Source organism: Hibiscus syriacus, unplaced genomic scaffold, assembly GCF_006381635.1.
Source record: "Hibiscus syriacus cultivar Baekdansim isolate YM2019G1 unplaced genomic scaffold, ASM638163v2 tig00110331_pilon, whole genome shotgun sequence".
NCBI classification, from domain to species: domain Eukaryota; kingdom Viridiplantae; phylum Streptophyta; class Magnoliopsida; order Malvales; family Malvaceae; genus Hibiscus; species Hibiscus syriacus.
In genome coordinates, this window is record NW_024062687.1 from 1,167,241 (window position 1) to 1,311,419 (window position 144,179).

General features: G+C 34.6%; 2 protein-coding genes and 3 pseudogenes across 2 annotated transcripts; 2 read left to right on the plus strand and 3 right to left on the minus strand.

Annotated features, from left to right (window-relative positions):
- The first annotated feature begins 25,676 nt into the window (after positions 1–25,676).
- Positions 25,677–67,483, plus strand: LOC120119145 (AP2-like ethylene-responsive transcription factor AIL6). The gene is given in 11 exon segments (XM_039139026.1): positions 25,677–25,979; positions 26,253–26,772; positions 26,884–26,966; positions 27,804–27,812; positions 27,888–27,976; positions 28,060–28,133; positions 28,227–28,248; positions 28,250–28,278; positions 28,402–28,478; positions 28,591–29,088; positions 67,366–67,483. Coding segments are annotated over 10 exon segments (1,503 nt in total). The 5' UTR covers positions 25,677–25,822; the 3' UTR covers positions 29,034–29,088; positions 67,366–67,483.
- LOC120119142 lies at positions 49,302–67,374 on the plus strand (annotated as a pseudogene).
- A 1,097-nt stretch (positions 67,484–68,580) lies between the features above and the next one.
- On the minus strand, positions 68,581–70,794 carry LOC120119098 (receptor-like cytosolic serine/threonine-protein kinase RBK1). The gene is made up of 8 exons (XM_039138983.1): positions 70,534–70,794; positions 70,062–70,448; positions 69,719–69,976; positions 69,487–69,641; positions 69,321–69,400; positions 69,105–69,243; positions 68,883–69,032; positions 68,581–68,812 (listed from the first exon to the last, which is right to left on the minus strand). Exons 1-8 carry the CDS (start codon positions 70,544–70,546, stop codon positions 68,642–68,644), a joined length of 1,353 nt encoding a protein of 450 aa, XP_038994914.1. The 5' UTR covers positions 70,547–70,794; the 3' UTR covers positions 68,581–68,641.
- Positions 70,795–73,715: 2,921 nt separating this feature from the next.
- On the minus strand, positions 73,716–81,687 carry LOC120119143 (annotated as a pseudogene).
- Positions 81,688–102,546: 20,859 nt separating this feature from the next.
- On the minus strand, positions 102,547–105,397 carry LOC120119110 (annotated as a pseudogene).
- Positions 105,398–144,179: the final 38,782 nt, after the last annotated feature.

Sequence of the window (144,179 nt, forward strand, 5' to 3'; positions counted from 1 at the left end):
CTCCACCTTTGAAACAAAGTGCTTTGTTTGTGGTACCCCGCAGATATCTGAGGATCCATTTGACTGCTTCCCAGTGTACCTTGCCCGAATTATTCATGTACCTGCTAACAGCTCCCATTGTATGAATAATATCTGGTCTAGTACAAACCATGGCATACATCAGACTTCCAATTGCTGAGGCATATGTCACCTTCACCAAGTGTGCACGTTCTTCCTCCGTCTTTGGTGACTGTTCTTTGGAGAGTCTAAAATGAGCACCTAAAGGTGTACTTACTGGTTTAGCATCTTGCATGTTGAACCTGGAGAGTACTTTGTTGATGTACTCAGCCTGTGATAACATCAAAGTCCCCGACTTTGTGTCTCTCTTAATCCTCATCCCAAGAATCTGCTTTGCAGCGCCCAGATCCTTCATAGTAAACTGCTTCGACAATTTTTGCTTCAAGTTTATAATCTCTTGCATGTCTGAGCCTGCAACGAGCATGTCATCAACATACAACAATAAAATAATGAAGCTATTGTCGAACTTCTTGATGTAGCAACAATGATCTGCTTGGCATCTGGTAAAACCACTTGTACCCATAAAGTATCGAACTTCTTGTACCACTGTCTAGGAGCTTGTTTTAAACCATACAAGCTCTTCTTCAACCTGCATACCAAGTTTTTCTTGTCTACCTTTATGAAGCCTTCTGGTTGCCTCATATAGATTTCTTCCTCCAAATCACTATGAAAGAAAGTTGTCTTCACATCTAACTGCTCAAGATGTAGTTTCTCTGCAACTACAATTTTCAACACCAGTCTGATTGTAGACAGTTTCACGACTGGAGAGAAAATTTCATTGTAGTCAATACATTCTTTTTGCTAAAAACTTTTGACAACCAATCTTGCTTTTGTAGCGTTTGCTCCCATCGTTCTCTTCTTTGATCCTGTAAATCCACTTGTTATGGAGTGCTTTCTTGCCTAGTGGTAATTCAGCTAATTCCCACGTCTGATTTGACATAAGCGAGTCCATCTCATCTTTCATGGAATACTCCCACTTGACTGAATCCTCTACTTCCATTGCTTCATCATAGCACTCTGGTTCACCATTTTCGGTGAGAAACAAGTAGTGCAAAGAAGGAGAATAACGTTGGGTTGGTTTAGGGATTCTAGAGGAACGTCTAAGTTCTAGTGTTCCTGGTTCTTCTTGAAAATCTTCAGGACTGATCTGAACATTATTTCCAGAAATCTCCTCGAACTCAGTAAATTCCTTTGTTTCAGCTTCGGTATTGGAGCTACTTGATTCTATGGTTGACCTATCTTTGTACATCATATTCTCATTGAAAATGATATCTCTGCTTCTGATGATCTTTCGATTTTTGTAGTCCCAAAACCGGTAACCGAACTCATCACCACCATAACCAACAAAGACACATTTGTTGGACTTGGCATCAAGTTGACTTCTTTCAGCAGAATTTATGTGTACATAAGAAATACAACCAAACACTCTTAAGTGTAAAAGGTTTATTTCTTTCTTGCTCCAAAATTCCTCTGGTATTCCGGCATCCAAGCGAACTGAGGGCTCATGGTTGATCAAGTAAGTTGCAGTGTTGATAGCTTCAACCCATAGCAATTTGGACAATCCGACATATATCCTCATGCTTCTGGCACGTTCATTCAGATTTCTGTTCATGCATTCTACTACGACATTCTGTTGCGGTGTCATGGGAACTATTGTCTCCATCTTGATCCCATTGTTTGTGCAGAAATCTCTGAATCTACTATTTCTATACTCTCCTCCATTGTCAGACCTCAATCGCTTGACTTTCAAACCAGTCTCATTTTCCACCATGGCCTTCCATTTTCTGAAGGTATCAAAGACTTCTAATTTCTTCTTCAGAAAATAAACCCACACCTTCCTTGTAGAATCATCGATGAAGGTGGTATAATATAGTGACCCTCCAAGATATGGAACTGGAGATGGTCCCCATACATCAATATAAACCAACTCTAATTTTCAGCCTTGGGTGTCTTGCCAATCTTTGCAAAACTGACTTTCTTTTGTATGCCAAAGATGCAATCCTCATATAGTCTGACATCTACATTCTTTAGATCTGGCAGCTTCCCTTTTGAAAAAAATGTCTTCATCTTTTTCTCGCTCATATGGCCAAGCCTTTGGTGCCATAGGTTTGATTTTTCATCAGCATCTGCTACTGTAATGATATTCTCTAAATTTGAGGTTATATAGAGAGTATCATTCTTCTTACTACGGGCAATGATGAGTGCTCCTTTGGTAATCTTCCATTCACAGCCTGAAAATGTTATACTATATCCTTCTCCATCAAGTTGTCCTATAGAAATCAAATTTCTTTTGAGGCCTGGAATATGTCTCACTCCTTTCAGCTTCTAGGTGGCATGCTTTGGCAACTTTAGTCGGATGTCTCCTTTTCCGACGATCTTCAAGGTTTCATCATCAGCTATATGAACCTTCCCAAAGTCATCACTGACATAGTTCTCCATGATTTCTTGGCATGGGGTGGAGTGAAAAGATGCTCCTGAATCCAAAATCCATGATTCAATCGGAATGTTACGCTTAGAATCATGGCATCACCTGTCTCCTTTGTCATATTGGCAGATTCCTGTGCGCCGGTATCTTTCTTCAGTACTCGACAATCTCTTTTAAAGTGACCCTTCTTGCCACAATTATAACAGGTAAAATATTTCTTTCCCGTTCTTGATTTTCCCCTTCTAGATTTCGATCTGCCATGATTTCGATCTGCCATGATTTGAATTTCTTTCTAAAGTTCTCCCTCTAGACTTCGTGTGCAAGACTGAGGAGCTTGATGCTTCACCTGATTCTCTCCGTCGAATTTCTTCACTCAATACCAGATCCTGAACATCATCAAATTTTTATTTGTTGTTTCCCGACGAGCTACTGACTGCTGTAACAGTAGCATTCCAACTGTCTGGTAGAGATGATAAGAGAATTAAAGCTCGAACTTCATAATCGAATTCAATTTCCACGGAACTCAACTGGGTTGTGATTGTGTTGAGTTCATTTAGGTGTTGAGCCACTGATGCCCCTTCCGCCATCCGCAAATTGAATAATTGTCTCATCAAGTGAACTTTGTTTGAGGCTTATGGCTTCTCATACATACTGGAGAGAGCTGCCATAAGACCCGCCATGGTCTTTTCCTTTTCTATGTTGAAAGCAACATTGCGGGATAACGTCAGTCGGATAACTCCGAGGGCTTGTTTGTCGAGAAGAGCCCAGTCATCATTCTTCATGCCCTCTGGTTGCTTTCCTGACAGAAGTTGATATAGATTTTTCTGGAACAAAAAATCTTCAATCTGCATCTTCCAAAAGCCAAAGTTCGCACCATCAAACTTCTCAATTTTCACATTCCATTCGTCTACAACCATTGCTCCCATTCGAATTTGGCTTCGTTTAGATCGTTTCTGACAATTTCTGCGAACCATAGTGTATTAGAACACCTCCGTCGACAAATTCGTATCGCCGACAAAAGTTTTACTATTCACAAAATTTACTATTCACATGAATAGTAATAAATAGTAACCTCGCAGAAAAACTGACAAAATTAACCACCAAAAGCTCTGATATCAGTTGTTGGGAAATAAACGAGTAATTTCACTATAACCAGATTAATGAGAATGCGAAATAAAAGCAGAAAAATAATACCCGAAATTGATAACAGAGTTCAACCAATTTTGCCTACGTCTCCGGACTACTACATATATTTTACTAAAGAGAAAATTTACAGGTGTTTACAAAACACTCACAACTCACAAGAAAGCTCTCTAAACTCTTTAGTAGTGGAAGAAAGAAATGATTTTGGATAATTTTGAAGCTAAGTATTTATAGTTTAAGCTTAAGGACTAATCTTATAAATACCCTAAAGTGTACAGAGACTAAAATGCAATTGCCTCATTTTCATTTTCAATAAAAAAAAAAATAGGGGTACTGAATTCGGTGTCCCTTTTGTTGAATTATATGTAGGCTGTGCCCCCTACTTTTTTGACTTTTCCTCCAACACACCAAACACTAAAAAATAAGGAAAACGTTTTTCAGAAAACCAATTATAGAGAAACAAATCTACCCCAAATTTTTGTGTTAGATCATACTAACATGGTATATATACTATAAAAATATTTACATGTTATTCATAATCATAAAGAGTTAATTACTATTAAATGATAAAATTAATTAAATTTTAATAATTAAATAAAAACATAACGCATATTATCGTAATAATTACTTTTTAATTAATTATTGGTCGATTAAAATTAAAATCAATAAGTTAGATTATTTATTAGAGTTATAAAATTACATGTGAGTTAAATATTTATGATATTATACGTTCAGAATTGTAAGATTGTTTTTCTAAAATATTGTAGAGGTTGTTCTACTTTTACAAATGCACGTTTGAAGATCCGAAACAAATCAGAGAATTTTTCATTACCCTTCTTTAAATTCCTGTGATATGCATATAATCTTAGATGAGTTTATGAGAAAATGTTTAATTTTATGTTACAAATTAGTTCGATGAGATCAAAATCCTTTCTACGAAACTCTCAAATGAATCACTATTTGATAACGTCATACATTCTTTTAAGAAAAAAACATTGAACATATATCAAGCTCCTTCCATTTAAAGGTTTTTATTAGAGCCATTAGGAAGACTATGTGGTAGACCACCATTCAATATCATTGTTATGACGATTCTAAAAATACCTCAAATATGATAATGTTGTTTGTATAATATGAGAAAAATCATCAATAAGAGTATCTATTGATAAAGCATGAGGAATTATAATTATAATCCTTCTACTAACTATAGTGTTGGAATGACTTTATAATTTCTTTGTTAATCAAAATGTTGATATGAATTTATGATTCTCCAACTAATTATAATAATTAGATGACTTTATGATTCATCTATTAATCACAATATTGAGATGTTGTAAGTTGTCTTTATCCTTAAAATGTAAGATACTCTGCATAGTCTCTTAATATATTGGCAAGGTTGTAATTTCGTCGAGATGTTTCTTTTTAGGACGCCTTCATCGATTTAATGTTAAGATATCTCTATCAAAATACTTTTGTGTATTTAACATTGAGATACCCTTATTAAAGGAGCTTTCATTATTATAACCTCTGACTTGTGTAATAAGAATGCATCTCTACAAAATTACAAACTTGTCAATATTTAATGGTGAGGATTATCATCATCATCTCCTGATGGTGAGGGCACTTTTTTTTTGTCATTCTCTTTATATCTTACGAGATAATAAGTTATTTGAGTTTTGATTTCATCAACACATCTTCATTATGAATTTGATTTCAATTATGTTTTTTGATATGGCGACGAGGTTGTTCATAAAGTCAATCATCGTGATTGATTTTTTTATTAGGAATGATGTTCATGCTCATCGTATCAATTTATTGGTGTACTACGTACTATAGGAAATGAGGTTGGCGGTGTTTGACTGTGGTTCATTAATGTGGGGGCTTCTATATTGTGCATATCTTGGATGAAAGATGAAAATGATAACCCCTTGATTGTTGGATTTTGAAAGGAAGTAAGAAACCTACAAGTAAGATATGCTCAAAAATAGAAGTTTTGGGTAGGTTGATGTAAGATGAATAAGCGGGCTAGAATATGAAAGAAAGTAAAAAAGCAATGGAAGAATGAATGTGCTTTGTTTATGATGGGCGTTGTGATGGTTCAAGAAAGAAAGAAAATGGTGAAAATAATATTGACTACAACAAGGAAGAAACTAGGCTATAGAAAGTCAAACCCCAGACCTTATACATGCTAGTTAGGGTGATAGCAAAGGACTTGGACCCACTAACTATAAAGAGTTAGGAACCATAAGTATCTATAAAATTGAAGGGGTGACGCCACAAGCAAAGCTTGATAAGTCGATAAAGTACAAGTAAAATCTTGAAAAGAGAAAACTCACAAAGGTATTTGATTAATATGAAATGAGATGTGAGATGCATTACAAAGCCAAGGCATTGGCTTTTATAGAAATCAAAGGTTTTGGCCGAATAATCATGTGATTGTTCAACTATGACAGAAAACCCTTCGAAAATATATGATTTTAATGAATGTTCTTGACTTTTAATAAAAGTTCATGTCCTTGGCCGAATAGTTAAGTGTTGGTTCGGCCCAGAGCAATGACGGACCTAGAAAATTTATTTTGGGGTGTCAAATTTTTTTTAATATTGTCACAATTTTAGTATTTTTTTTTTAAATTTTTAATGTTTTTTTTATTTTTAAAAAGTTATTCAACTATAATTATAATTTTTTGAGTTTTTTTAAAATTAAAAAGTTATTGTGATAAATTAGATATAAAATCATTGTTCAATGACTTATTTGATGTTAGCAATAGTTTTGGGGTAAAACTAAATATTCACCTTTTTTTAATGTTACCACATCGTCAATTTAATGGAGATAATGGTAGAGTGACCATTTTGTTATAAATCGATAACATTAGTAACTATTTTGTTAGAAATAATATTAGTGATGAATTTGTTACTTTTGAAACTTTAGTGGGAAAAAATTTACTCAAATATTAGTGATTGTTTATCTTAAATATTTTTAAAAAGTTGGATCAATTTCCTTATAAAGGGTGTCAAAATCATTCTAAAAGATGAGTCAATTCTTACTTTTATATTATATATATATATATTATTTATATGAAAATTGTTTCTTTTTACAAACTTTTGGGGTGTCAATTGATTCCCTTGGATATATATTGGCTCCGTTAATGGCCTAGAGGATGAATTCACATGTCTTTGGACGAATAAGGAGGTGTTGGTTCAGTTTTAGGCTCCCTTGGAATGCACATGTCTCCTTTATTCTTTCGGCACCAAAATGAAAGCATGTGATGCTTGGTAGCAAGGCAAGTGTCTTAGATAGTTGGCTAGGTGAGTTGCAGCTTTGCAGCTAGGTAGATCTAAGGTAGGTGCTTAGTGTCACTCCAGCTACTCAGTTCACACTCCAGTTTCCTGTTAGCTAGCTTTAGTACACTAGTCAGCTCCTTACTCCTCAGCTCCCTCTCAACTAGGTTCAACTCTCATTCAGCTATTCGGCTACCCTCTCAGCTAGTTCAGCTGCCTCAACTTGGTGTTGAGTTCCTTTAAACTTGGTAAGCTATCGTTCTTTGTCAATAAGCTGCTATAGGTTGCATATCACTACCTTTCACCTATGGAATACATGAAAAACAATATATTAGCAAGAATGGAGCTTATAACATAAAGAATATATGATACATGCCTAATTAAATTGTGCAAATGCAATGTAAACATATGCAAGTGATTGCATCATAGGTTATGCATGAATATCATGTACTATGCAAATGAATGATATCATATGATAATTCAAGCATACCCTAACACGCAAAGGAATGCTTACAATGCATAAATTAGATCGTAAAATATGAAATAAGGAAAAACTCCCATAGAATTAGCCTTAATGATCATCCATGGGTAATCAAGTAATGGAGAAAGTTGGGGTTGATTAGGATCTGGTGGGTGTCGAATCCAACAAATAATAATACTTGCTTTTGGAAATAGAAAATTATAGTAGCGATAAGCAAGGTCGAATCCACAGGGATTGGGTAGATTTATTTTAATGAAAATTAAAGCAAAGAAAAAGGGTTTTAAAATTGAGAAAAGTAAAAATAAAAAGCATATCTAATTAACTAAAAATTGAGAGAAATTAATATTAAGCAAATATCCAACTAAAGGTATAATTTCAGAATTGGTTCAGAGAATTGATCATAGATGCAATGATAAAATCTTCTACTTTTCACTAAATTGGTTATGGTTATTGAGAAGTTCTAACAACCTGTCTCTCCTTAGTTTCTCGATAATCAAGAGAAGCTCTTTGATTATTTTCCTAGTTAATGAACAACCCTAGACAAGCTCTTAAGATTTAATCCACCAACAACATTAATCACTAGAGCGACCACCAATTCTAGACAACGAATACACAAGCTCGATTCATTTAGACTAGGTTATATACCTTCATAACATAATCATAATCAACCATGTTACTTTACCACTAATATTAGAACGTTTAAACAATTACGAATTTAAAGTTCTAAATGGCAATTTATCAACTTGATAATTGAACAACGGATCCTTTGCACAATCAATCAAGACAATAATTCTTAATAAAAACAGAAGATATATAAATAGAAAAGAAGTAAAAGAACAATGAAAATTATTTAGATCTCACAATCCTTAAAGAACCAAAGCTTCAATTATCCTCTAGTTGGAACAAAAGTATTTAACTACTCATAATTGAAAGAAAACCAAAAGAAAATAAAGAAAACTTGATGTAAAACTAATGGCCCTGGCTCCCCTTTTATAAGGATTTTACTATTCTAGATAAAGAAGTTTCCCTTAAAAAATACCACAAAAATAGGAGTTTTAAATGTCCTCATCTTTTTCTAAAGATAAGAATAATTCAAAAGAGTCTTCCAGCCGTCATTAAACTCTTTTTCACTTATAGATTCGTAACCCTAATTTAGGGTTATACGGACTGGTAAGGCGCGCCCATGCCTTAACTGAAGACTTCTTCTGTGGTAGTTCAGGATGAATAAGACGTGCCCACGCCTTACGCGAAAACCTCTTCTGGTCTTGCTAGCTTCTTGAATTCCGATTTTTTCTCCTTAATTCGGGGATTTTGTGAAGATCGTGTTAATCATAAGATTTTGAACTTGTTTTATCCAAATCTTCAATCTAATCCAAAAAATACAAAATATAATCAAAATCCATAATTTAATCAATTTTAGTTATTCAAATATGAGGAAAATATCATAAAATATATGTTTAATATGCATCTTATCAAATTCCCCCACACTTAAACCAATGCTTGTCCTCAAGCATACAATAGTTCAAATTCATAATTCTTCTCAACATCAATCCTTCTTATTCCTTTGTTCATCCTTCCACAATCAAAATTGGCATGCCTTAAAGACTCAAATCTAGACATAAGTAAGGAACAAGCAATTCGTAGAAGAAATTCTCATAAACCAATACACATGAATAATCACTCCATCAATCTTTTCGAAATCAAAATGCAGTGGGATCTAATACCCTCACATTGGATTCACTCAATACGCTCGAAGTGTTTAAGGGTGTCAACAAACTCTCAAGCCAAAACAAAAAAAGTTTTACCATAGGCTTACTAACCTATCACATCCCCACCACTAGTCAATAAATTGAATGCATAAAAACCTAAGGGTCTTAAACAGGGTGTAAGGGGGCTTAAGTGAGGTTTGGTAAGAGAGGAATTTGAGCTGTTTTATTGAAGGAGTCGTACAAACTTATCCACATGGAACTCAATCTTCAAATGTTCTGTTCAAGCCATATAACTTTTTTTTTCATTGCACAATCTCTATTTCTTTATTTCCTTTGCACAATTTTGCTTCTCTTTTTTTCCTTTTTCTTTTTTTTTTCTTTTTTTTTCTTCGATGAAAGAGATTGTAACTCAAATCACTATATTCCAACATCTTTCGATCTTCTTAAGATAATTTGAATTCTTATGTGAAGAAGCTCATACAATCCTCCAATTCAAGGTTCAAAATAGGAGAAATTAACAAAAATGAATTGATGTTTTCTTGTACCATGGTTAATTTCAAACAAAAAGGCTCAGGCTCAAAATTGGCTTTCTAAGGATAATAATTAGGGTAGGCTCTTTACGAAAGCTAAAAGTGGTTTCACCTAAATGCCCTTATCGTTCTTGATGCATCTAATTCTAAAATGTGGTCTTCGACATGTATAGCAAAGCAAGTTCTAGAAAAATTAACTATGTATGGCAATCACTCAATCAAGAAATGGAGCATGCTGAAAATGAGTGCTCATTGGCCCAAAAACTCACAAAAAAGGGTAAACATGTATCAAATCCCACATATTTTTCATTCAATCAGTCATCAAGAGTAATCAACCAGTGTGTAGCAAATAAGAATTCAACTACTCAAGCTAATCCCCTATTATGCTTCAACTTAATTCGATAATTCACAACAATCCAAATCATGTAAAGATAAACATCGAAAGAATCTGGAATTTTGAAGAGAAAAATCACAAAAAAAAACTAAAGCATACTTTTTTTAAAAAAAAATTCTTTGAAGCAACATTATGTTCAAAGCAAAACCATGTATGAAATACTCTCCCCCACACTTAATCCATACATTGTCCTCAATGTATCAAAAGTATATGTTCAATAACCATAAAAGAATAAGAGTAAAAAACTCCCCTGAAAATGTTGAGCATCAACCACGATATCTGTCACGAGCTGGGGGTGAAGGTGTTGTTCGTCGGCTGGGTTGGTTATCGGTCTGAGCGGAGATGTGGGTCGGGTAGATCACGAAGGATGGTTTGTGACGCTCATTCTTCTGAAGGAGCACAGTAAATCAAGAAAAGATAAGGCACATTTATATTTTAAAAAGTTTCTTTGAATCTTGCTTCCTAAACCAGAAGCGGTGTTGAGTTTAGACGTGGGCACGTCTTATACAAAAACATCTTCTGGATAGTGAGAGACTTTAGGAATAATTATGCTTTTGTAAGGCGTGCCCACGGGTCGCAAAAATTCATCTTCTAACCTAAAGAGGAAAACAAGATTAATTGTACTCCAATAAGTCAAGGAAAAAAATTAAAATAAAATTGAAAATAAAAACAACGAAAATATAAATTGAAAAAGGAAAAATTGGGTTTCCTCCAAAGAGCGCCTTTCTTTAATGTCTTTGGCTAGACGTTGTAGCTTCTTAATCATCCTAAGTTGGGTACTCCAAAATGGTTTGACCAGTAGTATGCGCCAGAGAACCTTTAATAAAAAGGTTTCAAACGATGATCGTTGACCTTACACATTTGACCTGTATCCAAACTTTGTGTTTCAACAATAGAGAAATTTGTTCTCCACCCAATAGCTTCCTTGTACTCTCTAAGCGAGAGTTTGTTGAAAATTAAAGCAAATAAAAGGGGTTTTAAAATTGAGAAAAGTAAAAATAAAAAACAGATCTAATTAACTAAAAATTGAGAGAAATTAATATTAAGCAAATATCCAACTAAAGGTATAATTTCAGAATTGGTTAAGAGAATTGATCATAGATGCAATGATAAAATCTTCTACTTTTCACTAAATTGGTTATGGTTATTGAGAAGCTCTAACAACCTGTCTCTCTTTAGTTTCTCGATAATAAAGAGAAGCTCTTTGATTATTTCCCTAGTTAATGAACAACCCTGGACAAGCTCTTATGATTTAATCCACCAACAACATTAATCGCTAGAGGGACCACTAATTCTAGCCAACGAATACACAAGCTCGATTCATTTAGACTAGGTTATATACCTTCATAACATAATCATAATCAACCATGTTACTTTACCACTAATATTAGAACGTTTAAACAATTACAGATTTAAAGTTCTAAATGGCAATTTATCAACTTGATAATTGAACGACGGATCCTTTTCACAATCAATCAAGACAATAATTCTTAATAAAAACAGAATATATATATATAGCAAAGAAGTAAAATAAAAATGAAAATTATTTAGATCTCACAATCCTTGAAGAACCAAAGCTTCAATTATCCTCCAGTTGGAACAAAAATATTTTGCTACTTATAATTGAAAGAAAACCAAAAGAAAATAAAGAAACCTTAATGTAAAACTTGATGTAAAACTAATGGCCCTAGCTCCCCTTTTATAAGGATTTTCCTATTCTAGATAAAAAAAAGTTTCCCTTAAAGAAAATCCCACAAAAATAGGAGTTTTAAATGCCCTCATCTTTTTCTAAAGATAAGAATAATTTAAAAGAGTCTTCCAGCCATCATTAAACTCTTTTTCCCTTGTAAATTCATAACCCTAATTTAGGGTTATACGAACTTATAAGGCGCGCCCACGCCTTAACTGAAGACTTCTTCTGCTGTAGTTCATGATGAATAAGTCGTGCCCACGCCTTATGCGAAAACCTCTTCTGGTCTTGCTAGCTTCTTGAATTCTTATTTTTCCTCCTTAATTCGGGGATTTTGTGAAGATCATGCTAATCATAAGATTTTGAACTTGTTTTATCCAAATCTTCAACCTAATCCACAAAATACGAAATATAATCAAAATCCATAATTTAATCAATTTTAGTTATTCAAATATGAGGAAAATATCATAGAATATATATCTAATATGCATCTTATCAGGATCAAATCATCCCTTATTTGTTTTTGGTGATTTTTCCTCAAATCGAAGTTATTTTTCAATGAAAACCTCCTTGATGTAGTGGTGGTTGAATATTCAATCTTTTCTCCAAATAGAACATGAACAACAATATCGATACTCTATGGATGAGTATCGATACTTCCTTCCCAAAACACCCTTATTTTAAACTAGCTGATGAACAATATTGGTATTGTTCTTCCAGTACCAATACCCAAACCTAGAAATGCCCTATTTTAGGCATGAAAATGCCTCTCTAACTCTCCTAAGAGTCCTACTGAGGTTCCTAAACATTATTAGAGTTTTATTTATAGAAGTAGGGGTCATAATAGGTAACAAGTTAAAGAAAGGTCAACTATTGAATATACCATGAACATGCATCATAACTCTTACAATTTATCAAAACACATCTAGTGTCCTACATGTGGTAGAGTTGAGTTAGAAGCGAGTTAGCTTATATTTCTAAGCTGCTAGAAGTTTCTAATGTTCGACCAAGGGTCAACTTCTCATTTTATTTGGCCTTGGAGCTTTCCCCCACTTCTCTCACTAACAAAGATCAAAGAAGGTGTTACTAACTTGCTTACAAGGTTAGGAAGGGATTAAGAATGATTTATAAAGCTTGAACTCCCCGATAATGGATTAAAATACTTGAGTTCCTTAAACCCCATAAAACATATTTTTGGTTACCGAGGTGAAATGAAGAGGTTGAGGGCTCGATTTAAAGATCTAAAGATGGAGGTTATGAATCTTACCTTTGGGATTCCAAACTAAGGTTGCAAGGCTACCAAGTTATCACCTTTGACTCACATAACGAGAAGGAGAAGGAGAAGAAAAATATGAAGGGAGATAGAAGACAAATGAAGATAAGGAAAAAGATAAGTGTGCCAAGATGTGATATCATCCCACATAATTGGGATTCAACCTTTTAAAAAGAAAATGAGTAAATATCTCTTTTGGTCCTTCAAATTTTAGTCACAAATTAAAAAAACACCCTTTTTATCATCCAATGGGCCTAAACTAAGCCCAAACCAATGCTCTATTGGACTAAGCTTCCTTATAAGGCTGTTGGTTTATCTAAAACACTATTGGGTTAACCTTAAACTACTAACCTGAGATTTGGGGTATTATAACACTAATACTTTGATATCCTCCCTTGATAATGTCATGCCCTTTAGTATGAGCACTTTTCATTTGAATAGTCCCTTGGTGTTGGTTGGTAACATCATTTCCATTGGTGTAAGGACTTGTCTTTTGGAATTCTCCTTGGTGATAATTCAAATCATCATGTTCTTTTACCGTTGTACCTCTCCGAATAATTACTTTTGAATGAATGAAATGTCCTCGTTTCATATCCTTAATTTGAATAATCATTGGTGACTTATGCACGGTAGGGAAAAGCTTTGAATCATCATCTTTCCATAAAGTCTTCCAACAATGCTTTAGAAATAAAGCAATTTTATTTGATTTGGCCAACTTTGAGATTTCATTTTCTTTGTTTCATCGCATCTTCCGGTGTAGTTCCTTTTCAAACTTAAGTCTCATTTTATTTCCTATAATCACAACCAAATTAGTAGAAAAAGAAAATCAAATTCAAAAGAGTAGAGAACACAAACAAAACAATGCTTTTGAATGGAAGTTGATGTTTGATGTTCTTAATGGCTAATTGAATTGGTTCATTCTTTGAAACTTCTCTATCATAAGGATCATCAAAATATGAAGGATGCTTGTTAATGTTCATGATTTGAAATATGTTTGAAATGTCTCTTGAAACCTTCTTTTCATCCTGTAATAATGACAAATCAAGAATATGAGGAAAAGAATGGTTAGATAAAATCTATTTTTCTTTCTTTTTTTGTTTCTAAACTCATTACTTTAATATCTTTTTCATTCTCATGCTTTTTTTTCTTTAATATTATCATTTTCAACTCTTATTTAGGTTTCATTCATAATCTCGTTCTCAATATTTTTGTTACTTTCAACTCTAACTTTATTCTTCTTCTCATTGTCACTTGATTTCTCATCTTCTAAATTTTCTTTTTTCCTTGCACCTTCTCTCATGTTTTCAATGCTTCTTTTCAAGTGAATTTGGTCTTCATGCACTATACTTGGATGTGAATCCATCATGGGTGGCTCGTTTATCAAATTCCAAGGCCTTCCAAGTTAGATGTGACTTGAAACCTTAGAGACAACATCACATAACACTTCATCCTTGTATTTTCTGATTGAGAACAGAATTATCACTTGCTTGATAACTTTTAATTCGCCTACATCATTCAACCATTGAAACTTGTAAGAATTAGGATGATTGGTTTTCTTAAGGCCTAGTTTCTCCACCATTAGAGTGCTCACCACATTGGTACAACTCTATCCATCGATGATCATATAACACATTTTTCCATTTACATGCCATCTTCTATGAAATATGTTCTCCCTTTGTTGCATCTTTAAACGATTGAATGTTCAATATCCTCTTGACAACAAGAATGTTGTAGGAAGTAGATGGAAAAGAATCTCATAATATGGTTAGTGAAATAAGAATTGAAATGTGAAGAGTGACCTTAACAAATTCACTCAACAAAGACCTCACTAATTTCACTCCAAAAGAGTAAGATGTCACTCTTATCTCTCATATTTGCACTCTAAGACTTATATGACTTTTACTTGTCCTCTTCTGATCTCACTTATCTCAAATGTCTTTTACCACTCAAATCTCTTTTGTAGGGTTCTTAAAAGAACTTACTCAAGACTTGGCAAGTTTGTACTTAGACGTATGTTGTAAAGATGTTAGGTAGGAAGAAAACAAAATATAATTGAAAGGTAGGCTAGAAATAGAAAGAATATAAGAAAATGGTTTTTTTACTAAACAAACAACTCACAACATTCCCTTCCACAAAAATCAAGTATTTAAATATGATATACGATGCATGCCAAATTAAAGTATGCAAATGCAATGTAAACATATGCAAATGTGTAACATGAAGAATGCATATCATAACTTAATATAAGCATAATATTAAAGATGTGGATCATAGGTTATGCATGAATATCATATAATATGGAAATGAATGATAACATACGAATAATTTAAGCATATCCTAATATGCAAAAACATGCTTATAATAATGCATAAATAAGATAGTAAAATATGAAATAAGGAAGAAATCCCTTAGAATTAGTCTTAATTATCATCCTTGGTGTGATCAAGTCATGGAGAAAGTTGGTGTTAATTAGGATCACATTATTCATCGTATCTCTTTTGGATAGAAAATCATTAAAGAAGTTAATGAAGGTGTCGATCAGTTGTTGTTCATCTTTGTTGGTTTGAATGAAGACTTATTAAGAAATGATGTTGATCGAAAATAAGATTTTAGACTCGATCTCCTTCTCTCAGAAGAGAGAGATTATTTGTCTCCTTTTATAGGAGAGAAGAAATTTTGATATATACCATGTGTCTTTATTGTCATGTGATAACTCTTCATAGGTGAAACACAATATTTATTGATAAATGATGTTAAGATCATCATAGACTAATATAATTAGTTAACATGATAGCGAAATGATTAGAGTTAGTTAATTTTTTTATCGTAGAAATATCAAATGTATCCCTATTTCAAAACAATTGATTATTTGATAATAAAACTTTAAAAGAGACGTGGTATTGAGCAGGGATGGATGTAAGCGGGTACGGATGGGGCGGTTGCCCCTATCTAAAATTTATAATTATAATATATTTTAGATTTTTTTCTATATATTTTCTACTGAAAATTTATTTTTTCACTATCCTAGAATTTTATAAGTTCAAATTCATGCCCCTAACATAAGATCTTGCGTGGTACTGAGGATAACACCATTTAAATTGTTACAGGTTATAATTTGGGTAAATTACATCGTTCCTCACTGAACTATACTTTCTCTTCTATTTTCCTTACCCAACTTTCAATTTGCTCACTGAACTTTACAATCGAATTATTTTGCTCACTTGATTGTTTTCTCTCTAACAGTTGATGATGTGGTATTTTTTATTTTTTATTTAATATAAAATAATTAAAATTAAAAAAAAAGTGGCCCTGCCACCACTAGCCACCATCAACGGGCCACCGTCAACCGCCGTAGATAGTGGTCGTTTGGTCCTAAAACGGGATGGGTCGCTTCGCCTTGACACCTTGAGTCAGAATCCAACCTCCATTTTGTCGAAACTTGCTCCGAAGTTCACGAATTTGATATTGAAAATGAGAAAACCGAAACGTTTCAATCCAAATTCACGGGTTCTATGAGAATTTTTGGTGAAACAACCACCAGATTCGGACTCAGGAGGTAAAGACAAAATACCCATAAAATTTGAGACTGAACGACCACCATCTACGACGGTTGACGGTGGCCAAAATGAAAATGACGTGGTGCTCAACAGAGTGAAAATGAAGAAGAGAATGAAAAAGGGTAAAGTACACCATGAGTCACTAAACTTTACTCTCTCTCCTATTTTATTCACCGAAACAACACTATTTTGGAGCATATTTGAGTTTTTCAAAACGACGTTTTGATGTATGTGTCACGTCATAACGCCGTTAAATAGTTAACGACAGAGTGAGCAAATTGATCAAATTAAAAGTTGAGTGAAGAAAATAGGAGAGAGAGTAAAGTTTAGCAAAGAACGATCTAATTTACCCTTATAATTTTTTATAAAAAATGTTATTCAATGAACATATGATATTAATTTAAAACGTATTATATTAATTAAAAGAAGCAAACAAGAGTTAAAAGTAGTTGGCCGCGGCTGGTGCTCTTACGGTCTGTTGACCACCGAAGCTTTTAACATGTGGTTTGCAGCAACGTCTCCAACAACTATAAAATATACAGTTTATTCAACTAATTAATGCCTTCGTAGCTGCCTGCTTTCCAATTTAAATGCTCTGCGCAAACACATTCGTTTCACTGTGTTGAATCGGTACAAATAGGATAGTCATAAATTTTAAATTACGAGATTAATTTTTTTAATGACTAAAAATGAATGATAAATGTACAATCTTTTTAATACATAATAATCAATTTTAAATTAGTATCATTGTTTTTTTAAAATAATTTTAATTTTATATTTAATATAAATTTTATAGAAGATTTTTTTAAAAAAAATAGAGGGTCACTTCAACGAGTTTGGCTCCGGCATGGTAAAATAGAAAGGTTACTACTGATATTTAAAATATTTTTATTTTATTAAAAGAACGTGTATTTTAAAATATTGTAATGGGAAAGAAGATGAAAACATGCATGGGTGGTAGTACATAATAGGGGTAGCTAGGGCACGCTTTTACGTAAATTATGGCAAAAATCAGTTGCCTAAAATGCATAAATATTGGTTGTTTCGATTTCACTGAGGAAACAAAGGTTTGAGTTGATGAGCAGCAAGACCTGGTGATCGGGGCTTCGTGTTTTCCGGTTTTCTCGCTTTTTGGTCTCGCACTTCATCGGTTTCCTCCAGTAAGATAAATCATTTGTTTTTTACCTAGCTACACTATTCCTTTGACCGAATCTCACGTAAATCTACTCTCTAACTAATGTTTTCATTTTCCATTCCCTCTTTTACTTTTACTTCTACCTTTTCCTCCCCCTTCCTTTTTTTTGTCATTTTTAGCTTTTGTTATTTCTACGTACGCTAATGTTTTTTGGAGTTTTTTTTTATACCATGTTTTCTATTCATACATAAATTCAAATTAATTCTACCTTTTAATAATTTAGGATGATTATACAATAATAATATATATTCAAAATTTTAATGACTCTATACAGATATAGCCATTCGAATTTAAAACCTTTACAAAAATTAATATTTTCTTTTACCATTGAATTCGTTTATAAATTCAATTCAAATAAATTTTGATAGTATGAAATTAACTTATTAAATTAAACCTAAATCTAATGGCATGGTGCCGTATACTTTAAACATGATATTACGAAATTAAGAAAATGAAACACAATCATCCTATATATATTGCTCAACTTTTCTTGGATTTATCCCTCACGGTCAAGGTTTACTCTTTGCTTTTCCTTTTCGCTGTTTGTTGGGTATTTTAGAAATTGGTTAATTTTTTTTTTCAAAGTCCCTTTTTATCACAACCAAGAAATGCCACATAATTACAAAATCGATAAGAGTTTATATACAACCTTTATCATACAAGAATAACAAGAACAACCAAAAAAAACTAACTAAGCTAATAATATAATCAACCCTTAACGACTTAACTAAATACTATTTGTAACAGCCCCTTCTCAAGATGGAGACTGGTGGATGTTGAGAAGTCCCATCTTGCTAATGAGAGAGGAAAAAGCAGGCGAATGAAGAGCCTTTGTAAAAATGGCAGCTAGCTGATTTGCAGACCGAACATGAAACACTTTTAAAAATCCTTGTCGAACTTTTTCTCGAATAAAATGGTAGTCGACCTCAATGTGTTTTGTTCGCTCGTGATAAACTTCATTTGAAGCTAAATGGATAGCAACCTAATTGTCACAGTACAAAGAAGCCTGAGGAATCGAGATCTGAAATGAAGACAAGAGTGTAGCGAACCAAACCAACTCACAAGTAGCTGATACCATAGCCTGATATTAAGCTTCACAGGATGAGCGACTCACAGTGTGTTGCTTCTTGGATTTCCACGAAATCAAGTTACCACCAAGGTAAGTGCAGAAACCAGTGGTAGAACTACAAGTATCAGGACATGAGTTATAATCCGAGTCAACTAAACCAGTGAACCGCATCTAAATGAGGAAGAAAAAAAACAAACCAAGTCCAAGGGGTCTACTTAATACATGAAAGAAGATGATAAGCTGCCAAAAGATGAGGCTGTCGAGGTAAAGACACAAACTGACTTAATAGGTGAACAATATATGTGATATCAGGCCTGGTGTGAGTAAGATATAACAACCGTGCAATCAATCGTCGATAAAGCTAAGGATCTGATAATGGCTCACCTTCATGCATGCTCAGTCTGAGGAGACACAAGGGGCAAATTTTTAGGCTTTTTGCCAATAGAACCTGTATATTCTAATAAATGCAAGGCATATCCTCTTTGTGACAAAGAAATCCTAGTTGTGTTTCGAGCAATCTCAAAGCCAAAAATGTACTTAAAGGGTCCCAAGTCCTTAAGTTCAAAATATTGTTGAAGAAATTCTCGAACTTCTGCGAGTAATTATAAACTGCGCGTGGGGAAGAAAAAATGACCGGTTTTGCTCTTGTTTTGACCGGTCATAACCCGACCCGACCCGTTGACCGTTGACCGGCGTTGACCACAGTTGGCCAAAACTTTGACTGGCTTTGGCCGGGATTTAAACAACCTTTGACTTCGACCGAGTATACTTATCCTGACATTTTTCGACGTTCCAAATCCGATTCCGCAGTCCGTTTTTCAAAATTCAGACCCAAAGGCCTCGAAATTGCCAGTAAAACCCCGTTGACTTTGATTTTGACCGAAAATTCCAAATTTTCGAAAAGTCATATTTTATACTTTCGACGTCCTGAATCTGAATCCGAAGTCCGTTTCGCCAAATTCGAACCCAGTAAGCTATTTTTCACTGATTTATCACCCGATTCGATCCGTTTATCGCAATTAAGCTCCGTTTTTTATATAATTTATGTTGATATGTATCTGAGAAATTATTGGAAGTTGAATTAAATATCAAAGGCGTTCGAATGGAATTTTTATGGTCGATCAGTATGGCACGAAAAATCGAGGTAATACTTTACTACCTCTTTAAGCTTTATGGAACATGTTTAATATTGGTAAATGCTTTTATATAATTTATGTTGATATGTATCTGAGAATTATTGGAAGTTGAATTAAATATCAAAGGCGTTCGAATGGAATTTTTATGGTCGATCAGTATGGCACGAAAAATCGAGGTAATACTTTACTACCTCTTTAAGCTTTATGGAACATGTTAATATTGGTAAATGCATGAATAAGATAATGTTGGTCACTTTTATGGAGTTGATAAATTTATACACTCGATATGAATGTGGTAGAAATTCGGTAACTGAATATGGATCGAATGACTAATATAAGAGATTGAAAGATTGTTAGAATTAAATTACAAGTTTGTGATTAGTGATAAAGAAATCAGACGTGGATTTGTAAATTATATTTTATATCATCAAAGGTTAAATGTTAAAGGTACTTGGATGGGAAATTATGAGAATACTTCGGTAGGATAAAATTATGAAATTACCCTTATATTGGAAAATGATAAGAATTGTCCCTGGAAGTGGATTAATAAATCTGAAAAGATATATTGATCTGATAAATATATTGATGTGCATAAGAAATGTTAGTTTTACTTGGAAATTATGGATAACTAGTTTTTAACCCCAAGAGGGTTTATGCAAAATACTATAAGTCTGTTAAGGGAATTATTTCAAGATCAGAGAGTTTTCAAGAAAGAAATTAATCATATGATCTCTAAATTATATTATTTTCGTTAAGAGTTAATATCGAATTATCTGGTTAAGAAATTACGGAAATGCCCTGAAGAGGTAGAATAGTCTGAGTTAACCCTGAATGAGAAAAATACTTAGAGGATTCGTACTTAACTCGATTAAGTACGAATTTGATTGTTAAGATCCTGACTTAGTGCAGGAAAATTCCTGATATTCCGTTTGTAAAATCTGAGAATGCACTTGACCTGGAAATATCCGAGTTATGAGTAAATACCTGAAGAACAATTTGTCGGGGGTGTTTTGTTGTCATAATTGTTCGAAAGGACTGAAATAAATGATAAGATTGAATTTAATAGTAAGATCGGACGGAAAGAAAGGATTGAAATACACTGTTGTAAAATGACCAAAATACCCCTATAATGGAAATGATCTAAAATTACCAAAATGGCCTATACTAATGGCCTATACTAAGTAAATATCTTGGATTAATTAAGGAATCCAAATAAGCATAGGTATTGGACTACCTTTAAAAGTTATGGAACACAGTTTAAGTGAGCCAATCAACCCTAAAGCTATGTCAATACCAGAACGACATAGATATTACTTGAATGTGTGTTCATCTACTCAAGTTTAGCTCAATGATAATTTTGGAAGTATTCATCTCAGCTCAACTCTAGCTCGTATTCAGTAGTAAGAATTTGATATTTGTTAGACAAATCAACCACGAAGACCAAATTGAATTGAACGGAAGTACAATATGTATCTGAAATTCATAAACGTCTGGATTACCCTGAAAAACCCTAAAATAACTGGAATGGACTTGACTGCTAAATGAATCAAGTAACCTCAAGGACTAAGGATTAAGTGAGTGATTTGGATGAGTCTGGAAACATTAATGAATATACGTGATGTAATGTTCTTATGGATCATGAACTACAAATCAAGCACGTCAGCATTTCATGATATAGTGAAAGCGTGAACATGAAATAAAGACATTGGAAGATTTATTTAGCGATGATTCCGAAGATGATATATGGACTAGAAATTATGGTATTAAAGAGTAAATATCCTAGAAGAAAAATGACTTGACCAATCGATAAGCATTAGTTCTAGGAACTATTCATCTAAGAGTTGTTCGATAATCAGATCAAACGACATATTTTGTATAAATATTTCTGAACACTTTCCTGATGCACATGAATCGTATCGGAATTCTAAAGTATCAACCTTAAATGTCGGATTAGATTGGTTAGCAATCGATTCCCTTCAATAGGACCTCATTTTTAGAATCTGATCAAATTAAATCAGTTTCATGTTATTCATTCTGATAACTACTAAGTGTCTCTGAGAAATACTTGGATATCCTAGTGTGTTCCACATGTACCATATGACGATTTTATATGTTTTTAAATGAGTTTCACCGAAACTATTGATTTACTGGTTTATGAACCATGACAACATGTTATATGTTTTCCGATTACGGGTTTTACCGAAAAATATTAATTATTCTTGATTTATGACATCATGGAATCTACTGGTTTTATGAACTATGTTTACTTAAAATATATTATCGGGTTTCCTATTTTCATTGGAAAATATGATCTTGATAAATCACGTATTGAATATTTTTATGAGATAATACTCAATGTTCTGAATACAATTTATTTTGATATCTGATTTACCACATATTTTAATATGGTTTCTGGTTACGGTATTTTTGTACATGATTTCTAAATATGGATTAATTACCGTTACAGTTCCCCCAGGTCCCTTTGTTGTGTGCAAGGGTAAGCCTTACAGTTTCCCCAGGTCCCTTTGCTGTGTGCAAGGGTAAGCCTTACAGTTTCCCCAGGTCCCTTTGCTGTGTGCAAGGGTAAGCCTTACAGTTCCCCCAGGTCCCTTTGTTGTGTGCAAGGGTAAGCCTTACAGTTCCCCAGGTCTCTTTGCTGTGTGCAAGGGTAAGCCTTACAGTTCCCCCAGGTTCATTTGCTGTGTGCAAGGGTAAGCCTTACAGTTTCCCAGGTTCTTTTGCTGTGTGCAAGGGTAAGCCTTACAGTTTCCCCAGGCTCTTTGCTATGTGCAAGTATAAGACCTTATCGTTTTTGCATGCTCATCTGCTTTGTGCACAGGGTAAATATGTTTTAAACTGCTACTGTTTTAAAAGATATGTATCTTTTCACTGGTTTTACGGGAACACACTAGATAACCTATTCTGATCTCTTGAACTCAGTCATCCGAAATATTTGTCTGAACTGAAAGCTCATTGTTCGTTACCATCTGAAATATCAGTAGGATCTCTGCTCAGCATAAAAATCTGTAAATGTTCAGAAATAATAAGGATATAAATATTTATCTGTATCTGCACGTTCATCAGTATCATCTGGTAGTTCTGTATTACTGAGCTTTCCGAAGCTCACTCTATTACTCAACATTGCAGGTTAAAAGAATTGTACCAGTGCAACTATCGTCATCAGTATGGGAGTTCTTACGGCGTTGATTTCAGAGAATGGTACATGTGATTAGGGGGAATGTAATTGTATTTTGTTTTATATGCGAGTCTAGAAATCTGTTTTATTTTTAAATAGTAATAAATGATTTTATAAGTTTACATGTTCTGATAAAAAGGTTTAAATTTTTCGTTATTTTTACAGTGGGTCGCTCCGGTGGCCCTAATGTGACAACCCAGATCGGATCAGGTTATCCTCATCGGTCTGGGGGTTACACTTTTAATAATAGTTAAAGATGTGGCATTCATTTTGTAAATTCTATTTTTAATTTCTATTGTGTAACTTTTAAAAGTTTAATGTTTAAAAAGATTATTTTAACATGTTTAGTAACCATTTAAAAATTTTACCTTATAAATTTAGTGATGCATTTCAATAATGCATAGTATGCATTCTAAAAATTTCTCGTACGACACTAACGTCTAAGAAATATATAAATCATCATACAAAATAGAAAGGAAGTGAATTCTATTTCTCACTCTAAATTTATATTTTATATATATTTTTGATAAAATCACTTGAATTACCGATTTAAATATTATTTAAATAAGTATATAAATAAGATACAATAATATATATCTAATAAATAAGATATATAATATTACTCTTAATAATAATAATAATATTAATTAATTAATACTAATACAAATATTATAAATTAATAATAATTAAGAATAACTTGTAATTTGATTAATTGATAAATATTTGAATTGTTATACGACTATCTATCTATACTAAAATGGATGAATAATCTACCACAATAACAATTAATATATTTTCATCAATAATTCTTTTATTATTAAATAAATTAATTTAATTTTTTGTAAGTACCATGTGTTTTCCCTCATGGTTCCAGGTTTTGCCCTGATTGACTTGTATCGACCCACGTCGCACACCTAAGTTTGGTGTGCGAGTCTCCTAACATGAATTTTCTACATATATAAATATTCGAACTCAAAACCTACTTAAGTGATATCAAGTTGTTTACCACTTGAACCAACCCATTAGTTAAATAGCATGATTTCTAATTACCAATTAAAGTTTATAAAACGTATTAGTAGTAAAAAGGTTGTTAAGCTCAAAGTTTGAGTTAAACTCGATGGTACTAAAGAAACTCAACTTGTTTTCTTAACCAAATTCCAACGTGATAACAAAGCTATTTTCTAATTATTGATATGTACATACGTTCTGTAGGTATTATTATTCAAACCTAAACTTTAAGAAGAAAAAAAAGTAATACTTCTTTTCATTAACGAGTTAGTTAAAGAATTCATTTTTTTATTAAATGAATTCAAAATTGAATATGTTTGTTTTATGTAGACACTAGTTGATGTTTAAGTACTTTGTAAAATTTGAATATAATAGATTTGGATAAATTTTGTATTTGAAATATATAATTATAATTTACAATAGATTTCAAATATTAGGTTAATAATATTATTTGAATTAAATTTAAATTTAAATTCAGATAATATAATTTAATATTGATAGCAAAATTCAAAATTTTAAATTATTATTCCCATTTAAATTTAAATTATATAAAATCGTCTATATTTGACTCGTTGTGATATATGAATCCGGGCCGATTCAATACATAAACCTAACCAACCCTTTCCAAAACAGCCAATGGTAGTAAAAGGCTGCGAAGCAAAGCTGCATGTCGGACAAGTGTGTGAAAATCAAGAACATCACAATTAAAATAATAAATATTTAGGCAAACTATGTAATTAATATCTAAACTATTAATTTTCATCAAGTGTAGTATCTAAATTTTTAACATTTCTAAAACCATTATAAAAATTTAGTTTTTATTTCATTTTATTACTCACCATTAAAAACTTAACCCGTTTAGTACCTAAACAATTAATTTTGGTTTGCTTTTAGTACATAAATTTTCAATTTTTTTAAAACTTAACATTAAATTTTTAATTAGGTACTAAATTGAAATAAAAACTAAATTTCATGTATGATTTTGAAAATATTGAAAGTTTAGGTACTAAAACGGATTAAAACTAATAATTTAGACATTAAATGCATAGTTTACCCTCACTGTTAAAATAATATCCTTACCGTAGGAAATTCCATCTCCGTTTCCACTAGCCCGGATCTTTCGCAACGTTGTTTCAGACAAAATTTCTTCACCGCGCAGAGCTAAAAGTCACCCTCCCCGTTTTTTTTTATTTATTTATCGAAGTTTATTTTATTTTCTTCTTTTGTAGGCTTTATCAACTCTGTTTTTCTTTGAATAATATGGCTTCTCCTCAGTAGTTAGCCCTTTATTCTCTTTCTCCTCTCCCTTTAAAAACCCAACACCGCTTTACCCTCTTGTCCTTTCTTCCTTTTGTTTCTTCAATGAAATCCCAGACCAGTTTTGCATGCACTTAGCCTCTTTTAAGCTTTAAAAGAGATACTTCTTTTTCCATTTTCTTCCATCTTTCTTCGTTTTAAGCTTCGTGATTATCGTGGGACGGTTATAAGTAACGATTATGGAATATAATCAGTTCTAGTTTTGGAGGATATGATTCGAGGTTAAAAAGGTGTCTGATCTTGTTTTTGTTTGTTTACTGAGGATTTTGTTTCGCTCTTTAGTGTTGTTTCATATAGAAGGAAAAAGCTTTTCAAGGTTATAGAGTTGCATATATAGATAGATATTTATACAAGAAACATTAAATGGCACCAGCGACAGCGAGTAACTGCCTTTCATTTTCACTTTCTCCGATGGACATGTTGAGGTCATCATCTGAGCCTCTGTTTGTGTCATATGAAGGATCTTCAGCTGCTGCTTCTGCTTCTCCTCATTACCTTATCGATAATTTCTATGCCAATGGTAATACCTTCTTACCTCTTCTTTTTCTTCTCACAACTTATGCTTGGCTGCTAGAAAATACGAGAGAGCCCATGGATTTTTGTTTACTTCATTTGAGCTCAGTTTTTTCGAGTTGGCTACTTAAGAAACCGACTTTAAAAGATTACTATTTTATAAAAAAAAAACCCTGGAGTTCTCTCTAGTGTTCATGTTTGGAACTAAAGAAAATGTTATGGGGTAAAACTATATAAAGCTTGCGATTTGACTCGTTTATGTGTATGTTTGATTTTGAAGACTGGACGAACCCAAAACAACAAGTGCTTTTTACGCAAGGAGTGAACCAAAGAAAAGAAACTCAAGCACCGGCCATGGCCGATGAATCTCCCATCGTCACAAGCTTCCACCATCAAGTACCGAAGCTTGAAGACTTCCTTGGCGACTCCTCGTCGATTGTTCGGTACTCAGATAGCCAAAACGAAACCCAAGACTCTTCTTTAACCCAAATCTATGACCACAGCGGCACTGCTTACTTCAATGAGCAGCAAGATCTCAAGGCCATTACTGGGTTCCAAGTGTTTTTGGCAAACTCTGGATCAGAAGTCGATGATTCGACTTCAATGGGTCGAACTCAGTTGCCCGCCGTTGAGTTTCCTGGTCATTCCAATGGTGCAATTGGTGGCGCTTTGTCACTTGGGGTTAATCAAAGTTGCGAAAATAGCACTAATAAATCTATTGTTTCAGTTGACTCAGATAACGCGAAGAAAATGGTTGATACTTTTGGTCAGCGAACTTCAATCTACAGAGGTGTCACAAGGTCCAACATCCCTTCAATCCCTTCCTGTTTCTAGTTCTATATGATTTGTTTTTGGTGTCATTAATCAAAGGTAGTTTGTTTATGATATCTACTTGGCTTGGGCAAATGCAGACACCGATGGACGGGCAGATACGAAGCTCATCTATGGGACAACAGCTGTAGGAGAGAGGGTCAGGCCAGAAAAGGGCGTCAAGGTCATTTCCCTTTATCACATTATTCTAAACTAAGTACATCTACAGTCTACTTGCTTGCTTTGCTTTGCATGCATTCAGGGCGGGGGGGAATCAGTGGGCATTTGTTTTCGGCCTTTCTTGTTTCTTGAAAGATTGATGATATGTTTTCGATCTCAAAAAAGAAAAAGAAAGACTGTTGATATATAGCACACAATGGTACTTTTACTTACTGGCAAAACCCATTTTGTCAAAAATTGTTTTTCTCAGATCCTTGATTGATTTGATCAGATATGCCGCCATTTTATTCACTTTCTTTCACTTGGCACTCTGTTTGACACGACCCACACCCGCCACCGGTTCAGTCCCAGGCCTTCTTTACCACTTGGATGAAAGTCCCAACACTGAAACAAAGAACAATCTGATTTTCACCTACTATGCTTTTGCTTTTGCTATTAATTTACCTAGACAGACAGCCCTCATCAGAGTCTGAGAGAGAGAAGGTCTGGGTTTGACAAGAACATAGCCCACATTACCAGCCTTAGCCTACAAACACTGCCCAGAAAAGAGTCAATTGGCTTGATGCTCATCGTGGTTTATTTAGATTTGAAGTTAAATCATGGATAAAGAGTGTAGAAGTGATTGCAAGGGTGTGGTTAAAAGACATTAATTTGTTTTAACCAACTCATATGCCTCATGGATTACTCCTGCAATTTTGGACTTGCATTGCGTTATAAAAATGATTCCAAGCAGAATTTTTTGACCGATTTATCACCTGATATTGACAGTCTCCTTTACTTTTTTGCATGGGAATGTGCGTTCCATGTTATGGTGGTGGACATTGACAATTGTTTTCTACAGTGTACTTAGGTGAGAAAACTCCTACTTTAGTTTTTTTTATTTTAAGTTTAGATTTGTTGGCTGAAATCTTGTAACCCTTATCAGGGGGCTACGATAAAGAAGAAAAGGCAGCTAGAGCTTACGATCTGGCAGCTCTAAAGTACTGGGGTCCGACCGCCACCACCAACTTCCCGGTATTATATATGAACAGTTTCTTAGCTACATTTTACGTTCCCTGGAGCATGAACTTGTTAACTCGTTATCTTGCATGTATTAGATTTCAAATTATTCAAAAGAGTTGGAGGAGATGAAACATGTGACCAAGCAAGAGTTTATTGCATCTTTAAGGAGGTACGTGTTGTATTCTTAATCAGTTGGCCGTTCCTTTTACTTGGTTGATTGCAGTAATTTGACCTATCGCTCTTCTCAATTGAAATTCAATAGGAAGAGCAGTGGATTTTCAAGGGGGTGCTTCGATTTACAGAGGTGTCACAAGGTTAGAACATTCTTGAATGGAATTCAGATTGTCTTAATGATGTTAGATCAAGTATGTGTCTTGCAGTATTTCTGTTGCGAACGATGATTACTGATGCACTAGATTATCGTCTTAATTTGACAGGCATCATCAGCAGGGTCGATGGCAAGCAAGGATCGGTCGTGTTGCTGGAAACAAGGACCTTTACCTAGGGACTTTCGGTAAGGGTGCAACTATGAGTGATGAACCTATTTGTTATTGTTTTGAAGAGATGATTTATGGAGAATATTATTGCCGTGAGCTGATAGTTATCTATCTTATGCATGGTGATAGCTACTGAAGAGGAGGCGGCAGAGGCCTACGATATTGCAGCCATCAAGTTCAGAGGTGTGAATGCCGTGACCAACTTCGAGATGAACCGTTATGATGTAGAGGCCATTTCCAAGAGTTCTCTCCCCATCGGCGGGGCAGCTAAGCGGTTAAAACTATCCCTCGAGTCTGAGCAAAACCCGATCGTGAACCATGAGCAACAACTGCAGTGCAGCTCCAACAGCAACAATATAAGTTTTTCCCGCATCCAGCAGCCAATATCTACTATTCCTTGTGGAATCCCTTTCGATGCGGCTGCAGTTTATCAGCAGAATCTATTCCACCACGTTCATGCTGCCAACATCGGCATCTCTGATCCCCCTGGTTCCTCAACAATGGCCACCCCAATGACCTTAATGTTGCAGTCGGCAGCCGATCAGTTCTTTTGGCCTAACCAGTCTTACTGAAATGACCGAGCCGGTCTTTTTAACAAGGAACAGTTTGCAATTCAGCTAACCTAGTTTGCAACAGGCGGCATGTTACCTAACCATCACAATCTTATCTATAAGACTATAACCTCGGGTGGAGGCTTTGTTTTTCCCCCTTCTGTTTTGAAGGCTGCGTTTTGTAAAGTGTCTTATCTTCAAATGTTAAAGATGAGAGAGAATGCTGAAATGAGCAAATCCATTCCATTTTCTTGCGAAATGTTCCGTAAAGTTGAACCACCGGCCATTCAAAGGCCACAAAACGAAAAACATGTATAATTAAATTAACAAGCTTTTTGCTTATTGGCTTACAGCAAAATGAGGACCGCTAAAAGACGAGACAAGTCTGAATAGAGTGGGAAGTTGCATATTTCCAACTTTTCTGCCCCTTTCCGTTTGGACAATTTGGACCGTTGTCTCTCTGTCTGCCATGGACATTTCATTCTTTGAGCACCATGTAATATCCTCCGGGAAAACAAAATCAAAGTCACTCGTAAAGCAGCCACTAATATTAGCAGGCAATATGACTCCACTGAAAATCAGCCCTCGCAAGCACTACCTTCAACTTCACCACTCAAACAACAAACCAAAGACAAGAATCAACATTAAAATCTCCAATACCAAAAGTGATGGAAATCTGAACTGTGAGTTAATTAGAGAGTTGAAGGTTGAAAGTAGTTAACTTCTTGTTAATCTGTGTAAATAAATTTCTATTTGCTCATTCTTAATGTACAGCAATAGTAAAATAGTCCGTAGTTCTTTGACTCTTCATACTACTGCTTTTTATTCTTCATGTTCATTGAAAGATCTCGAACCACTGTTGGTTAATCTCCAACTGTTGACATGATATCGGAGCCACCGTCGCCAGTCTGGTCTCGACAAACGCCAGTAAAATAAAGAGATAAGTCTTGCTCGCTCATCATCATTTTTATTCTTCTCTCTCGCTCATCATTGTTATTGTTTTTGATTTCTTGGTCTTCTTCTGTTTGGATAAATCTTTGGCAATGGTAAATCCTCCAGAAAATCTTGAAGAGTTTAGCATCCTCTTTACTTACACTCATCCGATACTCCAGGAATACTGCTCGTCTCACATCAGTTAACAGGAGTTGAAACGCATAATTTGTGGACCAGGTCAATGCGAATTGCATTGTTTGCTAAGAATAAAAATTGGATTTATAGACGGAACTTGTCGTCGTGAAGGTCTTTCGGTTGAGTTATCGCTTAATGGGAGCGATGCAATGCTATTGTTCTTTCTTGGTTGTTGAACACTGTAGGCCATGAATTGTTTGCGGGGTTATCACTACAACAAATTTTCTTATTAATGGCATGTAGGTTATTGTCACTAAAACATCAATTTATGTCACTAGATGTATTTTGTGACGTAAAAGTCAATGTCACGACGATCGTCACCCTAGGTGTGTCACTAAATGTCAAAAGTGACGATGTATGTATAATCGTCATGTATTGTTAAATATATAGTGATGTTAATGAATAACGTCACAGTTTAATTTGCATTCAGTGACAATTACTTTTGTCACCAAATGATGTACATTTTCGTCATTAATAAATCATATCGTCACCAATAACACAATAATTTCATTGTATATGTGGCGAAAAGAAAATTGTCACATTGTTAGTAACGTAGTATATCGTCACCTAATAGTATCATGACATTTATATATAACGTCACTATATAATTAATATTCAATGACAACTAATTATGTCACTAAATTATGTAAAATTTCGTTATTGATGATTTATACGTCATGGATAATACATTAAAATCAACTTATATGTGACGAAAGAGATATTGTCACATTTTTAGTGACATAATATAAATGTTACCTAATAATATTATGAATGACATTTATGCATAACGTCACTTTATAATTTATATTCTATGACAGTTGGTTATGTCACTAAATTAAATAAGATTTCGTTATTGATAATTTATATATTCACAAATAATGCATTAAAATCAACTTATATGTGACGAAAAAGATATTGTAGCAAAACACAAATAATTTATATTCTATGACATTTTAATGACAATATGTATTAAAATAAAATTATTTATACAAATCTAAATAAAATAAAATAAAATAGTTCACTTATTGCAAAATAATAAGATTTAAACAAATATTTCACTAAATACATAATAATTTCATTTCTATAAATATAAAAATGTTTACAGAAAATAAAAAAATATGATAATAATATGACTTGTGAAATATTTCGTTGTAGCAATCTCAATCCAAACCTTCAGTCGGTTGTGATTCTGTTGATGTTGAGTTCGTGGTATCATTTGAAGCTACAAATTAAAAAATAATCAACATTAATTACTACAATATAATAATTTTTATTTGATTAACTATATTGTTTACCTGAAAATTGAAGTGATGGCACTTGAATTCCAACAGCTAACAAAGCAGATCTCATAACTTCCATTTGATTTTGAATCAATTCAAAATTCTACTTATAGTTATTAAGTTCATCTTCTTTATTCTTCAAACTCTTTTTTTTAACTCGATTGTATCTGCACTCTGATCTGAGTTGGAGAAAACTGTAATTGTCATCAATTTATTGTCGTCAATTTAGATAAGTTACTGAATTGAAAGCAAAATATAAAGGGAATCAGTGGATTATAACATCCTGAATTGCACAAAACAGGGTTACAGACAATGAGGCATTACAGCACCAGCTGTTTCAAATACACAATTTATTTTCTTTCAAATCAATGAGTTCATTGCAACAAAGTATGCGGTTTGGACAACAGAACCATAAGGGGAACTAGAAAGAACAAAATGAAAAATTCTGCATATTAGAAAAGAAAAATCAATGCTAGGGATACAGAATGAGGAATTCCAAAAGAAAGCAAAACACTACCAGCAGAACCAAAAATCTAAAGTTACAGACTAGAAGTAGCATTAAATCCACTCTAGAAAAAAATGTATATTTCATTGTTCATCATATCAGAGAAGGGTCTTAGTTCTTCCATGATTCTAATTAAGTTTATCATCAAAATTTTGCTTGTACGTCATTCTCAATCATATTGCACAATATCAAAATAAAAATAGAGCTATAAGATAATTCAACCACTGAAAGAATGTCAGTAAGGTAGGGATTTCACTTCAATGCGCAATGCGCTAATAGTTCAACAGACAACATCAATGTTTGAAAATATACTGATACATCCATTCATGGATTTACACTAATACGATTTTAGCAAAGGCTATATTGTATTATTGTTTCACATACAAAGCATAATTATTAGAAAGCAACTAGACATTCTTTATACCTTAACAATAATTGGAGACCTCAACTCCAGAACACGATGAATATCCACCGAACTAGTTTCCCCCATCGTAGAATGGAGGTCAGATGTGTCCCTTAGCTCTGTCTCTGTACTTCGATTGCTCTGGTTCTTCCGCTTTGTCCTCTCTGCACAATTAATTTCCGTCTCAAGTCCATTAAATTATCAAAATTTAAGGACAAATGTCGCATGAAAGATGCAATTTCACGATGTTTAAAGAAAATGAATCATTGGATAAGAAAGCAATTTTCTCCTCGTAGTATTTCTTCGAGGAAGTCATTGATAAAAATTCCTAATTTGTCATAGAACATTAAGGATTTGACGCCAATGAACCGGAAATTGTAGGAGTCCCAACCGTGGAGAGCAGAGGAACACTTGAGAGTTTTCTAATCTTTTTGGGTTAAGGTTTACAAATGGTAAAAAATAAAAGAAAGAGGGGAGGGGAGGAGAGAGATGCGGCGCACAAAGAGGAGAAAACAACACGCGGAAAAGGCTAGGGTTTTTGTGTTCTCCTAAACATGTTGGTCTAATTAAAACAAGACTCCTTGTAGTCCCACATATTTTCATCTGTGGTCCATTTGTTTCTTTTCTTCTAATTTGGTCACTGAATGTTTCTTTACTATTTCTGATAATGACTCAATGTTTTGTTTAAAATAATAAAAGTATAATATTCAAAACATGATGATTCTGAAGAGATTCATATAATATTAAAATATAATATTTTTATAATAACATTAATTATTAACAAAATGATAAAAATCGTATATAAAATCTGTGTATTAAAAATAATTTATGGTTAAACTTTGATGTGTTATAGTTAATAAAAATAATCGTAGTAAATTTAATACATGATTTTTTTATCATCTGTATTAGTTAGGGATGTTCATATCTAGGTACTCGCTTTTTAAGGTATTCAAAATGTTTTGGTGTCAAAAACTCGGTCTACGTCTCAACCAGTAATATGCGGGCACCCAAAAGTTGGGTACGCATAAAACCTAGGTACCCGTATTTTTGGGTGATCGATACCGATTAATATTTATTTAATTTATATTAATTTTCAGAAAAAAAAATATACTTAAGGCTCTTGTACATTTAAAAAAAAAATCAATTTGGCCATCAAATTACCGTTGCATTCAATACGACCCTCAAACTTAGGAAAAAAATAATTAACATGACCCTTTAACCAAAAGCTTCTACCATTAATCATTATGAAACTATATAATAAAAATATTAAAAATAATTATACAACAAAGAATAGTATTGTAGTGAATATAACATGATAAACGGAAGTAAACTTTACCTAAACTTAATGTAAAACTTTTAATAGGAAATTTGCCCAACTATGATTAATATATATTGTTCAAGACTTACACGGACTGTCTTACCTGTAGGCTTAAGTTAACTTGTTCATTCCCAACTCAATATATATATATATATATATATATATATATATAAATTCTTCAATTTTTAGCAATTTAATTTTCATTTTTATTATTTTTATTATTTTTGTGTATTTTAAATTTTAAATTTAGAATAATGATTTTTAATAAATAAATAAGCCCCTGAACTTTTTGATAATATATTTTGTTATTATATTTTATTTGAAAATGTCATTTAATTATATATATATATATATATATATATATATTATTAGAAAAAATTAAAAAAACTTAACATTTTTTTTATAATAATAGTTTTATTTTATCATTATAATTAAATATATAACTGTAAATGTAATTATAAAAAAACTTGAATATTTTATTAATTAAAAAAATAATTTTTTGTGATAATTTTTCTATAACAATAACTATTACATATAGTTACAAAACTTGTCATTATATAATATTGTTGCATAAAAAATATGGAGAAATAATTTGAATAATTGAAAATAGTTATTAAAAATAAGGAATATTTAATTTAAATAATTATTAAAAACAATTTAAATAATTTAGATAAATATATTTTTTTATATGTATTTTTAAAAGAAAATGTCTTTTAACATATATTAAATAATTTTTTAATATATTTAAAAGAATTGTTTTGGATTGAATATTAAAGAATTTTTTTATTATTAAAAGAAGTTACAATTCCTAAACTTAAAAACAAATAATGGGTTCACGTGTAAAACTTCTCCAAACAGTCCAAACAGAATAAGCAAGCAAACTTCAAATATGACAATAATTAAATTGTCACTTTTGTGACAATAATAAAATGTCATTTTTAGCGTCTTATAAAATATGACAAATTAAATTATCACGAATAAAATTTATTAGTGACAAATGTGTAACGCCACTAATTCAAATTGAATCGTCATTATAATAAATCGTCATTAATACCTGTTTTTAATTGGAGACGATTTTACAATATCATTATTTTATCTAAATGTCATTAAAAGGTTTCCCACCAAAAAATTTGGTGAGAAGATTTTGGCACCAAATATATAGTGACAAAAATCAATGACCATTTTTAAAATTATCATAAAAGATATACCATTAATCAATAAATATGACGAAAATAAAAAAAAACGTCACATTATAATATGTTTTGTGACGATATATGTAACGTTATATGAAAATTTTGTCATAAATTAACAAGTATGTTGTAGTGTATCTTTGCCTCAAATGCGTCGACTGTTTAGAAGGACGTTAAGGAGCGATTTAATAAGGTGGATGGAACACAAATATATTCTTGTATCGTGAAATTGTTTCTCACACACAAGGTGTTTCTTCAATTTTTGTTTATCATACTCGTTTTAGATCATTATGGGACGAGTACGATGCAATTTTCCTTTTGCATCCTGTGAATGTGAAGCTTCTAGAAGGAATAATGAGCAAATACAACAGCAGCGTTTATTTCAGTTCCTTAAGGAATTGAATGAATCGTAATCGACAATCCATAGTCAGCTTTTGTTAATGAAACCATTGCCAATCGTAAATCAGGCATATTCAATGCTCGTGCAAGAAGAAGGTCAACGTCAGACTTTTAATAAGCCTTTGGTGGATTCAAAACCAACTGCTCTTTATTCGAGTTCCTCGAAAGTTAGGAGGCGTTTCAATGGTGAATGTGATCACTGTCACATTAAGGGACACAAGAAGGAATCGTGCTATAAATTGATTGTATATCCTGCAGATTACAAGTTTACCAAGAAAAAAGGAGGTTCTGTCAATAGTGTTGTTTCTGTTGACTCAGGATCCGCAACTTCGAATGATGGGTCTAGTATTCTAATTTATGTACCAATATCGACCACTACATTTACTCCTGAGTAGTATCAACAGATCCTTAGTTTGCTGGGAAAAGATTCAGCTGTCCATGCGTATGCACATATGGCAAGTAATCAATCAAATTCTATGGGTAATGTGTGGATTCTTGATTCAGGTGCCACGAACCATATGACATTCAATCTAAAAATATTCAATTCACCAGTTGCATGTGGCTCTCTTCGTTCGCTCAGTTGCTGAATGGTGAAACTACTCAAATTACCCATACTGACACATTGGATCTATCACCTAATCAAACCTTAATCAATGTCTTTTACGTTCCTAATTTCCATTATAATTTGTTACCCATTTCACAATTGACCAAAGAGCTTAACTGCTGTGTTCTTCCCCCCTCCCCCAACACACATTTTTGCCTTTTGCAGGACCTTTTCAGTGGAGAGATGAGGGAGATTGGTAAAGTCAAGGGTGGTCTGTACCTTCTTAATTCTGGGCATACTTTTCCGAAATTGAGGCCTGCTGTAAAACTAGTTTCGATTTCTTCCTCATCCTTTGTAACAAATTCTTTTTTTTCTTCTATCTCTTCATATGATAGTATACTGTGGCATGCTAGGCTTGGGCACACCTCTTTAAATACATTAAATAAAAATGAAACAAATTTTTTTGTGAGTCTGCTAGCAATGAACGTATAAAGCATTGTGGTATGTATCTCCTTGCTAAACAATCTCGCCGACCTTTTCCCTTATTCATATCGGTCTCTGGGGGACATATCGTGTCTCAATTCACAGTGGACATCGATATTTTTTAACCATTGTTGATGACCATACACGAATGACATGGGTATATCTTCTTCAACTTAAGAGTGATTCCTTGCTCATTTTTAAGCAATTTATTATGTTTGTGCAAAATCAATTTTCTACCCCTGTCAAAATTGTTAGAAGTGATAATTGATCAGAATTTTTTAGTATTGATGGTAAAGAATTATTCTAATTCATTGGAGTCGTTCATCAAAGTTCGTGTGTTCATACACCTCAACAAAATGATGTAGCTGAACGCAAACATCTACATTTGCTTACTGTTGTTAGTGCTTTTAAATTTCAGTCTTATGTTCCTATGTTATGTAACGGTATCAAAAAATAGCTGACCCTATTCTCATATTTAATAAGATGAGGGGGAGGTAAGGTAGTAGACTGCCCCAATGCCAAGTTGAGAGCAGCTTCCGTGAAAGACCTCCGGCAATCAAAATTATGAATTACCCATCGTGAGACTCAATCCCACGACCACAAGATTAAGAGCCTTGCGCTCTACGAACTGAGTTGGAAGGGCAATTCGACATAGTACCAAACTATCATGATAAATTTAAATCCAAAGCCATTCCATTAGTGTCTATGGGGTATTCCTCTGTGCAAAAAGGACATGTTTTGTTTGACATTCATGCTCAATTTTTTTTGTGTGAATCGTGATGTAGTTTTTCACAAATCTATATTTTCTTTCAAATTTCCAGCTAAGAAATCACCTTTATTTCTTATTTCTCTTTTGCCAAATGATATTGATCATGAGTTTCTTCACATACCTGTTATTGCTCCTAACCCTGATCAAATTACTCATAATGCCTTACCTACTGTTCAACCAAATATTGACCCTATCAAACAACCTCTAGTTGAACCTATCATTCAACCTTCGCTTCATCTAGTTACTTCATCCAATAATCATACTCTTAGAAAATCGACTCGGGTTAGTAGACCTCCTACATGGCTATCGGATTTTTTATGTCAATCCTCATCTTCTACTTCATTGTCAAGAGATATGCATTCTATTTCCAATTGTATCTCATATGTTCATTTTTTCTTCACATACTCAAGCTTTTGCTATAGCCTTATCTTCGATTGTTGAACCTAAAACCTACCATAAGGCTGTTACTGATGAACGTTGGGTCGAGGCCATGAAACTAGAGATCTAAGCTTTGGAGGCCAATGAAACATGGCAAGTGGTGACATTACCTCTTGATAAGAAACCAATTGGTTGTAAGTGGTTGTATAGAGTGAAATATAACTCGAATGGCTCGATTGACAGTTCATACAGTTATTGCCTTAGCTGCCATGTTTAATTGGTCGTTGTTTCAAATGGACGTCTTCAATGCGTTTCTTCAAGGCGATCTTCATGAAGAAGTGTATATGACTATTACTGAAGGATTTCATAAACAGGGAGAGACTCGGGTGTGTTAGTTGCAAATTATGGTTTGAAGCAGACGTCACAACCATGAAATTTAAAGTTAACAATGGCCCTTGCTAGTACTGGATATGTACAAAGTGTGCATGATTACTTGATGTTTACTAAGAAGGAGGGAGACACAATTGTTGTGATGTTAACCTACGTTGACAACTTGTTGATTACAGACACGCGTCGTTTTCGCGTCAAAATAATTTCTTATTCCCAAAAGAAATATAAAGAAAATATAGCAAGTAAAAAGTAAGGATCGATCCCACAAAGACTATGCAGTTTCTGATTTAGTTATATATTTTTTTTGAACAGTAGAATTTGGATAGAGATTAAAATTTAAGATAAAATAAATAAAAAAAATATAAAAATAAAAATAAAAGGTGAGATAAGAAAAAGATAAATAGGGTTTTGAAGAATTGTTTGAAGATAAAATAAAGGCAAATAATAAAAAAAAATATAATAAAATAGTAATTAGAGTTTGAAAAGAAGACTTGTTGTAAAAAGTAGCCTCAGGCTTTCAGCTTTGACTCAGTTTCCTCATATCATTGAAATAGATCATTACTTCAGGATTTACGCCGGTTACTTGTCTAAAGGACAAATCCTTGTGACTATGTTTTGTATACCGTATACACAAGTGCAATCTGTAATATCGGTTTGTGAATTGATCTAAGCAACAACAATGTTGTAGATCTAAAAACGTTGAGGCTCGAAAAGCTGCCGACTCGAATTATGTTGTTTCAATAATAACTGGTTCCAATTTCAGTTTCCTCTTAGCAAACAATTTTGCTAAGTGTGTTCCCAGGAAGTCGAATGTTCTTCAATAAGCTGATCTTCCTCCCACGTTAACCATAACAACATCTAGACCAATGTCGACTTTTTGGTTTTAATTTTTTTTATTTGAATATAAGCCCAGAAAACAGAGAGAGATATCCAAAGCGATTTAAGTGTCTTACAATTCTCACATTTGGAATTGAGTAATCGCTTTAGCCTTCGGCTTAAAAGAAAATTAGCTAAGCATGACAAAAGTCACACTTAGCATATTTGAAAATAAAACTTAAAATAAAATAAAAAAGTGAAAACTTGAAAAGAAAAGAAAAGAGAAAATTTTATAAAACTAGAAAGAAAATGAATAGTAAATTCTCAGTTGTTGAGAAATATATTTTTAGGCATATCCTAAGAGGGTATTTATAGCCTTCAAAATCCTAAAAACAAAGTAAAGATAATTCCTAAAATAAAGAAATAAATCCTAATGAAAATATTTAAATCTATTTAAATTAAAATACTTAAAACAAAGATAAGATAAAATATAATATAATATTTAAAATAATATCCTAAAACATGAGTTTAATTTAAATCCGAATTGCAGAAATGTACGGATGATCCATTCGTTCTTCTAGAAGCGATGACTGGACATTCTAGAAGGTGTTGACGTCATCACCACGGAAGATGTGTCATGCCCACTAATCCAGCTTTAATTCCGAAAATAAAAGAAACTGTAGAATTCTGTCTTTTTAGTGTAATTTTCTGAATCTAGTGTCCTGCAAAGAAAATGAATCAAACGAACAAATAAGCCACAAAAACCAATGATTAAGGAGAAATTTAAAAGAAAAATATTAACCAAATAAAGCACTTATCAAATTCCTCCTCACTTATTCAATGCTTGTCCTCAAGCATTCATCAATTAATACATCAAAATCATAAGTTACCATCTTCAATCCCATGTTATTCATCAAATTTCCAATCGAACTAAGTCCATGACAATTGCCGAATTCAATGTACAATCAAGCTAAGACACAACTAAGAAAATTTAAAGCAAGCAAGATATCCCATTTAATTGTCAACTTCAATGAAATATTACTCAATACCTTACAAAGATTCACACATATCCGCTCAAAGTGTTTGGGGTAAATGAAATCGCTCAAATGAAACTAACCAAAATATTACCATAGGTTGGAATCCAATCAAGTATCCCCTACTAAAAATGAACATAATGCAATAATCAAGGGGTGTTTAAAAAGGTATAACGGGGCTTAGGTTAGGGTAGGGAAAAGGCTATGATGATTGGTTTAAGTACCAAGACAAGAGATTAAAACAATTAGGAACAATCTACGAACTAACATGAAGCACAATGAAAAATAAAACAATGAAAAAGAATAGATAAAAGGCAATTGAAACGATTGATTTTTCCTTCTTTTTTTATTTGAGCAAAGTCTCTTTTTCTCTTTTGTTTTTTCTGCTGTTTCGAAACAGTGAACAATCTTTTTTGAATTTGTTTTCATTTTCTTTTTTTCGTAGAACAAGAGTAATACAAGATCTCAAGTCTCGGCAAGGGTGTGAAAAGAGAGGAAAAATAAAAATAAAGACTTCAGGTTTAATTATGAGGTGGAAAAAAAAGAAAGTGAAATATGCTCAAATGTGGTCCATTAGTGGATATATAAATGGATAGGCTTTTTGGAAAAGTGGATTTATCCTAGGTGCCCATATGAAATTAAAACATTACGTTCAACATGTAGTCTTGATATGCAATGTGATTACAAGTTCTAGAATATCCTAATTAGTTCGGAACACTCAAATCAAATAATGAGCAAGAAAGAAAATGTATGCTCTTTAGGCTCGAATCTCGAAAGAAAATTTTATACGCACTAAGTCAATTTCAATTCTATCAACAAAAGCATGAAATAACTATACTCAACAAAAAAATCACTAGCCATACCAATCACCATCATGCAAATTAAATTTCAATCAAAACATTGTCACAATCCAAAAGGAAGCAAGAGTATAAAGTGAAGTTCAAGAATATCAACCAACGATCCGAACACATCAATATCAGAATAACTCAATTTCAAACAATCAAACAAGTCAAGGAAAAATTTGACATGCTTATTATTCCCCCTCATTTAATCATTTTTGTCCCAAAACGTATATCTAATTTAAAAACAAAGAGCGGGAAAAGGAATACTCCCCGATCTAATGGCAACCGCGGTCAAGTTCATGTCGAGACGAGCCCGAGAGAAGGTAAGAAAGAACCTCGACAATGTTGGCTTCAATAGTGTCAAGGCGACTAGACACGCCTTGTATCTCGGATCGCATATCTGGTTGGGAGTTAGATGCCAGAGGTGGTTCAGTCATCCTCATATAAATGCACCCATTACGAGGTGTAATAGTGTCAGGAGGTACAATGTGAGGGGCAGCGGGAGTGCCTGTGAGAAGTCTCATTAGTCCAAACACTTAGCATTAAGTGGATCCATAGCAAAAACATAAGTGAAATTCATAGTGTCAAAGGTCAACAGAAACAAACGAGATGCTAAATGTGTAATATAAGGTCCAAGTAAAAGATGTCAGATAACCATGGTCTGTGACATCAGTCACGTTCCCCATAGAGAAGTTAAAATCATATAATGACATCCTAAAGTGCTTCCATAACAACCGAAAAATAATAATATCAGGTGTATTGATAGAAATAGCTCGACGCTATAGAAAAATGAAAGTGATATAGAACTCAAAGACTAACTCGTAATAAGTATCACATCTAATATTTGAATAGAGAATCTAACCAATTGCATCAAAATAGTGCATCACAACGTCACGTAAATGTAAAGTGTCAAGTGTCCGAGATGGAATATACTTACAAACTTGAAACTTACAGTGACGAATGCTATTAAAACTCCTAGGCTCGTCGCCATTAAAATTGAGGTAACCTTGCAGTATCTCCTCGAGTGGTACATAATAGGTTCAGCCTCTTCGATTTATTTCATCGAAATGATCAAATGTTTCGTCTGATGGCCCTTCGGATTCATCCGAACATACGTCAAAGAATGAAGGTTGGGGCTGCCTGGGTGAGCGGCGAGACGAGGAAGGCTCAGGTCCATGTGAGGATACGGGGCTCGGTTGTGGTTAGGGGTGTGCAAATTCGGGTACCCAGATTTTCGGGTACCCGGAACTTCCGGGTCGACGATTTCTCGGCCCGTGTCCCGACCCGGATGTTACGGGTACCCAGTAATCGGGTACCCGGATTTTACGGGTACCCGGTAATCGGGTACCCGATACCCGGTTTTTAATTTTTTATTTTCAAATTATTAATTTAAAAAAATATATACACAAATTTAAATGTTCAAAACTTCGAATTACATACTCTAATATCCGAACATAAAATTTAAAAGTTCAAAATATAAAATATAATAATCCATAATATAAATAATTCATTATATTTTATATAATTATATATAAAAAAAATAAAAAAAATAAAAACTAACCGGGTACCCGGAAAAACTAGATTTTGTGACCCGGGCCCGACCCGGGAAATGTCGGGCCGGGTACCCGACCCAGCCGAGTAATTTTTTTTTAAAGAATTACCCGGTTTTTTTAGATCCGGGTCGAGGGGTCGGGTAATTTTTCACACCCCTAGTTGTGGTGGTACACCTCCCGGGAAATTGAATCCATTCTTAAAATCTTCGAAATAGCCAAAAACAGGGTGCACCATTAGTAACGGTTCAATATAGACATGTTCAGAATTTACCTCAGGTTGTTCATGTGCTACAAACGGAGGGGATGCGACGTCTGACATGGAACGGGAAGTGGAACCAGATAGCATAGAGTAGAACGTCGGGGTGTCTGATGCGTTATAAAGACCAAAGGGCATTTGTCTATATGAAAATGTACCGAATGAACAAGTAAAAGTTGTTTTTCTTGATCTTCTGATGCTACTGGGATTTGGAAAAAACCTGAAAAACCATCAAGGTAACAGTAATGAGTTTTCTCAGCTAATCTTTCAATCATTTATAAAGGGAAGAGGAAAATGATCTTTTCGAGTAAGAGAGTTCAACTTCCTGTAATCGATTCACACTTGTCATCCATTTTGAACTCTTGTTGGCACTAACCCCTTCTTGATTTTCAACCACTTTGACTCCCGTTTTCTTGGGAACCACATGAATCGAACTTACCCAATTACTATCTGATATCAGATAGATTAAGTTAACATCAAGGAGTTTCTGAATTTCCTTCAATACTACTTCCATCATTGGTGGATTTAATCGGCGTTGTCCTTCTCATGATGGTTTTGCTCATTCTTCAATTTTGATCTTGTGCATGCAAGTTGAGGGACTTAATCCTTTAATGTTGGCAATGGTTCATTCTATAGCTTCTTTGTGTGAACACAACACAGTTACCAAAGCTTCATCTTCTCATTCGGATAATTTATTTGAGATGATCATTGGTAAGGTTCCATTTTTTTTCCTAAAAATGCATACTTCAAGTGTTCCGGTAACTGCTTTAATTCTACCTCAGGTGCCTGCAAAACAGAAGGTAAAATTTTAGTTTTAGAGGAAGGTAAAAATAAATTACAATTGATTGAATAAATATTTTCAAACTTTTTCCTCTTTGTGGCAAAGTTCAAGATCCCTAGAAAGATTATAACAAAAATTAGATTCAATATATTCATCAATTAAAGGATCTAAAATATCAACATAATTAATTTTTTCAACTCGATCCGGGTATTTCATTGCTTTGTAAACATCAAATTTCATTGTCAGTATACCACTTCTAACATCGATCTTTGTATGTGCGGTGCTTAGGAAGGGTCGGCCTAATAGCACTTTGGAATAAGTATTCGACTTATCATATTCCATGTCAATGACATAGAAATCTGTAGGAATAAAATAATACATCTTCACAAAGATATTTTCCAACATTCCCACTAGATAGATCACATATCGATCAACCAACTATATGGTTACTCCTATCTCCTTCAAAGGCTCGTTAGTAATCATTTTATAGATAGAAAATGACATAACGTTGATTGAAGCTCCTAAGTCACACATTGCACGTTTAATTTTAAAATTACCTATTTTACAAGGTATGGTGAACATACCTTGATCCTTCATCTCTGGTGGGAGCTTTCGTTAAAAATTGCGGAAACATGTTCTCCCAAATTTACCTTTTCGTGCCCCATTAATTTCCTCTTCGTAGTGTAAAGATCCTTTAAAAATCGAGCATACCTCGGTAATTATTGAATTACTTCAAGAAGAGGCATGTTAACTTTAACTTTTTGGAACACTTCTAAGATCTCCCTTTCTTCAGCTCTTTTATCACACTTTAACAATCTTGATGAGAAGGGTGGTGCGATTTCATGAGAAGAAGAAGGAGGATGTGCATCAGATATACCTTGTATTCCTGGAGGTGGTGTTTCTTCTTGTTCTCCTTTATGTGCGGCTTTTTTTCTGGAGCATTGGGTGAGATGTATGTTCCATTCGGAGTGTGATGGCACTAACATTATCTCTCAGATTTAACTTCGTTTGAGAATGTAGTCTTCCTTGTGATTCCAATTTCCCTACAGTTTGAGCCAATCGACTCATTTGTTTATCCAACTCTTGAAAATGTGTTTCGGTTCGGCTTTGGAATTTTTCCTGGGATGCAACTAGCTTTTTATGGGATGTAACCAGCTTTTCATGTAAAATTGCTAACGTTTCTATGATTTCCTCCAATGATTACTTTTGTGTTTGCTGTTGAGGAGGAGTTCTTGGTTGATAAGTTGGCATTTGATTCGGTGCATAGCTGAAATTTGGGTGGTCTCGCCATCTCGGATTATAAGTATTTCTATATGGGTTGTATGGTCTCTATGGAGGACCTGGAAAGTTTCATACGTCATTGATTTATGTATTGCATCCTTCTTGTATCATGGGGCAACAGTCCGTCGGATGGTGTCCAGCTTCGTGCATATCCCACGTGCTCTTATTACCCCAGATTTTCCTACAATAAGTGAATTATCTACTTCAATTAATTTATCCAATTTATTTCAATGGAAAATGTACTTATCTCATGAACCCGTTGGATGGGTTCACTTGAAAACTGTTGAGAGTTGGAGGCCATGGTTGAAATCAACCCTCTTGTTGTTGTTGGGGTCATGTTAACTAATGCTTCTCCGCTAGTAGTATCTACCATTTTCATTTCTATAGGTAAAAGACCTTCATAAAAGTATTGAAGTAACGTTTGTTCACTTAATTCGTGTTGCGGATAACTTGCGCAAAGCTTTTTAAATCGTTCCCAATAGTCATAAAGACTTTCTTCGCTCTTTTGCTGAATGGAGAGAATGCTCATTCGTAACTCACTTGCTTTACCCATTGGGAAGAACCTATCAAGAAAAATTTGACTCATATAAGCCCATAAATTAATTGAATTTAGAGGTAAATAAAATAAGCAATCTTTAGCCAAGCCGGCTAAAGAGAAAGGGAAAACTCTTAATTTAATTTGATCTTCGGTAACTCCCTGTGGTTTAATGCTAGTGCAAACCATGTGGAATTACGATAAGTGTTTGTGCGAATTTTCATTAGGAAGGCCATGAAAAGTGGGAAGAAGATGAATAAGTCATGTCTTTAATTGAAATTGAGTCTCGCTATTAGGAAAATTCATGCATAATGGCGTCTGAGTGACAGGAGCTGCGGCTACCTCTCAGATCGTTTGTTCTTCTTCTGCCATCGGGATTTGATCTTCGTTATATGCGTCTGCTTCAGAGTTTGTCTCCAGATTTGATTTCATTTATGAACTACGATATTCTTGTCTCTTTCTTTTTTCTCAAAGCATTTGTGCGTGGATCCTTCGTGCTCGTGCTTCGATCTCCGGGTCAAGATCTACCAATTCTCTCGGGTTTCTTCTGGTCATAAATCAAAAACAAAGAAAAATAAATCAGTACTTGTCGTTAGTCTCCGACAACGGTGCCAATTTGACACACGTCGTTTTTGTGTCAAAATAATTCCTTATTCCCAAAAGAAACATAAAGAAAATATAGCAAGTGGAAAGCAAAGGTCGATCCACAGAGACTATGCAATTTCTAATTTAGTTATCTTTTTGTTTTTTGAACAATAGAGTTTGGATATGGATGAAATTTAAGATAAAATAAATAAAAATATAAAAATAAAAATAAAAGGTGAGATAAGAAAAAGATAAATAGGATGTTTTGAAGAAACTGCTTGAAGATAAGATAAAAGAAAATAAAAATAATAATAATAAATATAATAACATAGTAATTAGAGTTTGAAAAAATGACTTATTGTAAAAAGTAGCATCAGGCTTTCAGCTTTGACTCAGTTTCCTCAAATCATCGAAATAGATATAGACTTCAAGATTCACACCGGTTACTTGTCTACAAGAACAAATCCTTGTGGCTATGCTTTGTATATCGAATACCCAAGTGTAATCTGTAAGATCGGTTTGTGAATTGATCTAAGCAACAATAATGTGTAGATATAAAAATGTTGAGGCTCGAAAAGGTACCGGCTCAGATTATGTTGTTTCATCAATAACTGGTTCCGATCTTAGTTTTCTCTTAGTAAACAATTTTACTAAGTGTGTTCCGAGGAAGTCAATGTGCTTCAATAAGCCGATTCTGCCTCCCACGTGAACCATAACAACATTCAAAGCAACGTCGAATTTTTGGCTTTGAAAATTGTTTTTATTTGAAAATAAGTCCAGAAAACAGAGAGAGATATCTAAAGCGATTTAAGAACCTTACAATTCTGACGTTTGGAATTAAGTCATCGCTTTAGCCTTCGGCTTAAAAAAAATTAGCTAAGCATGAAAAAAATCATACTTAGTATATTTGAAAATAAAACTTAAAATAAAATAAAAAAGTGAAAACTTGAAAAGAAAAGAAAAGAGAGAATTTTATAAAACTAGAAAGAAGATGAAGACTAAATTCTAAACTGTTGAGAGATATGTTTTTAGACTTACCTTGAGAGAGTATTTATAGCCTTCAAAATCCTAAAATCAAGGTAAAGATAATTCCAAAAGTAAAGAAATAAATTCTATTGAAAATACTTAAAACTATTTAAACTAAAACACCTAAAACAAAGATAAGATAAAATATAATATTTAAAATAATATAATAAAACATGAGTTTAATTAAAATCTGAATTGCATAAACGTGCTACTGATCCATTCGTTCTTCTAGAAAAGCTGATTAGAACTTCTAGAAGGTGCTGATGTCATCACCACGTCAGATGCGACATGCCCACTAATCCAACTATGATCGAAAATAAAAAAAACTGTAGAATTCTGTCATTTTAGTGCAATTTCCATAATCTACTGTCATACACAGAAAATGAATTAAACGAACAAATAAGCCACAAAAACCAATGATTAAGAAGAAATTTAAAAGCAAAATATTAACCAAATAAAGCACTTATCAAATTTCCCATCACTTATTCAATGCTTGTCCTCAAGCATTCAACAATTTTGGAAGATGTTTGAGCATTTCAAAGACTGATATGAAGGTTGCTTTATCTTACTCATACGCGTCCAAATATCATGTATGCTATGCAGCACTTAAGTCAATTCATGCAAGCACCAAAACAATCGCATTTTTTGGTAGCACTTCGCTTGGTATGATACATAAAGAAGAACCCTGGTATGGGTATTTTTCTCTTAGCAGAAAGTAAACTGAACTTGAGTACTTTCTGTGACTCAGACCGAGCTACCTGTCCCATGTCACGAACGTCAGTATCGGGTATTTGTGTTAAGATAGGGGATTCCTTGGTGTGTTGGAAATCGAAGAAGCAAAGTACAATGTCCCGTTCTTCGGATGAGCCAGAATATAGATGCATGGCCTCTGCAGTTGCTAAGCTAGTCTGGTTAAAAGGGTTGGTTAAAGAACTTGGAATTGATCATCATTATCCAACAATGTTATATTATGATAGTCAAGCAGCCCTACAAATAGTCGCAAACCTAATTTTTCATGAAAGGACCTAGTACATTGGGATAGATTGCCATTTTTTGTGTGAAAAGATTCAAAAATGAATAGTGGAAACACAACATATCTACCAAAGACCAGCAGAAAAATTTAACTAAAGGTTTAGGTGTATATCAGCATGGGTATTTGATGGGCAAGTTGGGAATGGTAGACATCTATCGTTCTCCAACTTAAGAGGGAGTGATGGAAATCTGAACTGTGAGTGAGTTAGAGAGTTCGTTAGGAAGGTTGAAAGTAGTTAGTTGGTTGTTAATTTGTGTAAACAAATATCTTGTATTGGATCATTCTTAACGTACAACAGTAGTAAAATATTCAATAGTTCTTTGACTCTCCATAGTACTGCTTTTATTATTCATGTTCATTGAAAGATCTCGAACCACTATCGGTTAATCTTCGACCGTTGACAAAAAGTTCCCATACTCATGACACCTTACACCAAATCCATATGCTTAACAAAGAAAAGTTTTCATACATATTCAATAAGACGAGGGAGCATTATCTTGATACCCTTATTTAATCGAGGATTTTCTTTGGTGGGTAAGGATGATCATTTGACCCATTTTTTACGACCGTGATGGATTTGCAAATGACATTCATTCATCTCTTCTCCTCATTTTGTTCCATAATCAGTTTGGCCTCTAAATGTAGATATCATTTCTTATTAATTCTCTAATTGTCATGAGACTTTTTCAGTCGCTTGTTTAAATCTCGAGCATTAGGTCAAAGAATGAGGCTATAAGGGCTCCATAAAATATAATAGACAATTTTCCCTAACAAAGGCAGTTGAACTTGAGTTGTCATTCATCGTCATCTCAACACATACTCCTTGAAGCTTTCAATAACTCTCATAGTCATATTATAAAGAATATGACAATCTAGAGCTATGTCTATGATATATTTTCCTTATTCAATTGGTATACCATACTATAACATGTACAGGCAGACTATCATTGAGGTAATGAATTATCAAATTATCATCATTTAAATTATATTTTATCTTTTTATAAAATATTATTAGATGAATTATATGACAACTGATACCATCAATTTTTTAAACTAAAAATTTTTAAATTCAGGTTGAATGACAAGATTAAGAACTAAGTATAGTTCTTTCGCTTTTAGCTTTGTGTAAAAATTCATTAACATATACCTTTTCCTTAAACAATTTACATTTAGCCTCAGTTTTCTCAGAAAGATTCCATCTAAAATTTCAGTAACAGGGTTAGTGAGGCTCTTCTCAATTTCGAGTGAGATATTCTATGTTAGTTCACATGATTTAATGAGGCTACATGATGTCTTTCGGTAAGCACCAGGGTTTTAAATAGAGGAACACAAATGCTATAGTCAGGGATTCAAATCGCGGTTGCGGTCATGTTTTCTGTCATGTCGTGTTTATTATAATTACGGTCATAGCAGGTGTTATTATGGGTATAGCGGGTATATCGGAAGGCAGCGCTACCGCTATTTCGCGGGCGCTATCGTGGTCACGGATCACTATTTAAAACCCTGGCTATAGCGGCCGTTATTTAGCGATAGCATTGACATCTGAAACTGATATTGATAAAATTAATGGTAGGTAGCGGATTCATGTCGATAGCGGTTTATTGAGCCCGCGGTTTAACGAGTAACGATGTAGAATGCTGATAACGGGATGCGTTTAGCGTTATCCCACTGCTACTGCAAAACAAAAACTTTCCCTTTTCATTGTTATGTATTTCATGGCAAAAAAACAATGGAATCGATTGTAAACCCATGAAGTCCATATGGAAAAAACACAAATCTCAAAGAGAACATCTGTTTGTCAACTAGCAAAGGATAATGATGTTGTTTTTGAATTTAATGCTGATAGTTGTTGTGTTAAGGACTCCCTGGCTCGGAATGTTCTTCTCGAAGGGAAGCTTACTCATGAAGGGTGGTATCAACTTCTACCTCCATCTACAAATAAGTGCATGTTTTCTTCTCATGGTTTTGCTAAAGTTTTCAATGTTTTCAAGTCTTCAAATGAGTTTAAGTTGTAGCATAGACGTCTGCCTTGGACACCCTTGTAATATTGTTCTTAAGACTGTTCTTAGTAATTGTAATGTTGTTACATGTGAAAATAAACTACATGTATGCTCAGTTTGTTTACAAGGGAAAGCTCATAAATTTCTGTTTTCTAAGACAATTTCTGAATATAAAAATCCATTTGATCTTGTTGTTTCAGATCTTTGGGGAATGCGCCTATTAATTCAGATAATTATTTATATTACGTGTATGTTGTTGATGTTTGTAGTAGGCACAATTGGTTGTATCTTATTAAAAGAAACAGTATGAGAATTAAGATTTTTAATGACCATTTAATTATGATATAAAATATTTCGTCACAAAAAATATGTTATTTATGATGAAAATTACTTTTGTCACTTTTAAAATGAATAATTGTAACTTGTTTTTATTTGATCATTATTTAGATAATAATTGTGATGACTTTTAAGTTCATCACAAGTAATTCGTCATTAATAGTGTTTTATTGCGACTAAAACAAATTATCATTAGCAATTAGTCACTAATAGAATGTTCGAATTGGCACCAACTTATTTTTCGTGGGAAAAATTGTATAGTAATAATATATTAAGTAGTCATTATTATTATTCATAATTGTGATAAAAATATTGTATCACTAGTCTTAGTTGGTGATTTGTGACTACAATTATTTTTTCAATAGTCTTAGTTGGTGATTTATGATTAAACTTATTTTTGTCACTATTGAAGTGAATAGTTGTGTCATACTTGTGACAACAACATTTTTTCACTCATAAGTTTACTATTTTTAAGGGTATACTCATAAAATGTTTCGTGTCACAAAGTTGTCGCGACCTCTTCAAGGGATTGAAGCTGTGTTGTTAAGAGTAAATCTAAGGGATAGAACGTGTGATTGCGGGTTTTTTCAAGCTCTGAAGTATCCATGCTCTCATGTGATAGCAACTTGCTTGCATACACGTCAAGACTATAACCATTTTGTGGATCTTGTATACCTATTATATGAAGTTTTTAAGGTATAAGAATTTGAGTTTCTCCCCATAGGTAATGACAAAGACCCTGATGAGGTTCAAGATTGGCTTCCGATTGTACCAAATATGAGTTTATTGAGGGAGCGTGGTCATCCAAAATCCAATCGAATTCATTGCGATATGGATATTCGAGAAAGATCTAGACAAGACAGAAGATGTGGGCATTGTAGAAACACATGACACACTAGAAAAACATGTTCACTTCTGTTGTCATCAAGTTGCAATTGATGAGGAAATGATGTATTTGTTTATCAAATAATAATTATTGTATTTTAATTTGCATTTACTTCAAGTTAATGTTATTCGATAATCGCTGATGAAGATTAAAAAAATGGACACAATCATTAAATTTTATCAAACTAATAACAATTTGGTATTTAAATACAAACTTACAATAAGAATTAAATGGTAAATGATAACCAAATTACAATAACTGATATTAAATGGTAATAAACAAAATTAATTGAAATATATTAAAAAAATCCAACAAATTTAACAAAATAAAGTAAGTATTAAATGAGAAATAATAAAAAATTACAATTAAACAAAATAAAGTAAATACAAATATAATAAAAAAATCTATCGATACCTGCGTCGCGAATGTGTTCCGCAGGGCGGTGGCTGTCGGTCTCGAGGAGGATTTCTTCGTATCACTGGTTCTGACTCCTCGCTGTCATCGTCGTCGTCATCGTCGTCGTCCTGAGCAGGTACATTAGGTTAATGAGGAGCTGATGACGATGAAGCACCTCCATAGAATAAGGACCCTGGAGGTGTATGACTGACTATCCCACCGACCTGCGAAAACTGGGAAAACCCAGACATCGCTGAGTGTGAAAACTGTACAGGAGGTGTTTGTGCTGCGACCATGGGTGATGATGCTGAACTCGCCAAATATCTAGCATATGAACCCCAAGTCGGACCTGCAAACATAGACCCATAATAGCCTCCAGGAGGAGTCATCTGTGGCGGTGGCGGCGGCGGCATCAGAAAATCAGGTGAAGGCGGCGGCGGCGGCATCTGGTAATGGAAAGGCGATGGCGGCATCATATATGGTTGTGATATCATAAATAGCTGCGGTGGCTGCTGTGAAGGTCCTGCTGGTGCAGCTGAGGATGAACCGGAAGCATCTACTCTCCGTCCACGAGTCGGGGGACGATGGTGCTGTGTCGGTGAATGTCTCTATCGACGTCGTGGAAAGGTCTGCCCTCGGGCATCATCGGGAAGTAGAAACGGTTTCTCGTTACTATTGAACCACTCATAATAATCCTCAGCATACATCAAGAAGTCAGTAAAAATGGGCTCTCTACGTGGAAGGCGCCGATGTCGATCCTCCCACAACACGACCCACTCATGATGCCTCACCAGCCAATCTGTATCTATCTTGTCGCGTCTATCTAAGCTATGCAACTCGTCCATATTGCGAGGTGCTTCCGGAATTGGTTGAAAACAACCAAACTGCTGGAGCACGTGATCAGTGGAGTGCCACTCGACGGTCGCATAACAGATTAGAGGGACAATCGCCATCCAAACATCTGATGGACCCCTCAATTCAGGTGGGATCACCACCCTCACATCATCAGTAGAATATGACACCCATTCAAACTAAAACAAATAATATATAATTTTTATCAAAATAATAATCTAATTATATAACTATAATCTAAAATCGATTTTTAAACATTAAAATTTATACCTGTGTGCCAGCCTTCTGATCGATTAACACCCTAATTTTTTTCTAAATCATCAGGTAGCTCCTGATGATTTTTCCTATCAGTAGACCACCTATTCAAGGAAAAATTTTATTATATGTTGTATAAAATTATTAATATACAAAATCAGTTTTATAATTACCTCAGAAGTAGTGAAAATACGAATGGGTTCTTCACAACGGGACATAAAAAGGGCAATCGATACCATGCCCAAGACTGCAGTAGTAGGAGATATCTGCCGATAGCATTACGCCTGTAGTCAGTGGCTCTACACATCTCTCTATACAACAAAGCTAAAACTGCCGAGCCCCAACTGAATGATCCGGCGAGACGAAAATCGCTAAGATGTCGCAACCACATGCAGTGAACTAGGTTGCGCGATTTCTCCAGCATCAGCAACCCTCCTATCAACTGCAATATGCATGCCCGTGCATACATCTTAACTTCATCCTTAGGGGCATCTGCGCTCAACTCCCGAAAATTGGCATCTAACCAATTTAATGGTATCATATCTCCGATAAAACTTTCGGGGACACGTCCTAGATTATCCCGACACAAAGTAGTCCAAGAACCGGAAGCTATCCCTGATATCACATCTCCATCCACCGGAAGCCCTAGGTGCATAGTAATATCCTCAAGCGTGATCGTGCACTCTCCGCACGGAAGATGGAATATGTGGGTCTCCGGCCTCCACCGCTCTACTAAGGCAGAAATAAGGTCTGGTTCTATCTTACAATGACCCTGATATCTATCTATGTAACCAAATCCAACCTCTACTAAATACAACAACACACGACTAGGTATCACTAACTTAAGATTCATAATAAAAGGATCTAATACACAGTCCTTCTCCTAAAAATAAATAATTATAAAAATTAATTCTTAATCTAATAATCATGCATTAAATAAATCAACTAATTATTACTAATAATTTAAATTAAATTAAAACGTTAAAATGTTACCGTATCATCAAAGTGTCGAGATATATGATTTCCATCCAAGCGAAGTAGATTACCTTCCATTATATATCTGCAAAAGAATTATATTAGTAAAATATTAAATAAAGTAAAATACTTAAATAAATTAAATATATAATATTAAAAATATTATAAAATATACCTTAAACAGAAAGAGTATTTGAGAGAAATAGAGAGAATTTGGTGTGATGAAAGTGATTGAGAATGGGGGTATTTATAAAGAGGATTGGGGTGTGAACGGGTGGGTAATTAAGGGTATAGCGCCCCCCTGTACCGCGCTATACCCCATGTGTTAGATAACCAGGTATAACGCGACCCCTGATCCGCGCTATACCCCTAAGTGGCGTATAGCGCGGATAAGGGGACACGCTATACACACGTGTAATCCATGTCAGTGTATAGCGCGGTGCAGGGGACGCGCTTTACTGCTACGGGTGTTAGATCGGAAAATATAATCTGACCGGTGTTATATGGGTAAATATACCGATCACCGGTGATTTTTCGAGAAATACACCCTCATATAACTCGAAGAAGATTGTTGATACTTTTGGTCAGCAGACTTCAATCTACAAAGGTGTCACCAGGTCCAACATCCCTTTAATCCCTCTTGTTTTTAGCTCTATATGATTTGTTTTTGGTGTCCTTAATCCAAGCTAATTTGTTTAGTAACTCCACATGTTTGTTTTTTTATAATATATATTTGTCTCCGGAAAGGCGGACTAATATAAGGCGTTATCGGATACATTAAAAGATATTTGACAAATTTGATTTAGCGCTACCGGAAATATCGAGTAATAATAATGTAATAGGTGGAAATCATAAAGAAATATTAAAAAATTTGGCAACCGGCAAACTTAGCTTGTCGGTTTGTGTCGATACTTTATAAAAATATATTAATCCATAACAATATAACAAGTAAAAAAATGACAAAACCGGTCTATAAATGACAAAACAGGTAAAGAGCTACCGGATATATTGAAAGTGTCGATACTTTATAAAAATGTATCTATCCATAACAATATAACAAGTAAAAAAATGACAAAACCAGTCTATAAATGACAAAACAGGTAAAGCGCTACTAGATATATTGAAAGTGACGATACTTTATAAAAATGTATCGATCCATAACAATATAACAGGTAAAAAAATGACAAAACCGGTCTATAAATGAAAAAACAGGTAAAACGCTACCGGATATATTGAAAGTGTCGATACTTTATAAAAATGTATCGATCCATAACAATATAACAGGTAAAAAAATGACAAAACCGGTCTATAAATGACAAAACAGGTAAAGCGCTACCGGATATGTTGATAGTATCGATACTTTATAAAAATGTATCGATCCATAACAATAAAACACGTAAAAATGACAAAATCGGTCTATAAATGACAAAACAGGTAAAGCGCTACCGGATATGTTGATAGTGTCGACACTTTATTATAAGTATCGACACTTTTGAAATTTAAAAGAGAAGAAGTTATAGCACTAATAAAATGTCGATACTTTATAAAAATGTATCGATCCATAACAATATAACAGGTAAAAATATGACAAAACTGGTAAAGAGCTACCAGATATGTTGATAGTGTCGATACTTTATTATAAGTATCGACACTTTTGGAATTTAAAAGAAAAGAAGTTATAGCGCCAATAAAGTGTCGATACTTTATAAAAATGTATCGATCCATAACAATATAACAGGTAAAAATATGACAAAATTGATCTCGAAATGACAAAACCGGTAGTAAAAAAGTGTGTTTGTGTGATCATTTTTATTTCAGAATTTTCATTTTTTAATACAAAAAGTTGGATATTTTAAGCAAAACACAGTAAGAAAATAACAAAAATTTTGCAGTGACAAAAGAATAATATTGGGAAACACACCATGTTATCAGTTTCTCAAAGAACAAAAACCCAGAAACAAACATCTCTTAACGCAAACTTATGATATACTCTTATTATCTCCATAGGATAAAGTTAAGCCAGTTTTAGTTTCTTAAAGAATAAACTTATGATTGAAGAACTCAAACTGGTGCACGCATAAGTGTCGATGCATTTATAAAAAGTATCAATTCAAAAAAAATCGAAATCGATAATTATTATGTAACAGGTAAATTTACAATGTAACCGGTAAAAATATATTGGTTAATTAGCAAATAGATTTACATTATGTATCGCCACTCTTTAAATATGTGTAGATATGTTTTTCCCAAAATGAAAGCACAACGAGGTGTACGCATAAAGTATCGATACATTTAAAATTATATTAATCTCAAAAACATCAAAACGGATAATTATAATATAATAGATAAATTTGCAATGTTATCGGTTTAAATATACCTGTTTAGTTAGAAAATAGCTCAATATAAGCGCTACCTATTACATTATATAAGCGCTACCTAATATATTATTGTACTTGATAATATTTCCGATTAAATGATATAATAGAACTGATCTAAATTTTAACCGATCACTTATTTAACAGGTCACACCGTTTTTTAACTTTTTTAGGCATCGCATCACCCCGATGAACGGGCAGATATGAAGTACATCTATGGGACAACAGCTGTAGGAGAGAGGGTCAGACCAGAAAAGGGCGTCAAGGTAATTTTCCCTTTCTCATATTATTCTGAACAAGGACAAGTGTAGATACAAAAATGAAAAATAAATGAGAAAATAACCTCAGTGACCAAAAATGTCTTATAATATACGATTTTAACCAACTTTTTTTGGATTTTTCAAAATGACCAACTAAATCGCAATGCGATCGATAATGCGCAACGCGATCTCCGGTATCGCAAATCAGTTTCCAAATTCGCAACGCGATTCTGACTATTGCATTGTAATTTTCCAAATTCGCGTTGCGATTTTCCTAATTCGCGTTGCGATTACGTAAATCGCAATGCGAATACGTAAATCGCAATGCGAATACGTAAATCGCAATGCGAATACGTAAATCGCAATGCGAATACATAAATCGCAACGCGAATACGTAAATCGCAACGCGAATTTGACTATCACAATGCGATTTACATAGCGCCATTCGTATCCAACGCGTATTTTTTTCAAATTTCAAACACGAATATATTAATATATCGGAACACTGAACCGTCCACAGTATATCCCGTAATCGCAACTCATAACCTGAAACCCTAAATAACAACTCAGTCTCATCTCCATCTCTCACTCTCTAAGGCGACATCCGTCCCCATCTCCGACGAAATCAGTCTCCATCTCCGACGATATCAGTCTCCATCTCCGGCGAAATCATTCACGGTCAGAAATGGAAAATCAACCAAATCAACCACCGAGGGTTAGTTTTTTTAATTATTTTTATTTTAAAATTTTTGCATTATTATTAGGTTTTTCATATTGAATTTGATGATAATTTTACTGGTGTTTTCAATAATAGATTAACCATTTCACTTAGATTGCTTATTATATTCATTCGATTGCTGCCAATACTGCTAAACTGTTTAGTCTTTAACCCTGTGAAGTTAGTATTTGTCTTTGTTTTGTCTTTTGGTTGAAGTAATGCAATCCATTCAAGTTTCTTTCAATTTTAGTATTTGAAACCGAGAATGACTATCGCAATGCGATTCTGTCGTTGCGATTTTCATTTCGCGTTGCGATAGTCAAATTCGCGTTGCGATAGTCATTTTCGTGTTGTGATTTTCATTTTCGTGTTGCAATTTTAAGTTTCAGAAACTATTATTCTTCTGCAAATTGAAACTTGAATGAATTGCATTACTTCAACCAAAAAACAAAGACAAATACTAAATTCACAGTGTTGCAAATTTAAGTTTGAAGAATAAACTACTACTCTTTATGTTTATTGTTCTTGTTATATCTTCACAGTGTAGTTTTTGGTATATCTAACTTGGTATGTTTATTGTTTTTGCAGAACTTTTATTCGGCTCTATTGACCTTAAGAAATAAAGTAAGCCTGGCCAAAACAATTGCGTCGAAGCTTTCACCTGCACAAAGAAAAATATTTAAGGATACTTGCTTCGGGCCATGGTTGAAAGTACAACATCCAGGTGGAGATGCTATGTTGACCCATATGTTTCTTTAAACCATGACTAGCGATCTACCAGAGACTATATAACGTCGTGATGAAGAGATATGGTTTGATTTTCCACCGGCGTATACGTGTTTTGGGCGGGAGGAGTTTTGCTTAATCACCGGTCTACGCTTCGGACACGATGATGTAGATCGGTACACTAGACATATTACCCGCCTATCATGGTTTTCCCGGGTTTTTCCTGAGCTGTCGAATTTACACTTGGAAGACTTGACAAGATTATTGAATAAGAAAGATGGTTTTACTCGGATGGATGACGTCGATGTTGTCCGAGTATGCCTTCTAATACTTTTGCAAGCCGACTTTTTAGGCAGAGAGACCCGACAACCTATTCCTAATGATCTAATTAAATTGGTAGAGGACCTAAATGCATGGAACCTGTTTCCATGGGATTCGTATCTATGGAGAGCTAAATGGAATAAGTTGTCATCTGCCTTTGATGATCGGAAAAGTTTGTGTGGCGATGGTTCCAAATACACTTTGTCAGGCTTTATTTGGGCCTTTAAGGTAATAATTTTTATATAATGTTTCCAAAATTATAATTAATTCTTTAACAATTACTAATGTTTGTTATTATATTGTTTGTAGATTTGGATATTTAAGGCATTTCCCGCCATGCAGACATATGCATTAAAAACTTCTAATAATATTCCTAGGGCTATTTCCTGGAAGAGTAAACGGTCCTTGCAGCAATGGGAAGATTTACTACCATATACTACAATAAATAATGTAAGTTAACACAAATACTACCATATGTTTATAAACAAGTTATTACTAGTACACGTTTAACTTTATTTGAGCTTTTATATTGTTAGGAGGCCAACACTCCATTACAGAGGCTGACACCCACGGAAGCTGAGCTTGCCACTGATTGGTGGCAAGCTAGTAAGCTTTTTTTTATGGCACGGCTGATGAGCAGCCACCACTTCGAGAGCCATCACCTCACCCAGAGCCATCACCTGATCGACCCGAATATACACCTCCACAACGAGAGTCATCACCTATTCTGTCACATCATCGAGCCTCTTCTCCACCATCACCTCATGATAGGCGACCGGCAAAGATGCCACGACGTTTATCTCCCTATTCTCCACCTCCACGGGATGAGTTAGGGGTGTTACGTAATGAGGTCAATGCCTTGCGTGAGGAGGTCGGTACTTTACGCGATGACAATGGTGCATGGCGTGTTGAGGTGTCTACTTTACGTGGTGAGGTAGCAGCTGTACGTGAGATTGTAGTATCGTTGCAAAACGAGGTTCATACTCTACGCAACGAGGTAAGTTTAATATTTTTCATATTTAACTTGATGATAAATTTACTCGTAATTTCACTTAGATTGCTTAGTAAATTCATTCGGTTGCTGCCAATACTGTTTAACTGTTTATTCTTTAACCCTGTGAAGTTAGTATTTGTTTTTGGTTGTCTTTTGGTTGAAGTAATGCAATCCATTCAAGTTTCAATTTGCAGAAGAAGAATAGTTTACTATCGCAACGCGAAAATGACTATCGCAACGCGAAAATGACTATCGCAACGAGAGAATCGCAATGCGAAATGAAAATCGAACAACAAAATCGCAACGCGAAAATGACTATCGCAATGCGAAAATGACTATCGCAATGCGAAAATGACTATCGCAATACGAATTTGACTATTGCAACGAAAGAATCGCAATGCAAAATGAAAATCGCATTGCGATTCTCTCGTTGCGATAATTGAATTTGCATTGCGATAGTCAAATTCGCATTACGATAGTCATTTTCGCATTGCGATAGTCATTTTCGCGTTGCGATAGTCATTTTCGCGTTGCGATTTTAAGTTTCAGATTCTATTCTTCTTCTGCAAATTGAAACTTGAATGAATTGCATTACTTCAACCAAAAGACAAATACTAACTTCACAGTGTTGAAATTTTAAGTTTCAAGAATAAACTACTACTCTTTATGTTGTCATTGAACCTGCACTAAACCTATATGTCGTCCTTTTAAATGTTTATATAAGTGCTTACTTCTGGAATGTTATCTGATGCATTTTTTGAACAATGATATAAAAATGACTTGGGTGAATACCGTGCAAGTTTGAAATATATTTGTCTTTGTTTTCACTGTTTAATATCATGTCTGTTTATTTACTGATTTATGTATTAATTTAATTTTAGCGGCCTGCTAAGGTGGATGCTCTACGTCGGGTTTTTCTTGCAAGACGGAGTTCACGCATCAGACGGCGTGCACGTGCCATTCCGTCTCCGTTCACCCCAATAGTACGAAGAATCCTTAAGAAAAAGCCCGACTCACCTGTCATCGTTCAAGAGGCCTCCCCTATCGTTCAAGAGGCCCCTATCATCCCTCAAGAGTCCCCTCCCACCGTTCAAGAGGCCACTGTCATCGTTGAAGAGGTCCCTCCCAACATTCTAGAGCCCGATTCACACGGCGTAATATATCGAATTATTGAGAAGCCCCCTCACGTGCCGGACATGTTGGATGACTGTTGGCTTTCGTATAAGTTACCGGCCAGTACTATTCCGGCAGATGAAGTGGAGAGGAAACAACTACCGGAAACAATTATGGATAATACCCTTTGGGCTAAGACCGCAGTTGATTTTTATCTACATGAGCGGAGCCAAGGGTGTTACGCTGATATATACAAACCCAATGATGATATGCATTTGTTGATTGAACGGTCTTGGTGGGGTGTATTATTAGAGGTTGAATACAATGGCTATTTTGATGGGGGGTAAGTCTTATATTTCTTCTTATATTTCAGTTTGATTAATTTTTTTTTAAATTTATGTAATTCACTAATATATGTCTTTTTTTGTAAAACATCATATTGATGCATGGGTGACACGTCTTCTAATTGTAAGGAAATTGAAGAAAAATATAAAAAAACGCGATATACAATTATGCCGACATTTTTTCACGTAGTTCACTTGAAGAATCAACGACATGAATCATATGTGTTGGCTAATGGACAAGCTAAACTTTATCCTGTATGGTGGGAGGTCGATAAGGTTAATATATTTGTTTAAATATTTTAAAGGTGTTCATAAATAAGTGCGCAATTTGAATTATTACATTTCGATGCAGGTGTTTATCCCTGTTTTAGAACATACTCATTGGCTTCTCGTCGAGCTTCAGCTCCCATCCCTAAAGACAATAGTATATGACAACATGATAAATTACATATCATTATCTGATTTGAGAGATATTATTAAGGGATGGAGCTCTCATTTGGCTAAATTCTTGGATGCAATTAATTATTGGACTAATTCTGGAAACAAGAAGCCAAAGAAGTTCAATGTTACAGTTATCAGAGACGAGACCGCGCCACAACAAACGAAGGAAGCCAGAGGGGATTGTGGTCCTCTCGTATGCATGTGCTTGGAGTGTTTGAAGACAGGAAGTACACAGTTTCTACCTCCCACCAATAGAGATAGAGGTGCAGTAGGCTTGTGGTTTCGGCATTTTATGGCTAGAGCGATATATGCGAGATGCTGCCTACCTGCATCCGCGTTATGAAAGTGTCCATAAACAATTTGTAAGTCAAATGCAAGTGTTGTTAAACATATATACTCTTTTTGGTTTGAAAATGTTTGGTTAAGTAGCTAGAATTCAATAATTTGCTGTTTGTAGGTTTTAGATGTGTAAAAAGTGTTGTTGATTCAATGTTTGGTTTCTGCAGGTTAATCCTGAAGTGAGCTGCATGAAATGGATGTATGGGTGCAAAAGTTGATTCAATAATTGATGAGGAAATAATTCTTATTATTATTTTTTGATTGTTTAATTGATTTGTAAAAGATGATTTGTAAATGTTGATTTGTTTAATTGATGTGTACATAATTATTATTTGTGCTTGTTTAATTGATTGAAATGTAATAGTTGATTTGTTGATTTCAATCTGTATTATGTTGAATGCAAAACAAACTATCGCAACGCGGAAATGACTATCGCAACGAGAGAATCGCAATGCGAAATGAAAATCGCAACGAGAGAATCGCAATGTGAAAATGAAAATCGCAATGCGAAACTAAATTCGCGTTGCGATTTTCATTTTCACATTGTGATTCACTCGTTGCGATTTTCATTTCGCATTGCGATTCTCTCGTTGCGATAGTCATTTCCGTATTGCGATAGTCAATTTCGCGTTGCGATGGTTATTTCCGTGTTGCGATAGTCATATTCGCGTTGCGATAGTCAAATGAATGTCTAATAAGTGATAACAACTGAACATATCATAGAAATGTTCAAACTCAAGTTACTAATACATGCCTAACTGAAAATGTTAAAAGTTCACACATAATACAACGTTTGCATTTAAAAATCACCTAAGTTAACAGTCCCAAAAGGTGAAGCCAGTTGTGATTGAGATTTTGATGAGGATCCATATTTTGATAGAGGAAAATATGATTGTGATGGCACTGGTGATCCACATGTCAACCTTGTATGACCACTTTCCTTGCACCGACTACATGTCAATCTCTTCTTCTCTTCACCCTTAGACGGTATACGATCGTGACTTTTTGGTCGGCCAAGTAGCCTTCTGTCCATGGCTGGTGGCAAAACTGTTTGTAAGTCATCTGGTATGTCCCACTCAGAAGGATGTGGAATAGGGTAGACAATCTCGACATAAGTCTGTCGATATACTTCTGTAGTGTAGCAATCCATAGCGTATGCGCTTGAATCATCTTGGTTTAGATGAAGAGCAACTTTTATAACATGGCCACACGGATAACCAGATGTTTGCCATTTCATACAACTACACGTCTTTGCATTTAGATCGATAAGCCCATTTAAGTTATTATCCAGTACTTTAAACAAAGTGTTTGAACATGGTTCAACTCTCCATGACGTTGACTTCACAACACGTTTCATTATCTTTTTTTCAGTCCATGGTGTAACACGATGTTCCAATGTTCCTGTAAATTTAAATAAATAATACTTAGTAAAATATATGATAAGTTACGAATTTAAAGAAATAATACATGCATGGTTTCTTTTCTTGTAGTACCACTGTTGAATAGAGGCTCGAAAAAACTCCATTAACATAGTAATGGGTAATTTACGGGAATGACGACTTAGAGCGTTGATTGATTCTGCACTATTAGACGTCATGAAACCATATCTTGCTCCAAGTTGATGTACTCTTGACCATCTTTCAAACACGACATCTTCTAGTGTTTAAGCACACTGAGGCAAAACACGTCTTAAACAATTTATATGCTTATTAAAATCCACTTCCCGATAAGCTTTTACAGCCTTCCAGTATGTTCATTTGTGATTTTTTATACTAGCATACCTTGATTTTAGATTTCTATACAAATAAACACCACAAAGTCCATGAAAAGCATCTGGGAAACACCTTCTAACAACGTTGTCAATTGAGTTTGCCCTATCGGATATGATTGTCAGATTGCTAATAGGACCTATGTAATCCCTAAGATGCCCCATAAACCATGTCCATGAATCAGAGGTTTCAGATTTACCAACCCCGTAAGCTATTGACAGTATCCCATTATTAGCATCCATGGCTACTGCTAATAAGTTTACTCTAAGGTATCGACCTTTTAAATGTGCTCCGTCAACTATAATAACTGGGCGCATGCAATTAATAAACGAAAGAATCTACAAAATCATATACACAAGAAATATAATCATTTAAATGTGAAATGCATGTAACTAACAAAAATAAGTCAACAAAATTATATTGATTTACTAACCGGAGCACCAATGGCGATAAACAACAACTCAAAGCGTCCATCTCTATCTGTTTTGATATGAGTTACCGACCTAGGATTTTTCAGCTTTAAATTGTGACAATAAGCCGGCAGTTGGGCAAACGATGCTTCTGGCGACCCCCTCAACAATTCCAAGGCATAACATTTGACTCTCCAAGCTTGAGAATATGAGATACTAATCTTGAACCGAGCATTCATGTCAGTCATAATTTCATGTCCCCGATATACCCTGCCATTAAAAAACATTAACTCAGCCAGAAAACTACCTAACACCTTTTTGTTTGCCTGTCTATGGTGAAGAAAAACTTGGGTTCTTGAACATGTATGTTTATCAATAAAAGTCCTAACTTGAAACATTTCACAATCTTTTATCCTCTTTACAATCATACGTCACGTACAGTTTTTGTCAATCATACACCTTGTTTCGAAACGATCTTTGCTTGATTTGTTAACTTTTAGTTGATAGCCATCTTCCATACATTTCGTATACAAAGCTATCTTCAAGTCTTCCTTTGTATCAAAGCAATCATCTTTCTTGATACGAATAATTTTTGTGTAACAATCAACTGCTATCTTTACCAACTCTTCTTCCGGTATCTGAAGTAATTCTGGCATATTCCAGTTATACTCTCGTGGCATTTTCTTCGGGGACTTTTCTTTGGGGATTTCTTTTTCTTCTTCTTTTTCTTCTTCAGTGTTATATAAATTACAGAATGGATGTTCAACATGTTCATTTACAGTCGTAACTTCCTCCTCATTATCATCAACAACATCTTCCTCTGCAACGGCTATTTCATCATCAAAATTCGGGTATTGACCAATATCAAAATCATTACACGCATGGTCTGTTTCTTCTTCTGAAAAATCATCAAAATCCGAGTATTAACCAAGATCAAAGTCCGGGTATTGACCAAGATCAAATTTTGAATACCGACTAGTACTCATAATTTTTTCTGTTGGTTTATCATCGTCTAACTGGTCAATACGAAAACCAGAATTTGGTGCTGAAAGTTGATTGGGATTTGGATTAGGGAAAAGTTGTGGGTTTTGAGATTGTATTTGGTATTGGAAATATGGTGAAACAATATTTGCTTGATGATGAAATTGTGGTGGAACCATTAAATTTTGAGCACCATAAACTGGGGTTGAAAAACTTAGTTAATTACTACCCGCTACTGACCCAACTTCACTACTTCTAGGTTTAACAACATACAATGTAACATCATCACTTGAAACACTAATGTAAGCAATGAATCGTTCAACATCTTCATTGTCGGTTAACAAATAAACTTTACCATTTCTCTGATAAGATAGCCTAAATTCACTTAGGGGCTCTAAATTCAATTTATTTGCAACACGTAATATTAGAGTTTCATAAGTTAACTTTTTTAATGACAGTTTTAGTTGAAGATTCATGGGTAAAGGCATATATTGTAAAACACCATGAACATTCTCCCATGACCCTCCAAAACACAAATCTATCCAAATATGATCAACATTAGATGATTTCATTATTGTAAATTAATTTACTAAACAAACGAGTTGCGAAACTAAAACCTGTTGTCGGATGGGGAAGGATGCCGTTGGATATAGGAACGGATGTCGCCGGAGAGAGTGATAGATGGAGATGTAATGAGTTGCGATTTAGGGATTTAGGTTATGAGTTGCTGCTGCTGCGTAGTTATATACCCAAAACATTTGTGTTGCGAAACTAAAACCTGTTGCGAATTCAGAAATCGAGTTGCGAATTTGAAAGTCAGTATTGCGATAGTCAGAATCTCGTTGCGATAGTCAGAATCTCGTTGCGATAGTCAGATTCGCGTTGCGATTTACGTATTCGCATTGCGATTTACGTATTCGCATTGCGATTTACGTTCGCAATGCGAATACGTAATCGCATTGCGATTTTCCAAATTCGCGTTGTGATTTACGTATTCGCATTGCGAATTAGGAAAATCGCAACGCGAATTTAGAAAATCGTAATGCGATAGTCAGAATCGCGTTGCGAATCTGGAAACTGATTTGCGATACCGGAGATCGCGTTGTGAATTATCGATCGTATTACAATTTAGTTGGTCATTTTGACAAATCCAAAAAAATTGATTAAAATATATTATAAGATATTTTTGATCACTGAGATTATTTTATCAAAATAAATTATATGCCTTTGGAGCGGGAAAAGAGATATACATGGATAGATATACAGTACGACACTGAAAGAAGCCTGCTTGCTTGCTTTGCATTTGGTGTCAGTCTTTTTTGAAGATTGAAAGACTGATGTTTATATATAGTGTACAAATTGTACTGGCAAACCCAATTTTTTCAAATCTTTTTTCTTTAAACCTTTGATTGATTTGATCGGATATGCCGCCATTTTACTCATTTGTCTTCTTTCTTTCTTTCTGTACTCACCTGGCACCTTGTTTGACCCGACTCAGACCCAGCACCTGTTCACTCTTAAACAAAATACTGTCTTATTTTCACCAAGTTGCCTTTGGCTCTTTGCTTTTGGCTTTTGGTTTTGTTATTAACTTAGACAGACAGACAGACAGCCCACCGAATTCTTCTGAGATATAGGTGATCTGTGTTTGACCAAAGTATATACACAAAGGATTTAAATATAAAAAAGTACGTGTAAAACTGAAGTCTAAAGCCCCCCTACTATTATAGCCTAAACTTGTTGACAGTGTTTATAGGCTAATGCTGGTCATGCGGGCTATGTTTTAGTTCACACTCAAGCTCACAATCTAGCCACAGTTGCACTTTTAATATGTTATCCTATAATTATATTTAGATCACGTTTTATAGCTAATGTTATTTTACTGTTTTTGTTTTAACCAATTAATTTGCCAACTAAAACCACATGGATGAATCCTTCTACATTTTGGATTTGCCCTTGCCTTGTATATATGTATGATTGGAAGCAGACAATTTTGACCAATTTTATGCCCAGAGATTAACAGTTTCTGCTTTACTTTTTTTGCATGAAAATGTGCTTGGCCGACATTGACAATTGTTTTCTACAGTTTACTTAGGTCAGGAAACTCCTACAGTTTCTTGTTTTGTTATTATTTTGTTATTCTAAGTTTAGATTTGTACGCTGAAATCTTGTAACTCTTACCAGGTGGCTACGATAAAGAAGTCAAGGCAGCTCGGGCTTACGATTTAGCAGCTCTAAAATACTGGGGTCTTACCGCCACCACCAACTTCCCGGTATTATTTATATGAACATTTGTAACTTAAACTAGTCAATTTGTTGGCCGTCTTCGATTCTGCATGAATTCATTTACTCATAATTGTTTTGCTTGGTTTAGATTTCAAATTATTCGAAAGAGTTGCAGGAGATGAAGAATATGACCAAGCAAGAGTTTATTGCATCTTTAAGGAGGTAAACCGCATGGTTGCCATTCATTTATCTCTGTTAATTGCAGTAATTTAACCTATCATTTGCCTTGACTGTAGGAAGAGCAATGGATTTTCAAGGGGAGCATCAATTTACAGAGGTGTCACAAGGTTAGGACATTTTTGTATGGAATTTGAATTTGGTTGCGATTGACGATTACTTACATTAGTTTATCGTCTTAATTTTGCAGGCATCACCAACCGGGTCGATGGCAAGCAAGGATAGGTCGTGCTGCTGGAAACAAGGACCTTTATCTGGGGACTTTTGGTAAGGCTGCATAAATGAGTGATGAATCAATATGTTATTGTATTGTAGAAATTATATTTAGACAAGTTCATTGTTGGGAGCCAATAATAATCATCTTTATATATGGTGATAGCTACAGAAGGGGAGGCCGCAGACGCCTATGACATTGCGGCCATCAAGTTTAGGGGTGTGAATGCAGTGACCAACTTTGAGATGAATCGATATGATGTCGAAGCCATTGCCAAAAGTTCTTTACCAATCACTGGGGCAGCTAAGCGGCTAAAGCTCTGTCTTGAATCGGAGCAAAAAACAGTACTAAACCATGATCAACAACCCCAGTGCAGCTCCAACAACATATGTTTTGACCCCATGCAGCAGTCTATATCTACCATTCCTTGCGGAATCTCTTTCGACGCAGCGGCACTTTATCAGCAGAATCTCTACCACCACCTTCAGTCTGCTGCCAACATCGGCATCTCGGTTCCTCCTGGTTCCTCCTCAACAACGGCCACCCCAATGACGTTAATGTCGCAACCGGAAGCTGATCAGTTTTTCTTATGGCCTCAGCAGCCTTACTGAAATGACCTAACAATGAATAGTATGCAATTCAGCTGACATTAGTAAAACAACAGGCGGCATGTTCTCAGCTGAGCCCATAATCTAACCATCTCAATCTGATCTTACCTAGGGTGGAGGCTTTTCTTTCAAAAACTGGGTTTTGTAAAGTTATTTATCTTTGCGAATTGTTTTTCAATGCTTCATCAAATTGAACGAATGACCATTCAAAGACCACACGATTAAAATTGACATTAAAGGTCAAATACTTGAAATATAAAAAGCTTAAGTTGCATTTCCTGATGTTAGAATCAGCTGCCAATGTCATTTGCCCTTCTCAGTTATTTCACATCTCTAACATTGACTTGATTATTTTAACTTAGAGAAGGTAAGCTAAAAAGGATGATTAATTAATCTGGTTTAAACACAGCCTAGTTAATCAAGGCTTAATATTACGTTAGTTTCATTTTGTCCTTTGTATAATTTATTTTTTTCACTTATGTGATACCCTTTTGTTAAAAGAAATAAACTAATCAAAGATTCTGTACCGTGAAAGAATTTAAAAAAATTATGGAATTCAAATTTAATTGAGTAATCTGTTTGTAACGATATTTAACGGTTAGAGGTTTGTTTGTAATAATATTTTAATGATTTGAGTAAATTTTTTTGTCGTCGAATCGAGTCTCACTGAGGGCAATTCATAACGGAGGTCTTCCATGGAAGTTGCTCTCAACCTCGCGTTGGGGGCAACCTACTACTCTACCTCCTCCTTATCTCATTACATATGAGAATAGGGTCAGTTAATTTTTTTTTTGGATCAACCACTCGCTTAAATCAAAATGCTTAATAAAAATGGTTAAATTGCAACAAAATAGCAGGGGAAATATTAAAATAAAATAAATAGATAACAGTTGTTTGATCTTAACATGTACATATAGGAAGGTTTGAAGTTAATCCTGAATTGTTTGGATATAATATGCTGGAGGTGAGATTTTTTTTTTGGTGCTGCAACAATCTTACATGCTATGTGTTACATTAATTAACATTTGACTTGTTTGAAAAACAACTACTCTTTGATTAAAAATAAACAAAAACAAAAGAATTGAAGTACATGGTTATGACCACGTCGCATCCGGTTTCTGATACTTTGGTCTGATCATTGCAGCTTCTGAATGGCTGTTGAAGAAATAAAGCCAGGTTTGGAAGCTGAAAATATCCTCAACAACAACAAACACCTCTGAATTCATTTCAGTGGGGATTTTATCCACCCTGCAAGTGCGCAAGGCCATGCTTGAATTCCCCGCACAAACAACTAACAAAAATAGCAGCAGCAGCAACATCAACATCAAGCATCCTTTACAACATAACCAGCTGCATGACGACTCAAGTCATTTTGATAGCTGGTTCGATTATAAGCTTGAGAGTCACAGCTGTCCACGATTATTGCTTTTTCTCCATTAGACTGCATCGGATACTCTGCATCGCCTTGTTCTTCGCCCTTTAGCATCTCTACAACCTGAAAAATCAAGGTTTTGGTGTGAATTTCGAGCGAAAAATCAAACATGTTTCTGAGGTCGTTTCGTTACCTTTTTCATAGTTGGTCGCATGGAGGCTAAGTGGCTTATGCACAGTGAAGCAATTAACATGCAACGTTTCATTTCAGTTGGATCATAATTGCCTTCGAATCGGGGATCCACCAACTGTTTAACATCATCTGATTCTAGCAGCGGTTTTGCCTGTAAACAAAAGAATAAGTTCAATAGATCATATTTTGCTAATTTTAATGATTTTCAGTGCAGTAGATGTACCCAAATGACGAGACTTTGTCTCGACAATGTATCGACAGCCCGACGACCTGTTAATATCTCCAATAATAAAACTCCGAATGCGAAGACATCAGTCTTTTCATTAACAATGCCGTTCATAAAATACTCTGGTGCTAAGTACCTGGATGCAACGTTATGAGTATGACATGCTAACAATAAAATCAACTTAAACAAGTCCAAAGGCATGGATGACATTACCCGAAAGTTCCCTCAATGTGATGGACGACATGGTGCTGCCAATTATCCGGGAGCCATTTTGCCAGACCAAAATCTGAAATCTGCATTGAACCGATGAAATCCGAAAGCAGAAGATCATACTCCTTAGGAATCCATTCATACAAATGCATTTGAATTTTGCAAGTACCTGAGCTTCAAAATCTTCGGTGAGCAATATGTTGGATGCTTTGATGTCTCGATGTATGATTCGTCTCGGACATTCATGGTGGAGATATTTCAACCCTTCCGCTACGCCGAGAGCCACCTTAAACCTTCTATTCCAATCAAGTGCCTCATCTGAACCTGCAGTGCAATAAACATTTCCTCATTAGTCCAACAGCAACAGCAATGGCCGATCGCAAATGATGATAACACGGTACCGAAAAGCACAGAAGCAAGGCTGCCATGAGGGGAAAATTGAAGGACTAAAATCAAGCCTTGGTCGATGCTGTAACCGATCAAGTGAGCTGCATTAGGGTGATTAATGTGAGTTATAATCCCAAGTTCCGATAACAAGTCATTGGCTCTCTCTTCATTTTCCTGTTCATTCTTGATGAACTTCTTCACCGCTACAACTTGACCATCAGGTAACATCCCTTTGTATACTTCTGCACTTCCCCCTTCGCCAAGCAAATTATCTATAATGTGTTTTTTCAATGCAGATTACAAGATTTTTTTTCATGAAATAGGAATGGGGATAAAATATGTGATTGATTTGCTTACTGGGATTAAAATTATCGGTAGCGGCAGCAAGCTCAGAGTAAGCAAAATTCTTACAGGAAGGTTTAACCTGGGAGAGGCAGTCATCGTCTACCTCTGTGCCATAAAGTTTTGCAATTTTCTTCATCAAGTTCTTCCTGGAAATATCATAACTGGCGACTAAAGGAAAGATTGAGAAACTTATGGGAGTTTTCTTCTTGATGGTTCCGATTATTTGCTTGAATGGCAAACCACTAAAATCAAGGTTGATGTTCTTCTCGGAAGGAGTTGTCTTCTCCGGACATATTAAGCTTGAACTGCTGCTGCTACAACTTTTGCAATCTGAATCTGATCCCAACCCAGGATTCTCCAATACCCCCCTCGGCGACTCCTTTTCAGCCTTTACCATCTCTGCATTCACAAAACAAACAAAATATGAATCTTTGGGTCTAATTGTAAAAACAACACAACAGGAAGCAATAGAGAATGAAATTACCTTCCACAGCCATAATATTTATTATCGAAGGCTTTTCAAGTACTAAGAGGATGAAGAAAAACTGTGATTTTTTTGTTTCCTTTTTGTTGGGTATTTTTCAAAGAAAATTCTTCTTGAACATTGAACTTGAAAAGTTATTGGATAATGAACGAACATGAGAATTCCCCCTTTTTCCCTCCCAAAATGAATCAACTAAATGTCTTCCATGTTTTCATGTTCTGAGGGTGGAGGTTTACGATCCCATCTTCCCAATTGCTTTTTGAAAAAAAGATTGATTATTAGCCAATGAAATTTTAGATCGACAAGGTGGTTTATATTTGGAAGTTGGTTATTCTTAGAAACATCAAAGCAAATGCTAAAAATCAGTCTCATCAGATTGTTTTAGAATCTCTCCTATTTACACACACACCTCCCTCAAATTTCATTAATTTATTGGGTATGCTCTCATTTATTTTCGGTCTAAAAGACTTTGATTTCTGGTTTAAAATTTATCTTTGTATCTTACGAGATCCATTTGATTTTAATCATTCAATCGTTAAGTTTTATTAGTACTTTAATGAACGTATTACGTGATAATTAAAATTAAAAAATATATACACGTGTTCTTCTTCACCTACTTGATAAGAGAGCCTTTTAAAAAAGGTTGGTTAACAAAGAGTACAAATGAAGGACAGACTCGGTTTTCGCTTTTGAAGCCCGCCTTTTCATATTGAGTGTAACACTTATAGCTTGAATATATATAAAAATACGAATTATACATATCACATCAAATTAATTAATATTTACTATTTATAATTACTTAAAATTTTATTTATTTTAAAACATTCTTATTTTCAGCTTTAAAACTATTTATATTTACTTTACCATTTAAAACATAATATTGTATATTATATGCATACCAAATATTGATAAATTAAACTAATCAAAATCAATAGTCTTAATTTACTATTATAAGCTATTTAATCAAAACTGATAAAGTAGACTGATAACATAATAATACATATCACTACTAGTCAAAAAAAATATCGATGATGTCTTACTAATACTGATATTATAGATGATCTTCAAAAGATATTCTGAAAGCTCTTCACAGTACGTCTGTATCTCTATCAGAACTTAGGCATAAAAATCATCAAGCGCTAAGTGTAACTTAGTGAATCAACAATACTAAAGGTGAGAATAAATAAATAAATAAATAAAGTATTGAAATATATAAACACATTTAAAATAATACAGACAAAATTTTTAGAACATTCAAACCAGCTATCTCATGTTGTTTATTTATCAGAAACCTGAAAAAGAATTATCTTATGATTTTTACAAAATCATAATAAGTCATATAAGATAGAATAATCAGTCAACATTCATTTTCAGTCAGTCATTTTTCAGAACTTTTATATTTCATTTCTATAGCCCAAAGTATATTTAAGAAAATATAAGATATGAGAGTTAGACGAGTGTGCGCAGTAAGCATCTCAATGCTATCATCAGAAATCAGAGCATATAAGCACACACAGTGCTATCACATCGGAAATCACAATATATACACAAAGTGAAATCATATCGGAATATATATATACTAGTGTATCCACCGATACACCCTAGTATATCAGAATCGATACATAATCACTCCACCTCATGATATGCCAATTGTACATTTGACTCTTAATGCAACATAAATGAGCTTTTAGTTCAATTCATAATCATTTGATAAAAAATTATATCAGAATCAGAATTATATTCAAATCATATTCCTAAAACATGACATGATCATTTTATACCCAAAATCATTCATAAAAATTATTAAAATATTACGGATATAATTCCATAATCAAAACATAATTTATATATTTAAAATAAATAATGTGTGGTTAACTTATCACAAGTCGTCCTCGATTAAAATAATTAAATCAATAAATTGCACTCATCTTTGTCTCAATACGAACCTTTATATGCTAATTCTTTATTCGTGTACTTTTTTCCTTTCTTTTAAGGTCGTTCGGATCGCTAGGTTTATCGTAGTTTGACAACATAACATAATAATATAAAATATTCAATTATATGTTAATATCAACTAACATAATTTAAATTTAAAATAAAAAATCTATAAAAAAAAAAAAATCGATACTAAATCGTTACAAACTTAGGTCACGCTTTCACCAAAATTTCAAACTTCTAAAAAATTCTCTAACTTCCATAAATATTTATTCCAACTTTTAATCCCTCGACTTTTGCTGATTACACATTTAAACCACAAATTTTGAATTCTTTGTAGAGTTCACCTCTATTTTTCCATTAAATTCATAATATTTCTTTACTATTATGATCATATTACATTATTCACATGAAATTTCAGTACTTTCATAAAACATTCAAATCAACACTTAAACATTCAAAAGCTTGCAAATTCATCCTAAACTGTCTTAGACTTTTCAACTTTAACCATCCAATTTAATAAACTTGCAATTCAACCCTATTTTAATATTTAATTCCGAAAATCAGCATACCAATACAAATTTCCAGCATTACCATAATTTACCCAAATGATACTCTTATATTTAATAACTTGCGAATAAGTCCCCTATTTTCTTAGACTTTTTGAATTCCACCCAAAATTTACCAAGTTTTGAAATTTGGTTCCAAACAACTTTCCAATCTTAATTTTCCAGCATCTCAATATTAAAAATTAACATTGAACACCCTAAAACTCATATTTAAACAACAATGTCCCACAATTCTTAAAACTTGTAAACTAGCCCTTTTACACTTTCAAGGTTCTAAATTGATCCAAATCAATCTCCAATTCCCAAGAAAATCCTTGTTTTAGACTAAACTGTTCATTTACGGGATAAAATATATATAACTTTTAAAAATTGCAGTTGCAGTCCCTAAACTTTTTAAAGTTTACACTTTAGCCACCAATCTTTCAAAACTTACATTTTAGTCACTAGAAAAAATTTGGGGTATTACATTGAGAGTGGAGCATCTTTGATCTTTTCTATTGCTAACAACAACATATTTTAAATGAGAAGGAAGGAAAGGGATCATCAAAAACATCCTCTGCTAACACCCAAAAAAAAAACAACCTTTTCTATTGCTAACAACAACATATTTTAAATGAGAAGGAAAGGGATCATCAAAAACATCCTCTGCTAACACCAAAAAAAAAAACAACCGGTGAAAAAGAAAGAAGAAAACAATGAAAACAAAAGCCATGATGGTTTTCCCTTTTCTCTTTAGTTGGTCTGGTTGCTTCGGAAGGATCCCAACAGCTTGAAGAATGTACTGATGGTAAACAGCAGCTACCACAGCTCCAACAAATGGACCCACCCAAAAATCCATTATCCATTCACCACAAAATTAAATTCATATCATAAACTTGGTAAAAAAACGTGTTCATAAATAATATTATAAAAACTTATAGGATCATCCCAGGCTTTATCGTTGTTGTAAATAACAGCACTGAAGCTCCTGGCGGAGTTTATGCCGATGCCGCTGATGGGGATGATAGCCAAGTGAACCATGAAAACTACAAACCGAATAGAAAGCGGAGCCAACACCGGTACATGGGAGTCACAGGCGTTTCTCATAGGATCAGTGGCTGAGAACACAGTGTAAACAAGCACGAAAGTGCCAATGATCTCGGCTCCCAAAGCGGTTCCCTTGTTGTAACTCGAAGCCACGGAGTTAGCTCCACTGCCGAGTGAGTTGTACTCGTGTTTCATGAAAGCTTTAACAAGTCCAATACCACAGATTGCTCCCAATCATTGAGATACGATGTATTCAACAGCTCTTATTAAAGACACCTTCCGGGTCAGAAACAACCCGAAAGTCACCGCCGGGTTAATGTGATTGGTGGTACTAACGGTGGCTCTTTAGGTTATTTCCCGATAATGTGTAAAGGATAAGTAGTGACAGAAACCCATAAATAGTGGAAGTTAAAAGGGACTGAAATAAAATGCAGGAAAATTAAAGGGTAGAAAAATAAAATACTGAAATTTAAAGTGCTGAAAAATAAATAAAATAAAAAAAGAAATAAATTGCATAAAATTTAAAGTTAGGGGTTGTTTTTAACCGTTTAAACTGGACCATAAATAACGCGGGTCATCCTTAGGGCAGGTCACCGCAAGGTCGTTGAATATTTGAACATAAAATAAATAAATAAGTAAAGAAGTAAATAAAAATTAGCGGTTAGTGTTAGCGGTTAAAGGTTAGCAGTTAAAAATGTTAGTTGTTAGGAAAGTTAGCGGTTAAAGGTTAGCAGTTAAAAAAGTTAGTTGTTAGGAAAGTTAGCGATTAGTGGTTAGCAGAGTCCGAACCATAATAATGTGGATTATACGCCGGATCGGGTCACCACAAGGTCGAATCTAATACGAGAAACAATAAATAAATAAACAGTGGTTAGAATGAAAGAAAATAAAAATTAGTGGTTAATGTACGATAAAATAAAAGTTAGCAGTTAATATGCAATAAAATAACATAGTAGAATAGTGACCAAATTAAAATAAAGCAAAACAAGGGGCTAAAATCAAAATAGGTAAAATCAAAGTAGATCAGTGACCACAATGTAAAAGCAAGGCAGAAGTGGAGGGACTTATGGGTGATTAGCCCCTAAAATGACCAAGAGTGATAACGAGCTAAGATTAGGGACTTAACGCATGATTAACCCAAAAATTTTAAAAACATCTCCCCTACCTAAACTAGAAAACACGTGAAACATCTCACCAGCTTCCTCTCTATGCTAGTCCACTCTCGGAGATCAACACCAACGTCGGCCACTGCTTCACCGCCGTTTAACCACCGTATTTCGATATAACTTGCCTCTCAGACCGCCATGTAAGGATCTAAACCAACCCTAAGTTCTTAACCTTCTCCTATCTTCAACAGAACCTTAACCGATAGCCACCCCAAACAAACACCAATACCGTGAATCGGTGAGAACCAACCCTTGACCACCACTATTGGTGGTCGAACCTTAGACCTAAGCACACCCGAAAAGAAAAGAAGCCCAAAACTGCCCCCCGAACGCACATCAACACTCTAAACTGACACCCTAAACCGACAAACAAAACCTTAATCTCACTGTTCGAACCATTTTAAACTAGAGACCAACCACCAACCAAGGCCAACATCCTCCCACATTTCACATATTAATGCTAAAAACGGAAATAAAATAAGCATGAAAAAAGAAAATAAAACGTGAATGAGAGAAATTTTTCTATTTGTTGTTCTAAACTTACAAAACGGCGAGGCCTTTTTTACAAGAAAAGTTGGTTTTTTATACCCTTAAAGTTACAAATGGTAAAAGTACAAGTTTGGTCCATGGACAAAATTAGGGAATTAGAGTTGCCCCTCTTTGCTCATCTGTTGTGTAAACAATGATGAAGCAAAGACAAATAATGACCTAATTTTGTCTAGCTATGATGTTCTCTCTGCCTCTGGAGCTCCAATTCTTTGTATGAAAATAGAGGATTTAAAGATGACACTGTTCCTTCATGTTGAGGACTTTGGGTCAATCTGGATATAATTTGGTGTTGAAAACGACAATGCTCATCCATGTTGAAGATGATGTTGTTCCTTCTCGTTGAGGAAATCAGGTCAATCTGGAGATAATACGGTGTTGAAGATGACTCTGCTCATTCGTGTTGAAGAGTTCTAGCCGCTTTCTGGTAAATTGTATACTGAAGATGACGTTGTTCCTTCTCATTAAGGAAATCGGGTCAATCTGGAGATAATTTGGTGTTGAAGATGTTCTAGAATTATTTGGGTAATTTGGATATAATACGGTTACTTTGCGTTGAGGAAGTCTGATTGTCTAAGGATCTGATTGTCTAAGGATGACACTGCTCCTTCGCGTTGAGGAGATCTGGTCGGTGGATGACATTGTTCCTTCGTGTTGAGGAAGTCTGGTTGTCTGAGGATGACACTGCTCCTTCGCGTTGAGAAGATCTGGTCGATGGACGACATTGTTCCTTCGTGTTGAGGAAATCTAGCCGTTTTAGGAGATAATTTTTCTTTGGAAACGACATTACTCATTCGTGTTGAGGAGAGCTAGTCATAGTTGCCAATGATTGACTTGAAATGGAATCTTCTTCTTCGACATGGAATTGTGAAAAAATGTCTTTGTTAAAGTTGAATTCCTTTCAAATATTTGAATAAAAATAAATGAGTGGAAGGAAATTTGTTTCAAGAGAAGCTATCTCAGGTGAGATAAAATTTTGTTTCGAGTGAAACATTTCAAAATGTGTTTCAAGGGAAAATTGTCTCTAGCGAGACGAAATTTGTTTTTAAGAAAAAAATCTCAAAAGTTATCAATTTTGTTTCAAGTGAAACAATTTCAAAATTTGGGGAAAATTATCTCAAGCGAGACGAAATTTGTTTTGAATTTCATCTCGCGAAACTATCTCAAGGATTTGTGTTTCAAGAGAAATTGTCTCAAGCTAGACAAAATTTATTTTAAGAAAAAAACAATCTCAAGTAAGATCAATTTCGTTTCAAGAAAAATTTTCTCAAACGAGACGAAACTTTGTTTCAGGAGAAACAATCTCTAAGGTGACGGACAATCTGATCCTTCATGTTGAAGAGATCTAGTTGCCATTGGAAGATCTGATCGTTCACTTCAGGATGTCAAATCTGTGGATGAAATTGTTCCTTCGTGTTGAGGACGTCTAGTTATCCCCAAACTTTTTTTTCCTGAAAGATCAATATAAAAATGATGCATTTATGAATGATTATCTTGAATGTTTTTATGAATGTCAAGATGTGATTTGATTTTTATTTTGATAAAAATGGCCTTTTGAATTCATCCTCATGAGAGAAGAAAATGACCTTGAGGGAGAAAAATTAGATGATGTTCTCGTGAGAGGAGAAAAATGTCTTTTAAGAATGAAATAAGGATTTCAGGGAAAACAGTCTTAAGAAAGACTAGATTGATGTTTTTTGACAAATAATCTTGAGAAAGATGAAACTAGTTTCTCAAAAGAGATTATAAAAGCATCCTTACTATAAGGGAAAACCCCTTTTTTATTGCATGCGATGATGAATATATGATACAAATGTGCAAATTCATGTGATGTGTATGTTTATGTTGATGCATATTTTCTTGATATGTGATGTGAATGGTTGCATGAGCAATCTTCATTCTATCCCTGATTTGGTTGTCTTAACTTTTTGTTTGCTCCAACGTGCACTCTTGTACTTCTTGACTTGTATCGATTTCTTCTTACCCCACAAATTTTTACCCCTAATAAAAATTGGCTTCCTTTGTCTAGACTTATATAGATCCAATAGAGCTTCCCTTATGGTACTATCATCATCCCTGCCAAATAGTTTGAAAAGAGAATCTAATATTTCAAGCTTTGGGGATTGTGTACCTTCAGCTGGCCTGTAGTGGGAATCAAAGACCACTGCCTAGAGCTAATCACTAATACAATTGATGGAATATCAGTTTGCCCCGGAGAACCAATAAGACATATCTATGCCAAGGATGATAGTTGAACCTTTAGAAATAACTGGAACTTAAGGTGTTTGCTCCATTGCTAACATCGAATTCAGTCCTCCAAGCTCTGCATTGATTTTTAGAAGCAAATTCGTAAGGTATTCATCATTGACCCTAGTTAGAGCCATACACTGTGTCACTATGCTAAACTTGGCAAGACTCATAAAGATCAGAATTTTTCTTATCAGGTAAAACACAAATGAAGAACTGTGAAGCTTCAGGAAGTTCAGATTGGGTTTCCCTGATCATTTCTTCAAATTCTTTCAAAAAGATAATAGTGTTTGCTCTGATTGGGCTCTTGACTCACCTTGAATAGAGGATGTATCTGAATTGAATCTTGAATGAGGTTATTTGTATCACATCGTGTTGAGAAGTTAACGACAAACCATCATTCAATCTTAGTTGGCTCCCTAGTTTCTTGCTATTAAGATTTCATTGCTCATTCTACGAAAAAAAAACTTCGTCACTTTTAACCTTGGTACATGAAGAACAAGACCTTTCACTTGATTGAAATTTGAATTTAGAAACCCCATAGGATCGAATCATTAGTTCAGTGCCATAGTTACTGGTTCGTAAAACATTTTACAACATATTCATATTTTCCTGTGGCTTCTGTCTAGATTTTTTAACCAGGGAAGCTCATTGTATGATGTTCAGAGCTTTTGTATAGTGTTGCAAGGGCATCATAGAACAAAGTTCATTGGGAATATAAGTGGTACATTTTGGCTTGCCAACATTAATGCATGATAAATCACCATAATAATGCAACTGTATTTTATGATGATGGGCAAAGCAATCATATATAGCCATCTCTAATGTCTCTGCTTCGCCATTTTCAGCCTTCACGCCTTTCTTCCTCATTGAAAATTAATTGCTCAATTTAATGATCTTGTCTTCTTGGAAGATACGGGCCTTCAAAAAAGACCTCAACATTTATCATTTCTTGCTTCAGTATTGATTCTAAGCTTGAGCTTTGATGTTTGGGAGATTTGTGTCAATTATCAAGACCCACTCTAGAGAGATTGTCTTGTTTGAAAATGTTTTTCTTCTTTTTTTTTATTTCCAAAAATTTGAAAAATATCAATTAAAAGAATTTTATAAAATGTTTAATCAAAAAGTGTGAAAAAAATATTGCCCCTTTATAGGTTTTACAATTGAGACAAATCATAAAACAATAGTTCATTGTATATCAAATAATTAATTACACTTTTAATCCTTCAAAAATTTTTAGCTATTTGTCAAGTGTCAAGATTAATGTTAACTTTGAGATAGTGTTAAGTAAAGAAATGATAAGATGCATCGGGTTGTTATCTTTGGTCGAAGGTTTAACATTCTCATTTCTCTGATGTTCACTGATCTGATGGAGTAGCTTCTGTGCTTATCTACTAGAAGTGTTCTCCCGATCTCAACTCTTATGAGCATATTTGGGTTGTGCGATGTCTTGTTAAGGGATTTGTGAGATCGCCTCCTATGCAACAGATGTACGATCTTTCATATTCGAGACGCCTTTTTAATTTTCAATTCGAATCATCCTTTGGTTTCAAGACGTTATTCAAAATTTTATATCTTGAACCTCTCTTTTGTCATTTTTTCTATCATGCATTAAATATTTTAGAAAACCTTTTGTGAATAAAAGATTAATCCTGACGGGTGGGATGAAATCTGAAGATAGTCTCTTCTGTTTAGAAATCTATGTATGATTAGAAGTGACTTTTAATGTATGTAATGTAGGCTATGGTTCACGGTTATGAAAGAAATAAATAAATTGGCCCAAACAAGTGTTTAAGGGTAATTGAACAAAGGATCAATTCATTCTGATGCCTTCAATCTTGTCTTGTTCGATATGAGTATGCTCGTATGTCTTTTATTTTCTTGATGTTCTATGATCTTCTGGTGAATTGATTCTAGAATGATTGTACTTGATCAATCTTATAGTTTGAAGCTCGATGCGTCATTTGACTCGAGGGACTCTTTGCATGAGCTTATTGTCTTCTTTTTTTCTCATTCTTCTTTGTTTTTTTCTCTTTACTTTTTCTTTTTTTTCTTTGCTTTGATTTGATCTTTGCACTTTTCATTTGATTCACCTTTAGATATCTTATCTGGATTGATGGTCTTCACTCATGCAAGCAGTTTTCCTTCACTTTGCCCCCCAGTATGGAGAGTGATCATTGGTTAGGGTTGAATCAGAAAAAAAATATAATTCAGGCTCAAATGGGGACACAAGGGATATATATTTTGTCTTTTTATGAATGGATAATGAAAGAAAGTCTTTCATCATTTCATACACATAATTCTTTGCCAAAAGAGGTATCCCCAGGGGAATAGATTTTTTGGATTAATTTTATTCACATGAAAATAATGTAATTAATGCATGATAGAATTATTTTGAATTAATTCCCTCTTTTTCTCTACTTCCTACTTTGAGCATATCTCAATTGTTTAGGATCATCTTTAGGAAGTTGATTCGAGATGTCCCACATTGTTTTATCTTTTAGGAAGGTTCACGTTCAAATGGACATCTTGTACTCAATGCCTTCAAGTTGTAGTGGTAGAAAACTGTCGGCTTTGCGTCTGGGAAGACGATGGTGTGACTTTATTGGCTCAACGAAATGTAAGGGTATGACCTTTTGTGTCTCAAAAAAAAGATAAAGATAATATTTCAAAGTATCGAAGAGAGGTAATGTCAAAATTTAGTATTTTGGTAGTGACAATGAATCATTCCGGGTAAAGAATCAGGAGGTTTTATTTTTAGTTTTGGATGGTATAAGAAAGGTCTAATCTTGTCATATGTAAAAAATCTATAATTCTTGAAGAACTAAAAGAATCTGTAATTCATTTGATATTCGAAGAACTACAAGATTAAAACTCGTTCAATTATTCAACCTTAGAAGGTATCATAAATTCAATCATTAAAAGATTAAAAAATATTAAAGAAAATATTAAAGACATAACAAAAAAATGAGTTAAAAAAAAACAATACTCTTAACACAATTGCAAAAAGCTTCTTGGTAGATGCAAAGATCTCTTCTTGATTAGCATTGGAATGCCCCAAAATTCTTTAAATGTTCATTCCCCCCGATTCAATCAGATTCTGGACCTTTAGTTTCAATGTCCCACAATTCTCAGTGGAATGTCCTGAGATTCCTATGTGATAGCTACATATGGCATCAACATTATAGCCTTCAAGATATGGAACCTGGAAGCTTCTCAGGTGAAATAGTTAGCTGTTGAGCATGTATCATCACACGTTTAGAGGTTTCCATGGATGAAAAAACATGTTTTTTACCTTTTTCATGGTTGAGCCTAGCCAATTGCCCAATCTCGTTGCATTCTATGTAAATTCTCTTGCAATTATTTCTTCAATTTTTCAAAATTTGCTTCCATTATGTCAAGATTAAGTCCACTTCCATTAAATTCTCCATGACTTGATCCCCATGTTTTCATGAATGATGCATGTGAAAATGTTTAAATAAATGCAGTGCAGAATGTAAATATGTAAATGCATATGCAAAAAATGTTGATCCCAACGATGAACATCATAGAATAATTTTCATCAGAGATAAAAATATTCACATTACAAGATAGTCCATTTTACATACATACTTTCGCTTGGAAGCTGAGTCTGAATGGGTTGATGTTTCATCTTGGAGCTCCATCCTCGAAAATTATGTCCCTCAAGAGATAAAACCTAACTCTGTTAACGCCCCTGTAGTGCTAGAATCATGCGTCACTCCTTGGTGATTAGCGATGGAATGATTGTAGATAAGACTCTACTACTTGATTACTTTTCAGATCAGTGGATCATCTTTCCAATCTTGAATGTTGCATGATCTTCGAGAAAGTTTATTTCTTGTACTCTCTATTGAGTTAATCGATCAATGAAATAGCCAAGAGGGGGTGAATTGGTAATAAAAATTTTGGTGGAAGCTTTTGCAGAAAATAGAAAATAATTGCACAACGATTTAGAGTGGTTCAACTTTCTCAAACAAAGTCTACGTCCACTACCTTAGCTATCCACACTAAGGATTTTCCACAAATTCACTAATTTTTCTTTCTTTTGAGGATAAAGAGTAACCTTACAAATCCCTTAAGAATTATACCCCAAATTCTTGAGAACACTCTCTCCCAAAGAGAACAATACAAATTTCACAAACTTATAGAAAAACCTCACAAGGCAAGATGTTTGCACAATTCTAGAACAAAGAAAGAACGCTCAAGAATAATACAATTGAGCACAATAAGTGTTCTTGAAAGCAAAAATGAATATTGAATGAAATAGGCTTGAAAATGCTCAAACTTGGGGTTTGATGCTTTTTCTTTGATTCTCTCTCAATTCTTCTTAATTGTTGTTGATTAATGGCTTCTGAGCTTGTTTAAATACTCCTTGGATCACTTCTGATTGTTGGGGATCATTATTAGAGTCAATAGAGCCATTATTGTGTGAAAACAATTAATAAAACAGTTGGGAGCGTATGGTGCATCGATGCATAGCCAGGGTGCATCGATACACTATGTGTAAAATTCAAATATTTCGACCGTTATAATACTTAGTGCATCGGTACACTATGAGTGCATCGATAGACTAATTACATTCGATGTTTCAAACAATCTAGGAGTGCATCGATGCATGGTCTGTGCATCGGTGCATAAAATACATTCGATGTTTCAATAAAATCCAGAGTGCATCGATGCATGGCTTTGCATCGGTGCATAAAATGCATTCAAAATGGGGTGTGCATCAATGCATCATTGAGTGCATCGGTACATCCCTTCATGAAATTGATTTTTGGCTCGTTTTTTGTTCGAAATACTTTGTGAAAATTGTTTCAAAAATATTTTAAGTTTAAAACACAATTTTACACTTTAGTAAGGATTGAAATTGATCTTTAAAATACTTGGAGTAATATTTTGATATTCGAATAATTAAATCGAATATACTTAAAAAATTATTTGTAAAATCTTAAAATTCATTTATACTTAATTTCTTAAATCGAAACATCAAAATGTTTTCAACAATCTCCCCCTTTTTGATATAACAAAACACTTGAGTAATTTTAAGATTCTCTTTGAAAATAATTTTTGAAATCTCAATTACTCCCCCTTACTATATTCTCCCCCTTTTTGTTAAATCAAAAAGACTCTATAAACGTTTTTAAACAAGATTTTTGAAAAACTTAGCCAATTGATATTATATAAAATTAAAGCTTAAGCTGCTAAAATCACAATCAAGAGAAAGGTTAGCCATTAGTTTCATAATTCAATATTTATAAACAATGTGTAATGGTAATTGGTCATATTTATCTAAAATGTGAATGATTCAAAAATAATAATCATTAAGCTCAAATTGAAAATTCAAACCAAACCAAATATATATAACCATTTCAGTTTAATCATTCAAAAATCCACATCATCAAATTCAAACATAACAATCCAAAAACATATAAATCCAAAAACATGCAAAATGTTTTAACAATAGGTTCTAAATCCAAGAAAACTAAAGCAAGGCACGGTTTAATCCATAGGAGGATCGGAAGGAGGAGGATAACGTGCTCGCATTTTGAGTGTGAGCTATCTAAACGTTCGTTCATCTCCCGTTGTTGAACTTCCATAGCAGTGAGATGGGACTCCATGGATGCAAACCTTAGATCAAATGTCTCAAAAAATGATCAAAAGTATGGAGGCACTTGATCCTCTTGTTGTGCTGGTGCCGGCTCGTCTTCGGGTACATGTTCGTCAATGTCGCGCATAAGAACTTCAAGCTCTGGATCAGTATCCGCTACCGGTGCTGGAGGAGGCGGAGCTCGTGAAGAACTAGCTCCCAATGTTTGCTCATTGGATCGAATCCTTTGCCCGGTTTCCTCATTTTTTTTCCATCATGATTTCTTTAAAGAATTAAGATTAATTTGGTTTTGGAGAGGGATGGGAATATCAACCGAAACCTTAACCCCTATTTTGATAAACATATTAGAAAGAAGACAATCGTAGACTAAAGTTTCTACATTTTTGGAAGGGACAACATTTACGGTATCTACTAGCTCACCAAAAATAATGTGGCATATTTATTTTCTTGTTATGTTGGATACAATGTATCCACCATAAATCTATGACTCTAAGAGTAGAGTACCTACCTCCGTATGGTCTAAACCACCAAGAGATCATCAAATGAAGGAATCGCTCGTGATGAGTATGTAAGGTACTTACACTACCCTTAGATTGATATGGTGTAGCCACTAATTCTTTTTCATTATCAAGACCCTCGATATCTAGTCCAAAATGGTGAGCGATAGTGTCGGAGTCAATAAAAATGAATTCACCTAAGAGATAGGATCGAATTCCTACGATTGCGGTTCGATGCTCATTTTGAACACATACTGCATTGGAGTAGAAGATGCGGACTAATTGATGATAAATGATGGGCTGAATTTAACACAGTTTATCAAACTTCCAAGAACGGAGGACAGGAAGATATCGGAAGTTCATATCCACCATTGCTTTAATGGAGAGGATACATTCTTCTCGGATTTTGTACGATTAGAAGGAATCAATGAACCTATGATAAAGTTCTTCTCGACGACGACCGGGTTGGTTGAAGCAAGAATTAAGAATGGTTAATTCGGATTCTTTTGGATTTGGATTTTGTGGTGGAAGAGGAATAGGATGACAGTTTTGACTCAAACGACTCAATGACGACCTAGAACGTTTAAGATTAGACATAGTTTAAGAAATTAGAATAGGATGGATACCTTGAAAATTTGGATTTTGTGAAAATGAGATGTTGTTTGCATGGATTTAATGATGTTAACAGGATCAAAAGTTGAAGAACGATATAATTCTGACTTGATTTGTTGGTTTTGAAGCAATTTTGAGAGTACGGGTTGAGAGAAGGCAAACGGTGGGAGTGTTTATGTGTTTGGGTTTTTAAAAAATATGAAGGTTTTAGGGATTTAATACCCAAAACCCGATAGGTGTATCGATGCACAACAGAGTGCATCGATGTACTGTAACATCCTCAATACCGGGTTAGTGACTAAATTGGAAAGTTTCAGATTTTGGTGATTAAAATAGAATGAATGAATAGTATAAAGATTTATATGTAAATGATTGTGTAGGATTGAATTGAAAGGAAGAAGGAATGGAAGGGCAAAAGAGCCATTTGCAAGGAAAATTAATTAAAGAAGGGATAAGGATATATATGAGTACAAGTGGGATGAAAAGAAGAGAACACCAAAGCCTTCCAGAGTTATCTTCTTCTTCTTTCTTCCTTGTACGTGTGAACCAAAGCAAAGGTAAGATTTCTGATTATTGAGTTTCTTGTTAAATTTAATATTGGGTTTTGATTATTAGATGATAACTAAGCTTAAGGAAAGCTTAAGTTATCTTAACATCAAAGGATGATTGAGTTAGGAGAGATTTAAGATTTGAAGTTCTTAAAGGAAATCTTGGAATAGAGTTCATAACTAGAATTGAAAGTTATATTTGACTTGTCATCAATCTAGTTAAGATATACGAAGTGTTAAAAACAGAATTCAAACATGTTGATTTATTAATGTAATTCTTGAATTACATATGAAGGATAGGATTTGAAGGTTTAAGATGAAATAAATGAGTATAAATTGGTTTAAGGATGTGTACTAGAGTTAAGAATGAAAAAGGGGATTAAACATGAAGGATTTAATCCAAATGAATGAACTTTCGGGTTCAAAAAGAGGATTCTGGGCAGAGTGCACCGATGCATATTCATGGTGCATCGATGCATCAAGGTTAAAACCCAGAAATTGTATGAATGTGCATCGATGCATTGGTAGTGCATCAATGCACTCTTTTAAAATAAAAACATCGAATGCAATTGGTGCATCGATGCATAAGGAGTGCATCGATGCATCCCATCAATAATATTACATCGAATACCTTTTATGCACCGATGCATCGATGCATATCTTCATTAAAAGATGAAATTGAATTTTCTCTTAGTCTAAAGAGTGAATCATTAGAGTATATTAGTTATAATACTGATATAGATCCATGTGCGATTATGTAGATACTAAAAGTAAGCTTATTCCGGAACGATCAAAGGATTAGAATCGAATCAAAGCAAAGCTAAGGTGAGTGCATACTATATGTATATTATAATGGAATAAGACTTGCGATAAGTCTAATCCCTATGTTGATTTTTATAATACAGTAGTTGTGAACATGCATACATGATAATTATTGTGATACATGCATAAGATATATATATATATATATATATATATATATATATGTTCATGTGATATGATATGTGATATGACCTGTGATATGAGAACATGATATGAAGTGATATGAGATACATGATCACAAGAGAAATGATATAAGTACATGAACATATGAAATATAAGAATAATGCCCATAGTATACGATATGAGAATTATAGGTGTAATTGGCATGCCAAGAGTCGAGGGTATAATAGTCCTTCGGGACGTAGTCCTTCGGGATGTAGGAGTCCTACGGGACGAATACTGAACTAAGGTTCGGTGCCCCATGAGGGAATAGATACGAGCTGTGGTGACAGCATTAGTGCACAACCTCAATGCACTCACATACCTCTAATCTCAATAATATACATGGGCTATGCAATTGAAATACCGATTTACAGTGAAAGTGATACAAGAAAGTAAGTTTCGTATATGCATTATATGTTATCGTGCGATAGATACATGCATATTGAAATGTCATGATCCAATTGTAAGTATGAACATTCATAAGTTTATTGTTGCATATTCATTTATTGCCTCACTTAGTCTATGACTTAGCGTGTAAGTGATTTACACGTAGGTACCAAGAATCAGGAAAAGTGGAAATAGAAGTAGCACGGACAACAATACTACTAAGAGATCAGATCAGAAGTAATTGACAAAGTATGTACTTGGTTATGTATAGAGTGTTGGCATGTAATAAGTGTTAATTACGAATACTCTGATCGATTTTGTATTTTATGGTTTTATGTAAATTAATGTGTTTCGTTTTAATGAAAGTTTTAAAAATTCCCGGGATTTTCAATAAGAGTCAAAGTTTGAAAAGTCAATGTGACACCTTGGACTTGTATTCGGGTCAGATATGAGTTAAGGGTGTTACATGTACATTCAAGGAATGCATCGGTGCACCTTTATGGTGTATCAATGCACATTCAAGGGATACATTGTCTAGTGCATTGATACATTATGCACAAAAATGTCAAAAATCCGTTTAAACATTTAAAATGCTAAATTAATTAGCTCTAGTGGTATTGGCAACTCATAGATCGAAAATTAACAATGTTCAATCAATCAAATCTAACCTTAAACATTATTTGAACATATAATTAATTTTCTTTAAATATCATAAACTCCCCCTAACTAATAGCAAAAAATGCAATCAAAAATATTATTTTTTATAAGCATTTTCCAAAACTAATTAAAAGTGCTAAACTTATTTTAAACACTAAGTGAAGATAGGTTAGTCAAACCTAATTCTCTCCTAAGTGTCCAAAATCTTTCTTTATCTAAAGGTTTTGTAAAAATATCCGCTAATTGATGCAAAGTATCAATATATTCTAGAACTATATCTCCTTTTGTGACATGATCTCTAATGAAATGATGTCTAATTTCAATATTCTTAGTTCTAGACTGTTGGATGGGATTTTTACTAAGACAAATAGCACTAGTATTGTCACACTTGATAGGTATGGTACATACTTCAATTCCATAATCTAAAAGTTGTTGTTTCATCCATAAAACTTGTGCACAACAACTACCTGCTGAAATGTATTTCACTTCAGTGGTAGATAATGCGCATCAGAGAAGGCATGCAAGCTAAAGCTAGAATCTCTAGGATACCAAAGTCCTAAACTACGAGTGTCCTTAAGGTATCTAAAGATCCTCTTAACAACTAGTAAATGTGATTCCTTAGGGCATGATTGAAATCTAGCACATAAGCAAACACTAAACATAATGTTTGGTCTACTTGCGGTTACATAAAACAATAGGTCAATCATGGATCTATACAATTTAACATCCACACATTTACCTCATTCATCTTTGTCAAGCTTTGTTGATGAGCTCATTGGAGTGTCATGAGGTTTCCCATTTTCCAGTGCAAATTTCTTGAGCATATCCTTGACGTATTTTACTTGATTAATGAAGATGACATATTTTCTTTACTTGATTTGGAGTCCCAAGAAAAAAGAGAGCTTCCCTATCATGCTTATCTCGAATTCACTCTGCATTAGCTTAGAAAATTCTTGGCAAAGACCATCATTAGTAGAACCAAATATTATATCATCAACATAAATTTGAACTACTAATAAATCTTTACCTTTATGCTTTAAAAATAATGTAGTGTAAACCTTCCCTTTTGAAAAATATTTTTCTATTAAAAAGTTTGACAATCTTTCATACCAAACTCTAGGGGCTTGCTTTAAACCATAAAGAGTTTTTGTCAATTCAAAAAACATGATCTGGAAATTTTGAATCTTCAAAACCAGGAGGTTGTTCTACATACACTTCTTCTTTTATAAAACCATTTAAAAATGCACTTTTAACATCCATTTGATATAATTTAAATTCATTGAAACATGCAAATGCTAATAACATTCTAATTGCTTCCATCCTAGCTAAGGGAGCGTATGTCTCATCAAAATCTATGCCCTCTTCTTGAGTATAGTCTTGAGCAACAAGTCTAGCATCGTTTCTCATTATTTTACCACTTTCATCAAGCTTATTTCTAAATACCCATCTAGTACCTACAGTAGATTTTTTACTAGGCCTTTCAGCTAATGTCCATACTTTACTTCTCTCAAATTGATTCAACTCTTCTTGCATAGCCATAATCCATTTTTCATCATCTAATGCTTCTTTGATATTCTTAAGCTCTATGCATGAAATAAATGCAACAATATTACATATATTTCTAAGAGAAGATCAAGTTGTTACCCCTTTGGATGGATCACCTATAATTTCACCATCCTTGATATAGTTGTACTCTCTTGGGTAAGAGACTTCCCTTTCTTCAATGGTTGGATTCTCGAGAACATCACTAGTTTCCTCATCTTTCACATCTTCCTTTGATGGTTCTCTAACGTCATGTCTAACGTCATTTGTGTTTACAATACCTACATCATCATTCACACAAGAATTCTTCCTCGAAGGAGATTATCATCAAAAACAACATCTATAAACTCTTCTACAACTAAAGTTCTTTTATTAAATACTCGATAAGCTTTAGAATTTAAGGAATAACCCAAACAAATTCCTTAATCACTTTTAGCATCAAATTTGCCAAGATTTTCTTTACCGTTGTTTAAAATAAAACATTTACATCCAAAAGGATAAAAATAACTAATGTTAGGCTTTTTATTTTTGAAAATTTCATATGGAGTTTTCTTTAAAATAGGCCTAATCATTACTCGATTAATAACATAACAAGCAGTATTTGTGGCTTCCGCCTAAAAATATTTTGGTAAATTGTTTTCACAAAGCATGGTTCTAGCCATTTCTTCTAACGTTCGATTTTTCCTCTCAACAACTCCATTTTGTTGAGAGTTTCTAGGTGCTGAAAAATTATGGCTAATACCATTAGAATTACAGAACTCAGTAAATCCAAGATTTTCAAATTCAGTTCTATGATCACTCCTAACACTAGTTGTGGAGTAACCTTTTTCGTTCTGGATTACTTTTGAAAATGTGATGACCTTTTCTAATGCTTCATCTTTAGTACTTAAGAATAGAACCCAAGTATATCTAGAATAGTCATCTACCAAGACAAATGCATATTGTTTTCCACCCAAGCTAGTAGTTCTAGTTGGCCCAAAAAGATATATATGGATCAATTGTAATATTCTACTAGTTGATACATCATTAATGGATTTAAAGAAAGCTATTTGATGTTTTCCTTTAGCACATGTATCACAGATTTTATCTTTATCAAATTTTAGCTTTGGCAACCCTCTTACTAAATCTCCTTGAATTAGTCTTTGTAGAAAACTCATGCTAGTATGTCCTAGTCTCCTATGCCATAACCAACTATCATGCTCATCCTTAGAAATTAGGCATAAATTAGTCATATTGATAGAATCTAAATGCACCATGTAAATGTTTCCTATTCTATGGACAACAAGCATAATCCGATTAGATGCAATGTCGATTACTTTACAACCATTTGTTTCAAATATGACATTGTATCCTTTATCGCATAATTGACTAATACTCAATAGATTATGTTTTAACCCATTCACATATAGAACATTTTTAATTTGCATGGAAGAGGTATTACCTATAGTACATATACCTTCAATGTGACCTTTTGAATTATCACCAAAAGTCACTTCTCCTCCATTTTTGTCGTTAAGCTCGATGAACCGGCTCTTGTCTCTGATCATATGTCTTGAGCATCCACTATCAAGGTACCATGAGTTTGAACTTGTTTCTCGTGCCTTGTAGTAATGCTCCTTTTCCTATAAAAATATATTAATTTTTTATTTTTGGTACCCAATTTCTTTTGGGTCAATATTCATTAGTCTCCAAAATTCTAGTCCCCTTAGGTATCCATTTATTTAGGATATTCTTATCTTTAGTAGTAATGAGTTGTTTAGGAACCCATATACTTCTAACGATTTTTCCATTAGAGGTTCTTCGGGGACCTCTATGATTGTAGTTTTTAAAACTTTTTCTAATAAAGTTTATTTTTGAACTTTCTCCATTTTCAAAACGTTTTGGTTCAACTTTATTAAAAGAAGCTTTAAGATCATCAATTTTCTTTTGATGACCGTCATTTACTCTTGAAAGTAAGTTATGCAAATCGGTATTTTTCTTTTCAAATTCATCTAATTTGATTTGCAATTCTTTGATCTTACTTTCAAGATAATTGTTGGACTTGGATAAGAGATTGTTTTCATTTTTCAATTTTGAAATATCATTTTTGTATTTTAAAAATAATTTCTCATAATCCGAAGCCAACTCAGTATATTCCTCTACTAACTCATCAAAAGAATAATCCTCAAAATTAGATGAGTTAGAGGTTACCTGAGAGTTTTCCTGGATGGCCATCAAGCACAAGTTTGCTGCTTCTTTTTTCTCTTCATCGGATTGTTCATCATCGCTCCATGTAGCTACATGAGACTTGTGCTTCTTCTTGGATTTACCCTTTTTCTTTAATTGCGGGCAATCGTATTTGACATGACCTGACTTTTTGTATTCGTAGCGAATAATAGGGTCTTTATCCTTTAATTCATTTTTTAAGCCTTTAATTCGTTAGAATTTTCTTCCTCGGTTGGACTTCATCAATTTTCTGAATCATTTAGCAAATAATGTCATTTCCTCTTCATCGTCATCTTCATCCGAATCACTCTCATCTCTTGTAGATTTGAGAACAACTCCCACGTTCTTCTTTTTCTCCGTCTCCTTCTTTGGCTCGTTAATTTCTCGAGGTCTACCTCATCTTGAAGCATCATTTCATGAGTGAGGAGTGAACCAATTAACTCTTCGAGAGTTAAGGACTTTAAGTTTTTAGCCTCGATAATTGACGTCTTTTTTTATTGCCAAGCTTTCGGAAGAGAGTAAACTAACTTCCTTACAAGCTTCTCATTTGGAATGATCTATCCATATGATTTGAGCCCATTGACAATCGTTGAAAATCTATCCGTCATAGCTTTGATATCTTCATCTGGTTTCATCCTGAAATTTTCATAGCTATGAGTTAGGAGACTAATTTTAGATTCTTTTACCTCATTTGTGCCTTCATGAGCGACTTGTAGTTTATCCCATATCTCATTGGTGATTGTACAAGATGAAACTCTCCCGTATTCATCCGGCCCAAGAGCACAAAAAATAATATGGATAGCCTTTGAGTTGAGTTGGAACATCCTTGTCTTTACTTCACTCCACGTTCTTGAATGAGTGGAAGGTATGATGTATCCATCTTCTATAATATTCCATGCTTCCATGTCACTTGCTTGAATGAAGTACCTCATTCTATTCTTCCAATAGGCATAGTTAGCTCCATTGAAGAAATGAGACATGTTGACGGGCATTGAATCAAGACCAAAGTCGAAGTTTGAAGTAGAGGCCATTGATGACTTGATTATCGATATAACTCTTCCCGAATCGACTCAAGAGGCGATTAACCTTCAAATGAGTGAGGCTCTGATATCAATTTTTGAGTTAATCGATCATCGAAATACCCAAGAGGGGGTGAATTGCCAATAAAAATTTTGGTGGAAGCTTTTGCAGAAAATAAAAAATAATTGCACAGCGATTTAGAGTGATTTGACTTTCTCAAACAAAGTCTACGTCCACTACCTTAGCTATCCACACTAAGGATTTTCTATAAATTCACTAATTTGTCTTTCTTTTGAGGACAAAGAGTAACCTTACAAATCCCTCAAGAATTATACCCCAAATTCTTGAGAACACTCTCTCCCAAAGAGAACAATACAAATTTCGTAAACTTACAGAAAAACCTCACAAGGCAAGATGTTTACATAATTCTAGAACAAAGAAAGAACACTCAAGAATAAAACAATTGAGCACAATAAATGTTCTTGAAAGCAAGAATGAATATTGAATGAAATAGGCTTGAAAATGCTCAAACTTGGTGTTTGATGCTTTCTCTTTGATTCTCTCTCAATTCTTCTTAATTGTTGTTGATAAATGGCTCCTAAGCTTGTTTGAATACTCCTTGGATCACTTCTGATCATTGGGGATCATTAGTGGAGTCAATAGAGTTGTTATTGTGTGAAAACAATTAATAAAATAGTTGGGAGCATATGGTGCATCGATGCATAGCTAGGGGTGCATCAGTACACTATGTGTAAAATTCAAATATTTCGATTGTTATAATACTTAGTGCATCAGTACACTATGAGTGCATCAGTACACTAATTACATTCGATGTTTCAAACAAGCTAGGAGTGCATCGATGCATGGCCTGTGCATAGGTGCATAAAATACATTCAATGTTTCAATAATATCCAGAGTGCATCGATGCATGGATGTGCATCGGTGCATAAAATGTATTCAAAATGGGGTGTGCATCGATGCATCATTGAGTGCATCGGTACATCCCTTCATGAAATTGATTTTTGGCTCGGTTTTTTTTTCCCGAAATACTTTGTGAAAATTGTTTAAAAAATATTTTAAGTTTAAAACACAATTTTACACTTTAGTAATGATTGAAATTGATCTTTGAAAGACTTGGAGTAATATTTTGATATTCGAATAATTGAATCGAATATACTTAAAAAATTATTTGTAAAATCTTAAAATTCATTTATACTTAATTTGTTATATCGAAACATCAAAATGTTTTCAACACTCTCTGAACATGTTTTAGCTATAGGTGCATGTTTGTGTATGCGACTACTTGATTGAAAACTTTTATCTCTCTATATGAAAATTTTCACTTAAATATCCTCTTACGGATCAATACTTTCGCATTATGTCATGTTGATGAAATGCAATGCAAAAAAAATGTGAAAATGCCACAAAAAGAAAAGAAACGAGTTAGTACATGCAATATAATCAATAAAATTAAAAGATACTATTTAAATATAACATCACCCAACATGGTTTCTACTTGAGCATGCTTTCATTAAATAGCAATCCTAATCGGACATGCTTTCTACCCAAAATGATTTATTTTCACGAAATTGATCATAACCGCATAATATTTATCACATCTTTCAAAAGAAATTTATTCTATGAATTGAAAGCAAAAGGTAAAGGTTTAGAGTTGTTTCTCCTTCGTGTACACCTATTTTGGCACCTACTAACGAACAGAGGTTCTGCATGACTCTACCTAGGGTGACCGTTCTACAGTTCACTACATGCATGGTTTAGGCTCTAACAGGAAAAAGATACTCGAATTGTCCTTGATGTCAGTGCCCCCTTGAGCTAACAAACCTTCAACCCTGGCCCATTACAGGCTCATGAAGATCGAGTTCAATTCGAGAGGATACATTCCCTTGTGTCCATGCAGAGAAACAATTTATCTCACGTAGATATGAGATATATGAACCCTAAAGGTTGCTTGTTAAATCTCATACAGAGACAAGTTATCTTACATAGGCTATGCTTTCACCTCAACTTAAAAGGGATAAAGCTCGTAAGTGAGCTTATGGTATGTAAATGCATGTGTTGTGTGAGGAGAAACTCACAAACCTTTAAAAACACGACAAAAGATGACATTTTTACAAGTTTAAAAAATTTGTTCAAATCTGAAGACCAATAAAATAAAAAATCAATTAGTTAAAAATAGAATAATGCATGATATATTGAAACTCAAAATAAACAAAATGACCATAAATTTAATTTAATTTAAGTTTGTAATTCCCAAGAATAAAAACAACGTATAATCATTTATGGCTTGACTTTCTAAAGTCCCCAGCAGAGTTGCCAAGCTATCATAACGTCTCCCTCGGGGATTCGTTAGACTTAAACAATTAATTAGGAGAAAGACAATGAAATTTAGGTTTTGATGCAATTTGATTTTGGAGTCGCCATCAACCTTTAAGTTAGGTAGGTTGAATACCTAAAATATCATTTTAATGAGTTCAGAAAAATCATTAAAAGACAAAAAATGGTCTGTGTTTTACCAAAAAAAAAATATTTTTTAGAGTTCAGGAGTTGATTACGTGTGGGGAAGGGTGTGCATGCCCACAATGCCCAAATTTGGTACCTAAACGATTATATGATATCTAAATGTTGGGAAATTACAAACTCGAAAATATATTTAAACTACGATTCTTCTATTCATTCGAATTTATTTAAAAGATGTCAATTTTCAAAAAAAAAACTAAAACAATGTTGCTTTTGCAAATAAGGAAATAAAAATTTGATGACAAATGATAAATACAGTGGGTACAAAAAATTAAAGAGCCCAAAATATATTTTATAGAATAAAGCTGTTTATTTAACCCAAAAAATTATAATTATTTTTATAAGAGAAATCACATCATTTTGTACGAACAATCCTTGAAAATGCACTTCTTTCATAGTTAGAAGACTTTTTCATGGATTCCCTTAAGAAAATGATGTTTCTTTAATTTTATGGATGATATAGTTTAAAGGAGTATAGTATTATATTAAATTCTTAGAAATGCTCAGATAAAAGAATGCTTTTTGTGCGAACAATCATCGGGAATGCACTTTCTTTATAATTAGGAGATTTTTCTATAGATTCCCCTCACAAAAAGAAGTTGATTTATATATATTTTATTTCAAAGGTAAGAATAAAAAATAAAATAAAAATAGAATGAGATAAAATAAAAATAATAATAAGATAAAAATAAAGCAAAAAAAAGACTACCGAATAAAAAAATAAGCTTTTGTGCGAAAAATCTTCGAAAGACATTTCCCCTTGTAGTTGGGAGATGACTTCATAGATCTCCCTCACAACAAAATTTATCTTTTATATATATATATAAAATGATGATTTATATAAAAAAATAAAGTTTGAATAATAATATAGATATGAAGATATGTACAAAAACAAGGATAGCAATAATAAAGATAACCAAGTTCGATTTCGAATCTAAAATACGAGTCAAACATCGGTAGCCTACTAGCATAAACAAGGGACCAACATGCAAACTTTATAAACCAACAACCAAGATTAAAATACCAGCCAAATAAGAGGATAAATATATAACGTTGAAACGTAAATAGTGAAAAGTATAGGCATTAGGGATAAATATACCACAAGCAATATAAGTGACTAAAATAAAATGAAGTGTAAGTTAAGATGCTTAAATGAAAACATAGAAAATTAAATGCTGGAAATTAAAAGGGAATGAAATAAAATGTAGGAAAATTAAAGGGCAGAAAAATAAAATACTGGAATTTAAAGTACTGGAAAAACAAAAATAAATTGCATAAATTTAAAACTTAGGAGGTTATTTTTAACCGTTTAACCCGGACCATAAATAATGCAATTAGTGTTAGCTGTTAGAGGTTAGCAGTTAGAAATGTTAGTTGTTAGGAAAGTTAGCGATTAGTGGTTAGCAAAGTCCGTATCATAATAATGTGGATCGTACCTCGGATCGGGTCACCACAAGGTCTAATCGAATACGAGAAACAATAAATAAATGAATAAACAATGATTAGAATGAAAGAAAATAAAATTTAGTGGTTAATGTGCGATAAAATAAAAGTTAGCAGTTAATATGCAATAAAATAACATAGTAGAATAGTGACCAAATTAAAATAAAGCAAATTAGGGGGTTAAAATCATAATAGAAGCCCCTAAACAGACACCCTAAATCGACGAACAAAACTTCAACCTCACAGTTCAAACCATCCTAAACCGGCGACCAACTACCGACCAAGGCCAACATCCTCCCATATTTCACGTATTAATGCTAAAAAACAAAAAGAAAATAAGAATGTAAAAGGGGGGAAACCCGTGAAGGAGATAGTTTTTCATATTTGTTGTTCTAAACTTACAAAACGGCGAGGCCTTTTTTACAAGTAAAGTTGGGTTTTTATACCTTAAAGTTACAAATGGTAAAAGTACAAGTTTGATTCCTGAACAAAATTAGGGTATTACATATTGCTTATGTCAAACATTCAAAGTGGACGTGATCAAAGTTGAGGCATTTTTAGATGGATGGGAGGCGATGATGGTTACTTGTGCTATTGGATGGGTGAGCAACAGCATCAGCAGAAGAAGTTGCTTGCGTTGTCGAAAGAGGAGGAGAATAATAAGAAGCAGATTTGAGGCACTTTTAGATGGACGAGTGGTATGATGGTTGCTTGTGCTGTTGGGAGGAGGAGATAAGTAGAATTTTATTTTTAATAAGACAGGTGGGAAGTTGCTTGGCATGATGGTTGCTCCCAAGCATTGTTTTTTTTTAAATTGTCAACAAAGTAACCTAAATCGAATAGACCGATAATATAAGAAATTAAGTATATTTAATTTTTAAATCAATTATCGGTTAAACCGAAAACAATGAAAACTAGAAGAAGATATATATATATATATATATTGTTTTTAATAAGACAAGTGGATTTTTTTTTTATTTTTAAATTGTCAACTCATATTTGTGTTAGTGGGTTAACAGATATTAACAACTGAGAGACTTAAATTGATAGGACCAATAATGTAAAAGATTAAACACACTTAATTTTGAACCGATTATCAAAGTTGATCGAACCGAAAATAAATATACCTTATTTATTTTAAGTTCTAATTCAACATATATATAGGATCGTAATTTTTCTATTTATTTATAAAATAAATAAGTTAAATTAAGTTAAATTTTACATTTTTTTATAGTATGGATTTAATTATTTTACTAAGTTTTTCAAAGTTTATTTCTGTTGAACTATGTTTCGATATAACAATTTAAGGCAAAATGGTTTTTGGACTTGAATTGAATTTACAAAATGTATTTGGACTTAATTGAATTTATTCAAAATTTACAAAAATAATTCAAAGTTCTTTTAATTTAAAATTGAGCACAAAAATGTTTTTATGAATAGTAATTTACTATTTGAACAGTAAATTACTATTTGAACAGTACCCCGAGGCTCAAAAATTCCAGTATGTAAAAGGGGAACTGATTCCCCCCAAGGGGGTACCGATTCCCTCACTGTTCATCAGCCCAATGGTCATAATATTTGAATATTATGAAGGGGTTTCGATTCCCTATGAAGGGGTACAGATTCCCCCCATTCTGGGCAGCCTATTTTTGCAGAAAAACCATTCCCAAACGGCCCCAAAACATCCCCAATGGCTAGATATGACTTCAAACACATTCCAAGCTATAAATACAAGCTAAGGACACTTGAAGAAGTAAGAGAACAACTATCCAAGCAATCAAACTCAAGAGAAGAGTTTTTCATTCTTATTTCATCTTTCTCTTGTAAATATTTTGTTCTTGTGAGCTCAATCTTGTAACACCTACTTTAGAGAGGTTTTCTTGTTTACATCTTTTATCATTTTGTAAAGGGGAAAGGTTCTAGCTAATCCCGTGTAAAAGCTAGGGAAAGGTTCTAGTTTACCCCGGAAAAACTAGGGAATTTGTAAGGTTACTCTTTATCCTCAAAAGAAAGAACAAATTAGTGAATTTGTTGGAAAATCCTTGGTGAGGAGCTAAGGTAGTGGATGTAGACTTTGATTGAGAAAGTCGAACCACTATAAATCGCTGTGCAATTCTCTATCTTTCAATCTCCTTACTCCCTAAACACAAAACCGTTCCGACCCCTCTTTGCAAATCGTTCCGGTTGTCGTTTCGAGCTTCCGAAAATCCTAACAATTGGCATCAGAGCCTAACTCGTTAAGAAGGTTTAACCACCTTGAGACGATCCTAGAAGAAGCTCTACCAATTCCATACACAACCGATAAGATGGCTTCCACCTCTGACTCGTTCCACATGGAAGACTTCCTACCAACCGACAAACCTCCATACTTCAATGGAGTCAACTATCATCATTGGAAGAAATTAATGAAGGTATTCATCCAATCCAATGATCTTGATGTATGGGAGATAATCGAGAATGGCTACTCTTCTCCAAAGAAGAATGAGAAGAAGCGGAGTGACAAAGAACGGAAGAAAGCTCAACTTAATGCCAAGGCCATGCACATGTTGTTTTGTGCATTTGGTCCTGAAATCTATAAAGGGGTTTCTTCATGTTCAAGTGCCAAGGAGCTTTGGAATAAGCTCGAGGAAATCCATGGAAACAAGAAAGAAGAACCAACAAAGGTGGTGTCTCTAATGGCTTATGAAGAGCCCGAGGTATCTTCTAACTCAAATGAATTTAATTCATATACATTTGATGAGTTACAAGATGCTTTTAATAGATTATATTCGGAGTTTGAGACCATGAACTCCAAATATAAGAAAATGATTTCAAAATTTAAAATTGAAAACGATTTTTTTTTAAAACAAAAATAGATTTCGAAAGCCAAAATGAAATTTTGAAAAAGGATTTAGAGCTTTCAAAAATAAAAATTGATAGTTTTGAAAAACAAAATTTTGATTTAAAAGTTAAGCTTGAATGCTTAACAAAAGAAAAAGAAATCATTTTAAATAATTCATTTAGTTCAATAATGACAATATGCTCACATTGTCATTATCATGGTCATTTGGAACATACTTGTCCTTTGAAGAAAGGAAAACATTTTAAAATTAGGCAAGTATGGGTTCCGAAAGGAACAAGGGGCATTGAAACTAACGTCCAAGGATCCAAAGCAATTTGGATACCAAAATCTACTTAAATGTCTCTTGTAGGTGTGTGTGAGCAATGGTGATGAGAGTGATGATATTCAAGATGCTCTAGCCACACATGAAAAAGGAATGGGTAACTTCTAAGCTTAATGCTTTTAATTTAGGTTATTTGGTTGCTCATTTGATTTTAAGCATGCATGAGTTTTGGTTTTAAATGATTATGCATCATTGTTTTAATCTCATGTATGTTGAAAAGATGATTATGATGAACATTTATTTTTGAGAATTTTTAGTTCATCATAATGAATTTTGGTCAAAATTGGTTTTAAATGCTAATGATATCTCTCTAACAATTGATATCAAATTTCAAAATACTTTGATTTTATAAATTTTAATTTTTGGCCTAAATTTGAATGTTTATGCATGTGGTCTAAATGAAAATGATATCTCTCTAGCAATTGATATCAAATTTTTAAAATTGCATAACATTTTTGGAAAACTTTATGCAAATGCACTTAATTTTAGCAATTGATATTAATATCAAATTTCAACAATTGGTATTGCATAAAGTATTTTAGACTTGGATATATTGAATTTCATGTGCTACAAACATGTTTGTTATTCTTTTTAGAAATTCAATATTTTGTTTAAGTGTCAAGATCTTAAAAGCTTAATTTTGTTTGGAATACATTTATTGAGGGGGAGCTTTGATTTTTCAAATGATTTTTATATGTAAAATTTACTACTTACTCTCCAAAGTTATTTTAAACTTCAAAGATCGAATTATTTTTGATATAACAAAAAGGGGGAGAAGTTTAGTTTGAAAAAATCAATTTCTTAATGAAAAAGGGGGAGCTTAACATTTTCATATGTTTTCCAACAACTAGCATCTTTTTCATTAAACATTTTATTAAGGGGGAGTTTTTGCCAAAAACAATTTTTCAAATGTTTTGTTATATCAAAAAGGGGGAGATTGTTGAACTATGTTTCGATATAACAATTTAAGGCAAAATGGTTTTTGGACTTGAATTGAATTTACAAATTGTATTTGGACTTAATTGAATTTATTCAAAATTTACAAAAATAATTCAAAGTTCTTTTAATTTAAAATTGAGCAAAAAAATATTTTTATGAATAGTAATTTACTATTTGAACAGTAAATTACTATTTGAACAGTACCCCGAGGCTAAAAAATTCCAGTATGTAAAAGGGGAACCGATTCCCCCCAAGGGGTACCGATTCCCTCACTGTTCATCAGCCCAACGGTCATAATATTTGAATATTATGAAGGGGTATCGATTCCCTATGAAGAGGTACCGATTCCCCCCATTCTGGGCAGCCTATTTTTGCAGAAAAATCATTCCCAAACGGCTCCAAAACATCCCCAACGGCTAGATATGACTTCAAACACATTCCAAGCTATAAATACAAGCTAAGGACACTTGAAGAAGTAAGAGAACAACTATCCAAGCAATCAAACTCAAGAGAAGAGTCTTTCATTCTTATTTCATCTTTCTCTTGTAAATATTTTGTTCTTGTGAGCTCAATCTTGTAAACACCTACCTTAGAGAGGTTTTCTTGTTTACATCTTTTATCCTTTTGTAAAGGGGAAATGTTCTAGCTAAACCCGTGTAAAAGCTAGGGAAAGGTTCTAGTTTACCCCGGAAAAACTAGGGAATTTGTAAGGTTACTCTTTATCCTCAAAAGAAAGAACAAATTAGTGAATTTGTTGGAAAATCCTTGGTGAAGAGCTAAGGTAGTGGACGTAGACTTTGATTGAGAAAGTCAAACCACTATAAATCGTTGTGTAATTCTCTATCTTTCAATCTCGTTACTCCCTAAACACAAAACCGTTCCGACCCCTCTTTACAAATTATTCCGGTTGTCGTTTCGAGCTTCCAAAAATCCTAACAATTTCGTGTGTTCATTGTCTATATGAAAGAGAGGTTTTGTTAGAAGTGGAATCGGATCGTATTCTCGAAATCACATCTCTCTTTTTAACTCCTGTATTATGTAATCTTTTGTTTCAAAATTCCTAGAATTAGTGGCATGCATATTTGATATTATTAAATTTTTTTGACTTAATACATCTTTTAGTACTTAAACTATACAGTAAAATATAATTTGATATCTAAAGATTTTTTTACTAATAATATGTATTTAATATTTTCAACGTTATACTTGTAGGTGTTTGGACTGTAACGGTAGTTGAATTAGGTTCTTATCTGACACGTGTCACACATATAAAATTTTCAAAAATTATTTTATTTTAAAAAACTTAATATTATAATTAAAAAACAAAAAATCTTCAAATTTTGCTGCTGCCGATTGGTCACTATCGGCCCGTGACCATCGCTGTTGATACTATCACAATCATCTCGTCGTCGCGACCAAAATCTGATCCCTTACCCACCGTGAAACTGCACCGATCGTCGAGAAAACGTCTTGAAGGGTCCTCGGATTTCTAGGGTTTTCATTGATGTTTTTTGATATTTTAATGGCTACAATTGTTCGTACGTTACATAGCCGCCATCGTTGTGTTCCTGGTTCTGCTCCGAGCAAAACCTAATTGATGGTGACCCTTTGCCGTCAGAGGTGGGGGATGGTAGGGAGAGGGACGGCGCGGAAGATTTAATTTTTTTAATTATTTTTCTTTTTTTAAATAATATTTTTATTATTAAAAATTTAAAAAAATACCGGTAGGCACCTAAAGGTGTAACGGAGAAAACGTTAAACACCTATTGTTAGTAAAATAATTCTTTAGGCACCAAATTGTATTTTGAGGTATAATTTAGACACTAAAAAGTGTATTAAACCAAAATTTTATAATGCTTACTTTGCCATTATGGTTCATTCTGAGTGTTATGATGTGAATATATTATGATCATTAGACGTCTATGTAAGTATTAAGTGTGCATTTGGCATAACATATTCATACACTTAAAATGTCTTAAATTTATCTTAAGAAGCTAGCTTTTTATGGTTACGATTCACTTGGTCTTTACCGTTTTAGATGATAATCATTAGATATGAATTTACAACACATTTTTTTTAGTAAGGTTAGGGTTAGGGGTGAAAGATCGAAGAGATTACTGGTTTTAGCTTTAACTCTGATAGTGTTATTTTATGGAGATGTCTATATCAACTCTGGTGGTGATGCTTCAGACGACAATACACGCATCAATGATGATTTATCCTCAAAATGTAACTTCAAATATGATTGTATCACAAACTCGAGAAGAATCATCTTATATAACCATAACCATACAAGTCTTTTTGGTTAGGCCATTAATCTAAATCATACCAATCAAATTTGATGAATGTTCATTATTTAGAACAAACAAATAACTGATCTTTGCCACTACAAAATTTTAAGCAGTATGTACATCAAATACAAACTTTTAGGTTGCTAGAAAATGAAATCAACCTTTAAACATATATAAAAGTGAAGAGGAACTTACATCGAATAACTGAACAAAAATTAGTATTTTATTACATGGTGGCGCAACCAAAGTTCATAAACTACCATGTTGAATGCATCGAACCTTACAGGCGGTGTGTTCCATTGGAAGTGCTTCTGAACCTGGTAAAAGAAGACATGTAGCACCAGATGAGTACTGCAGGTAATTGTTTTTTAGATTGACCTTTGATTTTAGTGAAAAAGAAATGATGAACCAGTAGGGTAAAAGGGCCACTACCTTAATCAAGTTATTATGTAGGGAAACAAAGTCCTCATGAGATATGTTCTTCAGGATCTGCTTCAGCTGATAAACATCATTCTCTCGAAGGACAACAGCAAATTTTCGCCAATCAAGAATGTCATTGAATGGCAGGTCATAATAGTTGGATAATATCACTGCAACAAAACAAGCCAAATAGGTTAAGGGAAACAATTTTAAGTATCTTTCTCTAGTTCTGCTGGGGAGTGTTTCTCGGAGAAAAAAGGTGAGCAAAGCAAAACAAAAAGATGGCACTAGCTGAAACTTGCACCTCAAAATGAGGGAACTTTCTGTTTCTTCAATCCATAAAAAGGCTTTAGCCTTTGCTCCAAACTAATTCTCTAGTTTCACAAATCTTACTCCTGGAATAAATTATTGACAAATGATGATGCTCCTTATGTTCTGGTAACTATTAAACAGTCAAGGTAGAGAAATGATAAATCAAATTTATGATCAAAATCTAGGAGATAATCATGTTGCGGTAAAACTAGGTAAGGTTGAATCTGACTCATAATTTATGACAGCCTAGAGAATCATCACTGTTGGATTAAACTGGTAAGCTAACAAGTACCACAGCATTTGTGAGAGTAACCGAGATATTCCCAGGTTTCTGTGTGAATAAAAATGTTTAACTAATGGGTTTTCTGCCCTCCACAGGGGTGCCTAGAAGAAACACACCTTACGTATGTCCAGCCTTTAGGAGCAATCCTGTCACTAGAACATCTCAAATCTACCTCACCAAATTGAAGGTTTATAATCTCCTCTAAAGCATAGCTAATAGCCAAAATGATAAGCTGATTCGGTTTGTGTATTTTTGTCCAAGCATTCTCACTACTATTTCTATTTGTAATTCTAGTTTTTTTTCTCCTTTTGTCACTACCTTTGCCTATAACTTAACAATCCACATGCATCATTAACTAAACAAAAGCAACAAACGAGATACAAATTACTAAACAATTGTTCACTGCATCAAGTACAAGAAGTTGAAGACTTGAAAATTCATACCAGGAACACATCCATAATGGATTGAATCAGCTATACGAGCACTGTTGACCTGGGAGCCACCAGGGCATATGCAGAATTTAGTTCTATAAAACCTCTTCTGGTACACTAAATGACCAGTAGCCCTGCTTATTCTATTATTCGAAATGTCAAGCTCAGTATCGTTCCCCCACACACGTGCCAGTATCACTCTAATCTTCGAGTTCCTATGTCCAGCCCAAAAACCAAGTGCCGTCCTGCAAACATGCTTCTAGTCAGCATGAAGCTACAAACTTAAATTCCCAACCATTTTAAATAAGAAGGGTTTTGCTAAAAGGTGCTCATAATAAGCACTTATTATGAGCTATTCTACAAAACAACAATGCATTGACTACAAAACCCTTCTATAAAAATGGGATTGTGTTTACCTGTTTTCAACATCATTTCCACCAGCATGAAGAGCAAAAGGCTGCAGAATTTGGGGGAGAGCAACATCTTTATGCGGAATGAATCCAACATCATAGCTAGGAGAACAAACAACACGAATGGCGTTCTTTACAAGAAAGGGAACTCCTTCGGTAGCACGAACGCCGACATCATGACATGTAACAAAGAAATGATCGGCACCTAGAGTTCTATTCCAATAAGGATATTTAGCTATTAAACCATCTACATAATTCTGAACAATTATTGTCATATTCTCATACGATGTACCCTGCATTAATCGTTTCAATGAAAATAAGTTTCTAAATTATCTAATTTGTGTAGATCTAATTGAAAAAAGACAAGGAAATTTTATACCTTGCCGCGCATCTTGTGACAAGAGATCGGGATAAAAAAGAGGTGAGCTTGATCTGGATCGTCCGTAAGAAACCGGCTCTCGCGAATATTCTGGAAAAAGTAACCTTCGCTAGCGTATTTGCCGGTCAGTTTCCGGGGAGTTTGGTAGAAAGTTTTCGGATCGCCGTCGGGGTAAATGTAGATCTTGAATATCTCCTCCATTTCCTCGAAATTCAACTTGAAAAGCTTCGGCGAATGGTAAACGTCGGTGAACAAATCGCCGTCTTTGTCGTCGTTGTCTTCAGAAACATAGTTCTCTTTTATGTCGGAGACGATACGCGTCTGAGAAGGAGCTGTGGTGTTGGAGGATGCGGAGGGGAGGAGAGTGATCTGAGGAATGGGAGGGGAGAAAGGAATAGGAGGACGGAGGGATTTGAAGGAGAAGTAAAGGAAATTAGGGTGAGAATAGAGAGAGTGAGGATGGATCCCTTTAAAGAAAACAGCTGAGATTGCTGCATCTGTTGCTTTCCGGCTATCATCACCGGTGGAGATTTTACTTTATCTTTGCTTCCTTTATTTCGAGCGTGGCTGTGACGGAGGATAGCGGCGGATTTGAGTGAATGAGCTGTAGAAGGGGAAGATAATATTCGACCACAACTCTGCTCTGCTCCCTCACGACGTAAAACTGAAATTACTTCCACCGCAGAATTGAATCAAATTACTGTACTATGGAACAATTTTGTGTGTGTACCATACAAATAATCAAATAATTTCTTTTATTTCCAGAACGATCCGGTCCAAGCAGACAATGGAAATGGTCTCCGGTAATGTAGTCTGTCTAACAGTTAGGACCCTGTGCTGGTCCGATGGAATTGTAAGCCAAACAGGCCAAGGGTGCCCCAATTTATGAAGTCCAACTATTAGGACCACCCCAAGATCCCATAGAATAGTTCACCTAATATCTCCAACATCACACCTGGGACTTTAACCATTGAAATGAAACTGTTTTTGAGCATCATCTCCTAAACTGGCATAACCAAGGGTTATTCAACGGCAAAATCTCTCTTTCTTCGGTTTTTTTGGCCCAATAGGGCTTTTAGATTGAAAATAACTTTTTGGCCCAATAGAGCTTTTAGATTGAAAATTTAGGGTTTTTACCCATCCTCACATTTTAATTAGAGATCTACGGCATTTGTTAGTGTCGGGTGAACTTGTCATCTCGAGGTGACGAGTTTATTAAAATATTATTTTTAATGGATTCGAGTGGATCCCACGTGGGTTATTAATTTATTATTTTTAAGCAGACTCGTCGAGTCGAGGTGACGAGTCTATTAAAATTTTTATTATTGAAAAAAAATAAAATTAAAATTAGAAAAAAGAGGAAAATTCGTCACCTCAAGATGACGAGTTCCTTCGAATTCAAAAAACTATTCGTTTTGTTTAACTGGTCAACAGGCAGTTGTGCAACGGTCACTTGGAAATCGTCACCTCGAGATGAAAAGTTCCACCGGATTTTTTCATTATAGTCGTTGGAATTAGGGATCTAAATAAGGGTTTATGGTTAAATCCAAAAAATTTGTGAAAAATCTAACATTTTGTGAAAATCCCGGAAAATGGCTTCCCAATCATACATATTGCGCCTCGACAACGTCCATATTTTGTCGATCGAACTCCGGTCAGAAAAAGAACGGAGTATTCATCAACGCGAGATGACTTCAAGAGATCCGCATCAGTAGATATTGATATATCTTCAGCATTTGTACGTAGCTTCAAGTTGTACCCGGCGTTAATTGAGGCTATGGTCAAATGTTGCCTGCCTAAGATGCACACTTTTCATTTCTCGAGTGGTGAAGCAACGATTACTTTAGAAGACGTCGCTTACAAACTCGATGTTCTTGTTAATGGAGACTCCGTGATGAGGCGGAACAATTACGACACCAAGACGTTGGTCTACGAAGGTTTGGGAAAGGTGTCACCATCCGAGTTCATCAATGGCTATCGGGTACGGATGACGTGGTTGGAGTTTCAATTCCAAGTGACAGCCGACTCTACCGAGGACGAAGTTATTTTTACATCCCCATGCATATCTTCTCCAACTGATCGGATGGGTATTATTACCGGATAAATTTGGTAATTTGGTGTACACTCACTATCTTCGAATATTAAATGACTTCACTAAGTGTCGCAATACCAGTTGGGGCTTAGCGATTTTAGCCTTTCTGTACCGAGAGCTTTGCAAGGCTGCAATTATCGAGCGAGGTCGAAAAGCCGATATAGCATGCTCTCTAATATTGCTACAATTGCGGGCTTATTATCGATTCCCGTTTTTGACACCGATTACAACAACCACGGTAGAGTTTCCTCTTGTCGAAAGGTAATTTTTTTAACTTTGGTTTTTAAATTTAATTAACTTAATTGATTTTTTTATTTGTTTTTAATCTTTTTCTATTTTTAAATATTTTAGATGTCGCCATAAAATAATTTTTGATATGCGGTATACATTTGTTCTTTTATTATTTCTTAAAAAAAATTAAACTTTATATATATTAACTTTGATATTTAATATTTACAGTTTTCTTGGCTTCCATATGTTGACGACAATATATATCGGTTATTGTTAGCGCAATTTTTGAGAGGTCTGGTTTATGATGTGTCGTGACGTCGTTATTACATTTTAGCGATTGTTGAGTGGCACGCTGCTGATAGAGTATTGTGACAGTATGCTAACATCAGTTCATTCCTACGCAAATCGTTGAGATGGATGCACTCCATTGAATTGATACGCATGGGAAATATACCGAAAATTGGCCGAAGAAACACGCTTACTACATCGAGCTATGGAATCAACATCACCTATCGCTCCCCCCGCGATACGAGATTACACTGCTATATCTAGATTTTGATCATTCTCCATATCTCCGAAATTACGAAGCAAATGGGAAACCATATCTCGCAAAACCACAACAGATGGGAGAATGGGAACAACATCAGACTAGATTCCCCAAGTCCAAGAAAAAATCATCGACATCTTCTTTTTCTGCTTCATCATCTACAGTTGAAGATTACTACTATGCATCTCAAAATAGTTTCGGTTTATATCCTGCATATCATATTTTAATCGAGACTTAGTCGACTTGGGTTGGAGGTTCATGGGATACAATGCAACTTCAACAGAACAAGCATGTGAGGGTGAATGGGATCATATCGTATATGGTCAACATAGCCGCCAAGTCGTTTCAGTAACGACAATGATGGTGTCAAATACCATAAGCCCATCACCGTATTTCGAAGGTGTATCTCAGAGTGTGTTAAGTACACCTCCTCAACGTATCTCAGAGTGTGTTAAGTACACCTCCTCAACGAGATGAAGACGATGACAATGACGATGATGATGATGATTAAGGCCGACAACCCCCTCACCATTATCATTCGACCACTCCTCGGTATCGTCAAAAACTTAGAAAATATAAATAAATTTTATTAGTTTGTAAACAATGTTATTTTAATAAAAATAATTATTTTTTAATTAATTTATATTTTTTAAATTTAATCCAAGTAAACTCGTCACCTCGATGTGATGAGTTCCATTGAGATCGTTGCACAACTACTAATTGACCAAAGACTACAAAACTGCTAGTTTTTTAATTCAAATGAACTCATCACCTCGATGTGACGAGTCAACTTAAAAACAATAAATTAATGGCCCGTGGGACTCACTCATCCGCGTTCGTATGATACTGTAGTAAATGCCGTAAATCCCTAATTAAAATTTAAGGATGGGTAAAACCCTAAATTTTTAATCTAAAAGCCCTATTGGGCCAAAAAGTCATTTTTCTTCTATCTTATTTTCTCAAAATTTCTCTATATCTCTGTTACATTTTGGAAATTTAATCTTGACCCTTCAAATAGTTGAATTATCAATTCAATCTTGAAGCTTTATTTGATAGAATGAAAGTATATTGTGATAAGAAAATCATTTAAAGGTGCATTATGTTTTGAGTGGTTGCAAGTTGTTATGCCCTAACAAATTCTGTTAGATTCTGTTTGTTTGGTTTCTGTTTCAGCCCTTTTAATCCACATTAGTTATAACCCATTTGATTAAATTGTGACTATATAAAAGAGCATTTAATTATGAAGGCTGAAATTATCTTTAGCCTACGTGCTTTTCTTATTTTACTTACTTTATGTTCTTATCTTTAAAAAAATTATGTGATTACTGTGTTTTTAACTGACTCTGATACCATATTAAAGAATAATTACACGAGTAGAGATATTAAAAGATAAAAAAAGTATCATTTATTGCATCTCAAGTTATCTAACTAATATTTATTTGGAGAAATTATCTTTGAGTCGCAAACAATAGATACTTTAATATCATTCTCATAAATAAGACTTTATTAAAATGTGTTCAAACTATATTTATTTTCTTATGTATTTGTCTAACGTTATAAATGTTATTATTTTAATTACCTCAATTGTAACAGAACAGACTTTCAAAAAGTTCATTATCTAACACATATCGTGCTTTTTTTTTAAAAAAAATTTATTTAAAAAGAACTAAAAATATTGTTATGAAAAAAATCTTATTTTTTCTAAAATTTTAAAAAAATACTCTAAACATTTTAGAATTCCTAATTTCAATATCTTATTACCACCGCCTACAACCAATGTCGTCGATTAGCCACTGCCAATGGCACAAATGAATGTGGAGGTAACTTGTTTGTTGTTTTCACCAAAATGTTTGTCAACAACTGATGATTATTAATCAGGGTTTAAAAAATAAATATTTAAGATTTTAGGGTTTTAAAATGATGACAAGAGTGATGATCGATTAATGAATAGACAGTCATAGATGATTGGTCATAGATGACCAACGACAGGGTATATGGACTAGAATTAAGGATTTGAATAACTTTGAAGTCTTTTTGAAATTTTAAAAAAATTTAAGATTTTTTTAAATATAAAAAATATTTTATTTAAAAAATAAAATATTTATAAAACATGTCACTTATCAGATAATAAAAATTTTACAATATGTTACGGTTGAGATACTTAAATGATAATATTGATATCGTCAAGTACCTAAATTAACTGAAAAATTAAACACTTAAATACAAAGAGATATATCTTGTAATATTTTTTATTAAGTCCATAAATAATAATAGAAATGATGAGTCTGTCACGTTCGACGAGCACCGCTGAGTGCCACTAACGATGAGCACCATTTAGTACTATTAAATTAATTTATAAAAATTTAAAATTTTAAAGGACTCAATGTGTAATTATAAATTAGTTAAAAATTTAAAGGTAAATTATTTAAAATAAAATATCAATTACATTATTTTCTATAATATTTTTTAATAATAATAAAAAGTAAATTATAAAAAAATTATTATTAAAAAGATTATAGAAAATAATATAATTAATATTTTATTTCAAATAATTTATTTTTAAAATTTTTCATTAATTTATAATAATACGTTAAGTAATTTTAAATTTTAAATTTTTATAAACTAAATTAATAATACTTAACGATATTTATTATCGACCGTGCTCGTCCAACATTATAAAATGGGAATGTCTAAGGAAAAGCGGACTAATATAAGGCTAAAAGATGACATGACCGAAAATTTAATAAGATAATTAACAAATTCGATAAAGCGCTACCGGAAATGTTGACAGACTCATAATGTTGTAGGTGGAAAACGTGAAGAACTATTAAAAAATTTGGTAACCTAAAAACTTTGGTTATCGGTGAGTATCGATACATATATATAAATATCCATACTTACTTTATTGTGGAAAATATTAATTTAGGGTTACATTTTGAGTGAGTTTTAAGATATTAATTTAGTAATTATAAGCGTCTAATGACTTATTTTTATGTTACGATATATATTATTATTAAATTAAAAATAATAAACATAGATATTACATATTTATTATTATCTTTAGTTAAAATTATTAAATTTAAATTCTAAATAATATTTTATAAAAAATCTAAATAATCAAATAATTTTTTTATAAATGAAATTATTAAATTAATGTTCTAGGTGGAAAACATGAAGAACTATTAAAAAAAATTGAAACATAAATTGCATAGCTTCTGTATCCATACTTACTCTAAAAGTATCGATATTGTTAAGATAATAAGCTATGTCTAACTATTGTCCTGAAAAAGTATCCATACATATATTTTATGTATAGATACTTATATTTAAAACTTAACCGGTTAAAATAAAATAGGAGTTACCTATTATGTTAAACTATCTACCGGTTTGTTTGAAGGTTACTAATAATGTAAACGGTAAAATAAAATAGATGCTACATATTACGTTAAAATACCTACTTGTTTGTTTAAAGTTTACTAATAATGTAAATAATAAAATAAATAGGCAGTACCTATTACATTAAACTAGCTACCGATTTTTTAAATGTTACTAATAATGTAAACGGTAAAATAAAATAGGAGCTACCTATTACATTAAACTAGCTACCAGCTTGTTTAAATGTTAATAACAATGTAAACGGTAAAATAAAATAGGCGCTGCCTATTATGTTAAACAATTACTACCTATTACGTTAAATAGACGCTACCTATTAAGTTAAACTAGCTACCGGTTTGTTTAAAGGTGAATAATAATGTTAACGGTAAAATAAAATAGGCGCTACCTATTATGTTAAATAGACGTTACCTATTACGTTAGATTAGCTACCGGTTTGTTTAAAAGTTAATAATAATGTAAACGGTAAAATATATACAACTTAATCATTTGAAATATTTTTTTAAAATTCGAAAGTATTGATACTTATAGGTTGATGTGAGAGGTGAAATTCATCAACTTTTTTTTAAAAAATATCGATACATCATATATCAATATTTTAATATTCATCAATTTTTTCAAATGCTAAAATCTCAATAACAGTCATAAAAAATCTAAAATCTAAAGTATCGATACTGATATTAATAATTTTCCTGAATACGTACTGATACATATGCACTAAGTATATACTAATTTTCATACATCTACACTAAGTATCTATATTTTTACAAAGATATTTTAATGGAATTTTGTAAATAAGTCACTTTCAATCTTAACATTTCAATTTTTCCCCTCAAATTAACAAATTTCTAAAATAATAAAATATCGAACAACATAAATGATATTAATATTTGCTAAAGTATCGACCATCAAATCATAGTAGTATCGATATTTATTTTAAAAATAATTAATATCTTTAATATTTCAGATTGCAACATACTTCTTTATTTAAAATAACATTATTGGGCGCAACCTAGTATGTTAATATTTATTTATAAAAATATTAACATATTTTATTGTCATCAAATTTCGAAGACTCCATCTTAAATTTTGGTAACATTTTAAGCGCTACCTATATGTTGATAATATTAATAACAAAATAAGTAATTAACATATTTTGTTATCATAATACCCATCAGCTTACACTTTGGTAATATTTTAGGCTCTACCTAATATGTTGATAATATTAATAACAAATTACGTAATTAATCTATTTTGTTATCGTCATATTTTTAAGGCCCCTTCAACTTTAAACAAACTTTACCTATTACATTAAATAAGCGCTACCTGTTATGTTATTATGGTTGATAATGTTTCCAATAATTAATCTGATATGTTAAAGTCAATATTTTTTTGAAGCATTTTACATACGACGATAATATTTCCAGTTATTATCATTATTATTACCAACACAAATAACATTTCCGGTGAAAACATATAATATTTTCAATAGAACTTTTAACCGATTATCTATTTAACAAGTCACATCATTTTTTTTAGCTATATTTTAATCTCCGGAACCAACCATTATAAAATATTCCTAATATAAAAGAATATGAAAGATGAGTGATTTGCTTTTTGTTTGATTATGGCAATCAACACCGAATTTATTACTTTATGGGTAGAAACAAAACAGCTGTTTTATAATCATTACTTACAACACATGAACTACCTTTTATTTTTGGTGCACTGTCATCTCCAATTTAACATATTGAAATTATGAACAAAAACATTATTTGTATCTACCATATTGTGAGTGGAGAAAACAGTATATAGAAAATGTAAAAGTAAGACTAACCATCTAAAAGATTTTGATTTTTTATTTTTCTATAACTAAAAATATTGAATTATTAGTCAATTGATATAAATGAAAATTTTATTTTAGAACATGATATTAAAGTTATAACATGGATATTGTTCATCTATTGTCATTCTTTCTCACAATTTCAGACATATAGAATTAAATAACATAAAATCTAATGAAATATTGTTACTTAAGAAAATAATTGAATTAATCTCTACATTAATCAAGACAAACACATCAAAGTCTTGTATACATATTTACTGATTTCTCTGATAATCGTCAGCAAAAATTTTCTGGTTATTTCAAATTGTATTATATTTGTGCAAAATGATATTTTCCAATTTAGGGTTTGTTAGATTTTAAAAGCTGAAAACGACAACGTTGTTGGGGCATCATCAGTTTCAGTGATGTAGGCAACAAAAACAGTATTTTGATACGTTTCTAAATTCCAATTAAAAACAGAAATCCGTCAACGTCACTCGAAACAAAACAATCTTTTAAAAATTTGTCACGACCCAGTTACACTCAATATTTTAAAAATCACGGGGTAACATAATTTGGGCAAACTACACTTAAAGCCATTTAATCATGAATTTGATAATAAACAGGTTATTTTCAAAAATTACAAGCAAATCACGAAATTAAATTATTATTATAAATAAATCAGTTTTAGTACAAATAAAACTTTTATTATAAATAGGAATAATTTAAACATGAATTCGTTTTTTTTTATCTCTTTGAGTTTTTCCTCCTCTAATTTTAAGGTTGTCGAAACGATTTTTTATGCGGCGTGGAAAAGCGCGTTATTTTTAATTATTTTCTTTACGATTGATTTTAATTAAAAATAATACGATTTTAGAAAACCTCTCGTTTCGAAAAATTGGAAATTCCTTTACGATGAAAAAATAAGGTTCGAGGAGTCGCCACCAATCTTTGATTAGGGTGTGATTGGACACCCAAAACGTTGTCATTTTAAATAAAAAATATTTTTAATTAAAACGACGAATTTGCGGTCTGCGTTATCAAAAATCTGAGTTCGGGAGTCGGTTACGCGTGGGGAAGGATTAGCACCCCCACAGCGCCCTAAATCGGTACCTAGTCGATTAATTAATGTCTTTGCAGCGAATTTTACAAGTTCAACTTTAATTTAATTTTTGATCCTTAAAACAACAAAAGTGCAAATTTTATGGTATGCAAAAGCAACGAAATAAGTTAAGTTAAAATTACCAAGTCGTTAGAAAGATAATGAATATTCGATTATTTATAAATACCGAGACCAAATCTTTAGTTCAGTTCTAACGACCTTTTCTCGATAAATTTAAATAGTCGAACATTTCATTTTCTTTCATTCCCAAATTTTAAAGTGAAATATCAAATTTTTAGTGACAATGATGGGATACACTTGTAATTTAAAATCGTCAAGAACAACTTTTTCTGTAAGTTAAGAAAAGCCATTCTGACAGTTTTAAATTAAAAGGGTATTACCCTTAATCCAATTATGTGATTAGTTCAAGTTATGCACGTAAGACTATCATGCAAATTATGCTGATTGAATGTCATGCAAAGAGTAATAAATATTATGATTAAAATATCATGCAATGTGAAATACAAAAGAAAAAAAAAATAAATATATATATATACATATATTTTAATTTCAACAAAAAAAAAATAATAATAAGCCACACATATTAACATATAATGTACAAACATGACTTAAATATAATAATAAAAACATGACATGCAAAACTATAAAATTAAAATATATATATATATATACATATTTAAAAAGTGACTAAATATGAATAAAATCAAAACTAAACATACTAATCAAAAGTTAAACAAGGGTTAAACTATAAAGAAACTAAACAATAGGCTCATTTCATAAAACTTTCATTTCCATGTACTGCAAGCATAATATAACCAAAGTACTTCATAGGACCAAAATGAAAGTTTTTCAAAATTACATATCCAAAGTATAAACAACATCAAAATAGCCCTAAACTGATTCTGGACCAAGATACAACATGCGGCAAATTAGGAGGTAAATTTAAGATACCAAAGAAGCTCGATTCAGGGACAAAAATGTAACAGGTTGAAACTGAAATGGCCTACACGCAGTTACCCCCCAAAGCAAAACACAGAATACTTCCCCGGAGGTCAATACGACGCCGTTTTGGAACTAAACGGGACGACGCCGTTTTGGAACTAAACGGGACGACGCCGTTTTGGCGTACGAGACATCAGGGTATACCCCTAACCCTAGTCTCATTTCTTCTCAACCTAAACAGATGAAAACCCCCCCCAGCCGTTCTCTCTATCTCTCTCGCCTCTCAACCCCAGCTTGACCAGACGACTCCCCTGGCCACCACGGCCACCGCCGCCTTAAACAAATCTCCTAAACTTCCTCTCAAACGAAACCAAACGAAGCCCTAGCCTCCACAACCACCATGGTCTCTCGCTTCTCTCTGCTTTCCTTGGTCGAAACCCTCAGCAAACCCAACCGTGGCAGCCGCCGTGGCTGCCACCACTAAACTATCCTGACGAGAACCGCTCAGGTAAACCCTTTTCTCACTCTTCTAACCTCTTAAACCCTAAACCCGATCCTCACCGAGACCTCACAAAACCCCAACGAAGACCCCGATGAGAGCCTCCTCTCCTTTCTAGCCTTAAACCTTCACTCTTACGAAACCCACAACCCAAATATCACAACCACAAAGCCCATTGCCAACCACCGTGGCCAACAGACTCCGTTAAGGAGTTAAAACTGTACCCCAAACCCCGAACATGACCAAACTTACCCAGAACTAGCCCCCATAGACCCCGATGAAACCAAACACTGAAACAAAAGCATAATCGATAGCTTACCCTTGGTGACCCAACGGGGTTCGACTTTCAAATGGTGGTGATGGTTACTCTTTCACTCAAGGAGGTGAGGGTTTCGTTTTTTTTGTTGTTTTTGCTCTCCGATTGCTGATCGTTTTTTGGTTCGAGTCTTTTTGGTTGTTTTCTCCTTCTTCTTTTTTTGTGTCTTTTTTCTTTCTGTTTTCTCTCCTCTCGCTGATGATCCTTGATGGTTTTTTTTTTTCTTTCCCCCCCCTTTTTTTTTTTTGACCTTGGTCCCTCTCTATATCTGTTTTTTTGTTGTTGGTTTTCTCTCCTCGATTTCTCCGTGCCTCTCGTTCTGCTTCTTGTTTCGTGTGTTTGCAGGGCACTGGTGAGAGCAGATCACGGGCGGCAGCTGTGGGGAGCCGAGCTATTATCCGGTTGGCGTGCGTGGTCTGGCAGCAGAGTTGGCTTCACGTGAGACTGCAGCTGGCTCGGGATGCTTGGGGACGTTGTGAGCCGTTGGATCCTGATGCCAGATCCAACGGTGGTAGCTTGACGGCGCTGGAACCCTGACCAGAAACCCTAGTGGTCTTTGATCTGGACCGTTGGATGAGAAGCAGATCCAACGGTCCAGGACAAGCGGCGGCTGGATCCATAAGTTGGAAACCCTAATGGTTTTAGGGTTCTTCAAACAGGCTTGAACATCCAAGCCTGATTATTTTGATTTTTGGGCCACTTCGGTCCAGCTGGTTGTAATTTGGTATAGGCCCTGTAATAAAACATTTAATTAGTATACTCATATGTATTTTAATTGCTTAACATTCATTATAATTGCTTATTTGCTCATATATCATATATAAATATAACCAAACATTAATCATATAAACGATAATTAATCCAATTCAACTTCAGAAAAGATCCCGGACAAATCGAGCATCTACAGCTGCCCCTCTTTGCTCATTGTCGTGCAACGAGAATATAGCAAAGATCACTAGATGATCAAATTTGTCCGATTATGAGAAATTCAAAAGATTAATCGGCTTCACTGCAACGTCCATAAAACTGGTTTTATCCCCTATTGCTTCAGGGAGTAAAACTCGAAAATCTTCGTCAATCGTGTCTGCTCCCCATTTTTCCAGAGAGTACAAGACTCAAACGATTCTCGATAATCATGTCTGCTCCCTATTTTTTCAGAGAGTATGAGACTCGAACAATTCTCAATAATCGTGCCTGCTCCCTATTTTCTTCAGAGAGAATGAGACTCGAACAATCTTCAACAATCGTGTCTGCTCCCTATTTTCTTCAGAGAGTATGAGACTCGAACAATCTTCAACAATCGTGTCTGCTCCCTATTTCTTCAGAGAGTATGAGACTCGAACAATCTTCAACAATCGTGTCTGCTCCCTATTTCTTCAGAGAGTATAAGACTCGAACAATTTTCAACAATCGTGTCTGCTCCCTATTTCTTCAGAGAGTATAAGACTCGAACAATCTTCAACAATCGCGTCTGCTCCCTATTTCTTCAGAGAGTATAAGACTCGAACAATTTTCAACAATCGTGTCTGCTCCCTATTTCTTCAGAGAGTATAAGACTCGAACAATCTTCAACAATCGCGTCTGCTCCCTATTTCTTCAGAGAGTATAAGACTCGATCAATCTTCAATTATCGTTGGGAAATCTGCAAACATTTAAAATAATCATGCAATGTCATGATCCTATTCATGCCTACGATGTATGCAATTTAATCCACTTTCTTCTTCGAAAGAATACTATCCCCTTTGATTTCAGCGGAACTCGGTTTCGCTTTGGGCATAGAGCATTTCACCAGTTCACCCCAGTTGATACTCTCAATACTATAACTTTTGGCTTGACAAGACTTTGACTTCTTTCTTTCTTGAGGCCTGCCAGTACCCCTGACCAATCTTCTTGATAAATGACAACATCCTTGGGTCATCTATTAATGGCTGTGATCTTCTATGAGTTCCAAAGTTTTAGCTTTTCCCAACCATACAAGCTTATGGGTAAAACCATTGCTAGCTTCAGAATACATGCATTTCCAGAACCTTTTGCATAATAATACAAAATGATCTCATGTACCACCAGTTAAGCTATGCGTTTAAACTTTCTCAAGATTAGATGCTTGTAAAAGGGAAATTAAGAAGGAAAATATCTCTTTATTTATATAAATGGCGAAGAATTTTTAGGCAACTACATGACAAACTTTTAATCGGAAAAGAACAAAAGGATAGGTGTCTTCAAATATCAATAACACAAATGCTTTTGAACTGGCACGCCGTCAGAATGACTCGAGTGTAGCTTCTGTCAAAAGGACCTCCAAAATGGTGATGACACCTAAGAGTGCGAAACTCTTTCTGAGCCCCAAAATCTCCCATTATTGGATGCCATAAACCAATATTGAATCTCACGTGCATTCAATTCCTCCTCTGGTTGTCCTCATCGAGACTCATTGATCTTTGGTCTCAACCCCAATGGCCATTGTCGTTACCCATGTCAGGAGCTCTTCCTACTTCCAAAAACAATTCAGATTATCCACCATGCACGAACTCTGAATTTAAAACTCAAGTCGCCCTTTGCGGGTTTTCGACTCGAGACCTCCTTTGGTTTCAAGACGCCCTTTTCGAGTTTTCATCTTGAACCCTTCCTTTTTTCCATTTTTTCATTTTTTTATTATTTTTTTATTTTTTTCATTTTTCATTTTCACTCATTTTTTCTTCTTCTTTTTTCTTCAAGCAAAATACTTCTTAACTGCGTCAGAATTCACTGGATGAGGTAATTCAGACCCATCCATCTCGGTTAAGACCAGGGCTCCCCCAGAAAAAACTTTCTTGACAACATAGGGTCCTTCCCACTTGGGCATCCATTTCCCTCGGAAATCTTTTTGAATGGGCAATATCCTCCTGAGAGCCAAATCTCCTTCGTGGATTTCTCGAGGGCGAACCTTCTTATCATGTGCTCGTATCATCCGCTTCTGGTATATCTGACCGTGACAAATAGCCTTCAATCTCTTTTCTTCAATCAGATTCAATTGGTCATATCTGGCCTGTACCCATTCTGCCTCATTTAGCTTCACTTCTGATAAAACCCGGAGCGAGGGAATTTCCACTTCAATAGGGAGGACAGCTTCCATCCCATAAACTAGAGAAAACGGAGTTGCCCCAGTAGACGTTCGTACAGAAGTCCGATAGGCAAACAGAGCAAATGGCAACTTCTCATGCCAATCTTTATAAGTTTCAGTCATCTTCTCTATAAGCCTCTTAATGTTCTTATTAGCCGCCTCCACTGCCCCATTCATCTTTGGGCGATAAACCGTGGAATTATGATGCTTTATTTTGAATTGCTCACATACAGATTTCATCATCTTGTTGTTTAAGTTCAACGCATTGTCAGAGATAATTCTCTCTGGTAAGCCATATCGGCAGATGATTTCTTTCTTCAAGAACCTACATATCGTTGACTGGGTAACACTTGCATAGGAAGCTGCTTCTACCCACTTGGTGAAGTAATCTATTGCTACCAGAATGAAGCGATGACCATTTGACGCTTTTGGAAAAATTTGCCCAATAACATCCATGCCCCACATAGAAAACGGCCACGGAGCTGTCATCACATGCAACGGATGAGGAGGGGTGTGCATTCTATCCCCATAAATCTGACACTTGTGACACTTTCGGGCATAATTGATGCAATCAGTCTCCATAGTTGACCAATAATACCCAAATCTCATAATCTGTCTGGCCATTACATGCCCATTAGCATGGGTGCCACATATTCCTTCATGTACTTCTTCAAGAATCATTTTCGCTTCTTTATTGTCCACACACCTTAATAAGACCTGATCCATGCTTTTCTTATATAAGATCTCACCATTAAGCACATACCCTGCTGCCATTCTTCTAATGGTCCTTTTGTCATTCTCAGTTGCCTGTTCGGGGTAACTTTGATATCTTATATACTGGAGGATATCATAGTACCAAGGCCCTTCATCATCTTCTTCTTCAATGTCAAAGCAGTGGGCTGGATATTCATAAGCCTTCATCTCAATAGGCATCATATTTGAATGCTCGTTCATCTTAAAGGCCGCTGCCAAAGTAGCCAAGGCATCTGCCATTTGATTTTCTTCTCTGGGGAGGTAATTGAAAGTCACTTCTTCAAATTCTTCAATAAGTCCCAGAACTAATTTACGATATTCCACAAGTTTGGGATCTTTGGTTTCCCATTCACCTCTGAGTTGGTAAATTACCAAAGCTGAATCCCCATATACCTTCAACATTTTTGCTTTGAGTTCAATAGCTGCTCTAAGACCCATAACACAAGCCTCATATTCAGCCATATTGTTTGTACAATCAAAATTGAGCCGACTGGTAAAAGGATAATGCTCTTCACTTGGTGAGACCAAGATTGCCCCAATCCCATGCCCCAAGGCGTTTGAAGCACCATCAAAGTTCATCTTCCAGTATTTACCGGCAAGAGCAATTGTTTCTTCCTCCGAGATAGCCATTAAATCCTCATCCGGGAAATCGAAATTCAACTGTTCATATTCTTCTGAAGCCCTACTCGCAATGAATTCTGCTATGGCGCTCCCTTTAACTGCTTTCTGGCTTACATACTGGATATCAAATTCGGACAACAGGATTTGCCAACGGGCTAACCTTCCAGACAATGCAGGTACCCCCATCAGATACTTTAAAGGGTCCAGCTTAGATATGAGCCAGGTAGTATGATACAACATATACTGTCTAAGTCTTCTGGTAGCCCACACTAAAGCGCAACACAATTTTTCAATTGGTGAGTATCTGGCCTCACACTCAGTGAACTTCTTACTGAGATAGTAGATAGCCCTCTCCCTCTTCTTAGTTTGATCATGTTGCCCCAACACACATCCCATTGAATTGTCATAAACGGACAAGTAAAGAATTAAAGGCTTTCCTGGGATAGGTGGCGCTAGGATCGGAGTATTCGAAAGATATCTCTTTACTGCCTCAAAAGCCTCTCGGCAATCTTCACTCCATTCTCCTGAATCATTCTTACGAAGAAGGCGGAATATGGGATCACATCTTTCGGTCAGCTGCGAGATAAACCGCGCGATGTAATTTAATCTCCCCAAAAATCCTCGAACCTCTTTCTGTGTTCTTGGGGCTGGCAAATCTTGAATGGCTTTTACTTTATCGGGATCTATTTCGATTCCCTTTCGGCTCACTACGAATCCCAACAGTTTTCCCGATGTCACCCCAAAAGTACACTTATTTGGGTTAAGTTTTAGTTGGCACTTCTTTAATCTTTGAAAGAGCTTCCTCAAATTCTCGACATGTTCCTCCTCCGTCTTGGCTTTGACAATCATATCATCGACATAGACTTCAATTTCTTTATGCATCATGTCATGAAACAACGTCACCATGGCCCTCTGATAGGTCGCCCCTGCATTCTTTAATCCAAATGGCATGACTTTATAGCAAAACGTCCCCCACATAGTGATAAACGTTGTTTTCTCCATGTCTTCAGGGTACATTTTAATTTGATTATAGCCGGAGAAACCATCCATAAATGAGAATAAGGAATTTCCAGCAGTATTGTCCACTAACGTGTCTATATGTGGCAAAGGAAAATTATCCTTTGGACTAGCTCTATTCAGATCTCTATAGTCGACACACATTCGTACTTTCCCATCCTTCTTTGGTACTGGGACAATATTTGCTACCCACTCAGGATATTTGGCCACTGTGAGAAACCCAGCATCAAATTGTTTCTTCACTTCTTCTTTAATCTTGAGCAGCATCTCGGGTCTCATTCTTCTCAGTTTCTGTTGTACGGGCTTACAATCAGGCTTTATTGGTAACTTATGGACAACCAATTCTGTATCCAGCCCTGGCATGTCCTCGTATGACCAAGCAAATACATCCTTGAACTCTTGAAGTAATTCTATCAAGCTTTGCCTCCCTTCAGTAGACAGGGTGGTACCAATCTTTATTTCCTTTCTATCCTCATCTGTACCCAGGTTCAAGATCTCTGTAAGCTCTTCGTGAGGCAGGATCTGCTCATCTTCCTGTTCCACCATCTTTAGTAATTCTGAGGGTGGTTCACATCCCTCATCCTCATCACAACCTTCGATTTCCCCTTGACATATGGGCATCTCGAAATCAATCTCCGGGTCAGAGTCATTAGCATTCGTATTATTGATATCTGAGTTCCTGAAAGGATAACGAAAAAGAAGATATATACCTATATACATATATACATATGGGAGAATCTTTTCCCATATAAACAAATAGAAAGAAATAATATATGCGTATATTCAAACAAAAATGCATGAGGAAGTGTTTGCCATTCGGGAATTAACAAAACACATCTTTTATTGAAAGCAAGTAAAAACACACTTAACCCTTTACATCAAATCACCTACTGTCCCAGGGTATGAACAATAGGGAAGAGTTCTAGTGTATTACTCTGCAAAAGATTTGTAAACTACAGGCAATTCCTCCGCAGTCCAGTTGTTCAACACAAAGCCCAGTGGCGCAGGGTAGATGCCCATAGCTCTCATTTCTTTGAACTCCTCATCGGTTATGACATTAATGCCCAAATCCTCCAAGGCATTCTCAACTATCCCTTTACTGCTTTCCAAAGTCCCTTGAAACATATATCCTCCTGATACGAAAATGCTGCTCAATGGCGGGAATGTCATGGGTTCCCAACTTGGGTCCTCACCAGTCAATCTCGCCTTTCTCAATTCCTGAATCTTCTTGATGCTTCTCATTTTTTCTTTTAAAGTTGGCTGATACCCTAAACCGAACCTGTCTCTTTTAGTCACAGGGTAGATTGGGCTCACCAGTCCTTGCAACCGACGTCCAAGCCCTTTGCCAGTTTTTGCTCCTCTTCCAAGAGTCAGCTTAAGCCCCATTTTGGTGCAGTTTGACAATCTAGGCTTCGGGATCTTCTTTCCTTCTGCCACAAACATGGCATTGACGTATTCCAACGATCTGAAAGAACATTCAACAGCTTGCTCTTCCACTTCAACGTATGGAGCAGTAGTAGAAACCGAAGCAATAATGTCTTCCTCAGCATGAATGCATATAAGCCTCCCATCCATTGCAAATTTTATCTTTTGGTGCAACGTTGACGGAACCGCACCGGCCTGATGAATCCAGGGCCTTCCCAATAAACAGTTGTATGTAGGCATGATGTCCATCACAAGAAACTCTACTTCGTATATCGCCGGGCCAATAGTCAAAGGGATATCAATCTTGCCTAGAACTTCTCTCTTCGTTCCATCAAAGCTCGAACCACACTTTGACAGCTTCTCATCAGGGTGCTGTCCACTGGCAATTTTTTCAAGGTTACCAAGGGCATCACATTTAACGCCGAACCGTTATCTATCAGTACTCTGGATAGAACATGCCCTTTGCACCTAACTGTGATGTGTAGGGCCTTATGATTGCCAATCATCCCAGAGGGGACCTCGTCCTCAGAAAAAGATAAAAAATTATCGGCCTGGATGTTGGCAACTAGTCGGTCCAGCTTTTCTGTGGGTATCTCCTTCGGGACAAATGTTTGGTTTAAAACTTTTAACAGGGCGTTGCGATGAGCCTCTGAACTCAGAAGAAGTGATAGGACAGAAATACGGGCAGGCAGCTTGTGCAATTGCTCAACAATACTGTATTCACTATGTTTCAGAAATTTTAAAAATTCCATCGCTTCATTCTCCGTTACTGGCTCCTTGACGATGGGTTCATCTTCTCTTATCTGCACATCGATACTTTTTCCTTTCTCGACAGCAATCTTTTTCTCAGGTTCTTTGTGATAACATCTACCACTCCTGGTCATGTGTCCCACTTCATCTACCTCTTCCTGTTGCTTTGTCACCTCTCCTATTTGACAAGTATATCTCCAGGGTACCTGTTTGTTGTCTTTGTACAGGAACGGAGAGGGAGGTGTAATAATCACCTTTGGAGCTACCTTCTCAGCCACTCGATTCTTGGGAGTAATGACGAGGGGACAACTAGCACTATAGACCACTTTGGATGATCCCTCAGAGGCGTAAACTTCCGCTTCTTCTTTCTCAGCCCCTTCTTTGAAGAACTCGATTTCCTTACTATCCATCATCTCTTGTACCAGCCCTAAGAAATCAGAACACTGTTGTATACTGTGTTTTGTGCAGTTATGGTAGTGGCACATCTCTTCGTTATTGAAATGTTCACGTGGCAGATTAGTCTTTAATAGTCCTACCTTGACCATTTGGCGCCACACCCAAGACATGGGTGACATCACCTCCCTAACATCTTTTACAGTCGTTTTTCCTTTCTCCTCAGCGACTGCATTAATCCCGGCTCCTGCATGGTTTGGCAATGGATTCTGGGCTATGTTTGGCTGTTCACTGTCACCAAAGTTGATGACGTTTCTTCTTCTCAGAGCTTGGATGACCTTTTTGAAAGCGGGACAATTTTCAATAGAATGTCCGGAAACCCCTGCATGGTATTCGCACTTAGCACTAGCATCATACCACTTGGGATACGGGGGTTGTATAGGGTCCACATGATAAGGTGAGACTACATGTCGATCATATAATTCGTGGAATAACTCCTTACAAGTCATGGGAATCGGATCAAATTGAGGCCTCTCTCTCCTTGGATCTCTTGCCCCCTGCCTATTGTCAATTTGGGGTGATGCTACCGTTCCCTGTGGTCGGGACACTGTGATATTATGGGAATCATACTGCCTTATTTTGTTGACTTCGTTTTCCTTCTTCCTCATCGGTTGTTTCTTGCTGGAATCTCCTCCCTCAAGCTTCCCGCTTTTGATCGCCATTTCAATCATTTCTCCCGCCGTAACTATATCAGCAAAACTTCGAGAAGGATTACCAACAAAATGTGAGAAAAATGGAGCCTTCAAGGTATTAACAAAAAGTAGGTTCGTTTCTTCTTCTACCAACGGTGGGTGGACTTGTACTGCTATCTCTCTCCACCTCTGAGCATATTGTCTGAAACTTTCACTATGCTTCTTCTCCATTGCTTGCAGCACCATTCTGTTAGGCCTGACGTCCTTCACATGTTTATACTGGTCGAGAAAAGATTTGGCCAGGTCTTTCCATGTCCTGACATCAACTCTCCTTAGTTGATTATACCATCGCAATGCTGAGCCTACTAAGCTTTCCTGGAAACAGTGGATCAACAGCTGGTCGTCCCCTACGTAACCAGTCATTTTCCTGCAGAACATTGTGATATGGGCAGAAGGGCATTGGGTACCGTCGTATTTCTCGAAATCAGGAGTTTTGAACTTGGGAGGTAGGACCAGATCAGGAACTAAACTCAGTTCCTTAGCGTCGAGACCATACAAGCTGGTATCTTCTTTCATAGCTTGTACTTCATTTGCTAGCTGCTTATATTGCTCCTGCAACAACTTGTTTTCGCTCTTCTTTGCTTCTTCATCAAGGTCCGGGACCTGGTGATATAGGTTTTCTTCGGGATGCGAACAAGATCCAGGTTGCGGATTCGCTGCCATGCCGTCAGGATTTATGTGTACTTTGGTATGGATAGATGTTCCTTGGATATTCGGAGACTGTACCGGGGTAAACCCTGGGGGGTAAAGTGGTTCTTCACTTGTTTGCTCATGGGCCTTTCCGTGCTCTGGATTTCTCCCTCCCAGCATATTTGCCAACTTGGACAACATATCCTCTTGAGCCTTAAGCATATCTTCTTGCATTTTTCTCAGATCATCTTGCAACTGCAATTGAGTTCTTTCTATTTGAGCAATCTTATCATCCATGGCCTTCCTTGTGTTATAGTGATGCTTGAAATTTCCCAGTATTCTGTAATGTATCCCTTATTGTTAATTTTAATGCTTTGAGGATGAATGCAAATTATGTGAAGTGCGATAAAAATGCAATACAAAACTTAAATTGCAAATAAAATGCAAATGCATGCAGAAAGACATTGATTCATAAGACGCGATCAGTCTTAGAACAACTTTCATTTAGGACAAAAGCATCATCTTTACAAGAAAAGTCCACTACAGAAATGGCCTAGCTCTCATGTTCAGCTCTACTATCTGACTGACAAGCCAATCGACCCTCTTTCCTACGCCTGATGCTGGATTGGCATAGCTCTGGATGACTTTTGCTTGGAGGTCCATCTCTCCCAACTGCCTCGCAACGCCGCTTAACTGATTCATGGTCTCTCGGATCACGTGATTCACGTTTGTCTTCCAGTCTCTAAAGTGATCGTTTGAGTTTTGCCATTGCAGTCTGGTGCCTTGGACGGCGCGCTCGAGACCAGCGATTTGTGTCTGGCAGCTTCGTAAGGCAGCCTCTAAATCATGAATCTTCTTTTGCAAAGCAGCGTTCTCCTCGAGGCTAACCCTTTGATCCACTTGGCAACGCTGACTGTTTTCTGCAGATAAGGAACTTTCAAGCTGCATAACGTAGGCACTGTACTCTTCATTCTTTGCCTTGGCTCGAGCTAACTCTTCCTCATGCCTTGATTCCATTTCGTGCATCTCTTGATTGAGTACCTCTATCCGTTCGTTCTTTGCTCCGCACCTCTGTATCCAGAGGAATACTTCATCCTGTTTTCCTTGGAGCACATTCTCCCGATGTTGCCTTTCTAATTTTAGCTCTTCTTTGCTTTGCCTCTTCTCAGTTTCGAGCTCGTCGATTCTTTGCTTTCGATCCTCAAGTTCAAGTTGCATGTTATTTGCCTTCATTCTGAGTTCTTCAATATTAGCATGCAATTCTTCTTCTCGCTTCTTGCTCAAGGTGTACCTTTGTCTTAACTCTTTAGCCTCTGTCCTTTCGCTCTTCAATGCCCTAACCCAGGACCTTCTCTCAGACTCAAGTTCTTGATTTCTTTTCTTCTTCTCTGTCTCTACTTCTCTGACTCGGTGCTCTCTCTCGGCTCTGACGTCTCTAACTCGACGATCCCTCTCAGCCCGGAGCTCTAACCGCCACTGCTCTGAAGTTCTCCCGAGGCCAGCAATTGCCCGTGCTCGACTCATTTTTTGGTAATCGCTCTGTAAACTAGTGAGATTGGCCTCCACTTCATCCTTTCTCTTGCGCATAAGCTCAAACTGTGTATTATAGAACCCCCTATCGATGTCCAACATGAAATTCTTTTGTCTAAGGGCCTCACACTCTGCTTCCTTCCTGGCGATTTCCGCTTCGAATTCACTCTTTAGTATCTCCAACTTAGACGGTACGTATTTAAACTGTGCTTCCAAAGGAATTGTTTGGTCACGATCCGCCAACGGAAGGATATCATTCTTTCGCGCCGCCCTCCATGCCACGTAGTCTGGGGTCAGCATGACCTCAGCTGCTATGAAATCAGTTCTAAAGGTTGACTTCCACGCCTCTGACATTGCACGAGCAGTCTTCTTGTAGTGATCTCCACAGTACACAAATTCAGATGCCTTCAGACCGGATGTAGCTGGGATGAATTGGCGTGCCCCAAATTGCCTTAGTACCATCAGTGGCGCATAACCTACTCCACCCCATAACCCTAATAGGGTTACCCAATCGGAATCCCCGCATTTGTACAGCACATCCACAAAAGCTAACCAGGGGACGCGCCACACTATATCATGTTCCTGTAAATTTCTGAAAAGTGAAACCCAATCTTTCCTGGTGAGATGCTCTGGCCACTCTTTAGTGAGGAAATCTTTTAAGGGTGAATAGGCCGTAGAAAACCGTCGACTATACTCTCGGTCAATTTTCCAGAAGTGACTGCGTATCCAAACAGTAAGCAGCTGGACACACCCGGTGAAGCGGCTACTCTCAGCTCTTCTGCAACTGCTAAGTGCTCTGAATGTTTCAGCCAAAACCGCAGGAACAGGGTTTACCTTCCTTTCCAAACGCTCGAATAAATCGACCACTGCGGCTTCCACGTGATAAAGAACTTTCGGGAAAATCATCAAACCATAAATTCCCAAGGCGAACATCTCCATGCTCTTCTCGATATCGCTATGCTTGACGATAAGCTCCTTGAGGCATGACCAAGGGAAGCAATCGGACTCTCCCTTCTTTTGGATTCGATCAGCAACCCACTTCTCTCCCATCCCAGTGATCCTTGCGAGCTTGCTCTTAAAGGATTGGGTCCGTGAGGCTTTTGAGTAGATACGGTCCAAGTGTATCGTCTCGAAATGAAACAAGGAGGTGTATTCTTCTAACGTGGGAGTCATGTCTTCCTTGTTGAAAGTGAAGCAGCTATATGCGGGATTCCAAAACTGGACGAGAGCTTTGATTAGGGGTTCGTTTACTTTCACGTACAACAGAAGGGCGATGTCACCATACTTTTGCCAGAAAGAGTATTTCACCTCAGAATTCCAACTTTCCCAAATTTCGCGTAACTCTTGCAAATCGTTTTGCTTTAGACTGACCGGAGCAACCTCTGGTAGTACTGATATGTAATCTTCAGTCAAACTGTCGCCTTTCTTCCTCTGAGTTTCCTCGGACCACGACCTCACTTCTGCGTTATCCACTTCCTTGTTATGAAAGCTCTTGTCCATTTTATGACCGCCTTCTACTTTTATGACCACCTTGTGAATCAACACCTTTCTTCATGAATGATGATGCAATGCAGCGGTAATAAATAAAACACAAAAAAAAAAAAACTGTGTTAGTATATACAATGAATAGTCAAAGAATAAACAAACAACATGAAGATAGAAAATATATACATCCTAAACCTAATTCACATGGTATCTACCCAACATGGCGTCTACCGAATCATGCTTTAGTAGATCCTACCCGACATGATATTTACCCACATGTTTTGTTACTCATAAAAAATCCTAACCGCATGGTATCTAATTCACATGCATGTTTGAAAAATAAACCTAACCACATGATCTCTAGTTCGCATACTTTTTGCAAAAAAAATAAATTCGAGGGAAAAGTTAGAATGAGTTTCCCCTTTGTGTCTGTGGACAGAGATTCAACATAAGATGGGCAGAGTTTCAGTATTTCTAAAAGGGTCCTCGAATTGTCCTTTGCTGGTGCCCCCTTGGGCTTGCCAGACCCTCGATCCTCGCCCATTATAGGCTTAAAACGGATCAAGTTCAATTTCGAGAGGATACATTTCCCTATGTCCATGCGAGGAAACTCAATGTTTCACTCGTAAACATAAGGCATGTACCCCAGAGGTTACTAGCTAAAGCCCATGCGGAGAAAAATAATTTTTCTCACGTAAGCGTAGCTTTCACCCCTACCTAACGGGACAGAGCACAGTAAGAAGGCTCTAAATATCGAAATGGTTGTAACGACAGTGAGGGGGAAACCCATAATCCTTTGCCTCGATCCAAGAAAAACAATAGACTAAAACGAAGGTCAGAAAACTGAAACATGTAGAACACACATTAGTACAACTATTTATTCATTAACCAAATTACAAATTAAGATGTAAATAAAACAATTCAAACAAACAAGGGATCAAAAACCAAATTAAAGCGAACTTATAAATTTCGTTTGCAAAGACAATTAATTAATCGACGATCGGCCTGACTCTCTAAGTTTTTCCCCAGCGGAGTCGCCAAGCTGTCGAAACGATTTTTTATGCGGCGTGGAAAAGCGCGTTATTTTTAATTATTTTCTTTACGATTGATTTTAATTAAAAATAATACGATTTTAGAAAACCTCTCGTTTCGAAAAATTGGAAATTCCTTTACGATGAAAAAATAAGGTTCGAGGAGTCGCCACCAATCTTTGATTAGGGTGTGATTGGACACCCAAAACGTTGTCATTTTAAATAAAAAATATATTTTTAATTAAAACGACGAATTTGCGGTCTGCGTTATCAAAATCTGAGTTCGGGAGTCGGTTACGCGTGGGGAAGGATTAGCACCCCCACAGCGCCCTAAATCGGTACCTAGTCGATTAATTAATGTCTTTGCAGCGAATTTTACAAGTTCAACTTTAATTTAATTTTTGATCCTTAAAACAACAAAAGTGCAAATTTTATGGTATGCAAAAGCAACGAAATAAGTTAAGTTAAAATTACCAAGTCGTTAGAAAGATAATGAATATTCGATTATTTATAAATACCGAGACCAAATCTTTAGTTCAGTTCTAACGACCTTTTCTCGATAAATTTAAATAGTCGAACATTTCATTTTCTTTCATTCCCAAATTTTAAAGTGAAATATCAAATTTTTAGTGACAATGATGGGATACACTTGTAATTTAAAATCGTCAAGAACAACTTTTTCTGTAAGTTAAGAAAGCCATTCTGACAGTTTTAAATTAAAAGGGTATTACCCTTAATCCAATTATGTGATTAGTTCAAGTTATGCACGTAAGACTATCATGCAAATTATGCTGATTGAATGTCATGCAAAGAGTAATAAATATTATGATTAAAATATCATGCAATGTGAAATACAAAAGAAAAAAAAAATATATATATATACATATATTTTAATTTCAACAAAAAAAAAATAATAATAATAAGCCACACATATTAACATATAATGTACAAACATGACTTAAATATAATAATAAAAACATGACATGCAAAACTATAAAATTAAAATATATATATATATACATATTTAAAAAGTGACTAAATATGAATAAAATCAAAACTAAACATACTAATCAAAAGTTAAACAAGGGTTAAACTATAAAGAACTAAACAATAGGCTCATTTCATAAAACTTTCATTTCCATGTACTGCAAGCATAATATAACCAAAGTACTTCATAGGACCAAAATGAAAGTTTTTCAAAATTACATATCCAAAGTATAAACAACATCAAAATAGCCCTAAACTGATTCTGGACCAAGATACAACATGCGGCAAATTAGGAGGTAAATTTAAGATACCAAAGAAGCTCGATTCAGGGACAAAAATGTAACAGGTTGAAACTGAAATGGCCTACACGCAGTTACCCCCCAAAGCAAAACACAGAATACTTCCCCGGAGGTCAATACGACGCCGTTTTGGAACTAAACGGGACGACGCCGTTTTGGAACTAAACGGGACGACGCCGTTTTGGCGTACGAGACATCAGGGTATACCCCTAACCCTAGTCTCATTTCTTCTCAACCTAAACAGATGAAAAACCCCCCCCCCAGCCGTTCTCTCTATCTCTCTCGCCTCTCAACCCCAGCTTGACCAGACGACTCCCCTGGCCACCACGGCCACCGCCGCCTTAAACAAATCTCCTAAACTTCCTCTCAAACGAAACCAAACGAAGCCCTAGCCTCCACAACCACCATGGTCTCTCGCTTCTCTCTGCTTTCCTTGGTCGAAACCCTCAGCAAACCCAACCGTGGCAGCCGCCGTGGCTGCCACCACTAAACTATCCTGACGAGAACCGCTCAGGTAAACCCTTTTCTCACTCTTCTAACCTCTTAAACCCTAAACCCGATCCTCACCGAGACCTCACAAAACCCCAACGAAGACCCCGATGAGAGCCTCCTCTCCTTTCTAGCCTTAAACCTTCACTCTTACGAAACCCACAACCCAAATATCACAACCACAAAGCCCATTGCCAACCACCGTGGCCAACAGACTCCGTTAAGGAGTTAAAACTGTACCCCAAACCCCGAACATGACCAAACTTACCCAGAACTAGCCCCCATAGACCCCGATGAAACCAAACACTGAAACAAAAGCATAATCGATAGCTTACCCTTGGTGACCCAACGGGGTTCGACTTTCAAATGGTGGTGATGGTTACTCTTTCACTCAAGGAGGTGAGGGTTTCGTTTTTCCTTTTGTTGTTTTTGCTCTCCGATTGCTGATCGTTTTTTGGTTCGAGTCTTTTTGGTTGTTTTCTCCTTCTTCTTTTTTTGTGTCTTTTTTCTTTCTGTTTTCTCTCCTCTCGCTGATGATCCTTGATGGTTTTTTTTTTCTTTCCCCCCCCTTTTTTTTTTTGACCTTGGTCCCTCTCTATATCTGTTTTTTTGTTGTTGGTTTTCTCTCCTCGATTTCTCCGTGCCTCTCGTTCTGCTTCTTGTTTCGTGTGTTTGCAGGGCACTGGTGAGAGCAGATCACGGGCGGCAGCTGTGGGGAGCCGAGCTATTATCCGGTTGGCGTGCGTGGTCTGGCAGCAGAGTTGGCTTCACGTGAGACTGCAGCTGGCTCGGGATGCTTGGGGACGTTGTGAGCCGTTGGATCCTGATGCCAGATCCAACGGTGGTAGCTTGACGGCGCTGGAACCCTGACCAGAAACCCTAGTGGTCTTTGATCTGGACCGTTGGATGAGAAGCAGATCCAACGGTCCAGGACAAGCGGCGGCTGGATCCATAAGTTGGAAACCCTAATGGTTTTAGGGTTCTTCAAACAGGCTTGAACATCCAAGCCTGATTATTTTGATTTTTGGGCCACTTCGGTCCAGCTGGTTGTAATTTGGTATAGGCCCTGTAATAAAACATTTAATTAGTATACTCATATGTATTTTAATTGCTTAACATTCATTATAATTGCTTATTTGCTCATATATCATATATAAATATAACCAAACATTAATCATATAAACGATAATTAATCCAATTCAACTTCAGAAAAGATCCCCGGACAAATCGAGCATCTACAAAGGTTTTGGTTTAATTAATCTGGACCGACTCGGGTCGCACACCTAGTATTGGTGGATGATTCTCCTTACGAGAGTTTTTACATGCACAAAGATTTAAACCTAAGAATTTATTTAAGCGATATCATACTAATTACCACTTAAACCAACTATCCTCTTATTTGAATGTAGATTTATAATTTATAAGATTCTGGCTCAAAAAGAAGATTTGCTAAGATTGGTCTTACTAACTATATCTGTTAATCTTACTATCTTCGGACAACAAGGGACCCATGGCATTCTCAATGTCATGTGTAGTTGGGAGTGTTCAATTAATCGGGTTATATCTCGATCCGGATGTTACGGGTATCCAGTAATCAAGTATCCAGATTTTGCGGATACTCGTAATTTGGGTAATCGAGTATCCGATTTTTTATCGTTTTCAAATGATTAAATTAAAAAAAATCTACATAAATTTAAATGTTCGAATTACATACTCCAACATATAAAACATAGAATTTAAAAGTTTGAAATAAAAAATGCAATAATTCATAATATAAATAAAACCTACCCAATTTTTTTTTAATTTTATTAGTTTAATTTAATATATAAAATTATTAATAATTAAATATGTAATATTATTATTTATAAAAAAAATAAATGTAATTGATTACTCGAAAAAAATTAAAATTTGTGACCTGAGCCTAACCGGGAAATGTAGGGCCAGGTACCCGACCCGAAACTTGATTTTTTTTTAAAAAGTACTAGAATTTTTTTTTGGGTCAGCGGGTTGGGCATCCGTGTCGGGTATTTTTTAACACCCCTACATGTAGTAGAAATAGTGATACTTTTGGCTTTCAAGTTGTTTAGCATGTAACAAGCTATCTCGATGGTAAATAAATTATTTTTATTTGTTGAAGTCTTGGGTTCAAGCACAAAAAATGTTAGGAGTGTGAGCGTTCAATGTCAAATAGTGGAGAGTTATCTATGAACATATATCGCTTCGTACTTACCCTAGATTAATAAAAAATATTTTTTAAATTAAATTTATTAATAGAAAAATATATTTATTAAATTATTTTAAGTTATAATATATTTTTACTCAAAAAATTAATTTTAAGAGAATATTTTAAAACAATATAAATAAATTTAAATTATTAAAGAAAAGAAAAAAATAAGAATTATTAAAATGTAAAAAATGAAAATATAATAATTAATTTTAGTGTAGCATAGATTAATCTAAGGTGATTATAATAATTAATTTTAGTGTAACAAAAATAATATATATGATCTCTATAAATAACTATTATTTTAGTGTAACAATATAATAATTAATTTTAGTGTAACAATATAATATATATTATCTCTATAAATAACTATTTTTTATTAATATAAGGTGATTATAAAGTAATATGTTCTAAGTAGTCTCAACTATTTGACAATGGACATCCAATCATCTTTGCAATCGTTAGTGTTCGAACCCATAACATCTAAGAACAACAATAGTTCCGTGAGATAATTTGGTTTGTGTGTCTATAAATAACTCATTTATAGAATTTGAGATTTTTTTTCTTCTAAAAGCGACAAGTTGACCAAAAAATCATCATATTAAAAAACTATACCTATCAAACACCATTTCCTAACTATTTCCCGATCTAACACCTTTTTTTAGGAAAGAGAAGGAGACGCACGGCAGGGGACATGCCTTAGTTGGGGGGGGGGGAGGCGCGTCGCATGAAACGCTCCTTCCATGGGTTTTATGAATGACGCGTCCTATGGAACACGCCTCCCTTGAATGGTGCGTCATACGGAACGCGCCTCCCATGCCAGGTGGTTTTAGGTTTAAGGTTTTATGTTAAAGCGGTCTTAGTGTTTTATAATTGGTTTTAGGGGATTTTTAGTGGATTAGGGTGTTATATTTGTATGGTTTAGGGGTTTTTAAAGAAGTTTAGGGTTAAAATTGATTGTATGTTAAAATGTTTGTGTTTTTAAAGTAGGGTAGAGTTAAAGTTGATTGTATGTTAGATTGTAAGAAATAAACGTTAAACAATTAATTGGAAATTTATATAGATAGATGAAAGGGTCATATAATAAAATAAACAAGTTGAAATTACATTAATTCAAACAAAAAGAAAATGAAATAACATAAGTTGAAACATTAGAAAATATGATTACATTAGTGGTGGTCAACGGTTACATGATGATGAAAGAGATGGACAATTTATCCTATTGTGGTCGGGATTTCTGTAATGGTCACATCTTAAGTTTTGTCTTAACGTCTCTTTAATATTCATATCGCAATGAATTTGAGTGGATTTTGGACGACATGACTCCTTTAATAAGTCCGGATCTGGTATAATTGAAAGCCAAGTCTGAACCTCATTTGGGTCTTTTTCATTACATATGGAGGGAAACTCATATTCATATACCTTGAATACTTGTGAAAGTTATTATACGGGATCCACACATAGTCTTGACGAGAAAATGAGCAAGCTGTTATGACATGGGAGCATGAATACTTCAAAGCTTGAAAAACCCACAGTTACAACATCTATCTCGTAGATTAAATATGAAATAGTTAGATTCAATCCCTTGCAGAGGTCGTGGCATTTCTATGACCTGAAATAATTCTTGGGTGCGAGAAAGGCTTATTACGAACATGTTGTTTGAAGCTGCAACCTTTTGTTGCAGATCTGCTACTGATCGTGGGTCATAAACACAACCGTTTTGTATCCAAGTAAGAGCTTGTTCCCTGAGCTTGACAAAAAGTTGACCCAATCCACCATTGTATGCATTTGTCCACTTTTCTTTGTTGATTTCACTGATGTAATTGTATCCATGTTCATATTTTCCTCGCAATTCTTGAAGCATAACCTCAAACGTTTGAGGTGAGAGTTCATAACCTAAGCAAAATAAAGTAGTTAGTATAAAAAAACTAACAATGAGTGAGAAATAAAATTGGAAAAAACGTAACATACACATGCGTATAATTAATTGTCTTTTATCATTTTTCTTATATCTGCCATGATAGTTTGCAGTAATATGTCAGATACAGAGACAATGTTGGAAGTGTGGGGGTTTCCATATTGGACCCAAAAAGTCCATTGATGCTTTAATCCCAGCTCCTCGGTTTGAAATGGTATAAATATGTTCCCTCGTGATAATATGTAACCATAGATTTATTGGGAAAAAGGCCTAAGACTCTGTATCTTCTCCTTCAACAAGGGCAAAGGCAACGGGAAGAATGTTATGATTACCATCTTGGACAACTGACAATAATAAAACTTACTTGTATTTTCTATACAAGAATGCACTATCAATTTGGACAACGGGTTTACAGTATTTCACTGCATGAATGCATTGTGGGTAAGTCTAAAAAACACGGTGGAATTGGCATTGATCTGGAAGAACTCGATCATTATGGTAGGCATGACACATTTCGAACTCAACTATTATCCCAGGATTCAGTCGTTGAACCAATTTAAATCAACTGGGTAGTTCGTTGTAAGATGAGTCTCATTCATCGTGTAGTTTTATAATGACATTGTATTTTGCTTTCCATGATATTTTGTAGGAGACGGTGTACCCATATAGAGATTGTATTGCAGAAATCAACACTACAATAGGTATGTGGGAGCTTGCTCTGACCAAGGGTATGATGGCTTGGCAAATCACGTTGAAGTCCAAGTTTGGTTGGGCCTGGTTCATCCCCTATGTACAACATGTATGGGGACCATTGTATTTTGTTAGTTCCCATATGTCGGTCTTCTTCCTCTTTGAAACATGAACCATCCAGTTGCAGTCATTATCACGTTAGACATAATAACAGACATACATTTTGGTGGTAGATTGGTTGACTCTAGACTGAATTGAATTATGAATATTGTCATCATTGCTTAATCTTTAGATGTGAACTCCATTCCATGATATAAATCACCATTATTAACTGATGAAAGCCTCCTATAGTCTCAAAGATAAGGCATATCAGAAAATTCTGGCTCGTACATCGTAGTATCATAGTCAGCTTCATACATGTGTGTTGGAGGTTCATGTTGTACCATATTTATGGGAACTTCATTCGCATCATCATTAGAGTCAATGTTGAATTGTGGTGACTCGAGTTCAAGGAATAATCCAGTTTTAACACCTTATGTTCCTGGCTCACAAAAAGGTTCTTTTGGAGGAGATGAGGGTTCTTCTGTGAATTCGATGTTTAGTTTGAACAAGTTTACATACAAATACCGTCCTCTAGATCTTGAAGGGATGTCACCATATGGGTTATTAATTGAGTGTTGTATGGAAGACATTTCCATATCGAGGCCGAAGGTACTGGCAGATGAATGTATTCCCTTGGAACTGGAAGGTATCTCCATATTGAGGTAAAAAAGTGGTAGAGGAATGTCTTCCTCTAGAACTTGATGATATGCTAACAAGAGGTGGATTAGCCATTAATGACGTGAAATCATTACAGATTGTTTGAGATGGGCTGTCAACTTGATCAACTGGTTCATGCAAGCCATAGTGGGAGGATAAGGACGTACCCCGAACTGGATGCACATAAACAAAAATAGCATAAATTTCTGTAACAGAGTTTGAATTTTGACTAGAAGTATCAACCATCATAATAATGTCTTCGTCGTTTGAGAGATTGAACGATATATATGTTAACAGAAAAATTTCAGTCAGAAATATCTATTATAGTGTATCTAGTCTTCTATTATTTCCAACACGAGTCTTCCTTGAGATTTTTGTAATTAAATCGTGAAGAGTGATGTTTCTCCTGAAGGATAGAATGATATAATGATATAATGATTTGATCGAAAAATAACCCCATATTCATCTTCCCCAATTTCTCCATCATAGTAAACAACAACTAAAATAGGAGCCATTTTCTTAGTTGAGAGTTTGAGAGTTTCAAAGTTTGAAATTTTACACGTTTGAGAGTTTGAGATTTCAAAGATACAGAGATTTAGGATTGAAGAGTTTAAGAGATTGAGGGTTGGGGAACAATTCATGTTAATTATGTGAATTGACAGAGATTTTGTGGATAATAATGGAACATGCACCTTTCATTTCGGATGGGATAGAACACTATGACATGATAACGATTCTCTGAATAATAATGGAAAACACTTTTCCTAGAACACGCCTTTCATTTCGGATGGGATATAACACTATGAAATGGCAGAGATTCTCTGAATAATAATGAAAAATGTTTCCCCTAGAATGCACCTTTAATTTTAGATGGAATATAACACTATGACATGACATATATTCTCTGAATAATAATGGAAAATGTTTTCCCCTGGAACACTTCTTTCATTTCGGATGGGATGGAACACTATGACATGGCATAGATTCTCTGAATAATAATGAGAAACGCTTCCCCTAGAACGCGCCTTTCATTTAAGATGGGATGGAAAACTATGACGTGGTCGAGATTCTCTGAATAATAATGGAAAATGTTTTCCTTAGAACGCGCCTTTCATTTCAGATGGGATGAAACACTATGACATGTCAGAGATTCTCTGAATAATAATAGAAAACACTTCCCCTAGAACACACCTTTCATTTCGGATGGGATGAAACATTATGACATGGAAAAGATTCTTTGAATAATAATATAAAATACTTCCCCTAGAATGCGCCTCTCATTTCGAATGGGATAGAATACTATGATATGGCAAAGATTTCTGAATAATAATGGAAAATGCTTCCACTGAAATGTGCCTTTCATTTCGGATGGGATGAAACACTATGACATGGAAGAGATTTTCTGAATAATGGAAAACACTATGATATGGAAAAGATTCTCTGAAAATGGGGAAAGTGCTTCAATTGAAATGTGCATTTCTTTTTCTTCAGATTTTATCTTATCCAGCGTCAGACACTATATATATGAGAAATGAAGCAAGTGGTCCTCAACACTTTGCCTTTCGTTTATCTTTCTGATTATGTTATCTATCATTTTCATAGACTTTTCCATCGTTTTCAATTATAGCTAAATATTCATTATCTTATCTCCCAAATGATATATTAGCTGAGATTTTATGGTACGCTATTTCTAATTCTATTGAGGACTTTATCCACATTGGTTTAACTTCTTGGGACTTCTGCTTGACATCAAATTACAGATTCATATTTGCAAATGTTCAACTTCATCGGTATGTATTAAAACCTTTGGATCGTTCTGAATAGTTTCTCGTATGAAAGACTTATATTTCTAGAAATCCAGATGCATTGTTTAGGGAAGGTATAGTTCAGTGCTTTTTCAAATATTGTGCCAATATTGAAGCTGGTTGTCATATCTTCAAGTAAGCCTCTACCATGGGTGTCATCGAAACAACTTACGCTTTAGGCATACGATTACTTCACATAAAATAGAGGTTGCAAGAAGGATATCAAGTGTTGTGCAACCTAAACCCAATGCATATAAAGATGAAGTAAAAATAGCTTTTCCATTGCAGAAGCATGACTATCTCAACTATTTCCAAAATTTTCGTACATTGAAAATATTCCACAAACATATTGCTCATGTGATGATACGTTTAGAGGTTGTTTTTATTGTTTATGGAATCGTGAAAGCAGTATTGTAATGGGTTTTATTTTTAGTAGGACTAATCAAATTCAATATGAGATTTTTTATAAATGTGAACTATAAAAACAACAAACCATAAACATTACATTAAACAATAAAACATAAATATGACATGAAGCATACCAAACCAACGAACAAGAAATACCATACATCTTTCACAAACCTTAAACAGTAAATAAAAGCATACTCATATACCTAAAAAAACTTTTCTTAATGATTTTATGATACTCAATTGTGTTTGCACCATGATTCCAGGTGTTCATCATCTATCTTTGTGTTCCCGAACTCATTCTGCTTAATTTATTGGGTAGTCGAACTCAAAGCATCATCATCAACATCCTTAAACTCTACAAACAAATCCACATGAGATACAGAATGAGAGTAGTATGTCTCAATCAAACCACAAAGGTCGACATTATTGCTTAGAAGAAACCTTTTAAATGATACTGACAATCTATAATATAGCAAAAAGATTATTCTTTTTCCTTTCTATCTATTTTAAGCTTCAACTCATTATGATAAAATTATACGCAAATATTGTGTAAGTATACACAATTGCTCAAGTAATAATAAAGTGATGAGTAGTATCCTCTCCATAGGGATTGGTGGAAATTAAAATGTTTATCAAAAGCAAAGCACTACTCTATCTAATTATAGTTAGTGATGATATGTATCAATGGAGAATTTCACGGCAATGAAAAGCAAATGTTGACGGATATGGATTGATAATATGATGTGGTAGCAGATGAAAATGTAGTGGCAATAGCAGATTATAATGTTGTAAAAGATAGAAATGTCAAGACAATGAAAAATGGTAAGAATAATAAATAAATTATAGTTTGATAATCCTCACATAACAAGCTGCCTTGGGGAATAAATGGTAGGGATTGATTTAAGGATACTAAAACTTATATCTCAAGCAGATTTAATCTATCTCAACTTCATTTGCTCGATGAAGTTTTCTAAAAATGCTCCCGCTATCTCTAGTCAAAGGAACCTAATATAATAGAATGCCACAACATCTCCTCTCAATCTCAACTATAATAGCCTACGTTATTGATTAAAACTACCCCTCTTAGTCGGTTGAAATTCTATCTTAGTCTCTCTGAAACACAAAGGGATTAGAATATAGTATTACTATGCCAGGTTTAAGATTAAGAAAATACCACACCCCATTGCTTATAAGGATCTTACTTATGTTTCTCTCGAATATAACAAGCATTAATGACTAAATTTCTCTCGAACACCTAGACTTTATCTAGGTAATGGACACTTTCATGCCTCCTATAAATTTAGAAGATGAAGCATTCATAAGTAAAACAAGTAAATGCAAAAGATAAATTTAAATCTACCATTAAAGAAAATCAGACATCCATAAAATATATACCCCACCAAATAAGGTTAGTTCATGGTGGGGTTCGAATCATCCATGAAATAAAACATGAAATTCATTCATTCCAACAAAACAGTATCAAATGAAAACGACAAAGGGGAAGAGAGAAGAAGCCTTCGACGTACGTAACCATAGCTCTCCTTAACCACCACAACTCAGCTTAGCTTGCTAGCTCCTTTCGGATGCCTAGTGCACCACTTCTTGGAGCTTATTAATGAACACCACTAAGAGAATGGAAGGAAGGATATGGTGGAGAAGGTGAATAAAATCTAGCTGAAGATGATGAGTGCATAATATCCTTTCTCTCATGTGAGGTGTATTAAATAATAAAAAATATCAAAGGGTATTAATGGGATTTAACAGTCCAAATGCCCATCATACCCCTAGAGCCACTCTTTGGGCATGAGTTTTATCATCCCAGATGGCAGTGGTCCCCAGCAGGCGGTTATAACCATCAGACACATGCCTTGCCAGTTGTCATTTTATAATTTGTCTTTTTCTTTGCCACAAATGTCAAGGCAGTTCTATCTTCTTCAGTAACGTGTGATGTCACATCATTCATTCCCAGTTCAACTTTTTGCTTGTTATTTCCTCACCTTTCCCTCGTACAACACCTTTATAAGATAAAATAGCATAACCACCACTAATGCAATTATATACAACTATATGCATCTAAAATGACCTAAATGACCTTTTAAACAAACAATAACTTAAGTGAAGAAGACCTTAAATGTAGCCTTTTTAGGGAGTTATCACACTCCCAAACTTAAGCTATTGCTTGTCTTCAAACAATGGATAACACTTAACACAAATAGAATGTCATGGCAATGTTCAATAGCAAGACAATCAAGACAAAAATATAATTTCAACCCTCAGAAAAATTAGACTTCAACATACTAGACATATAAATAATTCAAGTATTTTTCTCTAGGTCAAGAGTTTTAACGGTAGTATATGTGCGTGATTGTATCCAATCTATACTTAACAAATTTAAACAATTTCTAATAAAGTCCCTTAGTTTTAACCCAACATTTACTCATTCATTAAACACAATTATACTCCTTTTTACTTAATACATTTTTTATGTTGCTGAGAGTCAGCCCATCACACCTACTTTCCCACACTCTAGGTGAAAGAGAGCATACGTTCTACCCCAAGCTAGTTAGGTAGAGTCATCCTGTGACTACTTTCATTCACTCATATGCATTTAGCTACCATTTATTCAAGAAAGTTTCAGGTAATGCCACAACAAAGAGGAATATCCCTCTACAGCTATGCCAAATCATTTATTCACAATTTCAGACATAAGGGAGTTCTCATTGATTTATCATTTAAGCACAATACCAAATTTCAATGCCAATACTAACTAGAGTTCCTTTATAAAAATTTCTTAAATTTTTTAAATATTGAGAACATATAAATCGTGTAAGAGTAATTCACAAAGCATCAAACCCTAGAGTCAATTCTATCATTCCCAATAGTCATTTACATTCAATTTCTAGCCTAAAAGTTCATTATCATTGGGTATCACCAAAAAATATTTTCTAACTATCTTACTAATTACTGATGACATGGCATAACGTTATGCTAATACTATCATGCATATATTTTACACAGAACACTACCTCCCCTAAACTTAAGGGAATCATTATCCTCAATGCTTAAAGAGAACTAACTAATAAATAAAACTACATGCCATGCAATGGAATACAAAATGAATGCAAATGGAGGTACCTCATTTTTTTAGTGGTGGTGTTGTAATGGAGGTGCTAGTAGTTCATTGCCTTGTATACTTGATAAGTGGTGCAGGGCTGGGATCAGAAGAAGTAGAATAATAACGGGAAATGTTAATACGTCCAGTTGATGTCTTTGTATGATGGCTGCTGCATCGAGCAGAAGAAGATTCAGGTGAAAGGACATGACTGGGGGTTCTGTCAGTTGAGACCACAGGTGAGTTCGAAATAGGGGATCGGGGAGGGCGTGGAATCGGTTCATCAACAGAGAGATCAACTTCATCTAGTTCTAGAGATGCCTCGGTATTGAATGCCGACAGAATTTCATCTGGAAAATATGGGAAATTCTGTTGAATGTGGGAAGCATTTCCTGAAACATGGTTTCCACCACAACATCTCTGTGTTTCACATAGCCAAAGAAATTTCTCATATCTCCATGTAGAGCATGCAAATGAGTATGTGTCTGCTAGATAGTTTCTTCAAGAGCAAGCTGTTTTGCCTTGAAATTGGATGATTTTTCATCCCCAAACTCCTCATTAGTAGTTGCCTTAGACTTAGGGTTATCCAAACCCAACAGTAATGAAAACCGGGCTATTTTTATGGATAAGAAACCAAATAAAACTTCATTAAAATTACTATCACTAACCTTTTGCTTGCGACATATTGTTGTAATAAGATTAGGAAAGGCCAACTCACTAACTTTCTTACTTAAGCATCATGAAATTGTTCAAAAATTATCTTACCACATCAATAGTATGTGTAACCATAATAGAGTGCAAAAGTATTAATCGTGGAAGGGTTATCGTAGTGTTATGGGCGGTTGACATGAGCTTATGCTTCATGAAATGGTTCCAATGTTTTGCTCATGGTTGAAGACGTTCCCTATTAATAGAGTAAGGATTAGTTTATCGGCCATTCCAAGAGGCATTCGAAAAACACAAATCCTCCAAAACTTCATCCTAAGTTGCACTATGATGGTGTGAAATGAATGTATTTACCACAGAAAAAAATGGAATGTTGATTTGGGTTGGAAATATTGGCATAAAAATCCTTCACTAAAGAAGCATTAACGGGACCGGGGTGTCTCACAAACTTGTGCCATTTTAGTGGCTTAACAATGTCCATCACATCTGGCCCAAAGCCACCATCTTTCTTATCAGTAAAAATGAACCCCAAATTAAAGAAAATCTTACGATTTTTGAAAATTTGAAATCGTACCTTTACTTCATCGTTTTTGAACTATTGAAGAATAGGAGCTTCTGCCTCTGTAGGTCTCGTACGCACCATTTTTGTAGTGTTTTGAAGGAAGAAAAAAGAAAAAGGAGTGAGCTTTATGTGCTTGAAGATTTTCAGCTATGGAGGAAAATGAGGGGAGAAGAAGATGTAAGGAAAAATTAAAGGAAATAGTGAGAAAGATGGAGTTAGTGGATGGGGTAAATACGTAGGTGGGAAAAAGAAAAAGTAAACTATAAAATTAAATGTGATGTGAAAAGACAATAAAGAGAGAGAAGTAAAAATAATGAAATAAAAAAAGAAAGGAATAAAGTATAAAGAATATTTCCCCCTTTAATTGCTTTGTCTTTTCCTATCTTATTAACCGCTCTACGTACGGTTGTAGTACTGTGAGTGCCCTACAAAACAAAACATCATTATAATTAGAAAAAAAAAACTAAAAAACATGACAATAGATAAATTCATTATTTATGCACAATCAACGGAATTCAATGCAATGACATTGAAATTATGTTTTCGGTTGGGCAAACTCAAGCATCGTACAGGTACAACACTTCCTTGTCACACAGAGGTGGAACTCCAATTTAAGCTTTCAAATGCTAGCTGTTAACTTTGAATATTGTCCTATCATCTATGTTGTTGATGTCAACAGCTCCATGGGGATAAACATGATGCACCTCAAATAGCCCTGACCATTTAGATTCAAGCTTCACAGGGAAAATTTTAAGGCTAGAATTATAAAGCGACACTTGTTGACCAACATGAAAATGCAGTGACATTAGTTTTTGGTCATGTAACTTCTTGGTTTTTTCCTTGTATATCTGTGCATTTTCATATTCTTGTGTCCTAAATTCTTCCATTTCATTAAGTTCAGTAGTTTCTACTCTCTAGCTAACTGAGCATCAAAATTCAATCACTTAATGGCCCAGTACGCCTTATGTTTGAGCTCAACAGGGAGATGAAAGACTTTCCCATACACCAAATTGAATGGTGACATGCCCAGAGGAGTTTTGAATGTTGTTTTATATGCCCAAAGTTCCTCATCTAACTTTGGTGACCTAT

Bases quoted from the DNA above. Each gene is read 5' to 3' on its own strand.
- LOC120119098 (XM_039138983.1), bottom strand. The intron at 69,401-69,486 runs GTACTTGCAAAA...GGTTCAATGCAG, and splicing joins CCGAAGATTTTGAAGCTCAG to ATTTCAGATTTTGGTCTGGC. The intron at 68,813-68,882 runs GTAACGAAACGA...TTGATTTTTCAG, and splicing joins TGCGACCAACTATGAAAAAG to GTTGTAGAGATGCTAAAGGG.